The following is a 132,124-nucleotide window of genomic DNA, read 5'->3' on the forward strand; positions in this document are numbered from 1 at the left end:
GAATATGTGAAATGAATGTCTCCTGCAAACAGAAAATGGAGAAACACATATCAAAATCTATAAAAATTTTATTAAAAAAAGCAAACAACTGTCATATTTGAACCAAGGACACTCCTTCCTTCCCACCTGCCCGCTACTCAGACTCAGCGCTCCGCTTCAGATTGCAATCACTTTCTCTTCCCTTGACTTGTAGTCAGAGGGCTTTCTTCCTGGGAGGAGCAGTATGTCATTATGTCTCATCCTGACTCCAGCTGTGTGCTGATGAGGCTGAGTCCCAGGCAAGTGTGGTGGAGAAGTGAAAGTTCCATTCTTCCACTCAGTTCCCACTTACCAGACTGAAAGTGCACCTTGGGTGTGATGGTTTGAGAAGACTGCGGTCCTGATCATCTTGTTCTTTCTCTGGCTCATGAGTCAGTGGTTCCACTTCAGGCGGATGTCCCCTTCCAAATGTTCAAGTCCTAGAGCACGAGTGTCACTCAGAAGTTTTCCATTGTCCCCAACCCCAGTTCCAGAGCCATGGCTCAGAGATTTTACCCAAAAGGAGGCACAGACCAAAAAAATAGATAGCTCCTAATCTCTTCCCAGAGGAACTGATTTTATTTACAACATGGAGAAATTCAAACCTAAGGACAGTCTCAAGAACAACAGAGGTCATAGTGAAAAGACAGTGAAACTTGTGGATTTAATGAAACTGCAGACTTAGCCAGTTATGAGCCTTCCTGGGATCAGAACAAATATCAAGCATGAACTCAGAAACTATTCTTCAAAGAAGCCACAATTTGGTTGAATTCCTTTGAAGAACAATTTATGCTCCCAAGGCTTTGATGAAGACAAGAGAGTAAGTAATCAGCTGGCAATTCATGGACTTTTAACAGCTGGATGTGGTCAAGCAAAGAGAATCCTGTCAATATCACTGTCATTCCAGGGTAATAGGTAAGAGGCTTAACAATGTGTGGGGCAAGGGTGGGGGAGCGTGGGGATAGACTTTACTGGTATAATCCACCTAGTCACTAAATAATAATAAACAATAACCAACCCTGGGGTGGGTAATGGACCAATACTCAACAGTGACTACAATATATTGTCTAAAATGGCTAGCCTCCAACAAAAAAATTATGAGACATACAAAGAAGAAAATATGGTTCACACACTGGGAGGAAAAAGTAGGCAATGCAAACTGCCTGAAATAGCAAGTAGATGTCAGATTTAATAGAAAAAGACTTCAAAATTGTCCTTACAAATATGTTCACAAAACTAAAGGAAAGCATACTTTAAAAAGTAAAAGATATGGTGGCAATGTTATATCAAATATAGAATATCCATACGAGATAGGAAGAAGAACCAAAAGGAAATTCTGGAGTTGAAAAGTACAATAACTGAAATAAGTAATTCACTAGAAGGGCTCAGTGTATTTCAACTAGAACAAGAAAGAACTAGCAGACTTGAAGACAGTTCGATAGAGATTATGCAAGCGGAAACAGGACAGATAAAGAATGAAGAAAATCGAACAGAGTCTCTGAGAAATGTGGGACACCATCAAGTGTACCAACATAGGAGTAATGAGAAGAGAGAGAGAAAATAGTAGAAAAAAATGTCCAAATAAATAATAACAGAACACTCCCTAAATTGAAAACCAATAACCTACACATCCAAGAAACTCAATAAACTTCTAGTAGGATAAGGATAATGAGATTCCCAAACAGATGCATCATAGTAAAAGTTCTGAAAGTCAAAGAAATAATAAAAGTCATGGAGAAAATCTTGAATATAACAAGAAAAAAATGATTCATCTCTTAAAAGGGAACTCCAATAAGATTAACAGTCAACTTCTGGAGGAAACAATGCGTTGGGATAACATATTCAATGTGATAAAGTAAAAAATGTAAACCAGCAACCCCATATTCAGCAAATCTATCTTTGAAAAAAGGAAAGCAAATAAAGACATTTACAAAGTAAACAAACAAGCACTGAGTGAATTTGTTGCTAGCAGACCTGCCTTACAAGAAATACTGATGGAAGTTCTTCAAGCTGGAAGCAAGTGACTGCAGATGGCAATTCAAACACAAATACACACACAAGACAGCACCAAGAAAGGTGTTTATGTAATTATAAAAGACAGCATAGTTGTAAACTTTTGTTATTTTCTGTGAACTGATTTTTTAAATGTATAAAATAATACATATAATAATATGTTAAATATATACAATAGCATGTATATGGTGTACTGTTAGGTCTGTAACATAAAATGTAATATATTTTCCAAAAGCAATGTAAAAGAAGTGGGTGGGAGTCAAGCTATACTGAGTTACAGAAATGACTACAGTTGGCAAAGCAATAATTATTACAATTTATTGTTGGATTTGTAATATTAATAGACATAATAGGTATAATAGTAGTATCATTAAAGAGGAGAAAATGGAATAGAGCTATATAGGAATATATATGTATATATGTGGAATAAGGTACTATAGATCTGAAGGTGATTCTGGTAAACCAAGATGTATTTGGCAAACCCTAGAGCAACCACTTAAAAAAAAAAAAAAAACTCAAAAATATATTTTAAAAAATCATTTACAAACTTACAATGCTACATTATAAAATATTCACTTAATGCAAAAAAGGTAATAAAGAAGAAATAAAGGAACAAAAAAGCCCATAAGAAACATAAAGGAAGAAGAAAAGAGCAAATGTAAATCAACTATAGAATTGGTTAGAATAATAGCAATCTAGTAAAAAAAAAAAAAAAGCAAAGATTGTGAGATTGGCTAAAATAACATTATACAGCTATATGCTGTCTACAGGAGATGTACTTAATGTTCCACAATACAAATTGATTGAAAGTAAAAATATGAAAATAGATATATCATGATAACAGCAATGGCAAGAAAGCTGAAGTGGGTATACTAATATCAGATACAATAGACTTCAAAGCAAAAGTTCCTAGAGATAAAGAGAAACATTTCATAATGACAAAAAAGTCAGTCATTCTTATTACAAATATATATGCGACAGAAAACAAAAATACAAAATATATAAGGCAAAAACTGATAGAATTGATGTGAGAAATAGTTGTACAATAATATTTGAAGACTATTGGAAGGACTGATATTGAAGCTGAAACTCCAATACTTTGGCCACCTAATGCAAAGAACTGACTCATTTGAAAAGACCCTGATTCTGGGAAAGAATGAAAGCAGGAGGAGAAGGGGATGACAGAGGATGAGATTGTTGGATGGCATCACTGACTCAATGGACATGAGTTTGGGTAAACTCTGGGAGTTGGTGATGGACAGGGAGGCCAAGTGAGCTGCAGTCCATGGGGTCACAAAGAGTTGGACAAGACTTAGCGACTGAACTGAACTGAACTGAACTGATACTAAACTTTCATTAATAGATAGGACAACTATATAGGAAATGAGCAAGAAAATAGACTTGTTGTTCAGTCACTCAGTCGAGTCTACTCTTTGTGACCCCATGGACTGCAGCACTCCAGGTTTCCTTGTCCATCACCAACTCCTGGAGTTTGCTCAGACACATGTCTACTGAGTCAGTGATGCCATCCAACCATTTCATCCTCTGTCATCCCCTTCTCTTCCTGTCCTCAATCTATCCCAGCATCAGTGTCTTTTCCAATGAGTTAGCTCTTCACAGAGGTGGCCAAAATACTGGAGCTTCAGCTTCAGCATCAGTCCTTCCAATGAATATTCAGGGTTTATTTCCTTTAGGATTGATTGGTTTGATCTCCTTGCTGTCCAAGGGACTCTCAAGAGTCTTCTCCAACACCACAGTTCAAAAGCATCAATTGTTCAGCACTCAGCCTTCTTTATGGTCCAACTTTCACATCCATGCATGATTACTGGAAAAACCTTAGGGACCTTTGTTCACAAAGTGATGTCTCTGCTTTTTAATAACCTGTCGTAGCTTTTCTTCCAAGGAGCAAGCGTCTCTTGATTTTGTGGCTGCAGTCGCCATCTGCAGTGATTTTGGAGCCCAAGAAAATAAAATCTACCACTGTTTCCACTTTTCCTCCATCTATTTGCCATGAAGTGATGGGACTTGATACCATGAGGAAAGGTTGTTGCTGAACCACACAAAGACGCTGGGATTCTTGGCCTCCGGAGGAGAAGAATTCAATCTGGGGCCAGAGACAAGGCTTGCTCGCTCAGAGCTTTTGTGTAATAAAGTTTTATTAAAGTATAAAGGAGATAGAGAAAGCTTCTGACATAGGCATAAGAAGGGGGTAGAAAGAGCACCCCCTTGCTAGTGTTAGCCATGGAGTTATATACTCTCTAATTAGTTATTACTGTGAATCAAAAGAATGTCTGGAGGTTGTAAAGACCTCACTAGACCTACTCCCATAATTTACAGCTTAAGATAACAGGATTAGCCAGAAGGTTTTTTCCAGAGACTGTCTTCAAGCAGGATACATTATTGTTATATAATCCTAAGGAATGTAGAGGGACAAAAAAGTTTGTCCTTTCTTCCTCCTTGAGAATTCCAGATCCCTCTCTCCTTGGGACCCCTAGACTTATTATCAACCTGCCTAGGAAATGACTCTCTCATTCCCCCCTTTTCTTTTAGGAGAATTATGTTGCCAGGGGAAAGGAGCATCGTTTTAATTCCATAACTGCTTCTGAGCTGATAAGGGGCATTGTCCCTAAATTGGTGAGGCAACATATTCTCCCAACCCTCATATTGAGGGTCTCTGATCCAGGGGCCCCAAGTAATATTTGGAAGAGGCTGTGGCACTTGTAGGAGCTTGGACAACCATTTGTAACTTAAAAGCCTTCATGCAACTAGAAACAAATCCAATTACACAGTTACAGATGCAAGACAAATTAGTCATTAAAACAAGTTAAAATCAAAATTAAAAGTCATATTATGTCCATAGTTACATCAGTCTATCTTAAGGTGGTTAAATGTCATCAGTTTAAGAAGAAGCATCACATGCGATTGTTGTTGAAGGTATTAGCAGACTGTGAGAAAGTCTTTTCCTTGTGGAGATGTCCACCACAGGAAGCCTTTCACTGATGAAGAGGGGAGTGCTCCACAGACCCAGCAGTTAGACTGATTGTGGAATTCAGCATAGGAATGAGCCCAGGACAGGAAGGCATTGTCTTGAGGATCAAACGGCAGACTCAGGACTTCTGGGGTCAGCAGAAGTAGGCTTACATAGATTATCAGGCCCATCTGAAAAGTACAAAGTCAGAGCATAGAAATTAAAGACATAAAATGAAGTCACTTAGTTCTGGTCAGGGTGCCACCTCTTAACTCGAGTGTGATGTACCCACGAATCAATTTCTGGCACTTTGACAGCTGTGGGAGAAAAAAGAATAACCTGGTAAGGGTCTTCCCAGAGGGGCTCAAGGGATGGGCCCCCAGACCCCGATGTTTTTATGAGGATCTCGGTTCCTGGCTCAAATAGAGGCTTGCTTGACTCAGAGGCTGGGTCAAGAATTGTCTCCCGGAGTTCTGTTAATACCTGTTGAAAAGCTGAGAGCTGAGTTACTAGTTAATTCCAAGGCTTCAGGGTCTATAACAATGTCTGTGCATAAGAAAGACCTTCCATAAATACATTCAAAGGGGGAAAGTCCCTCCTTTTGGGGGGCAGTTCAAGCCCTCATTAAAGCTATGGGTAGGACTTTAACTGTCCTGTGTCTCTTGAGTTAATTTGCACAGATGTCTTTTGATAATGTCATTAGCTTTTTCAACCTTTCCTGAGGATTGGGGTCTCCAGGAACAGTGTAAGTGATATTCTATTTCTAGAGCCTTAGACACCCCCTGAGTTACAGCAGCTTTAAACGCGGAGCCATTGTCACTCTGAAGGCTCCGTGGCAGCCAAAACCTGGGGATAATTTCATGGGTTAAAATCTTTATAACTTCCTTAGCCTGTTAACTATGACAGGGAAAAGCCTCAATCCATCCAGTAAAAGTATCCACCCAAACTTGTAAGCAAGAATACCCATTAGCTTTTGGCATATGAGTAAAATCAATTTCCCAGTCCTATGCAGGATACTTTCCACTTCGTTGTAATCCAGATTTTGCTAGCTTTTCAGTCTTTGGGTTATTTTTCTGACAAACCTCACACCTTTTGATAATGTTCTTTAAAGTTTTCATTACATTTTTACCTTCAAACAAATGAGAAGCCATCTGGTAAGTACTCTCTGCACCCAAATGAATACCCTTAAGAATTTTCCACTGAGCATTTTCAGGAATTATTAATCGTCCATCCTCAGACTGTAACCATCCTTTATCAGTAATCTTTGCTCCTCGTTTCTCATATCTTTCTAATTCTTCCTCAGTATATTGGGGTTTTTCCGGTTCCACAGGACCTGTCCAGATCAAAGGCGTCTGCAGTGAAGGGGTTTCGTAAAGTGCCACTTTTCTGGCTTGACAGTCAGCCAGCTGATTACCTTCAGCTACTTTACTCCCATCTCTGTTGTGTCCTTTGCAATGCATAACAGCTACTTCTTTAGGACAATATATAGCAGTTAAAAGTCTCTCGATCTCTCTGAAATGTTTAATAGGTTCTCCTGTTGCTGTTTTAAACTGTGTTTCTTTCCATATTGCAGCATGAGCATGTAAAGTCAAATAAACACACTTAGAATCAGTGTAGATATTTACCTGCTGCCCTTTGCTTAACTCTAGAGCTCGGGTCAGAGCCACAAGCTCCGCTAACTGAGCACTGGTTCCCTGGGGGAGAGATTTTGCTTCTAAAACCTGTTCAGCAGTCACCACAGTGTAACCTGCTTTACGCTTTCCATCCCGAACAAAAGAACTGCCATCAGTAAATATATCCATGTCAGGATTGTCTAATGGGGTATCCACTAGATCTTCCCGAGCTGCATAGTTTAAAGTTAGAAATTGGGAACAATCGTGATCAGGTGTTTCATTTTCCTTCTCAGGAAGGAAAGTGGCAGGATTTAAATTTCCACAAACTTTAAGCTTAGTTACTGGTCCTTCTAACAACAATGACTGATATTTAAGAAGCCCACTGTCTGTCATCCACATATTAACTTTAGAATTTAAGATTCTACTCACATCATGAGAAGTCAGTACAGTAAGGTTTCGTCCATTAATTATTTTTAAAGCTTCAGGTGCTAATAAAGCCACTGTCCCAATTACTCTTAGGCAGTGGGGCCACCCACGTGAAATTACATCTAATTCTCTGCTTAGATAAGCAATAGGTTGCTGGTGAGGCCCTCGAAGTTGTGTCAAAACCCCCAAGGCCACACCTTTTCTTTCAGTGACAAACAAATTAAATTCTGACCCTGTGGGCAAGCTCAGAGCTGGAGCTTGCAGGAGAGCAGTCTGAAAAACCTTAAAAGCCTTTTGAGTATCTTGAGACCAAACCAGTTTGTCGGTTTGGGCCTGCTGGGTTTCAGCTATAAGTTTATATAAAGGCCCGGCAAGTTCTCCATAACCCGGAATCTAAATGCAACAGTAACCTGTGATTCCCAAAAATCCTCTCAATTGTCTTAAAGTCATAGGTAGGGGATGATTTAGTATAGGTTTAATTCTCTTGGGGCCTATGGCTCTAGTCCCTTCTGATATGATTAGGCCCAGGTATCTAACTGATTGTTGACAAAGGCTGTAACTGCAGCCTGCCAGAAGGTTTAAGAAGTCTTCTGAGGCTCATGAGGTTAGGGGCAGAAGCTGGGAGGACCCCATGCCCGAGGGGAGGCAGCCAAGAGGAGTTACCCCAAGTCCGAGGTCAGGGGCAGCGGCCAAGAGTGCCAGGCTGCGACGGCGCAGGAATGGCCGAGAGGAGCTATCCCACATCCGAGGTTAGGGGCAGTGGCCGAGAAGAGTTACCCCACGTCCGAGGCCAGGGGCCGTGGCCAGGAGGAGCAACCCCACCTCTAAGGAGCGGTGGCTGCACGGGCACAGGAAGGCCTAGAGGAGCTATTCCACGTTCAAGGTCAGAAGGGGCGGTGGTGAGGAGATACCCCTCGTCCAAGGTAAGAGAAACCCAAGTAAGACAGTAGATGTTGCAAGAGGGGATCAGAGGGCAGACACACTGAAACCATACTCACAGAACTAGTCAATCTAATCACACTAGGACCACAGCCTTGTCTAACTCGGTGAAACTAAGCCATGCCCGTGGGGCCACCCTAGATGGGCGGGTCATGGTGGAGAGGTCTGACAGAATGTGGTCCACTGGAGAAGGGAATGGCAAACCACTTCAGTATTCTTGCCTTGAGAACCCCATGAACAGTATGAAAAGGCAAAATGATAGGATACTGAAAGAGGAACTCCCCAGGTCAGTAGGTGCCCAATATGCTACTGGAGATCAGTGGAGAAATAACTCCAGAAAGAATGAAGGGATGGAGCCAAAGCAAAAACAATACCCAGTTGTGGATGTGACTGGTGATAGACACAAGGTCTGATGCTGTAAAGAGCAATATTGCATAGGAACCTGGAATGTCAGGTCCATGAATCAAGGCAAATTGGAAGTGGTCAAACAAGAGATGGCAAGAGTGAACATCAACATTCTAGGAATCAGCAAATTAAAAGGGACTGGAATGGGTGAATTTAACTCAGATGACCATTATATCTACTACTACAGACAGGAATCCCTCAGAAGAAATGGAGTAGGCATCATGGTCAACAAAAGAGCTCGAAATGCAGTACTTGGATGTAATCTCAAAAATGACAGAATGATCTCTGTTTGTTTCCAAGGCAAGCCATTCAATATCACAGTAATCCAAGTCTATGCCCCAACCAGTAATGCTGAAGCTGAAGTTGAACAGTTCTATGAAGACCTACAAGACCTTTTAGAACTAACTCCCCAAAAAGAAGTCCTTTTCATTTTAGGGGACTGGAATGCAAAAGTAGGAAGTCAAGGAACACCTGGAGTAACAGGCAAATTTGGCCTTGGAATACAGAATGAAGCAGGGCAAAGACTAATAGAGTTTTGCCAAGAAAATGCACTGGTCATAGCAAACACCCTCTTCCAACAACACAAGAGAAGACTCTACACATGGACATCACCAGATGGTCAACACCGAAATCAGACTGATTATATTCTTTGCAGCCAAAAATGGAGAAGCTCTATAAAGTCAGCAAAAACAAGACCAGGAGCTGACTGTGGCTCAGATCATGAACTCCTTATTGCCAAATTCAGACTGAAATTGAAGACAGTAGGGAAAACCACTAGACCATTCAGGTATGACCTAAATCAAATCCCTTATGATTATACAGTGGAAGTGAGAAATAGATTTAAGGGACTAGATCTGATAGATAGAGTGCCTGATGAACTATGGACTGAGGTTCGTGACATTGTACAGGAGACAGGGATCAAGACCATCCCCATGGAAAAGAAATGCAAAAAAGCAAAATGGTTCTGTCTGGGGAGGCCTTACAAATAGCTGTGAAAAGAAGAGAAGCCAAAAGAAAAGGAGAAAAGGAAAGATATAAGCATCTGAATGCAGAGTTCCAAAGAATAGCAAGAAGAGATAAGAAAGGCTTCTTCAGTGACCAATGCAAAGAAATAGGGGAAAACAACAGAATGGGAAAGACTAGAGATCTCTTCAAGAAAATTAGAGATACCAAGGGAACATTTCCTGCAAAGATGGGCTCAATAAAGGACAGAAATGGTATGGACCGAACAAAAGCAGAAGATACTAAGAAGAGGTGGCAAGAATACACAGAAGAACTGTACAAAAAAGATCTTCATGACCCAGATAATCATGATGATGTGATCACTCACCTAGAGCCAGATATCCTGGAATGTGAAGTCAAGTGGGCCTTAGAAACCATCGCTACAAACAAAGCTAGTGGAGGTGATGGAATTCCAGTTGAGCTATTTCAAATCCTGAAAGATGATGCTGTGAAAGTGCTGCACTCAATATGCCAGCATATTTGGAAAGCTCAGCAGTGGCCACAGGAATGGAAAAGGTCAGTTTTCATTCCAATCCCAAAGAAAGGCAATGCCAAAGAATGCTCAAACTACCACACAATTGCACTCATCTCACACGCTAGTAAAGTAATGCTCAAAATTCTCCAAGCCAGGCTTCAGCAATATGTGAACCGTGAATTTCCAGATGTTCAAGCTGGTTTTAGAAAAGGCAGAGGAACCAGAGGCCAAGTGATCTGCTGGATGATTGAAAAAGCAAGAGAGTTCCAGAAAAACATCTATTTCTGCTTTATTGACTATGCCAAAGCCTTTGACTGTGGATCACAATAAACTGTGGAAAATTCTTCAAGATATGGGAATACCAGACCACCTGATCTGCCTCTTGAGAAATTTGTATGCTGGTCAGGAAGCAACAGTTAGAACTGGACATGGAACAACAGACTGGTTCCAAATAGGAAAAGGAGTCCATCAAAGCTGTATATTGTCACCCTGCTTATTTAACTTATATGCAGAGTACATCATGAGAAACGCTGGGTTTGAAGAAGCACAAGCTGGAATCAAGATTGCCAGGAGAAATATCAATAACCTCAGATATGTAGATGACACCACCCTTATGGCAGAAAGTGAAGAGGAACTAAAAAGCGTCTTGATGAAAGTGAAAGAGGAGAGTGAAAAAGTTGGCTTAAAGCTCAACATTCAGAAAACGAAGATCATGGCATCTGGTCCCATCACTTCATGGGAAATAGACGGGGAAACAGTGGAAACAATGTCAGACTTTATTTTTCTGGGCTCCATAATCACTGCAGATGGTGACTGCAGCCGTGAAATTAAAAGATGCTTAGTCCTTGGAAGGAAAGTTATGACCAACCTAGATAGCATATTGAAAAGCAGAGACATTTCTTTGCCAACCAAGTTCCGTCTAGTCAAGGCTGTAGTTTTTCCAGTGGTCATGTATGGATGTGAGAGTTGGACTGTGAAGAATGCTGAGCACTGAAGAATTGGTGCTTTTGAACTGTGGTGTTGGAGAAGACTCTTGAGAGTCCCTTGGACTGCAAGGAGATCCAACCAGTCCATTCTGAAGGAGATCAGCCCTGGGATTTCTTTGGAAGGAATGATGCTAAAGCTGAAACTCCAGTACTTTGGCCACCTCATGCGAAGAGTTGACTCGTTGCAAAAGACTCTGACGCTGGGAGGGATTGGGGGCAGGAAGAGAAGGGGACGACAGAGGATGAGATGGCTGGATGGCATCACGGACTCGATCGACGTGAGTCTGAGTGAACTCCGGAAGTTGGTGATGGACAGGGAGGCCTGGCGTGCCTCGATTGTGGGGTTGCAAAGAGTCGGACACGACTGATTGACTGAACTGAACTAAACTGAACTGAGGCTCGTGAACAAGCTTCCTCTGTCTCAACACTGAGCAAAATATCATCTACATATTGTAACACCACTGCTTCTGAGCTATTAAAGTTTTGTCGATCCTGTGACAAACTTTATCCAAATAAGTGAAGACTCTCACAAAATCCCTGGGGCAAAACTTTCCAGGTTAACTGAGAAGCTTGCTGCGTAGGGTCCTCAAAGGCAAGTAGAAATTGACATTCCTCCACCAAAGGCACTGAATAGAAGGCACCTTTCAAATCAATTGCTGAGAAATATTTGGCTTATTCAGGAATTTTAGACAATAGTATATAAGGATTAGGCACCACGGTGTGTAAAGGAACTACAGTCTCATTTTATTATTCATACATCTTGAACTAGTTTCCATTTACCACTTGATTTTTTATACCCAAATTAGGACTGTTGCATGGACTGTTACAAGGAATTAATAGTCCTTGTTCCTTTAAATTTTTGATGATGGGTTTTAACCCTTCCTTAACCTCAGCTTTCAGTGGATACTGCTTCTTATGTGGAAATAAGTACGGGTCTTTGAGCTTGACAACTACAGGAGTAGCATTTTGTGCTCAACCCACAGATTTTCCATCAGCCCATACTCTAAGATTTACATTTTGTCCAATTAAAGGGAAACAAAGGGAAGGCTCCATATTCATGAAAACAGAGGCATGGACTTTGCTTAGTATATCCCTCCCCAAAAGGGGTGAGGGAGACTCTGGCAAGGTCAGAAACTCATGTGAAAATAGCACAGAGTCTCGGTTATAGCTTAAACAACAACTGAAGTATAATACCTTTTGGCTCGTCCAGACAGTCCCATTACGGAAGCGGATTGGGAAGAAAGTGGGCCAGTGGCTTCAGTAAGCATGGAGTAAGTTGCCCCAGTATCTAAAAGGAAATCGATGGATTGGCCCCACACAGTTATTAATACCCGGGGTTCCTCAGGTGTAATTAGGATGGGAGCCTGTGTGGGGACCCCCGGGCACCTTTAGTCCTGTTTGTCTTGAGAGTCCAACCCCTGAAACCTAAGCCTCTGGGGGCAGTCTCTCTTCCAGTGTGGTCCTTTGCAGACCGGACATGGAGCCGGGGGCGGCTTAGATGCCTGAGGGCAATTCCGCTTGAGGTGCCCCTCCTTTCCACAGTAATAGCAAGCCCATCCCTTTTCACCTGGGTCCCTCTGGGCATTTTTATCAGGCTGTTTATGAACGGTTTTCATAGCCATTGCGAGGGCTCCCACCTGTTCCTTTGTCTTTTTTTTGTCTTTCTTTCCTTCATATTCCCTACCCAATAATAGACTGTCTGAGCCAGTTGCAACAGATTATATAAAGTCTGATTTGGTCCATACGCCCATTTTAATAGCTTACAGCAGATATCTGGAGCCGACTGAGTGAGAAATCTATCCTTTAAAATCACTTTTCTCTCTTCACTTTCGGGCTCAATCTCAGTGAATCTGCGAAGGGCTTCTCTCAGTCTGTCTAGGAATTTACCAGGAGCTTCCTTTTTCTCCTGTTCTATGTCTGCCAATTTGCCATAGTTTAAAGGCTTAGCACGTGCCTGCCTGAGTCCTTCAAGAATACATCTGACAAAATGACTCTGATCCCATCTTCTATTAGCTGTGTTGTAGTCGCAGTCTGGTTCTGTAGTTGAGACCGTCTGATTCCCAGTGGGGAGGTTGGTTATCTTGTCCTCCCTCTTCCCTACTGATTCATTACCAAACCATTCATCTCCATAAGCAATCGCTTTTCCCCAAAACTCGAGTCTTTGAGTCGGGAGTCAGCGTTTGTCCCAAGATGTATATCACATCCTTCCAAGTAAGGTCATAAAGCAGAGTAATACCTTTAAAAGCTCTAATATATTTTTCTGGGTCCTCTAAATAGTCTCCCAGATCCTCCTTGATTCTTTGTATTTCTTGATAAGAAAAAGGCTTATTAACTCTCATAGACTGATTATTTCTCCTGGTGGGTGTTTCATAAAGAGGCAACAGCTTGTGTGGCTGTTCCTCAGTCTCTTTGGCTGCTCTGCACATATGATCCCAAGGATAGATTGGAGAAACCTGCTTTTATTTATCTCTTTGTCTCCTGTCCTCCATCTCATCTAGCAAAGTAGGAGGACGGGAGGGAGCTGAAGGAGTCACACCCAAATCTGTACCCATAGGACATAAGTCTGGCATATTTCGCAGAGAGAAAAAGGGCAACACATATGCTACTTCTACCCATTTTCCTTGTTTTCTAAAGAACCGGTGTAATTGTAAAACAGTATTGTACTTAAGAGACCCTCCAACCAGCCACCATTCGCCATCCTCCAGTGGGTACCACGGCCATGCAGTATTACATAGGAAGACCAGGTGTGTCTTATTTAAGCCCTGGGGATAAAATCTATCCCAGTTTTTCAGGATACAGTTCAAACGAGTGAGGCTGGAATTGTTAGCTCCCATCTGTAAGAGAGAAAAAAAGCGACCAGCACCATCTTTCTACCAGAGGTGTCCCTCCCTGCTCTAGATGGGGGTGTAGATAGACTTCACACCAAATCTTTTCTTTCCTGGTCAGACTTTACTGACGCAGGTGATATACCGCCGCAGGTGACATACCAACGCAGGTGACATACTCATTCCTCCCGGTTCTACCACCGAGACAGGGTGGAGATGCACCAGGGGTAGACCTGATGGAATCCCTGACTGACGTTCAGCTCCTCACCTTGCTTGCCTCTGATGCAACCCGGGATGCAATCAGAGTAACCTTCTGGAATACCTCCAAGGCTAAGACCACTGGGGGCACCTTTCATCACCTGAGTGCCTGTGCACGACCCTGAGTATATTCCTGACCACAATAAGACTGATACGAACATAAAACTGAGATGTTCCTTCCAAGCATCACCACACCAGTGTAAGAGTTTCCTCTGGTCCACTAAGAGCCAGCATTACCAAAGGGGAAAAAAAAAATCCATTGTAATTCCAATCTGAGTAACCTTTAACCTCAGAGATGCTCTTGGAGCTAGTGCTCCATCTAGCTTCCAAATTTTCCATGCCTAGCGAGGCTAGGTGCTTCCTGACAACCAATCCAAGTTTGGGATCTAAGTCACAGTAACAGTATAATCACAAGTCCCTTGAAAGTCCGACAGATTAGATTCGTACTTCTAATTCCCAAGGAGTTATGAAATGGTCAAAGAGACCAAAAAGTTAGACCAAGAAAGGAGAGTTTGGTCCACATGCTTTATCCATTTCCGGTCGGTCCCCAAAGAAGACATTGGGTGTCTCTTGGCATTGGCAGGTCGGTATAAACCCCCAACAGGTTTCTGCCGTAAGCTGTATGAGGTCACCGCGGAATCGCAGAGCAGGGCTCCTCACTTGCTTCATGCAGGGCATTTCATTCATTCATGCAAGCACACCGTAGAGTTAGTAAAGCATAGCAGAAAACGTGTTTGCTAGGAGAACAAAGAACTAGAACTCCAAGCATCCTTACCTTGTCCTGAAGAATCCCGTATGAGCCCCCAAGATGAAATGTTGTTGCTGAACCATGCAAAGACGCCAGGATTCTTGGCCTCCAGAGGAGAAGAATTCAATCTGGGGCCAGAGACGAGACTTGAATGCTCAGAGCTTTTGTGTAATAAAGTTTTATTAAAGTATAAAGGAGATAGAGAAAGCTTCTGACATAGGCATCAGAAGGGGGTAGAAAGAGTACCCCTTTGCTAGTGTTAGACATGGAGTTATATACTCTCTAATTAGTTATTACAGTGAATCAATACACTGTTGGTGGGAATGCAAACTAGTATAGCCACTATGGAGAACAGTGCAGAGATTCCTTAAAAAACTGGAAATAGAACTGCCATACGACACAGCAATCCCACTGCTGGGCATACACACCAAGGAAACCAGAATTGAAAGAGACACGCGTACCCCAATGTTCATCACAGCACTGTTTATAATAGCCAAGACATGGAAGCAACCTAGATATCCATCAGCAGATGAATGGATAAGAAAGCAGTGGTACATATACACAATGGAGTATTACTCAGCCATTAAAAAGAATACATTTGAATCAGTTCTAATGAGGTGGATGAAACTGGAGCTGATTATACAGAGTGAAGTATGCCAGAAAGAAAAACACCAATACAGTATACTAACACATATATATGGAATTTAGAAAGATGGTAACGATAACCCTGTATGTGAGACAGCAAAAGAGACACAGATGTGTAGAACAGTCTTTTGGACTCTGTGGGAGAGGTGGGGGGGGGGCTGATTTGGGAGAATGGCATTGAAAAATGTATAATATCATAAAAGAAATGAATTGCCAGTCCAGGTTTGATGCAGGATACAGGATGCTTGGGGCTGGTGCACTGGGATGACCCAGAGGGATGGTATGGGGAGGGAGGTGGGAAGTGGGGTTCAGGATGGGGAAAACGTGTACACCCGTGGCAGATTCATGTTGATGTATGGCAAAACCAATATAATATTGTAAAGTAATTAGCCTCTAATTAAAATAAATAAATTTTTAAAAAGGGTAATTATTATGAATATATATATATAAAAAAAGAATATCTGGAAGTTGTAAAGACCTCACTAGACCTACTCCCATAATTTACAGCTTAAGATAACAGGATTAGCCAGAAGGTTTTTTCCAGAGACTGTCTTCAAGCAGGATACATTATTGTTATATAATCCTAAGGAATGTAGAGGGACAAAAAAGTTTGTCCTTTCTTCCTCCTTGAGAATTCCAGACCCCTTTCTCCTTGGGGACCCCTAGACTTATTATCAACCTGCCTAGGAAATGACTCTCTCAATGATCTTCATTTTTTGAATGTTGCATTTTAAGCCAGTTTTTTCACTCTCCTCTTTCACCCTCATCAAGAGGCTCTTTAGTTCCTCTTCAACTTCTGGTATCATCTGCATATCTGAGGTTGTTGATATTTCTCCCCGAAATCTTGATTCCAGCTTGTGATTCATCCAGCCTGGCATTTTGCATGGTGTACTCTGCATATAATTAAATAATCACGGTGACAATATATAACCTTGTCGTACTCCTTTCCCAATTTGGAACCAGTCCATTACTCTACGTAAGGTTCTAACTGTTGCTTCTTGACCTGCATACAGGTTTCTCAGAAGACAGGTAAGGTGGTCTGGTATTCCCATCTCTTGAAGAATTTTCCATAGTTTGTTGGGATCCACACAGTCAAAGGCTTTAACCTAGTCAATGAAGCAGAAGAAAATGCTTTTCTGGAATTCTCTTGCTTTTTCTATGATCCAAAAGATGTTGGCAATTTGATCTCTGGTTCCTCTGCCTTTTCTAAATCCACCTTGAACATCAGGAAGTTTTCGGTTCATGTTCTGTTGAAGCCTAGCTTGAAGAATTTTGAGCGTTACCTGGCTAGCATGTGAAATGATCACAATTGTGTGGTAGTTTGAACATTCTTGGGCATTGCCCTTCTTTGGGATTGGAATGAAAACTGACTTTTCCAGTCCTGTGGCCACTGCTGAGTGTTCCAAATTTGCTGGCATATTGAGTGTAGCACTTTCACAGCATCATCTTTTAGGATTTGAAATAGCTCAGCTGGCATTCCATCACCTCCACTAGCTTTGTTCACAGTGATACTTCCTAAGGCCCACTGACTTCCCACTCCAGGATGTCTGGCTCTAGGTAAGTGACTATACCATTGTGGTTATCCAGGTCATTAAGACCTTTTTTGTATAGTTCTTCTCTGTATTCTAGCCACCTCTTCTTAATCTCTTCTGCTTCTGTTAGGTCCTTACTGTTTCTGTCCTTTATTGTGCCCATCTTTCATGCCCATCTTTGCATGAAATGTTCCCTTGGTATCTCCAATTTTTTTAGAGACTTGGACTATGCTAGAAACAAATAAGACCTAATTCACATATAGGACAATCCACCCAAAAGTAGAATATAAATTTTTCTTAAGTGTACAGGGAGAATTTACTATACCATAAAACAAATTTTCAATTTTAAAAAGTACAAATGATACAAAGAATGTTCTCTGACCACATGAAGTAAAATCACAAGTGGGGGAAAATGTAGAAAACTCACAAATATATAGAAATTAAACAAAACCCTCCTAAATAAAAAATGGGTCAAAGAAGAAATCAGAAGAGAAATCATAAAATAATTTGAAATAAATGAAAATACTTATATGAAAATTAATAGGATGCAGATAAAGAACTGCTCAGGGGGAAATTTATAACTGTGAGTGAAAGTGAAGTGAAGTCGCTAAGTCATGTCCGACTCTTTGTGACCCCGTGGACTGCAGCCTACCAGGCTCCTCCCTCCATGGGATTCTCCAGGGAAGAGTACTGGAGTGGGTTGCCATTTCTTTCTCCAGGGGATCTTCCCTACCCAGGGATGGAACCCAGATCTCCCACATTCCAGGCAGACGCTTTAACCTCTGAGCCACCAGGGAAGCCCTCCTGGTAGCTCAGAGATAAAGAATCTGCCTGCAATGCAGGAGACCCCGGTTCGATTCCTGGGTTGGGAAGATGCCCTGGAGAAGGGCATGGCAACCCACTCCAGTATTCTTCCCTGGAGAATCCCCATGGACAGAGGAGCCTTCCGGGCTGCAGTCCATGGAGTCACAAAGAGTCGGACACAACTGAGCGACTAAGCACACACAGTACAGAGAAAAAGAAGATCTCAAATCAATAACCTAACTCTACACCTTAAGGAACTGGAAAAAGATGAATAAACTAAAAGCAAATCACACAGAAAGAATGGAATAAGATTAGAGCAGAGATAAATTACATGGAGAGCAAAAAACAAAAACAAAATAGAATCAACAAAATCAGAAACTGGTTCTTTGAAAACAAATTGACACCATCTTTAGCTAGATTGACCAAGAAGAAAAAGAAGATTCTCAAATCACTAGGATCATAAATGAAAGAAGGGACATTGCCACTGACCTTATAAAATTTAATATTCCATAAAGTAATATGATGAACAATTGGATGCTGACAAATTGGATAACTTAGATGAAATGGAGATATTTCTGCCAATACACAAACACTGAAACTTACTCAAGATGACATAGACAATCTGAACAGAGTTATAAGAAGTGAAGAAATTGAATTAGTAATCAAAACACTACCCACAAAGAAAAGCTCACGCCCAGATGGCTTCATTGCTAAATTCTAGCAGATATATAAAAAAGAATTAATACTAGTTCTTCACAAACTCCCCCAAAAAGCAGAAAAGGAAGGAATTTTAGGAGGCCAAAATTCAGTTCAGTTCAGTCACTCAGTCATGTCCGACACCTTGCGACCCCAGGAATCGCAGCACGCCAGGCTTCCCTGTCCATCACCAACTCCCGGAGTTCACTCAAACTCGTATCCATTGAGTTGGTGATGCCATCCAGCCATCTCATCCTCTGTCGTCCCATTTTCCTCATGCCCCTAATCCCTCCCAGCATCAGAGTCTTTTCTAATGAGTCAACTCTTCGCATGAGGTGGCCAAAGTACTGGAGTTTCAGCTTTAGCATCATTCCTTCCAAAGAACACACAGAGCTGATCTCCTTTAGAATGGACTGGTTGTATCTCCTTGCTGTTCAAGGGACTCTCAGGAGTCTTCTCCAACACCACAGTTCAAAAGCATCAATTCTTCGGCGCTCAGCATTCTTCACAGTCCAACTCTCACATCCATACATGACCACTGGAAAAACCATAGCCTTGACTAGACAGACCTTTGTTGGCAAAGTAATGTCTCTGCTTTTCAATATGCTATCTAGGTTGGTCATAACTTTTCTTCCAAGGAGTAAGTGTCTTTTAATTTCATGGCTGCAGTCACCATCTGCAGTGATTTTGGAGCCCCAAAAAATAAAGTCTGACACTGTTTCCATATTACTCTGATGCTAAAGCCAGAAGAGGACATTACAATAAAAGAAAACTATAGACCAATAAATATCATGCATAAGAATGCAAATATCCTCAATAATACTAGAAAATCAAATTGAAAAACATTTTAAAAATTATATACCATGATCAAGTAGGATTTATACCAGGAGTGCAAGGTTAACTCAACATCCAAAAGTCAATTAATGTAATACATTATATCAATAGAATAAAATCACATGATTGCCTCAAAGATGCAGAAAAAGCATTTGACCAAATCATAAGGAATGCACTAAAAAAAATTGGCTCTCCAATGGTTAGAACTCAGTGCTTTCACTGCCAGGCCCCAGGTTCTGTGCCTGGTTGGAGATCTAAGATCTGCAAGCTATGCAGTGCAGTCAAAATAAAAAGACTGAAAAATGCTATGAAGAATCCAAAAATGAAAAATTAAGAAAGCAGATAACTTAGCTGAAGAAGTTCAAGACTTGTAAACAGAAAACTACAAATCTTTGTTGAAAGAAAATTTAACATACCTAAATATATTGAAAGATATTCTATGTTCAAGCATTGGAAGACTTAATTTCATTATGATGGCAGGCAGTATTCCCCAAATTGATCTATATATTGAATGAAACCTCAATCAATATCACAGCTGCCTTATATGCAGAAACTGACAAGCAGATGCTAAAATTCATATGGAATTGAAAGGGGCCCCAAAATAGCCAAAAACAATCTTGGAAAAAAAGGAACACAGTAGGAAGCTCTTGCTTCCCAATTTCTAAACTGACTACCAAGCTACAACAATCAAGACAATGTGGTACTGGCAGAAGACTAGACACTAGACATAGAGCAATGGAATAAAATTGAGAGTCCAGAAATAAACCAGTCTACGGTCAACTGACTTTCAACAAGGGTGTCAAAATCATTCAGTGGGGAAAGAATAATCTCTCCAACAAATGGTGCTTGGACAACTAGATATCCACATGCAAAAGAATGCAGCTGGACCCCTACCTTATAGCATATATAAAAATTAGCAAAAAATGAAATATAGACCTAAATGTATGAGCTAAAACTACAGAACTCTTCGAAGAATGCATAGGAGTAAATCTTCATGTACTTGAATTTGGCAAAGCCTTCTTAGACATGATATCAGAAGCACAAGCAACAAAACAAAAATAGACAATCTTCATCAAAATATAAAACTGCACTTCAAAGGGCACTCTTAACAGAAGTCAAAAATGGACACACAAAATGGGAGAAAATATTTACAAATTGCATATCTGATAAGGGACTTGCACCTACAATATATAAAGAGCTCTTATAACTCAATAATAAAATGATAAATAATCCAATTTTAAAATGGGAAAAGGGGCAATTCCCTGGTGGTCCAGTGGTTAGGACAACACACTCTCACTGCCATGGTCCCAGGCTCAATCCCTAGTGGGGAAATAAGATCCCACAAGCTACTTGCTCGCCACTTGGCATGGCCAAAGAAAAGAAAAGAAAAAGAAAGAAAAGGCAAAGGATCTGAGTCTACATTACTCCAAGCCAGTTATGCAAATGGCCAATAAGAATGTGAAAATATGCACATTGTCATTAGTCATCAGGGAAATGTAAGTCAAAGCCACAATGAAATACTACTTCATACTCACTAGGACGTCTAGAATAAAAAAGTCGGAAAATAAAGTGTTGGAAGATATGGAGAAATCAGAATCCTCGTGCATTGCTGGTAGGAATGTAAAATGGTGCAACTGCTGTGGAAAACATTCTAGCATTTTTTCAGAGGATTTAGCATAGAGTTATTATAGGTCACAGGAATTCTGGTCCTAGGTTTAAATCCAAAAGAGTTCAAAGCTGGGTTTTAACAAAAACTTGTACATGAATGTTCATAGCAGCATTATCCATAACAGTCAAAAGGCAGAAACAACCCAAATGTCCATCAACAGATGAATGGATAAACAAAATATGGTATGTCATACAATGGAATATTATTCAGTTATAAAAAGGATCAAAGTCTTGATATATGTTACAATGTGGATGAACTCAAAAACATTATGATAAGTGAAAGAAGTCAGTCACAAAAGTCCATATATTGTGTGATTCCATTTATTTGTAATTACATCAGATTGGAAAGAATTAATAAAGAATATCACATATGATGCTTGAAGTAATGCCAAAGAAATGGTCTTTTCAAGCCTCACTGTTAGGGCTTTTAACTGCTGTAAACTTGTCGCTGAAACTTGGCCTCTGTTCAACGGTGCCAAATAGGAACAGGGACACAGAGTTTTGGGTAAAGTAGAAAATAATAGTTTTTTTATTGCTTTGCCAGGCAAAGGGGGCCACAATGGGCTAATGCCCTGAAGGCCCTATGACCCAGCCTGGAGTGGGTAGTAAGGAGTTTCTATAGTGTTCAAGGAGTAGGGTGTGATCAGCTTGTGGACAGTTCTTGGATTGGTTGACATCAAGGTGACATTTCAAGCATTATCAACCTTCTTGTTTCAGCCAGCCTAGGGTCTGTGTTCTTGAGATCAGCAGTTTTCATCTGGTGGGAAGGGGGTGTCTGCTTCCTGTAAAAACAACTTAGGAATATATATCAGGCCTTTATCTATATCCTTCAGGGAACTGGGACTTTGGGTGATTCTGTTATGTGGCAGAATTATAGTCTAAATTGTTACCAGTTCCTTAGCCCGACAGTTATTCTTTGTTTCTAAATCTTCACATTTTCCAATCATTGACTCAACTCAGCATTTTACTTCAAAAGACAAGGCCACAGAGGCTTGAACACAGTTTTAAACTTTGTACTGGTTTTGTCAGGAGTAAAGTTAATGATTTTAGTACATCATATTCAAAGACTACAAGATGTTCACTCTGCAATTTATAGTCTTGGGAGAGCCAGACACCCCACTGTACCCATCCCACTGTGGCAGGATTTAATTTTATTAAAGTAACTTCTGATAGTTTTCCTAAGAAAAAGAAAAGAAAAAAAGAAATGGTCTTTTCAAACTTTGCCAACTAGAATTTAAATTGCTAAGTATGTTTTCAAAGTATAATGGCCATATCTATAACATTTAAAATATTCATACTCTTTGACTTTTTGGTCTTTCTTTTTAAAACCCTATTTCATAGAAATAACATATGTGTTGTTTATCCATTTATCTGTTGATGGACATTTGGGTTGTTTTGCAGCATTGTTATGGCAAAAGGAAACTGAGTTGGAAATAAAGAGATGTCTACGATTCTTTATTAATTGCAAAAAGCAAATGTCAGAATGGTCCAGTTTGATCAAATTTGTGTAAAATCAAACAGCAATAAATGTGTATATGTATATATTTTATAGAAATACATGTGGAAGAATATATAGCAAACTTCATATTTCTTTTCAGTATATTTATACTGTTTCACTAGTTTTAATGAAGAGGTGTTACTTTTGCTATTTGAAAGACAGAGAAAAATTTTAATTAAGAAAAGGAGTTGGGTGGAAGAAAGGAAGTTGTTGTTCAGTGGCTAAATCGTGTCCAACTCTTTGTGAACCCATGGACTGCAGTACACCAGGCTTCACTGTCCTTCACTATTTCCTGGAGTTTGCTCAAAGCATTGAGTGGGTGATGCCATCCAACCATCTCATCCTCTGCCATCCCCTTCTCCTCCTGCCTTCAATCTTTCCCAGCATCAGGGTCTTTTCCAGTGAGTCAGCTCTTCCCATTAGGTGGCCAAAGTATTGGAGCTTCAGCCTCTGCATCAGTCCTTCCAATGTATATTCAGGGTTGATTCCTTTAGGACTGACTGGTTTGATCTATTTCCAGTCCAAGGGTCTTTCAAGAGTCTTCTCCATCACCACAGTTCAAAAGCGTCAATTCTTCGGTGCTCAGCCCTCTTTAGGGTCCAACTCTCACATTCATAGGTGACTACTGGAAAAACCATAGCTTTTACTATAGGTACCTTTGTTCACAAAGTGATGTCTCTGCTTTTTAACAGGCTGTCTAGATTTGTCATAGCTTTTCTTCCAAGGCTTCCCTAGTGGCTCAGGCGGTAAAGAATCCGCCTGCCAATGCAGGAGACCCGGGTTTGATCTCTGATTCGGGAAGATCCCCTGGAGAAGAGAATAGCAATCCACTCCAGTATTCTTGCCTGGAGAATTCCATGGACAGAGGAGCCTGGCGGATGACCCCATGGGGTCGCAAAGAGTCTGACACGACTGAGCGAGTAACACTGTCTTCTTCCAAGGACCAAGCGTCTTTTAATTTCCTGGCTGCAGTCACCATAGCCTTTGATTTTGGAGCCCAAGAAAAAGTCTGTCACTGTTTCCATTTTCCCCCCATCCGTTTGCCGGGGAAGTGATGAGACTGGATGCCGTGCTCTTAGATTTTTGAATGCTGACTCTTAAGCCAGAAAAGCAGGGAACTAGCTTCTGCCCCCCCAACCCCCGCCCCCGGCCATTTCTATGTGCGCTGCTTTTACAGACAATGCGGTGCTGGGCGTCGCCTCTACCTGGAGGATTACAGTAAGCCTGTTGTCAGTGATGAGTCAGAGTGCGTGGTGCTGATGCTGCTGCCATTTCATCACCTCCGCGAGCGCAGCATCCATCCCTCGGTCCTCCCCGCGCCTGGGCCTACCTGGCCTGAGGCTCCCAGGCCAGCGATGCCCTCGTGGCCGATCTAGATCAGGACCGAGCCGCGCTCTCCGAGGCCCCGGCCTGGCGCCCCCATCTCGCCGCCTGAGGCCCGGGCCAAGGAGACCTGCCGAGCCTCGGCAATGGAGGCCATCTGGCTGTATCAGTTCCGGCTGATTGTCATCGGGGATTCCACGGTGGGCAAGTCGTGTCTGATCCGCCGCTTCACCGAGGGCCGCTTTGCCCAGGTTTCGGACCCGACGGTGGGGGTGGATTTCTTCTCCCGTCTGGTGGAGATCGAACCCGGAAAACGCATCAAGCTCCAGATCTGGGATACCGCGGGTCAAGAGAGGTTCAGGTGGGAGCGCAGACTCGGCCCGTGAGCAGTGGGAGGTCTTCTGGGTTTTCCCGATCCCCGGGGGAAGAGGACTTCCTGGTCCCGGTCGCCGCCCTTAGCGAAGGTAGCGAGGCTCTGAGAGTTTCTGCTCAAGCCCACCTTCAGCTAGCTGGGAATTCAGTAGAGGGAAAGATACATCCTGGCAGTCAATAATGCATATTGCTCGCACCACAACTCCACCAACTTGCCCCCTTCGTGGTTAATCAACTCGCTGGAGTTGATCTCTGTCATTCATCAATTTCAGTCCCTATGCTACATTTCAAAAAATGTTCCCAGGTCATCCTAATGTAGGATGACAGATCTAGATAGGTGATGTAGAGATAAAGATATAGATAGAAACATAAATACTAGATAGAAATAGAGATGTATGTGATGATTGATTCTTTCTTGCAACTAGCACGCATGCAATGATCATTCACTCTCTGCCAGACACTGCACCTATCACTGGGGAAACAGCCTGAGGAACCTCCTGTAAGGGGATGCCATGTAAACAAAATAGACACAGGCATTGCCCTCCTAGAATGTCTCTGCTAGCATAGTGGAGGGGGAACTAGGTCAGTAATTACACAAAAGAGTGCCTTGTTCATATTTGTAGGCTCACCGCCTATGATAACATTTAGCACATAATGAGTGATAAATAAACAGGTGGAATTTTCTCTTCCAACACTTTGTTTCACTTGTAGCATGTATCACGTGTAATTATATGTATGGACACAGATGAGGGAAGGCTTACTGGAGACAATGACGCCTGATGAGTGTGAGGAAACTGCATGTATAAAGACAAAAGTCAGAGCAGTGTACGCAGAAAACTTTGAGCTACAGTCATGCAGAGCAGCCAAAACTCGATCAAGAGGCCTCAATAAATCATCATTTATCTAGTGAACAAGAATCAAACATAGAAGATATTGGTTAGCTGGTTGAAGAGGGGTGGGGAGAAAAGTTAGACTTGTCTCCACTTCCCCACTTCTGCAAACAAATATCCTTGTCCAGGTTCACTTTGAACTTGTGATTTCATGTTTCACATTATAACCGAAGAAAGGCATCTTTTGTGTTTGTCGCAATTTCTTTCTGTATGAACAGCCTTTTCATATCCACGGATTATTATTTATTGGATGATAGTGACTTCTAAGGGTTCTTTGTATATTAAGAATATTAATCCTTTTCTGTCATGGATGTTGTAAAGTGTTTTTTCAGTTTTTCATTTGTCTTTTAACTTTGTTTACATTAAGAAAATTTTTTGCTGTTTTGTTCTTACCATCATCTAGCTAGGACTCCAATTCCCTGGACAATGTTTGTTCTGTGGCCCCAACTGGGCCATTTGTCCTAAGGCTTAAGCTATCGAGTCCCTCATTGTTTATATTCTTCATCCAAGGAGAAAGAAAAACTAAAAATAGACATAGGTCGAGAAGCATGGTAGTCTAAGGAAAGTGACTGGATAAGCAAATAGTTCTACAATGTCTAAGATGCCCTGAGAAAAGTACCATAATGCACATTGAAAATGAAGCTCCTCAAATCAAGAAACGAAAATATATGTGGTTTCTTCCATTTCAGAAGTAGAGAAAATGTATAATAGGTTTTAGAAACATTCTGATTACAATGCTTTAAATAAATCATACGATTTTAAGGGGAAGCTTTGTCTATTTAGGCAGTTTCTCCCACCTGGTGGCTCCTGAGTCAGCCTCTCTGAAGTGGGGCAGACAGACAATTGGCTCAAGGTCTTTGCAGACAATCCCTCTTTTTCCTATTCCCACATGGCCTGCAAAGTAAAAAAACAAAATCGTGTTCCCCTTCACAGAAGAGGTTGAAGACCTCTGGTGAAAATAAAAAGGTAACAGAGAAATACGGTAATGATAAATGGAGCACTTTTGTGATATATACTTGTATTTCCTGTCAACTATCATAAATTCATTTTTCTTTTTTAGAAAATCCTATGCCAACTATGATCATTTGTAATGAGCTCTCCAGGTGACAGAATACTTAATCCATTATTTCATTTGCCTCATGATAACCTGTTACTTAGATATCCCACTTAGCAGAAAAAGAAATCTCATTCAGCTCTTCAGTGGTGAGAATGGACAGGTTAACTATGGTTTGACCTAAGCTGAGGGAAAATGCCTGTATGCCCACGAGCATTCATTTCTAGAAGATACCATTTCAAAGCTTAGCTCAATTGAAAAGTTTAGCTCAATTGCAAATTCATGTATCGTTATTATGATGGAATGACGTTTGTATTCCTTTGTTACAAAGAGAAAAGCATTTTCACCGAAGGACTCTGTCGCTAACCAGAGACCACTCTTTGAGTTCACTGAAGTACAGGAGTTTGGGCTTGGCATTCAATCTTGACTTCTCTCTTGTGTTCTAGATCCATCACTCGTGCCTACTACAGGAACTCAGTAGGTGGTCTTCTCTTATTTGACATTACCAACCGCAGGTCTTTCCAGAATGTCCACGAGTGGTTAGAAGAGACCAAAGTACACGTCCAGCCCTACCAAATTGTATTCGTTCTCGTGGGTCACAAGTGTGACCTGGATACACAGAGGCAAGTGACTCGCCACGAGGCTGAGAAACTGGCTGCTGCGTATGGCATGAAGTACATTGAAACGTCAGCCCGAGACGCCATTAACGTAGAGAAGGCCTTCACAGACCTGACAAGAGACATATATGAGCTGGTGAAAAGGGGGGATATTACCATCCAGGAGGGCTGGGAAGGGGTGAAGAGTGGATTTGTCCCCAACGTGGTTCACTCTTCAGAAGAGGTAGTCAAATCAGAGAGAAGATGTTTGTGCTAGTTAGCCCTTGTGTCTCCAAAACCTGCTGTCCCACCTGGACTTCCAGCTGATCAAAATGATAGAATCATCATGCGACTCAAGAGAACTTAAACCTCTATATTGGATACCAAGTGAGCCTCTTCCCCAAGGGGCCCTCAGACAGGTGATTGGTAGGTGGGCGGGGGAACCTGGAACTGGAACTGGCCCTGTTTTGTGGCCCAAGCTGCGCACTGGCTGCTCTGTATGCCCTTTGTAGACTGTATGTCAAGAAGCTGAGGTCCAGGGAACCAGGCCCCCCAGGAAAGTACACCCACAGTCAGGACAACTATTTCTCGGTGTTGCATAGGTCACAATCATAATAAAATATGTAAAAGGGATAAAAGTATCACATCGGGAACAATGATCAAACCTACAAAAATGAGAGATATTGACCCAACCAATGAGAATATCCTGCACTAAATGTATGTGTGGGGTTTGGTTAAAAGGTACCAATTAGCTCTCCACAGCTCATCTGTAAAATGAGGGGTATGGGCCAGTCTTTTCATAAGACCCTTTCAAGGCCTGGTGTTCTGATAAAAAAAAATGGTGTGAATGTCAAGAGGGAGTCAATTTATACACTGTTATTATCAATTCAAAAAAATGTACAGTCTTGTGCAAGAATAACCAGCACTGTGTAAGAAATTTTCCCATGCAAATTATCATGGAATTAGAAGAGAGAAATACTATTAATACCGATGTCATCCCCCTTTTGCCTCTGACCACACCTGGGATTTCACTGCTTTGGTGACTATGATCTGAACGTAAACACCTGCTTAGGAGGGGCTGTAACCCTTACAGACACATTATGGTTCACTGAATGACCTGTTTGATCATTGTAAGAGGCCATGAGGTTTTCTTCCCCAGTTTACAAAAAAATTAACTGAGAGGCAGAGGAGAGTCACTAGGCCAAAGTGAAGGTCTTCTGACTCCTGGTTTTTACTTCACTGCATCATCCTGCTGCCCAATGAATAAACTGTTATTGTTTACTTTGGAAGAGATATGACTGCAAATAAATATTCTCTACATGTTAGGATATGTTTCCTTATTGATTATAACTCAGCTCTAACCCTGAGGAAACCTGGGCATAAGTCAAAGGTAAAGCCCATTCAGGTATTATTGACAAGAGGATTTTACACAAGTGAATAATTGCACAGTGAACACATATTAGAACTATTTGGGTTATGTGTTCTTATCACTGAAATGCAGTGGATATATTATTGAAAGGAACTAAATACAGCAATGGGGAGTGGGGTGGGGGTAAATACTCACTTCACAATGACCTTGGCTCCTTGTTTGCCATATGCCTACACTGGGCTCCTATCTACCCTACAAAGTTAACTCTTAATTCTCAGGTGAACAGACAGCTAACTAGTTGCATCAGAAACTTGAAATGGTTGCCTTGCGGTTCCATTATCTTCTTGAAGAGAGGTGATGCTTTAAATGATTTTTTGATTGTAGCCAGTTCAGCTAGGCAAAAGCCATACTTTTTGTAGTAAAAAAACCAATTCTGATTAGAGTCAGGTTTCTCATTTCCATTGTGATACGAACGCCTAAGGATGGTAAATTGCTTTGAAATATGGTATTAAATTTCAGAATGGATGTAACTGAATCTGAAATTTGGAGGATTTACTTCAGCCAAAATAAAGCAGTAAAATCATGAAAATTATGGGAACAAACCACCTTAGACCTACCTGCAGCATCCACTACAAGTGACCCAATCATCATCTCTTCCTTGGTTTAGCGTGACCTAGCTTGGGTGGAGTAACTAAGTTGCCAGCTTTGTGGTTGTAGAAGACAAATAAAAGATAGTAAATTGGGCTAACACAAAGTTTCATCAACTGCTATACTTAATTATGTTTAGAAGATTCTGAAAGCAAGATTATCCAGTGGATAGATGAGAGTTGACTGGATTCTGTCAGTTCAAGAAAAAAAGGATAGAAACAAAACTCTCTACCATTTTCTTGACTTAAATACATCATATGTATATTTTTCTCATTCTTTGCATTTTTAGGCAGGTTTAAAAATACTCATCATAGATTCAGCAGAAGTGGCTGAGCTTAACTGCTTAAACAAATTCTAGAACTTTGAAACTCATTTTAGTAGAATTCAGTGCTGTTGTCACTGCAATAAGTGGGTTTTGGAAAATGTGTGAAAAAGTCAGGTGTTAGTACAATATTAAGGGTAAAGCTCTAGAAGCTATTTTACTACATAGGTGAAGACAAGATAAACTAACTTGCAACAAAGACCACAACTGCATGTTGGATTAGATTGCCTCATATTCCAGAATAAAATGTACTGTGTACTTTTCCTCACTTTGTTGTGCACTGTAATGAAATGTGAAAAACTTTAGCTGTATGTGAATGAAAATATGCTTGTATTTAGTAAAATGGTTGATTATGTGACTGTAAGATTCCAAGTGTGTGTTGTAGCTATTTCCAGAGGAGTCTGTCCCTACAGTGTAGCAACTGCTACCAAGAACATCAGGTAGGTGGGACATACGCATAACAGTATTCACCAATATCTTAAAGCCAGAAAGTTACAGGATCATCAGGTTGAAAGTCACAGAGACCTCACTAATCCCTGGAAATGCCATATGACTTTTGCAAACATTTGTTCTGTGAAGCCTAAATATGAATCGTTGCAATTTTTAGTCAAGGGTTTTTTGTTTAAATTTAACTATTTTTGTTAAATAGCCCCTAAAAATTGGGGGGGGGGGGTTGTTTTTTAATTGAAGTATAGTTGATTTACAATATTATACTCATTTCAGATTTATAAAATAGTGATTCAGTATTTTATAAACTATACTCCTTTTAAAGTTATTACAAAATATTGGCTATATTCCCTGTGCTGTACAATATACCCCTGTAGCTTACTTATTTTATACATAGTAGTTTGTCCCTCTTAATCCTCTACCCCTATCATGCCTCTTCTCTTTCTCCCTGCTAGGAACTACTGATTTGTTTTCTATATCCATGAGACTGCTTCTGTTTTGTTATATTCAGCAGTTTATTGTATTTTTTAGATTCCACATGCAGGTGATATATTTGTCTTTCTCTGTCTGACTTACTTCACTTTGGTATGATAATCTCTAGGTCCATCCATATTTCTGCAAATGGCACAATTTTGTTACTTTTTATGGCTGTGTAATATTCTACTATATATATATATATCACATATCATATATATATGTGTGTGTATATATATATCACATCTTGTTTGTCTATTAATCTGTTGATGGCCACTTAGGTTGCTTCCATGGCTTGGGTATTGTACATAGTGCCACTGTGAACACTGGGGTGTGTGTATCTTTTAAAATTAGAGGTTTTATTTGCTTTAGATAGATGCCACATAGCTTATTACAATTGTTTTCCCTAGAAAGTCTTCTTTTCTCCAGGCTACATTGCTTCTATCTTTTCAAGTACTACTAAGATGTGCATTTTGTGTCAGGATCACTTGCAGTATGGAGCCCAGATTGCAACACAAGAGTTCCATACACTGCCTAGGGTTTATAGCACATATTTGGTGGAGCAGTAAAAAAAAAAAAAAAAAAAAAAATGGAAGCCCTTCCCAATAGCTCAGCAGTAAAGACTCCACCTGCAATGCAGGAGACACAGGTTCTATTTCTGGGTTGGGAAGATCCCCTGGAGAAGAGAATGGCAACCCACTCCAGTATTCTTGCTTGGAGAATCCCATGGACGGGGAGCCTGGCGTGCTACAGTCCATGGTGTCACAAAGAGTAGGACACAAATGAGCGACTGAACACACACATGAAAAAAAAGGGAAAATGTTTGATTCAGAGTCTGGGCATAAGCTTTATCACTTTTATAATCATGAGTGAATGAGGGAGGTAGGGAGGGCGGGGAGAAAGGAGGGAGGGAAGGACCAAAAATGCAATATCATTCAGTTACATGACTGTAAATATCATCTGTCAGCCAATGAGTCCTGAATTTCTATCTCCAGCTCATCTCTTTCTCCCTTGAAGTTTACACATTTAGAACCAACTGTGTAGCCAACGTCTCCATTTGAATGTCTATTAGGGTCATAAGTGTAACATGTCACACTGTCATTTGTTGCCACGGTTGTTGTGATCACTGATCTCCATGCTTCCAGAGTCTATTCTCCACACAGCAGCCAGAAGGAGCCTGAAAAAACATTTATTATCAGCAATCAGCTGCTCGTAATGCCCCAGTGGTTATCCATTTTAGTCAGCTGAAAACCCAAAGTATTTCCAGTGGCCCTCAGAAAAACTTTTAAAAATGAAGTTCAACCCCTTTGCATCACCTGTGTGGCCTTGTTCATCAAACACCCCCGGCACATTCACACCTCAGGGTGTTTGTATTTGCCCTTCACTCAATCTTAGATTCTCTACCTTGAGATGTCTTCATGGATTTCTCCCTGACCTCCATCAAGTTCTGAAACCAACAGCTGCTGAAATCTGCAAGCAGCTTCCTGATCCTAGAGAAGATGTGGCTTGAGAAGTTGTTCCTGACAGTGCAACCTATGGTCTAACTCCTTAGTCTGCCCTGGGAAACCACAAGGTTTAGGGAAAGGGAACTTCAGTTCAGTTCAGTTCAGTTCAGTCACTCAGTCATGTCCAACTCTTTGCGAACCCATGGACAGCAGCACACCAGGCCTCCCTGTCCATCACCAACTCCTGGAGTCCACCCAAACTCATGTCCATTGACTCTGTGATGCCATCTAACCATCTCATCCTCTGTTGTCCCCTTCTCCTCCCGCCTTCAATCTTTCCCAGCATCAGTGTCTTTTCCAATGAGTCAGCTCTTCCCATCAGGTGGCCAAAGTATTGGAGCTTCAGCTTCAACATCAGTCCTTTCAATGAACACCCAGGACTGATCTCCTTTAGGATGGATTGGCTGGATCTCCTTGCAGTTCAAGGGACACTCAAGAGTCTTCTCCAACACGACAGTTCAAAAGCATCAGTTCTTCAGTGCTCAGCTTTCTTTATAGTCCAACTCTCACATCCATACATAACTAATGGAAAAACCATAGCCTTGACTAGACAGACCTTTGTTGGCAAAGTAATGGAACTTAGAAGGAGAGAATGGGAAACTTTGAGAGCACAGTTTCACATGAAGGAGTAGACAGTAGTATCCCCAAGCAGCAGTGGGTTCAGAAAGACAAGTCTGAAAATATATCCCTAGGATTTCAGGGAGCAGGAAGGTATGCATGACCTTTGCCAGTATAGTGCTGGTGGAGTGATTTCTGCCGACACCAAGCCTCTTAGTAAGTTGATGTTCTGAGTTCTGTTGGAGGCCCAATCTTTTATGATTTTAGTCACTGTCTTTGTATTGATGACTCCCAACTGAAGGATTCCAGCCCACTCTTGTGTGCACTATACCAATACAACCAACCTGCCTACTAAACACATCCACAAATTCCTCAAACTTGACATATCCAGTATGAAATCAATGGTAATCAAAACAAGCTCCTTCAACCCCAGACTTGCTTCTGTAAATGACACCACCATCTACCCCCTTGTTCAACACAGAAACTTAAAAGTTATTCTATTTCCTCACTTTCCCTCACTTCCCATATCAAATAGGTCATCAAGTCCTATCAATTCTTTCTCCAAAATATAGCCAACTCTGCCATTTTCTCTGCCCCTATTACTATCACCTTTGTCCAAACCACTATCGACTCTTTGCTGAACTATTTACTATCTTTCTAAGTGGTCTCCCTACTTCAGCTCTTATTCCCATGATACATTCTCAATATAACAGCCAGAATGATCTTTTCAAAAAGGAAATCACATCAAGTCATTCACCTGCTTGAAACCCACCAACAGTTTCTCATCACATTTAGAACAAAGTCCAGACAAACTTGACATTTCTTAATGTGGCTACAAGGCCATGCATGATCTGGCCTCTGGCTACAGCTCCAGTTGTAAGGTCCATGAAAGTAAGAACATTATTCATCTTGTTCACAGATATTTCTCTTATACAATGTGTACTATAGATATAGGTTTGAATCATGATTTCTTCTTGCCCAACTTCAATTCAGTAAGAAAGATATACCCACCTGAATGCAGAGTTCCAAAGAATAGCAAGGAAAGCCTTCCTAAGTGATCAGTATAAAGAAATAGAGGAAAAGAATAGAATGAGAAAGACTGGAGATCTCTTCAAGAAAATTAGAGATACCAAGGGAACATTTCATGCAAAGATGGGCTCAATAAAGGACAGAAATGGTATGGACCTAACAGAAGCAGAAGATATTAAGACGAGGTGGCAAGAATACACAGAAAAACTATACAAAAAAAGATTTTCATGACCCAGATAACCATGACGGTGAGATCACTCACCTAGAGTCAGACATCGTGGAATGTGAAGTAAAGTAGGCCTTAGGAAGCCTCACTATAAACAAAGCTAGTGGAGGTGATGGAATTCCAGCTGAGCTATTTTGAGTCCTAAAAGATGATGCTGTGAAAGTGCTGCACTCAATATGCTAGCAAATTTGGAAAACTCAGCAGTGGCTACAGGACTGGAAAAGGTTAGTTTTCATTCCAATCCCAGAGAAAGGCAGTGTCAATGAATGTTCAAACTATCACACAATCACACTCATTTCACATGCTAGCAAAGTAATGCTCAAAATCCTCCATGCCAGGCTTCAACAGTACATGAACTGAGGACCTTCAGATGTTCAAGCTGGATTTAGAAAAGGCAGAGGAACCAGAGATCAAATTTCTAACATCCCTTGGATCATATAAAAAGCATGAAAAGTCCATAAAACATCTACTTCTGCTTCATTGACTACACTAAGGCCTTTGACTGTGTGGATTCCAACATACTGTGGAAAATTCTTCAAGAGATGGGAATACCAGACCACCTGACCTGCCTCCTGAGAAACCTGCATGCTGGTCAAGAAACAACAGTTAGAACCAGACATGGAACAACAGACTGGTTCCAAATTGGGAAAGGAGTATGTCAAGGCTGTATATTGTCACTCTGCTTATTTAATTTATATGCAGAGTACATAATGTGAAATGCTGAAATGGATGAAGCACGAGCTGAAATCCAGATTTCCAGGAGACATATCAATAACCTCAGATATGCAGATGACACCACCCTTATGGCAGAAAGCAAAGAGGAACTAAAGAGCATCTTGATGAAGGTGAAAAGAGAGTGAAAAGGCTGGCTTAAAACTCAACATTCAAAAAGCAAAGATCATGGCATCCAGTCCTATGACTTCATGGCAAATACATGTGGAAACATTGGAAAGAGTGACATATTTTATTTTCTTGGGCTCCAAAACCACTGTAGACGATGACTGCAGCCATGAAATTAAAAGACACTTGCTCCTTGGAAGAGCTATTGGAAGAAAAGAAAAGCTTGGAATGAAATCTAGGCAGTACATTAAAAAGAAGAGACATGACTTTGCTGACAGAGGTCTCTATAGTCAAAGCTATGGTTTTTCCAGTAGTCATGTATGGATTTGAGAGTTGGACCATAAAGAAAGCTGAGCCCTGAAGAACTGATGTTTTGAACTGTGGTGTTGGAGAAGACTCTTGAGAGTCCCTTGGACTGCAAGGAGATCCAACCAGTCCATCCTAAAGGAATAAGCCCTGAATATTCATTGGAAGGACAGATGCTGAAGCTGAAGCTCCAACACTTTGGCCACCTGATGCAAAGAACTGTCTCATTGGAAAAGATCCTGATGCTGGGAAAGATTGGAGGCAGGAGGAGAAGGGGACAACAGAGGATGAGATGGTTGGATGGCATCACGGACGTGAGTTTGAGCAAGCTCCGGGAGTTGTTGATGGACACGGAGGCCTGGCGTGCTGCAATTCATTGGGGTCTCAGAGTCAGACCCGACTGAGTGACTGAACAACAACATAGCTGCACACAGACTGTCTAGATTAACACATGAATCCTTGTAGGTAAATTTTGGTAATTTATATTTCCTTTGAAACTTGTATCTTCCATCTAGAATTTCAAATGTATGGGCATACAGTTGAGCTTAGTATAATTTTAAAGTATCTGTATTTGTGGATAGAAACCTTTCATTTACAACGTTACATGTTTCTGTTTTTTATTATTCAGAGGCGTTATATTAGAGGTCTGCCTATTTTTATCAGTATTTCCAAAGAATCAGTTGAGTTCTTGGTTTTATGCTTTTTTACTTCTTCTGCATTGTGATGTATTAATTATTATGTTACCTACGTAAAAGGCCTTCCTTTTTCTGTGCTCCAGTCAGAATTCCCAACCAAGCCAACATGATTGAAGGCAGAAGGGGAGGTAAGAACAGAGTGTTAACTGCTGTACAAGTATAAAGCAGGGCTGTCTCTAGTAAACAGTGGCATCCATACTAGAGTTTATTTTTTTGGGCTCCAAAATCACTGCAGGCTGGGTGGCCGGCATGGGGCGAGGGCAGCTGGCGGCGTGGAGCGTGTGGATGAATGAGGCATTGTTGGACTAGGCCGCGCCTCGCGAGAGCGGCCCACACCTCACTCGATGCCCCCCAAAAAGGGAGGTGATGGAATTAAACCACCCCCAATCATTGGAAGATTTGGAACCTCCTTGAAAATTGGTATTGTTGGATTACCAAATGTTGGGAAATCTACCTTCTTCAATGTACTAACCAATAGTCAAGCTTCAGCAGAAAACTTCCCATTCTGCACTATTGATCCGAATGAGAGCAGAGTACCTGTGCCTGATGAAAGATTTGACTTTCTTTGCCAGTACCACAAACCAGCAAGCAAAATTCCTGCTTTTCTAAATGTAGTGGATATTGCTGGCCTTGTGAAAGGAGCTCACAATGGGCAAGGCCTGGGGAATGCCTTTTTATCTCATATTAGTGCCTGTGATGGAATCTTTCATTTAACACGTGCTTTTGAAGATGATGATATCACACATGTTGAAGGAAGTGTAGATCCTGTTCGAGATATAGAAATAATACATGAAGAGCTTCAGCTTAAAGATGAGGAAATGGTTGGGCCCATTATAGATAAACTAGAGAAAGTGGCTGTGAGAGGTGGAGATAAAAAACTAAAACCTGAATATGACATAATGTGCAAAGTCAAATCCTGGGTTATAGATCAAAAGAAACCTGTTCGATTCTATCATGATTGGAATGACAAAGAGATTGAAGTATTGAATAAACACTTATTTCTGACTTCAAAACCAATGGTCTACTTGGTTAATCTTTCCGAAAAAGACTACATTAGAAAGAAAAACAAATGGTTGATAAAAATTAAAGAGTGGGTGGACAAGTATGACCCAGGTGCCTTGGTCATTCCTTTTAGTGGGGCCTTGGAACTCAGGTTGCAAGAATTGAGTGCTGAGGAGAGACAGAAGTATCTGGAAGCGAACATGACACAAAGCGCTTTGCCAAAGATCATTAAGGCTGGGTTTGCAGCACTCCAACTAGAATACTTTTTCACTGCAGGCCCAGATGAAGTGCGTGCATGGACCATCAGGAAAGGGACGAAGGCTCCTCAAGCTGCAGGAAAGATTCACACAGATTTTGAAAAAGGATTCATTATGGCTGAAGTAATGAAATACGAAGATTTTAAAGAGGAAGGTTCTGAAAATGCAGTCAAGGCTGCTGGAAAGTACAGACAACAAGGCAGAAATTATATTGTTGAAGATGGAGATATTATCTTCTTCAAATTTAATACACCTCAGCAACCGAAGAAGAAATAAATTTTAATTATTGCTCAGATAAATGTACAACTTCCAAAAGGCATATACTTTTTTTTTTAATTAAAATTTCTGAAAACTGAAAGGGCAGGTAAAGTTGGGGTGATGGGAATCTTCTACAAACAATTATTTTTATTTGTTTTAAAATTAAAATACTGTGTACCTCCAATGAGATGCAAGTTCACCAAATGTGAACAGCTTTGCTTTTCATGTGATTAAGACCCTACTCCAAATTGTAGAAGCTTTTCAGGAACCATATTACTCTCATGATACTTCATTAATCTCCATCATGTATGCCAAGCCTGACACATTTGACAGTGAGGACAATGTGGCTTGCTCCTTTTTGAATCTACAGATAATGCATGTTTTACAGTACTCCAGATGTCTACACTCAATAAAACATTTGACAAAACCAAAAAAAAAAAAATCACTGCAGATGGTGACTGCAGCCATGAAATTAAAAGACACTTACTCCTTGGAAGGAAAGTTATGACCAACCTAGACAGTATATTAAAAAGCAGAAACATTACTTTGCCAACAAAAGTCCATCTAGTCAAGGCTATGGTTTTTCGAGTATTCATGTATGGATGTAAGAGTTGGACTATAAAGAAAGCTGAGCCCTGAAGAATTGATGCTTTTGAACTGTGGTGTTGGAGAAGACTCTTGAGAGTCCCTTGGACTGCAAGGAGATCCAACCAGTCCATCCTAAAGGACTGAATATTCATTGGAAGGACTGATGCTGAAGCTGAAACTCCAATACTTTGGCCACCTGATGTGAAGAACTGACTCATTGGAAAAGACCCTGATGCTGGGAAGGATTGAAGGCAGGAGGAGAAGGGGATGACAGAGGATGAGATGGTTGAATGGCATCACCAACTCAATGGACGTGAGTTTGGGTAAACTCCGGGAGTTGGTGATGGACAGGGAGGCCTGGCGTGCCACAGTCCATGGGGTTGCAAAGAGTTGAACATGACTAAGCGATTGCTGAATTGATACTAGAGTTAAGTACTCATGGCAAAATAAAGCAAGGAAGAGGGGTAAGGACACACATTTGTGTGTGTTGTGCAGGGGGCCAGTCCTTTCCAACGTGTGTATGGTGGCCTTAAGAAGCTCATTTAGGAAGTTATATTTGAGCAGAGACTTGAATTGAGAAGAGTTCAGGGGGAAGCTATGTAGATAACATCTGTATATCTGGACAAAATGGGGAAGGATTTTCCAGGAAGAAAGAATAGCAAGCAAGAAAAGTCCTGAAATAGAAGCAAAATGATTGTCCATTCCAGGAAGAGCAGAACCAGGCGTGCTAAAGCAGAAGGCCCTCAGGGAAGGGTACGAGGTAGGCAAAGGGCCGGAGTGGAAGCCAGCTCATGTCAGTGAATTTAGATCATTGTCAGGATGCTGGCTTATGCCCTGAGCTCTGACCTCTTCACATGGTGGACCACAGAGAGACAAGTGTGGAAGCAGAGAGCCCACCTCAGAGGCTGTGGTGGTGATCCAGGCAACAAATGTTGGGACTTGGGCCAGGATTGTAGCTGAGGAGGTGATGAGTCAGTCACATTTTGGATACACCACGATGTTAAGAGTCAGGATTTACAGATGGATGAATAGGAAATCAGAGTATGTTGGAGTGTGGATAGACTTGAGTTGGAGGTGAGGCAAGGGAAGGAGTTAAGTTTTTGACACGTTGAGCTTGAGATGTCCATGAAGTTTGGCAGATGGAACTGTCAAGTAAGCAGCTGGATACAGGCGTCCAAAATTCTGAGCTCTCAAGGTCCAAGTTGGAGACCAAATTCTGAGGCTCACCAGGGCAGGAGTGTTTTCCAACACGAAATGAGTGAAGTCACTCAGTCGTGTCCAACTCTTTCGACCCCATGGACTGTAGCCCAGCAGTTTCCTCCATCCACGGACTTTTCTAGGCAAGAGTATTGGAGTGCGTTGCCATTTCCTTCTCCAGGGGATCTTCCCGAGCCAGGGATCGAATCCAGGTCCCCTGCATTGCAGGCAGATGCTTTCCTGGCTGAGCCACCAGGGAAGCCCTTGCAACACGAGGGTGAATGACAAACCAGAGGTCTAGGAGATAGAAGCGCTGGCACATGAATGTGAGAAGAAGCAGGCAGAGAGGTGAGAGGAAAACCAGGCAAGGACCCTAAAAAGCCAAGAGGGAATCTCAGGAGGAGAGAGCAATCTTCCATGTTAGCTGCATCTGACTGAGAACAGGAGAGAAACAGGAGAAACAACGGGGACCATGAGTACAAACACTTTCAGGACAATGCTTTCTGTGAAGGGCAGAGAAATGAGGATGGCAGCTTGAGGGGAAGAGAAGCCAGGAGAGAATTGTTTTTAAGATAAGAAAAATTCAGTGGACAAAGATAGAGGATGCAGGAGAGAGGGGCCCTGGTTGTGGAGAGGGCGGGTGAAGTGGAGAGAGGCCAGCTGCTCTGCTGTGGACCGTGACACGATGCCCATGCTCCTCTGACATTTCCAGAATCTGCAGGGCCATGCTCTGCCTCTGATGGGCTGATTTGTGTCCCCCCAGCAAGATATGTTGAGGTCACCACAGTGAATCTGACCTCGTTTGGAGACAGGGTCAGAAGCTGTCATTAGAGGGGTGGCCCCATGGATCCGTTGATGTCAGACTTCAGCCTCCAGAAAAAACTCGAAGACATTTCTGTTGTTTAAGACTTCCCTGGTGGCTCAGAAGGTAAAGCGTCTGCCTACAACACAGGAGACCTGGGTCCGATCCCTGAGTTGGGAAGATCTCCTGGAGAAGGAAATGGCCACCACCTCCATTCTTCTTGCCTGGAGAATCCCATGGACGGAGGAGCCTGGAGGGCTACAGTCCATGGGGTTGCAAAGAGTTGGACATGACTGAGCATCTTCACTTCACTTCTAGGCCATCAGAGGCCAAGAGTTACAAGGACGAGGGAACAAACAGGTTTGGTCACTGGCACTGGGGACAGAATGTGTGCACTACCCAGGCCAGAACCTGGCTGAGCAGATACGGCCCCTGCACACATTCAAGATGCTTCACATACCGCCCAGAATGCCTATGATGGTCCACATGTCTTGGCGAGGGTAGGGTGGCCAGAGGCTGACAGTAGGCAGAACTGAGTTGGGTGAGACAACTGTGGACGGAGGCAGTCATAGGCTGGGGGCTACACTCAGCAAGGGGCCTCCTGCAAAAGCTTTTTTTTTTTTAATTATTTTAATTGGAGGCTAATTACTTTAAAATAAAAAAAGTTAGAGAAACCACAGCACAAAAAAAGCTTCTGTCTTTTACAGCCAAAGAGACACAGACGTAAAGAACAGACGCTTTTTTGGGGGTGTGGTTTCTCTTTCACTTTTTCTTTTTGTAAATTTATTTATTTTCATTGGAGGCTAATTACTTTACAATAAAAAAGCTAAACAGAAACCACAGCACAAAAAAAGCTTCTGTTCTTTACAGCCAAAGAGACACAGATGTAAAGAACAGAAGCTTTTTTGGGGGTGTGATTTCTCTTTAACGTTTTTTTTGGGGGGGTAAATTTCTTTAATTGGAGGCTAATTACTTTACAATATTGGCGTGGTTTTGACCATACATAGACATGAATCAGCCACGGGTGTACATGTGTTTCCCATCCTGAACCCCCCTCCCACCTCCCATCCCAACCTACCCTCAGGTCATCCCAGAGCACCGGTTTTGAGTGCCCTGTTTCATGCATTGAAACTGGACGGGTGATCTATTTCACACATGGTAATATACATGCTTCAATGCTATTCTAACTTTTTTTGCTGTTGAGTGACAGAAGCGACAGCCAAGGCTGACAGATATTGACAGCTGGGAGCAAGAATCGGGGCATGGAGGTCTGAATGGCTGACCTATGGATGGTGGAGCCTTGCACCCCTGACTTTAAAGTGCTGGGAATTTGATGTCTGATTAAACAAGACACTGGCTTAGCCAGGTCAGGACAGCACAGCAGGAGTGGAACCAAAGCATGTGTGGTGTGTGCAAGGACCTGAACAAGACAGACCATGAAAGAAGTCAAGATGTGGGGGACAGTGAAAACCTGGAAGGGAACAGAATGGCTTGAGGTGGAGATTAAGAAGGCACTGCAGGGATTGACAAGGTCTTAGCTGTGACTGAGGCTGAGAGATGGGGAGATGACAAGACACCCCAGAGAGGGAGATCAAACAGGAGAAACACTGTCCTTACCTTAAGGACAGACCAGCTGCAATCTCTATTGAGGAAGGCAACAGAAGTTAGTTTGTTTGACATTTTTGTTTCAAATTTCTATTTTCATCCAAATCCCTTGTTCCCAAGTTGCCTAATGTCCACATTCCATTAAATTCTGCAAGACACAAAATTGATTCTCCAAAACCTCCCACTGCTATCTCACTTGAAGTGTTCAAAACATTAAAAAAAATGTTACTCTGAAAAACTTCATTTGTATTAGTGACAATTCCATGCAAATATTTTTTGGGGGTGGGAAAAAAGCAGAAACAGGTGGGTTAACAAAAGTCATACTAGATAATGTTTACAATATGAATACTGATTTCCATAACCAGTGTTCAGTATACCCCACCACTTCTAAGCTTAATATTAAATATTGGTATATATTTGCCATTATTCAGCTACTTGAATCATTTTTCCTTATGACATACGCAGAGTCACATCAAAGTTTCGAGCTACACAAAAGCACTCTGACCATATTCCTGCCCTTTTTAAAACTCTTCCAAGCTTTGTTACTATCTGCTTTTAAAATATCGTTTCCCTTGGTCATTCCTGCTGCTGCTGCTAAGTCACTTCAGTCGTGTCCGACTCTGTGCGACCCCATAGACGGCAGCCCACCAGGCTCCCCCATCCCTGGGATTCTCCAGGCAAGAACACTGGAGTGGGTTGCCATTTCCTTCTCCAATGCATTAAAGTGAAAAGTGAAAGTGAAGTCACTCAGTCGTGTCCGATTCCTAGCGACCCCTTGGACTGCAGCCTACCAGGCTCCTCCATTCATGGGATTTTCCAGGCAAGAGTACTGGAGTGGGGTGCCATTGCCTTCTCCGTTGGTCATTCCTACGGGTGAACAATTCTCCCTATGGTCACTAGTTATCTGGATTTCTCCCAGAAGTATGTTGGGACCCATCAACTTTCCGCAGTTCGTGGTGTGACCACCTGAATACATATAGGATAGGAGGAGAGTCAAGGACGGGATCTTCCAGGATTATTTTATCTTGGACCAATTCTTATTTTTCCAGGACCTTCTTTGTATCATCTGAACTGTGCAGATTCTATCCTTAAAGCCAAGGTCAGTCCTAGACCCTGGTCATCTCTTGCATAGCTGAGGACCAATGGAAAACAAGGGCAACTACAGCCCACTTGTAACTGAACCCTGGAGTCGATGTTTCAGGGTGACACCAAGTCGATCCTGAAAAGCTAATATTGTCACTTTGCTGTGGTATTGCAAGCAACAGTGATCGTGGAGTTGAAAATTACATGTCCCGGGTCAGTTAAAATGTAACTCTTAAGCTGCCTCTGGACCACCTGGCTGAGAATAAACAATTGCCCAAGCCACTCCAAACATGGACCTAAGTAGCCAAAGATGTAGGTATTGACGAAAAGGAAGAGATCATTATCTCCTGACCTTTAGCTTTTTAAAATTTTTGTGTATTTTACTCTCTAGAATCCACAGCTTTGAACTGGAGAAAATAAGCTGATTCAGCCTAAGATGGGTTTACTTGGAGGTGCTAATAGATCCGGGAAAAAACTCACAGCCCCAAAGACAAGTTGTTACACAATCTACTGAACATAAGCCATGGCTAGGAGGCATGATCCTTTATACACAAACTGCTCAAATACACTGTGCACACAAAACAAGAAAGAGACACAAATAAAAGTCAATTCTTTACATGAACTTTGAAGCACTATCCATACCTCAAAGGAGTCGGCTCTTCACATCAGGTGGCCAAACTATTGGAGCTTCAGCTTAATATTATATCAACTTAGTAATATATTACATATTAGCTTAGTATTAACTTATCATTATACTAGCCTATTAGCTACTAATATATAATTTTAGCATTAGTTTATTGTTAGCTTAATATATTAAATATACACAATTTATATACATACACATACATATATATATCCAATTTATATATATATACAACTTATATAATTACATAATTTTGTATTATATTAATACAGAAGTGTATTAATGTAGAGATGTGGCAAATAGCAAGCCATGTAGTCTATGATACTGGTTGTGGTTATAAAATTTCAAATTAATACATGTACAAATTCAAAAGTTTATTGACTAGTTTTGGCCACAAGACTAAAAAGTCACTCTGCTTTAGTACACTGTATTGGTGTTTTTCTTTCTGGCTTACTTCACTAATAGGTTCCAGTTTCATCCATCTCATTAGAACTGATTCAAATGTATTCTTTTTAATGGCTGAGTAATAATCCATTGTGCATATGTACCACTGCTTTCTTATCCATTCATCTGCTGATGGGCATCTAGGTTGCTTCCATGTCCTGGCTATTATAAACAGTGCTGCAATGAACACTGGGGTACACGTGTCTCTTTCCCTTCTGGTTTCCTCAGTGTGTATGCCCAGCAGTGGGATTGCTGGATCATAAGGCAGTTCTATTCCCAGTTTTTTAAGGAATCTCCACACTGTTCTCCATAGTGGCTGTACTAGTTTGCATTCCCACCAACAGTGTAAGAGAGTTCCCTGGACTCTGTGGGAGAGGGAGAGGGTGGGGAGATTTGGGAGAATGGCATTGAAACATGTATAATATCATGTATGAAACGAGTCGCCAGTCCAGGTTCGATGCACGATACTGGATGCTTGGGGCTGGTGCACTGGGACGACCCAGAGGGAGGGTATGGGGAGGAAGGAGGGAAGAGGGTTCAGGATGGGGAACACAGGTATCCTGTGGCGGATTCATTTCGATATTTGGCAAAACTAATACAATATTGTAAAGTTTAAAAATAAAATAAAATTTTAAAAAAAGAGGAAAAAATTGAGAAGAAAAAAAAAAAGTCACTCTGCTACGAGCTCCTGAAGTTCAGTAAATTTATGGCAACACCTGGCTTTGGGTTAAGGAGAAAACAGCTCTCCAATCTATCATGTCATTGTCAAACTTGACCTTTCAGCTGATTCCTGAGTTTTGCCTCACCTAGACAGAAATTATTCCATCTGGCTCTTTAAAATATCTTAACTTTTTGTTGGTATTTTAAAATAAACAAAAGATTATTGCTTTTGTTTTTTTGCGGAGGCAGATACTAGCTAAGCAGCCTTATGAAGGGGACTAGAAAAGGAAGTATCCCACTGACAAAAACTGACCATGATCATGCAAGATCCAACAGGCCAGGTGAGAGGTGTTGAAAAACCCTTTCTCCCTCGAGGCAAGACGCTCACCTTGGATCAGCTTTCTAGTTTGGTTGTCCTGGAAACATGATGAAGGTGTATGGTCCTCTGTGGGACTGCTGGGCCTGCTTCCAGTATAAAGTCATGGGTACCTGACTCCTGGCCTGGGAGGGCTACAACTGAATGTAAACATCTGCTGGGGGCCACAGCTCAGGGTCCCTGAGTGCAATGGACCTCTTGTTCCCAGGCCTTGACCCTAGCTGGGACCCAGGCTGTGCACAGGGGGCTGTTACAAGATGGTTTCTAAACCCAGCAGCTCCTGCACCCATCTGTGTTGTCTGCGGGGACCACTGCAAGAATTTCCACCTAAGAATGATGCTTCAAGCTGACCCCTGGCATGGCGTCCATGGGGTCTTGCCTGTCCCCTATTCTTCAGAGTAAACTGGTATTCAAGCATGGCCTATCCAGGTCTTGGGAGTTCAAATGTGTTGCTAAACACAACTCTAACTATGATGAGTATTGCCTGTGCTCTTGGCTGTCTTCAGAGACAATACACCTCCACATTTAGCACTAAACAGACAACAGACATGGCTCCATAGGGGATCAGGACCAACCAAGATGAACCTTTAAGAAATGATTTGAGACCCTTAAAGATATTGTGAGGTACAGGGCTGAGAATAGCAAACATAAAAGAACGGAGAGTATTCATTCATTAAGGAACTGAACTTAATGAATTACTCAGTATGTGCCATGGTACAGACGGAAGGAAATTCACCTGGGAACCAGACCTTGGTTTCACTCTGGCTACATGGTTGTGGCCATCAGTATCTAAAGTATGTCAGACATTTTTTTTTTGGGGGGGGGGACATTTATTTTTGTTTCAAGTTCCTGTGTTCATCTGAATCCCCTGTTGCTTCCCATCATCCCCTTACCAAACTCCTCTCAGTTAACCCCAGAAAATAAAATGTTATAATCTTTGACTCTGTAATTCTATTTTTGGTAATCTAATCTCAGGAAAAATCCTAAATACAGGAAAAATCCTTTTGTAAAAATGTAAAGTGCTGAATTATTTACTTCACACACAAAAAAATTTAAAACATCAAATGTCTATAGGTCACAGTTTACTAGGGTCCAGCTATTTAGAATACTGTTAAACCAGTAAAATAATGTTAATTTAAAAGCATTATATAATAGGCAGATTGCAAATTCCATGTTAAGTATGATAAAAATTATACAGACAAAATTATTTAAATTATGTTTTTTTAAAAACCTATGCATAGTAAAAGAAATGGAAGCCATAGAATCATTAAGGGGCGGCTGCAAGTGGAACTGAAATGTCTTTTTTTCTCCTAATTTCAAAACGTTCTCAAGTGAACATGTTTTACAATGGAAACGTTGATTTCAGTTGCATTTTCAACGCATCTGTTACTCAATATCACAATTTTATAGTCAATCTTGTGCTCATTATGCTTTCAGGTATACTATACTAATATTAGCCTTGAAGAAATCATGGCAAATCAGGATGGTTATGTTATTCTGAAAATGTAAACTGTTACAAGAGAAATAATCTGGCAGACGCAAGATTTAAATATCTTTTATTTAATTAACAAAGCCTAATACTCTCTCTGACACATACTGCATACTTAGGTAATATTTGTTGTGCTTAGAAAACCTAAAATTCCTATTTAGATTTTCATGGACTTAAAGGAAGACAAAAGGAAGATCTTCTGACTAAATCATTCCTGTTAACAGGAACATTTCATACCAATATACTTACCATAATAAAGTTTGGGGGAAAAGTAACACAAAAATATATTAAGATGTTTACAAAGCTCAAATTCTAAAATATGGGAATTTAAACTCATGAAAGAAACCCTGAGAGGAAACTTTGGTATCTCTCAGATTTAACTTCTGAATTGTTTGCTTATCTATATTCCTTCCAAAGGGATCTTATGTTGTTTCTACAAACATAAAAGGTTCTGGACATGGCCAGTTATACGTGCAAGTAAATAAACTTTACAAAAGACCCATGTTGATTTTAGAAAGAATAACACGATAAAGGTGCTGTGCTACAATTGTTAACTTCACTGCTTTAGTATCATGAAATACCAGTACAAAACACTGTACAAGTATACTCTTTGCTACAGGGACATGGAACAATACATTTGTGTTTTTACCAGAATTCTGTATCACCCAGCCACTGTACCAATGGCTTTCCACAGGGATTTTCTACCACTCTTATGAAGTTTTACCATGAATAAAAAATCTCACAACTCTCTTAAACCACTGCAGATTTATATTTATCTTAATATTCCTGTCTTGCTGCTTTGGAGAACTGTCAAGAAGTACAAAATCACCTCAGGCAAGAGTTTTCAGTAGGTAATTTTGTTATTTTATGTTGGCCAAGATCTCCTTTATGTTGGCATTGCAAAGGCTCTGTGTACCTATATCGGGTTAGAAAAAGTGTTGTCTCAATAGCCCTCTTACAATTTAGGAATGCAAATTTCCATTTCCTTAAAAGTATAGAACATTACGTAGTTATTAGCTAAGCAGTAATTCATGAAACTCCATTTACAAAGGACAAATAACAACAGAGGACCATAAAGCCCTACGTGTACTAAAGAAAAACAAATTTTCAAATATTTCAACTGTTTTTTCTACCTCTAAACTCATTTAACCATATCACAAGTGAGAGTAACACCAGGCAATACAGAAAAAGTAAACTGCGCTAAACTGTCCAGAAATCAGCTTCTGTAACATATCTCACAGTTTCTAGCCATTTTGGCTAAGACCTTCCTTATGAAAAACAGACAAACAAACAAAAATGATGAAAGCAGCATTTACTTTGTTGGAAATGCAAAAAATAAAATAACAACACTGTAAGTTTCATAAAATATTTGCAACTAATTTTGTTTTTATAAATAAATAAAGTGGTGCTTATCTGTTTTTAAAGTTTTAATTATTCTTGCTGTTAAAAATCATTTAAAGTTATGTCAACTTTTAAGCATAAACATGTTTGGAAAACTGAACCACATTTTTAACTGCCATCTTTATGCTTTGTTCTTGGTAGAATCATCTTTGTTTCTTCTCTTAACATCCCAATTATAAACTCTGGCCATATCTGCAAGAATTGTCAAAGAAAATGCCAAAGCAATTCAAAAGATAATGTGCAATCACACACACAAAATACTAGTGTCTACAGCAAGGTGTAGTATCATCTGCCAAGCAAAGACTGGAATAAAATTCCACCAAAACTTAGTCAAGACCTCAAATCAATGATTGTTTAGCATAGTTGGTCAACTATAGTATTATATTTGACACATGTGTGCCTGACACTCCCAACAGTTTTCAAGAGAGCCCCTCATCCACAGTATTTCAAAGGTGGTTCAAAGCATAACCTGACATGCAATATTTAAATTATTACAATTTAATTATCGCTAATTTTATCTCTTACCCTCTGTTTGGCTTAATTTATGCAATCTATTCAGCATCTATATCTTTTCCTTTCCACAAGCACCACCCTGCATAGGCCTTCGCCTATCGGTGCTTTCTTTCCCAGCTCATGCCTTTGGCGGTATGTCCTGAAGGTACAATATTATCTTCTAGGTATTTTATCTTTTTTTTCCCTCTGAATGAAGTCTCCACATTACCAATCATGTGCTAACGCCTGCTCTAGGCCTCAGACAGGCCTTCACCCAACCCCTTAAAACCTGTCATGCACTACATGCTATGGAGGAGAGAGAACATGGAGCTCTTACACTTGAAGAGCTCCCAGTCTGGCACGAAAAACAAATTTTAAGTACTATATGCAAAGTGCTCAGGAATCACAGAGGAGCAACAGAACACCCTGAGAGGACTAGAAAATGTTCAGAAATGTTCTGCTGCTTGAGCTGAAAGATGAAAGATAAGATGGAGGAACCCAAGCAAATAGGGGGAAATCGGTCTAGGTAGGAGGAACCAAGTGTGGACGTATAAAGGGCACACCCCATTTAGGGGGTGAGGAAAACCACCTGGGGTGATTTGGACCTTGGGTGCACCAGGGGAGGACCAGGGCAGGAAATCAGTCAGTGGCACATGGAATCGAGACTGGCAGGGACCACCCCCTAAGAGTGCCCATGTGCATAGCTGACAAGTAACAAAGAACCACTGAAGCATTATAGCCAGAGGAATAAAAATAAGAAGTGTGACTCAGTGAATTCATGGCAGAGAGAGTGTGAAGGACTGGGGGGAGGAAAACAGAGTAGAAAACTGCCATATGACCCAGCAATCCCACTGCTGGGCATACACACTGAGGAAACCAGAATTAAAGAGATGTGTGTACCCCAGTGTTCATCACAGCACTGTTTACAATAGCCAAGACATGGAAGCAACCTAGATGTCCATCCTTAGACGAATGGATAAGAAAGCCGTGGTATATATGCACAATGGAATATTACTCAGCTATTAAAAAGAATTCATTTGAATCAGTTCTAATGAGGTGGATGAAACTGGAGCCTATTGTACAGAGTAAAGTCAGTCAGAAAGAAAAATACCAATACAGTATACTAACACATATATATGCAATTTAGAAAGATGGTAATGATGACCCTAGCCAGAGAGATACAGACGTAATGAACAGACTTTTGGACTCTGTGGGAGAAGGCGAGGGTGGGATGATTGGAGCGAACAGCATTGAAACATGTATATTATCATATGTGAAACATATCGCCAGTCCAGGTTCAATGCATGAGGCAGGGTGCTCAGGGCTGGTGCACTGGGATGACCCTGTGGGATGGGATGGGGAGGGAGGTGGGAGGGTCAGGTTGGGAAGACATGTAAACCCACGGCTGATTCATGTAAATGTATGGCAAAAAACACCACAATATGGTAAAGTAATTAGCCTCCAATTAAAATAAATAAATAAGAAAACTACTGACCCTTAGTTCTAAAAGGCCAAAATGAGTGTAACAGAGAGGTAAGAAGATTGACTCCCAGGTTTCTGTCTTGAATGACTGTGTGGGGCAGATGGAAAACGCCAAGAGCTGGGTTTCAACACAAGAGCCTTCCCTTTCTCTCTGCTAAAAGAAATCCTACATTACCTTTAAATACAGTCTCAGCCCTATCTTCTCAAAGACTTCTGAAATCACTCAAGCTCACATCTATCGCCCTAATTTTAAACTGCCTTGGTGTTGACTACCTGAAGTTGAATGACTTCTATTTTGCTAGGAAATGATCATTAGCTGTCTTATGTGTGTTTTGTCATTCTTTTTTTACACTGATCTCCTCACCAGCACATGCCCCACACAGCTTAGCACAGTTGTAGGAACACAGGAGACCCTTAATAAGAGCTGTGGAACTCTAGTACTTATCTAGCTATAAAGATTATCTTGAGAATATATTTGAAATAGAAATACTCATGTACTAAATTGAATTTGCTATTTCCACACTTTCACACCTCAAATTCAGATAAGTCTATCCATAAACTTATTTCAGTATTAGTTCTAAAATATGTCATTTACTACTGTTATAAAATCTGCAACTTAACATTAGTCTAAGAGTAAGGACATTCTTCTCATTAAAGCAATGCACATAAGAACATAAAAAACATTTTTCTCCTTTCCCTCCTTTGCCTTTCTTTAGCAAAGGATACTGACTTCCGTGGTAGTAAACTGATCTCGAAGAAAGTCAAGGTCTTCCTCAAGAGAATCAAGATTCTTTGTGGCCGTCAATAAATTCTTTTCCAACAACGCCTGAGCTTCATCAATATCATATTCAAGCATTACGTTCGCCTGCAGAGAAAAGCGTGACAATGAGTGAACACTGACTTTATGCTTCATAGGTTACAGCAGCAGTTGGCAAACTACAGCCTTTGGGTCAAATTTGGCCAGCCATCTCTTGTCCTAAGTTTTTTGGAAACCCAGCCACTCTTTATTCACTTAAGACTTTCATGCCGTAGTGGTGAGCCAAGTACTAGTTGTGACAGAGACCATGTGGTCTGCAACACCAAAAATATTTACTCTCTGGCTTTTAACACAATATTTATTGCCCCCTGAGTTAGAGAATATATTTACATACATTATATCATTTCCTCCTCAACTTCTCTACAGTGAAGAAAGTACGCTCTGAGAAGTCAGCTTACCTATGATTTCAGAGATACTAAATAAATGGAAGAATTAGGATAGGAACCAGTATCTTTAGTTATCAAACCCTATCTTTCTACCACCTCTATTGGGACACTAAATCAACTGAAGTAGTTGTTTCTGAGCTTAAGGTAGAACTTTAAAGCTTTCAAAGACATACGTATTATCTACATTTGGTCCATTAAGAGAAACAGCTAGCTTTAACTGCCCCCTTCCAACCTCCAACAGATGCCAGAGGCAAAGGCAAGGTGACCAAGTCTGGATCTAAGATCTGGAGTAACTGCTGACACTTGGGAAGGCATGCACTCTGTAACAGGGAACCGTACCTTTCACAGCTCTGAACTACCACCCGACTTAACACCAGGCATTTCCTGAACCACTTTCATCACATGACAAATGAAATTTAAAAATTACTCAAAGGATTGTTGTAAGAATTAATGAGACAACATGAAAGGACTTAGCACCAAGCAGGTGCTACACACTTATCGACTGAATATGCCAGTCCATTATAACTGCAAGTGAGTGAGTGAAAGCCGCTCAGTCGTGTCCAACTCTTTGCAACCCCATGGACATGGATTTCTCTAGGCCAGAATACTGGAGTGGGTAGCCTTTCCCTTCTCCAAGGGATCTTCCCAACCCAGGGATCGAACCTAGGTCTGCCACATTGCAGGCAGATTCTTTACCAGCTAAGACACAAGGGAAGCCCTTGTGATAATTAGAAAGCTGCATAAATTCAGACAATATTCAGTGCAAAGTAAATGCTTCTCCAAACCCAGATTCCCAATCTTACTTCTCAATTACTGATACTTATTAGCACTTTTTTTTCCCCCAGAAAATGTGTACACTTTGCTTACCTGTAACAAGAGGAAATAGAATATATTTTAAAACACTTCGTGTCAAAAACCATCATTCATTCATTCAAGTATATCTCCTTAGTTGATTCACTCCTCAAACACTGCCTTATCAGCCTCTCTACTTGACAGTCTAACAGACATCTGAAGACTGACATGCCCAAAAGACAACTCCAAGTCGTCCTGCAAACCTGTTAGTCCTTTGCATGCAATATGAGTCACATATATTTTTTCTTGTTGTCTTTTTACTTTGCTCATGGTTTCCGAGTTTTGAGGCCTGAAAAATAATCCTTATTCCAGGGCTACAATTTTCTGTGACTTGGTCTACAACTTTGATGATGTCACTATTTCATGTGAATACATGATCCATTTGAAATCCATCTCGTGTAAGGTAGGCTCCAGCCATAATTCTCAGGAGAGCACTCCCTGTTGTCCCAGTCTACTTTATGGAATCATCTTATCCCCACATGCTGATTAAGTGTGGGCCAAGGAGAAGAAAAACCAAGGAGGATAACCCCTAAGATCTGAGCTACTGGGTGGCTAGCTGTTCCATTTATAAAACTAAAACTAAGCAAGAATGGGAATTATGTTTGTAGAAATAAATGCATAAACTCTGAAATGTTACTGCTAACAGAAATCAGGAAGGAGGAACTAACAGAGAAGTGAGTTTCCATGTATGATCTGCCAACCCTTCATGGCCCTAGAGTGCCTCTCGGGGATGACTGTATAGGATAGCAGCAAGTGGAAATCCTCCCAATTTGCTACTTTGCATAGGAACTTGCCTGAGGTAGCAACACCTACCTATGTAGTCAGGCATGACTTGTTTGATCATGGGACTCAAGAGTAGTAACAGGAAAAATCACAGACAAGGTCTCTGAAATCATCACAACTGAAATGTTTGACTTTTTCAAATGGGTTCTAACCCCAAGGTTTTTATAATAATCTGTTCCCCCTTAAGTTCAGAGAGATCTTTCTAGAACTCATAAATTCTGATGATGAACAAACATCTATCTGAGGTTCAACAATACCTTCTGTTACATTTAACAGATAAGTACTAACTGGAGGGAAAGCCAGGTATTGGTCTATTTTGTTTTGACTGGAAGAGACTAGAGCATGTTTCTGCGGCAATCTTTCTCATACTCCTAGTCCCCCGCAATGCCACCCCTTCATTCCATCTACGGTCAAGTGCTCCTCTCCAACACTGCCATGTTGGGGAAAACACACTGCCTTACCAAATGTCAGCCAAGGAAGCTGTGACAATGACACTGACTTACCCCCAACCACAGACACACTTTATCGGTAGGAGGAACTGAAGCTTTGCAATACAGGTTGTCTGCCAATAAGAACCTGGTCTCCAGTGAACTGGTGGACTCCTTCAAAAAAAATAAATAAATAAATACATGACGGTACTGTAAACTGTCCATCTTAATACCAAGGTCATACAGGCAATTGCAGAGCTGAGCTTAAGCCATTTAAAACAGTCCCAGATCAGATAAGTCGCTCAGTTGTGTCCAACTCTTTGCAACCCCATGAATCGCAGCACGCCAGGCCTCCCTGTCCATCACCAACTCCCGGAGTTCACTCAGACTCATGTCCATCGAGTCAGCGATGCCATCCAGCCATCTCATCCTCTGTCGTCCCCTTCTCTTGCCCCCAATCCCTCCCAGCATCAGAGTCTTTTCCAATGAGTCAACTCTTCGCATGAAGTGGCCAAAGTACTGGAGTTTCAGCTTTAGCATCATTCCTTCCAAAGAAATCCGAGGGCTGATCTCCTTCAGAATGGACTGGTTGGATCTCCTTGCAGTCCAAGGGACTCTCAAGAGTCTTCTCCAACACCACAGTTCAAAAGCATCAATTCTTCGGCGCTCAGCCTTCTTCACAGTCCAACTCTCACATCCATACATGACCACAGGAAAAACCATAGCCTTGACTAGATGAACTTTTGTTGGCAAAGTAATGTCTTTGCTTTTGAATATGCTATCTAGGTTGGTCATAACTTTCCTTCCAAGGAGTAAGCGTCTTTTAATGTCATGGCTGCAGTCACCATCTGCAGTGATTTTGGAGCCCAAAAAACAAAGTCTGACACTGTTTCCACTGTTTCCCCGTCTATTTGCCATGAAGTGATGGGACCGGATGCCATGATCTTCGTTTTCTGAATGTTGAGCTTTAAGCCAACTTTTTCACTCTCCTCTTTCATCAAGAGGCTTTTGAGTTCCTCTTCACTTTCTGCCATAAGGGTGGTGTCATCTGCATATCTGAGGTTATTGATATTTCTCCCGGCAATCTTGATTCCAGCTTGTGCTTCTTCCAGTCCAGCGTTTCTCATGATGTACTCTGCATATAAGTTAAATAAACAGGGTGACAATATACAGCTTTGACAAACACCTTTTCCTATTTGGACCTAGTCTGTTGTTCCATGTCCAGTTCTAACTGTTGCTTCCTGACCTGCAAACAAATTTCTCAAGAGGCAGATCAGGTGGTCTGGTATTCCCATCTCTTTCAGAATTTTCCAAAGTTTATTGTGATCCACACAGTCAAAGGCTTTGGCATAGTCAATAAAGCAGAAATAGATGCTTTTCTGGAACTCTCTTGCTTTTTCAATGATCCAGCGGATGTTGGCAATTTGATCTCTGGTTCCTCTGCCTTTTCTAAAACCAGCTTGAACTTCAGGAAGTTCACGGTTCACATATTGCTGAAGCCTGGCTTGGAGAATTTTGAGCATTACTTTACTAGTGTGTGAGATGAGTGCAATTGTGCAGTAGTTTGAGCATTCTTTGGCACTGCCTTTCTTTGGGATTGGAATGAAAACTGACCTTTTCCAGTCCTGTGGCCACTGCTGAGTTTTCCAAATTTGCTGGCATATTGAGTGCAGCACTTTCACGGCATCATCTTTCAGGATTTGGAATAGCTCAACCGGAATTCCATCACCTCCACTAGCTTTGTTCGTAGTGATGCTTTCTAAGGCCCACTTGACTTCACATTCCAGGATGTCTGGCTCTAGGTGAGTGATCACACCATCTTGATTATCTGGGTAGTGAAGATCTTTTTTGTACAGTTCTTCTGTGTATTCTTGCCATCTCTTCTTAATATCTTCTGCTTCTGTTAGGTCCATACCATTTCTGTCCTTTATCAAGCCCATCTTTGCATGAAATGTTCCTTTGGTAACTCTGATTTTCTTGAAGAGATCCCTAGTCTTTCCCATTCTGTTGTTTTCCTCTATTTCTTTGCATTGATCACTGAAGAAGGCTTTCTTATCTCTTCTTGCCATTCTTTGGAACTCTGCATTCAGATGTTTATATCTTTCCTTTTCTCCTTTGCTTTTCCCACAGACAAATCAGGTGGAGGAACCGAGGGACAGAGAGGTAAAGGAGAAGGGTAAAGAAAGGACCACTGGGGCCACAGGACTGCGCAGGGAGTGCATGCATCCTGACTCAGCTACTTACTGCAACCCTGAAGGCTGTGGCAAGCAGCGCTTGTACGAACACAAACACATACACTTCAGTGCCTGGCACAGAGTAAGCACTAGACAAGTGCGATTATTATCATTTCATCAGCACTTCATGCTCAACCAACCAGTCTTCTGAAGTCTCTTATAAAGTTTGTGACATAAAAAAAACAGAGATGTAGCTACTCTGCCAGTCAAGTAATAAATCATAAATATATACACACACACACACATATATATATAATAGGTTAAATATTTTCTGAAACTTCATTTTTACACCCTGCTTTTATTTAACAAAAAAAAACGGGTGAGAGCTCAGAAGATTCTCAAATTCAGTTCTGCCAGTAACTAGCTATGTGACACTGGTCAAGTATACCCTCTTTGTAAATATTTCCTCAACTGTGAACTGAGAGCCACAAACAATAAAGACTATTCATTTCTTTTTGCACTTAAAATAATTTCAAGTTGCATTTAAACTTCACAAATACTACATATAAGTAAAAGACCCCAAGCAGTGTGGGCCCTAGAATTAAACCTGACTTTTGGTGGAAAGCCACATGTCTCACAGAAGCACACCATCTGTGATATCACTACATGTGCTTAGGAAGGCAGACTGGATCTTCCAGCACGGGTTCAAATACCAGTGACCAAGGAGTCAAGGAACACATGTCTCTGCTGAACTATCCTGGTTTGCTCATGTTTACAAACAAAAAAGGCACTTACTTTTTTCTTCTGCATGTATTTTAGAATTTCTAAAGTCTGCTTAATTTCAGGAATCTGGCCTTTTAGCCTGTGAATAAGAAAAAGGTTACTTTAGTATCTGGCACCAAGAAACAGTCTTACTAGCTTTGTACTTTCTATTGATATGTTTTGAGGACAATATGTAAATATGAAATAGTCAATATATTTTATATGTAAGATAGTTAATGAATTGTTTATTAAAATATCTAAGATATTTCAGACATAAATATTTACTAAACTACTTAGATATAATAGCAAATACTTACGGAACACCTATTGTGAACAGAGTCCTGTTCTGTATGTCAAATCCACCATTAGTTAACTTTTCTGGGCTGTGTGTGCTTAGTCACTCAATCATGTCCGACTCTTTGTGACCCCATGGACTGTAGCCTGCCAGGCTCCTCTGTCCATGGGGATTCTCCAGGCCATACCAGAGTGGGTTGTCATGCCCTCCTCCAGGGGATCTTCCTGAATAAGGGATTGAACCCAGGTCTCCTGCACTGCAGGCAGATTCTTTACCAGCTGAGCCACCAGAAAGTCATATCCCCCAGAGGTGATTCAAAGGTTCTACATTTAATTAGAATTGCATTTTAAATAGATTAATTTTTAAAATAACATGCATTCAAGTATTATATTCTCAACTGGAAACCACCAACCCAACAGCAGCAAGTGCAGGGACAGCTTCTCAGCACCTGCACTTCTCACAATGCAAAATCAACTGAATGTGTAACACACCACAGTAAGATACAATATAATTTCATGATCCTTTTAAACTTTGGGTGATTTTTCTTTAACTTTTATGTTGAAAAATACTATTTCTTTTCAAGTTAGGTAATAATTGTTACCTAAAAGTTAGGTATATATTATAATAATATAATAAAATTATAAATGGATCATTGGTTTGAACCCAGGAAATTTACGAAAACAATGATAGACATGATGAGACTGATCAGACTGAACCAACTGGACATCCACACATAAAAAAATGAATCTAAACACAGACATACATACACATTTCACAAAACTTAAGTTGATAATAAAATTATAAATGGATCATTGGTTTGAACCCAGGAAATTTACAAAAACAATGATAGACATGATGAGACTGATCAGACTGAACCAACTGGACATCCACACATAAAAAAATGAATCTAAACACAGACATACATACACATTTCACAAAACTTAAGTTGAAATGAATCACATATGTAAAGTATGATGCAAAACTATAACACTCCTAGAAGATAAAACAGGAAAAAAGCTAGATGACCTTGAGTCTGGTAATGATTTTTTAGATATTAATACCAAAGACATAATCCATAAAAGAAATAATTGATATGATAGACTTTAATGAAAAGACAAGCCACAGACTGGGATAAGATATCTGTAAAAGACACGTGATAAAGGACTGGTATCCAATATATACAAAGAACTTTCAAAACTCAACAATAAGGAACAACTGTATTAAAAAATGGACCAAAGGACTTAATACCCTACCAAAGAAGATATACAAATGGCAAATAAGCATATGAAAAGATGCTCCACATCATATATCATCAGTATCAGTTCAGTCACTCAGTCGTGTCCGACTCTTTGCAACCCCATGAACTGCAGCATGCCAGGCCTCCCTCTCTATCACCAGAGAAATGCAAATTTAAACAATGACATAACCACTGCACACCTATTCTGGGCTTCCCAGATGACACTAGTGGTAAAGAATCTGCCTGCCAATGCAGGAGATGCGTGTTTGATTCCTGGGTCAGGACAATCTCTTGGAGGCGGGCATGGCCACCCACTCCAATACTCTTGCCTGGAGAATCCAATGGACAGAGCAGCCTGGTGGGCTACATTCCATGGGGTCGCAAAGAGTCGGACACGACTGAGCCACTGAGCACACACACACCTATTACAATGGCCAAAATCCAGAATACTGACAACTCTGGATGCTGGTGAGGATATGAAGCAACGTTAATTTTCATTCATTGCTGGAGGGAATGCAACATGGTACAGTCACTTTAGAAGACAGTTTGTCAGGTTCTTACAAAACTAAACACATTCTTACCATACGATCCAGCAATCATGCTCCTTGGTATTTATCCAAAGGAGCTGTAAACTCAGGTCCACACAAAAACTGCACACAAATGCTCATAACAACTTTATTCATAATTGTCCAAACTTGGAAGCAACCCAGATGCCCTTGGTAGGCAAACGGAGAAATAAATTGTGGTCCATCTGGACAATGGAATAATATTCACTGCTAAAAAGAAATGATCTATCAAGCTATGAAAAGACATGCAAGAAGCCTAAATGCATATGACTAAATGAAAGAAACCAACCTGAAAGGGGTACTACATACTGTAGGATTCTGGCTGTAAGACATTCTGGAAAAGACAAAACTATGGAGACAGTAAAAGCATCACTGGTTGCCAGGAGTTTAGGAAGGGGAGGGAGGGATGAATATATTGCACGCAGAGCATTCTTACGGCACTGAGACTACTCTGTATGACACTATAATGACAGATACATGTCATGGTGCACGTGTTCAAACCCATCAAATGTACAACGTAAGAGTGGACACTAATGTAAACTATGGACCTTAGTTAATAAAAACATATCAATATTGGTTCATCAACTGTAACTAATGTTCCACTCTGGTAAAAGATATAGATAATGGGAAGGTTATACATGTGTAGGGGCAGGGGCTAAATAGGAAACCTCTGTACTTTATGCTCCATTTTGCTACAAAACTAAAACTGCCTTTAAAAATAAAGCTTATTCAAAATAATTTTAAAAAACTACTAGCAACTGATTCCCAAATGAAGTCACTCTCACTGACAACAGGTAACAATATGCTGAAAACACTCAAGGCCAAACTCAGAGAATACAGAATGAGACCTTTTTAGCTCTTTTGTTTTTGACGATTAGAAGCTGCCCAAGGCTTTCAAATGTTTCACATGGAAAAATGTGCAAAACTGTTCTGGGAGTCCTGTCAAATCACAGTATAATTTGTAACCAAATGGACTAAAAGCAGACTAAAAAAGCTGTGGTTCTTTCAGAAGACATGCAACTAAATATTATTAGAGGTCAGCATGTAAATAAATTCTAAATATGATAATGAACATGTACTTCCTGAATCATATAAAGGAAGTCACAGTACTGTGTGAATGAGGTTAGCATGGCAAACTTCTTTACAATCTGTGTTACTGACCTGGAAAATGTGTCACAGAGGCCTGCTGCTTGAAAAATAGTATCACTATCTGGCAAGACAACTCAGTGAAGAGTCGAGAAACACACACTTAGCACTGACTTTTTTTTTTAAAGCATAGCTTGAGGGCTACTGTTCTGTGAACTCTTTACAATTCAATATAGATGTCACAGGTCTCTCAATTTTGCTTTTTTGTCTATGCTGATATACGTAAATCAGAGAAAGATGTAGACGTGTTCATGTGTATAGTATCTGATAGACAGTAACATTAGTATGTTCAGATCAAATTGTTTTGGTCATACAAATGATTTCTGTTATATTGTTGAACATGTAGATATTACATGTAATATATAGGTTATGAAGCATAGCAATCAATCAAGCAGCTGCAACCCCGGACATCTCAGGAACTAGACCACCAAGGCCACTGTGCATGTCTGAGCAATACACCCACCCCACCCTTGTTGTTCATTCACTAAGTCATGTCTGATTTCCCACGACCGCATGGACTGCAGCACACCACGCTTCTCTGTCCTTCACTATCTCCCAGAGTTTGCTCAAACTCATGTCCACTGAGTCAGTGATGCCATCTAACCATCTTATCCCCTATTGCCACCTTCTTCTACCCTCAATCTTTTCTAGCATCAGTGTCTTTTCCAATGAGTCGGCTCTTCATATCAGGTTCCCAAAGGACTGGAGCTTCAGCTTCAGCATCAGTCATTCCCATGAATATTCAGGGTTCATTTCCTTCAGGATGGTCTGGTTTGATCTTCTTGCTGTCCAAGGGACTCTTAAAGAGTCTTATACAGCATCACAATTTGAAAGCATCGATTCTTCGTTGCTCAGCCATCTTTATGGACCAACTCTCACACCCATATATGACTACTGGCAAAACTACTGACATCACTAGAAAAGTGATGTCTCTGCTTTTTAATATGCTATCTAGGTTTCTCTCAGTTTTTCTTCCAAGGAGCAAGTGTCTTTTAATTTTGTGGCCGCAGTCACCATCCACAGTGATTTTAGAGCCCGAGAAGATAAAATCTACCACTGTTTTCACTTTTTCCCCATCTATTTGCCATGAAGTGATGGGACCAGATGCCATGATCCTAGCTTTATGAATGTTGAGTTGTAAGTCATTTTCATTCTCCTCTTTCACACTCATCAAGAGGCTCTTTAGTGCCTCTTCGCTTTCTGCCATTAGAGTGTGGCATCTGCATATCTGAGATTGTTATTTCTCCAGGCAGTCTTGATTCCAGCTTGTGATCCATTCAGCCTGGCATTTTGCATGATGTACTCTGCATAGAAGTTAAATTAGCAGGGTGACAATATACAGCCTTGATGTACTCCTTTCCCAATTTTGAACAAGTCTGTTGTTCCACATCCAGTTCTAACTGTTGCTTCTTGACCTGCAGACAGGTTTCTCAGGAGACAGGTAAGATGGTCTCATATTCCCATCTCTTATAAGAATTTTCCAGTCTGTTGTGATCCACACAGTCAAAAGCTTTAGCATAGTCAATGTTGCAGAAGTAGACGTTTTCCTGAATTCCCTTGCTTTTTCTATGATCCAACAGATGTTGGCAATTTGATCTCTGGTTCCTCCACACCCTGCTCTGTCCCCAAAAATAGCAGCTCTCCTGAACTGTGTGTTTATAGCCTCTTTTTTACTTCTTCAAATAGTTTCATACAGTTACGTGTATTCCTAAACAATATATTCTTTGCTAGTTTCTTGATATAAATGGGCTCATGTTAGTTGCATTTTTCTGGTGTTTGCTTTATAACCCAATCAAATTCCTAAGAGTTTTCTTTTCATCCATTTTCACTTCTGTGTAATATACATTTACAAATATAACACAACCTGTTCATCCATTCTCCTGTCAATGGACATTTGGGTCAGTTCTAGGTCTTTGTTATTCTATGAACAATGGAAATTTCTAGGTGAGAGGAGACACAGAAGGGAACTAGAAGGGAACTAGATCAAGTTTTCAAAGGGAGGAGCATTTAAGGCTAAAGGGCAACTTTCTAGTTGTTTTTCCTCCCTCTAAATTGCCCTGCGTGAATCACATTACCTACCCCATGACTGTGCTACTGCCAAGTTGCTTCAGTCGTGTCCGACTCTGTGTGACCCCATACATAGCAGCCCACCAGGCTCCCCCATCCCTGGAATTCTCCAGGCAAGAACACTGGAGTGGGTTGCCATTTCCTTCTCCAATGCATGAAAGTGAAAAGTCAAAGTGAAGTCACTCAGTCGTGTCCGACCCTCAGCGACCCCATGGACTGCAGCCTACCAGGCTCCTCCGTCCATGGGATTTTCCAGGCAAGAGTACTGGAGTGGGGTGCCATTGCCTTCTCCGACCCCATGACTGTAACAGGGCAGAAAAACAATACAATTGGCCAGAGGCAGGGAGAAGATCAGACTGAGGGCTGAGAAGAAAGTACTGGCCCCTAGTAGTTCTGTTCTCCCCATCATCCTCCCAGAGGAGATGCCAGTGAAACCAGTCAAAGAGAAAGGAATGGAAAGAATCTCCCAGAGCCTGAGGCACTTGGCTGAAGAGAAGGAGCATTTGTCTGATGGCCATGCCATAGAGTGTAAACTCTGCCCACCAGGAAGGACTTGAATTACTCACTCCCACTTCCACACATATTACTGGCCAAAGGGAATGGATATCCCTGAGGGAATATGAGCTGACAGGGGAAAAAATGGTCATCTGATAAACTCAACTACAAAATAAAACAAAGAAAATAAACTCAACGACCTCTACCAGATGAAACAAGTGCAGTTTAGTTCAGTTCAGTCACTCAGTCATGTCCGACTCTTTGTGACCCCATGGACTGCAGCACGCCAGGCCTCCCTGTCCATCACCAACTCCTGGAGTTTACCTAAACTCATGTCCATGGAGTTGGTGATGCCATCCGAATACTAAAGATTATACAGTGAATATTTTTAAATACCTCAAAAAGACAAGACAGGATACTGGTAATATAAAAAAGAAACGAGTAGCTGTAAGAACCAAAAATACTAGGTTTAAAAAATGTAATGGCTGAAATAAAGGACTCATGGATAGCAATCCATTTAATCATCAAAAGACAAAATTACTGAAGTCAGCAGAAAAAAGGAAACAATAAACAGAAAGGCAAGGCAGAATTAGAAGAGTTAATTAACATCCACATTAACACGAATCCCAGAATGAGAAAAGGAAAAAAATTAACAGATGATCGAAAAAAAATGATAATCACAAAATTTCCAGTTACAGAAATTTATAAAAGCACATAAAAATTCATGTGTTAAAGAGACCACCACATGAAAATTATGAATTAATAAGTAACTTTTCAAGTGGAAGGTAAATTTATATGACAGGGTGCAAGAAAAGATAAACAACATGTGTAAAGAAAAGGTTAATATCCACACTACACAGAGCCATCTGCTGTAAAACAATCAACCACAGAAGTAGTTCTGTTGCATAGCTGATATCACAGAGGTAAGGGAACTTTCAGGAGGAAAAATAAGATAATAAAACTGGAAAACGCTTTGAGTTGAGCAGTGAGGACTACAGAAAAGCATGTGTCTCGAGGCAGGTGCCAATACCAGCTGGAGACCTGAGCCTGGGCCCCTGACTCACACTTCAGTTGGGAGCTCACATATTTAAGTGCAAGAACTAGGAACAGGGTTCAAGAGGTCCAAGGCTGATATAGATGCACAGCTCCCAAAAAGCAAACTCCTCTATGCATAAAAGCAATCCATACAGGTATCCATGGCTACTGGAACCTGAATATAAGTCAGTTAAGAAAGAATTTAAGAAAGATAGCCTCAAAAAACACAAATCTGTATACAGGTCAAGAAGCAACAGTAAGAACCAGACATGGAACAATGGACTGGTTCCAAATTGGGAAAGGGGTATACAATGCTGTATGTTGTCATCTTGCTTATTTAACTTATATGCAGAGCACATCATGCAAAATGCCGGACTGGATGAAGCACTAGCTGGAGCAAGATTGCCAGGAGAAATATCAATAACTTCAAATATGCAGATGACACCACCCTTATGACAGAAAGCAAAGAAGAACTAAAGAGCCTCTTGATGAAAGTGACACAGGACAGTGAAAAAGCTGGCTTAAAACTCCAACATTCAAAAAACTAAGATCATGACATCTAGTTCCTCACTTCATGGCAAATAGATGGGGAAACAATGGAAACAATGAGACAGACTTTATTTTGGGGGGCTCCAAAATCACTGCAGATGGTGACTGAAGCCATGAAATTAAAAAACACTTGTTCCTTGGAAGAAAAGCTATGACCAACCTAGACAGCATATTAAAAAGCAGAGACATTACTTTACCGACAAAGGTCCATACAGTCAAAGCTATGGTTTTTCCAGTAGTCTTGTATAGATGTTAAGAGTTGGACAATAAAGAAAGCTGACTGCCAAAGAATTGATCCTTTTGAACTGTGGTGTTGGTGAACTCTTGAGAGTCCCTTGGACTGCAAGGAGATCCAACCAGTCCATCCTAAAGGAAATCACTCCTGAATATTCTTTGGAAGGACTGATGCTGAAGCTGAATTCCAAAACTTTGGCCATCCGATGTGAAGAACTGACTCATTGGAAAAGACCCTGATGCTGGGAAAGATTGAAGGCAGGAGGAGAAGGGAACGGCAGAGGATGAGATGGTTGGATGGCATCACTGACTCAAGGGACATGAGTTTGAGCAAGCTCCGGGAGTTGGTGATGGACAGGCGTGCTGCAGTGCATACAGTCACAAAGAGTAGGATGCGACTGAACTGAACTGAAAACAAAAGAGCTGACAATCTTGAAAGTATCCAAAAAGAAAAATGAGCTTATCTAAATAGATAGGTTGGATTAAAAAAAAAAAACACAACACCATATGTTGTTTACATGGAACACCCTTAAATATAAATAGTAAAAACAATTGAAAGAAAAGGCACTGGAGAAGATATACCAAGAAAATGTTAGCCACCACTCCTGGGCATATATCTGGAGAAAGCCATGATTCAAAAGGATACATGCACCTCAATGTTCATTGCAGCACTGTTTACAACAGCCAGGACATGGAAACAACCTAAATGTCTATGGACAGAGGAATGGATAGAGAAGATGCAGTACATATGTACCATGAAATATTACTCAGCCATAAAAAGGAATGACATCATGCCATTTGCAGCAACATGGATATACCTAGAAATTGTGATATGGAGTGAATTAAGTCAGACAGGGAAAGACTAATATCACGTGACACTGCTTACATGGGGAATCTAAAAAAAAAAAAAACCAGGTACACATGTACTTATTTACAAAACAGAAACAGACTCACAGATGTAAAAAACAAACCTATGGTTACTAGGGAGGAAATAAAAGGTGAGGGATAAATTCAGAAATTGGGATTGACATATATATACTGCTGCTGCTACTGCTAAGTCGCTTCAGTTGTGTCCGACCCTGTGGGACCCCATACACGGCAGCCCACCAGGCTCCACCATCCCTGGGATTCTCCAAGCAAGAACATCGGAGTGGGTTGTCATTTCCTACTCCAATGCATGAAAGTGAAAAGTGAAAGTGAGGTCGCTCAGTCCTGTGTGACTCTTAGCAACCCCATGGATTGCAGCCTACCAGGCTCCTCCATCCATGGGATTTTCCAGGCAAGAGTACTGGAGTGGGTTGCCATTGCCTTCTCCGATATATACACTACTTTACAGAAATCAGATAACTAGTGAGGACCTACTATATAGCACAGGGAACTCTGTAATGACCTATATGGGAAAAGAATCTAAAAAAGAGTGGATACATGTATATGTGTAGCTGATTCCCTTTGCTATATGGCAGAAACACAGTATCTATTATAATTCAACATACACCAACAAGTTTTTAAATGTTAGCCAAAACAAAGGTGAAGTAGCTCTAAGTTTCCAAAAAAACTGACTAAAACAAGAAGCATTATTTTACATGGGTTTAAAATCAGCAAGAAGATTTCATAATTCTCAAACTGCATGTACCTAAAGAAACAGAGTAAAAAGCTTAAAAAAAAAGGATAGAAATTATTTCAGGTTAAGATGGAGGCAGACCCAACATGTACGCTTCTAACTGTTCAAGTAGCCAGGGAAAATACACACTTCCTTTGCAGCCAGGCAGCAGAGAGCTGTTGAGGTGACAGGGACAAACTGAGAGGTGAGCCGATTTCTTACAGCCACTTTTACCAAAGAGAACATGAAGGAACGTTTCTGTTTATAGCAACATTCCAGCTTATTAAGAAATAAAAAATAAATAACTGAATTAGAACATCAGCATTTTGCGACTCATCATTAATGGATTGAGGAATTAAGTATCATTGTAGGAGAGAACTAGATACTATTTACCTCTTAATGGAGAAACCATACACAAACCTATGAAAGTATTACCAAAACAAAAAAAGAGAGAAAGAAACAAAAGAAAAACCTGATTATGAACAAGACTGCAGAGGCAACTATCAATGTATAATACACAGAAAGGGCAAAGAAACATACTTGAAAAGCCCACAGCTGCTGTGAAATTTAGCAACATCCTTCTGAATAACCCACAGATTATAGATCTAAGTGTGAGATAAACAATAAAGCTCTGAGAATAAAACATGAAGAGAATACCCTCATGAACTTGAGATATCTCTTAAACAGGATACAAAAAGCACTAACCATTAAGGGAAAAAAACCTGTTAAATCAAAGTACATTCAAATTAAATGATAAGTCAAACAGGATGTCCACAGTGTATCCTAAAAAGAAAGAGGAATTCCCATCTAAACACCAACTTTTGTATCTCTGCCTAAGTGGTACCCTCACACCCAGACTACCCTTCCTCCCTTTAGTCTGCTTCTAAGCTCATAACCAGCCTTCAACATTCTACACAGCTATCTGCTCCTCTTGGAAGTTTCCCCTGAACCCCTGTGTCTCCCTGCAGCTCACCCCTTCCCCTCTGCTAACTCATCACTCTGTACCACAGCACCTTAACTGCTATATTTTGTGTACTTCTTTTATTTACATACCTATCATGCCACTAGACTACACCCCTACTGAAAGCAGATATTGGTATTTTACCCAAAAACAGTATCTGACACCTATTAGGAACTCCATAACATTTGATATCAGAATGCTGGCACATGTGTATAACAGGTCTCCATAAGTATTTATTACAGTGAATTGACTGCATAAGCTACTATAAAAACATAGGGGAATAAAGGACTGAAAATGGGAATACTTTTGGCCCAAGCTTATTAGTTATGAAATCTTGGGAAAGTCATAACTTCCGTGGGTCTGCCATCTCATTGGCAAAATGAAAAAATGAAGTAGACATTTAGGATGTTATGATCCTAGATGCTATGGAATAAGGACCTCAATACTCATTCTGTTAGGTTTTCAAAAGCATCTTAGACTGACAACAGCAAGTGCTGGTGAGATTGAAGAACTGGAACTCCCACACATTGCTGTAATGTAATATACAACAATAATTGCATATAATGCAATTATAATTGCATATAATAACTGCAATAATGTAATACTGCTGTAATGTAATAATGTAATGTGGCTGTATAATATGCTAAAGCCACCTAGGATTTTTGGCAGTTTCTTATAAAATTAAACATACTTACCATACAAGTCAGCGATTCTACCTCTTGGATAATAATCCAGGAGAAATGAAAATATATGTCCATGGAAACATTTAAAACCAAATGAGGAAACAACCCAAATGTCCATTAATAAGCAAATAGATAAAAACAGACAAAAACTGTGGTAAACCCACATACAGTGGAGAATGACTCAGCACTAAAAAGAAACTAATGTATTGATACCCACAGTACCATGGATGATGACTCTCAAAACCACTATACTAAGTGTAAGAAGCCTGACATAAAAGAGTAGTTACTATATGGTTCCAGTCATATGACGCTCAAGAGCAGACAATACTAATTTATGGTGAAAATAATCAGAACAGTGTTTGTCTCTAAGAGTGAGCATGGTTGGCCAGAAAGGACCGGGAGGAAACTTCCTGGGTAACAGAAATGTTCCATATGTTTATCTGGGCAGTGGTTACAGAAATGGATACATTTATCAAAATTCATAAAACTGAATATTCAACACATAGACATTTTATCTGTGTGCAAATTATCTCAATCTTTCAAAAGTTTCAGCGATGTAATATTAATCTTAAAAACTTAGAAATTTTTACACTTACCTCCTTTTTTTTTGGGCAAGATTGAGTTCCATAAACTTATATTTCTGATACTGTTCATCCAGCTTCTTCAGTACAATATCTGCAGTCTCATTCCCAGGCTGTTTCATGAAGGAATCTACATCTTCCTTTTAATATCAAAAAGAATACATTAAGAATTTTACAATTCATACCTCAGATTTTTGACTGCTTTAGCTTTTTTAAAACATAAAAGGAGCTTGGGGGCGAGGTGGGGGGGAAGAGCTTGTGTTTCTTTTTCTCCAAAGACTTGTTTTTAACTTTTTTAGTTATAAAAAGTTAGAGACCATTTCAGACAGTGCAAATATGTTATGTAGTCAATGTATTCTTCTCCCACCTTCCTATTTACATATAGGGAAAGATGACCTTGCTGAGTTATATATATGCCATGCAGCACTCACAGTAAATACAAAAATTACCAACAAACATGTCATTTAGTCATGTGCCTTAGCCACAAAATGATTCAAAATTATCCATTTTATTACTTACAATTTTAACTCTACAAGCTCTGCCATAAAAATCATGCTAAATATGGTCATTAGGTTCCCAAGAGAAGCCACAAATACTTCCTTAAGTTATCAACTGATCGAAATAAAGTAAGCCAAAGTGTAAAAGTGTTAGTTGCTCAGTCGGGTCCGACTCTTTGTGATCCCATGGACTGTAGCCTGCCAGACTCCTGTGTTCATGTAATTCTCCAGGCCAGAATACTGGAGTGGGTTGCCATTCCCTTCTCCAGGGGATTTTCCGCCCCAGAGATCAAACCCGGGTCTCCCACATTGCAGGCAGACTCTTTACAATCTGAGCCACCAGGAAAGCCCAAGCCTAAAAGGCAAACAAAACAATCTTTTCTAACAGGAATAAATAAGCAAAAGCAAAGCAATAAAACTGAACAGCATTTTTAATGTATATTACACATGCTTATCCCTGAAGAAAAGCTAGTTAAATAGATAACGATCAAGAACTAAGTGAAACTCTATGGAAACAAAGGAGATTCTCTAAGAACCTTCCAGTAGTTTAAACAACTTTAGTCCTTCAATACAGGAAACTTAAATTTAGACTTTTGCTGCTGTATTTCATTCTCCTTGCTCATATCTAAGCTTCTAATAACATGTGCTGGAAACATTTCTTTTCCTATAACAATCTTTCTAGGAAGATGCTATCTCCATTTTATTTCCAAATTATCTTACAGTTTCTGGGATCTTTGCTTATCTGGGATAAGCATTATTCTTATCCATGCTTACTAGCTAGGGTTTCCCTGATGGCTCAGCAGGAAAAGAATTGGTCTGCAACACAGGAGATGCAGGAGATAAGGGTTCAATCCTTCGGTGGGGGAGATTCCCTGGAGGAGGGCATGGCAACCCACTCTAGTCTTCTTGCTGGGAAAATCCCATGGACAGAGGAGCCTGGCAGGCTATGGTCCATGGGATTGCAAAGAGTTGGATACCACAAGTGACAACAGGTGAGCACGTGCTTACCAGCTCGAAGGGAGTATTTTAGCCAAAACCAAGCAAGAAGAAAAAGCAAGAGAAACAAAGCAAAGGAGTGAACTATGAAGCCATCAAGTTAGACACTGTAAAAGAAAACTGAAAAGGTGAGCCTGAGGCAACATCTGAGTCCTGCATGGTGATCAAGTGTAAGGAGATAGCATTTTGGAGATAGCATCTTCCTAGAAGGATTGTTGTAGGAAAAGAAATGTTTCTGGCACATGTTATTAGAAGCTTAGACACGAGCAAGAAGAAGGAACTACAGCAGCAAAAGTCTGTGGTTAAGACCCAGAGGCTGCATGGCTTGAATGCTGGCTGCATCACGTACTAGCTGTGTGGACCATGAGGCAGTTGTTTAACTCTTGTCTTGGCTTCAATTTCCTCATCTGTAAAAGAAAAAAGTGCCTCTTCCCCACAGGGGATTAAATGAGTTACCACATGTAAAAGACTCAGAAGAGGACACAGTAGCTAGTAAGTGTTCAACAAACATTAGATATGGCTAAGGGAACAGATGGAAGCACCAAGAATTCTATCCTGGGGTGGTGGTCAGGAAAAACTACAGAGGTCATATCTGAACTAGATGTTAAGAGATGGGAGCAGCCAAACAATGGACAAGGGGGAAAAAGATCAATTAAAGCAGAGAAAGAAAAAAATTACTGTACCAACTGGAATGGGGAAAAGGCAGTCTGACTTCTAACCACTATGGTACACTGCCTCATTACCGAAATGAGTATGTATTAAGTATCTACTTGCAATACTGAAAGCACATTCTCTGTTTCTCAGAAGAAATATGTAAGTAATGTTATCCTTATTTCAGTTAAAGAAACAGAGGGGCTCAAAGTTGTAAAACAATATGCTCAAGATAAATAGCAACTGGGAAGCAGAGGCAGAATTCAAACTCTAGTCTCAAAACCAATGTTCTTTATAAAATACGTTATTTCCCATTAGTTGGGGAACATAAAAATATTTATATAAATTTGGATTGTTTATATATTGTATTGATAGAAATTTTAAAGATCTAGAAAAAGCAACTCATAACATTTCAGAGAAAATGCATTTTAAGATAACACTTAATATAGCCCCTTGATAAACTTTATCTTCCTGAATCAGATTTCTGAAGCCATCATTTGTTGAGCACCATGAATGCAGGATTTTAAGGCACTATGGAAATTCAATCTGACATTTAGTTATGAGTTTATACTGTGTGTCAGGAACTGTGCTAGGATCAGGGGAAATGCCAGTGAGCAAGATAATGACCTCACTAGAGGTCTGGAGCCCACAGACTGACCAAGTTTAAAGCTTGGATAACTCACTTACACATTGTGTGACTTGGGGCAAATTACTCAAGGGCTCCGGGGCTCAGTCTGAACATGTACAAAATGAGAATAACAGTACTTGCCTCTTCCTGAGTTGTGTAAAAGCATTAGGAATGTGCCTGGTACTCAACAAATTTTGTCTCTTGTTGATGATTAACTGGGAAATGAGCGGAAAGAAATACATGGCACATTTCAGGGACAAAAATAAATAAATAAATAAAATAGGAGAAAACTGAATCAGTCAATGCAAATATTCATAGAGTGCATATAAAAGTGGTCTAAATAAAAGACAGGGGTCTTCTGAACGGTGGAAGATTTCATCAACAAAAAGCCAATCCAGGTTCGATGCATGAGACAGGGTGCTCAGGGCTGGTGCACTGGGACGACCCTAAGGGATGGGATGGGGAGGGAGGTGGAAGGGGGGTTCAGGATGGGGGACACATGTACACCCATGGCTGATTCATGTCAATGCATGGCAAAAACCAGTACAATATTGTAAAGTAATTAGCCTCCAATTAAAATAAATAAATTTTTTAAAAAGGCAGAGATTAAGACAATATTGGGACAAAGCAAAAGGTGGAGAAATTTCCATTAAGGTTTTATAGTAGTTCAGCCAGAACTGAGTGAACAAAGATGGGTGATACTGGCCTGGAACACCCATCAGGTTTTCTCAACACTCAACTAGCTCTCAAACACTATTTCGAGAACAGCCTTATGGAGAAACAGGATTGAAAGCCTCTACGTGCTTCTCTGTTTGGCCTTGGTTTAGTCTCCCCGTTCAGTGAACCCTCCAACACGGCATTGCCAGCTTCCTCTGTGAACTGCACCCAATGGACTCTACGTTGTTAGAACCATGTACCTCAAAGTAATTACAAGTGGCTTCACTTTAGACAACCTTCTAGTGAGCGCCGGCAGCCAGCGGGCTAAGGCCTCCATGGCCTAGCGGGTTCCACATGGCCTTCGAGAGCTTTCCCGGCCGACGCGCCCATCATGGGGTCTTCTTCTGAGGCCACAGGCCGCCGCAGCCCTTCCACACCCGAGGTGTCATTTCCGAGCGTCACACCTGAGCCCCAGCTCCGTTACCCCGTCCCCCTCGGTCTCCTCAGAACCCAGGCTGAGGCTCCAGCTTCTCACCGCCTCCCGTCTTCTCGCAAGCGGGGTCGGAACCTCAGGCCGCGGAGGGCAGAGGAAGGCGGTCCCTCGAAGCGGCCCCGCCTCCGCCCCCGAGTCCTCCGCCCCAAGTCCTCCGGCCCCGCGCCCCCTTAGCGCCTGTGACCTGCTCGGACGGCAGGCCCCCTCCCAGGCAGGTCCCGTCCCAGTTTAGTCCGTTCAGGCCGGAGCGCCCCCTCCCAGGTAACTGGGCCCAACGGCTCTCCCTCCAACAACCAAGGCCCGGGTGAGGGGCCAGGAAGAAAGGGAACAACAGCGTAGCATCAAGCACCCGCTGACCACTTACCACAAAAACCGCTTCAGGAATCCCCAGGTGGAGTCGCCTCCCGTTCCCAGCGGCCACTTCTCCCACACCACAACCGTCCTTAGAGGCCGCCATTTTGGAGAAGCGAGCGCGCGACTAACGTGCCTCGCGAGCGGCCTGTAGCCCGGGGCCTGTGATTGGCTCAGGTCACAGCCGCGGGCCCGCCCCCTGGCCTGGTAGTCTGTGCGTTCGTTGGCTTACAGGAAATACCCGCCCCGTCCCCGCTCGGCAGGGTCGCTCGATCTGTGGGTTCTAATTGGCTGCGCGGGTGAGTGACAGGCGTGGAAGGGCCGCGGAGGCGAGGCTGGCTCTGCGGGAAGGACCAATACCGAGTCCTGGGAAAAGGGATTCCGGGGGTCTTGTGGGTGGGGCGGCGGGCTGGAGGATGCTGACAATCACGGAAGAAGCCGGAACGGACTACCAGCCTGGAACAGGCCTCTCCAGAACCTTCGAAGCTACCCGATCCCTTCTCGAACTCAAGCAGACACGAGACCTAGACGCCACCACGGGACTTGGGCCTCGGTGACATTCTGGGCCCACGATCCTCGCGAGCTTTTTGGCCCCTGAAGGGTGCTTGTTTTGAGCCTGCTTCCGAGGGGACCTAGTGGCTTGATTCCAATAAATACCCCGCCCGTTGCATCACAATTTACTGAAAGCCACCTTTGGTCAGACTCTCACCACCAGCTCAAACGTTTTCCAAACTTCACACTGTACATATTAATACAAAATCCTAAGAACTTTCCCGATGTTTCTAGACCCAAGGAATCCCCAAGCTCATCCACCACTACACCCGTTTTCTGACATCGAAGCACCGCGTTGGTTCCTGCCTTGGGCTTCCCTGGTGGCTAAGTGGGTAAAGAATCCACCTGCCAATGCAGGAGATGCAGGAGACATAGGTTCGATCCCTGGGTCAGGAAGATCCCCTGGAGAAGGAAAGGGCAACCCACTCCAGTATGCTTGCCTGGGAAATCCCATGGACAGAGGAGCCTGGTGGGCTACAGCCCATGGGGTCACAGAGTCAGACGTGACTTAGTGACCAAACCACAACCAAGAAACACGGACGTCTCTATCTTGCCTGCACGGGGTAGGAAAGGAGCACAGGTGAAGACACTATCCGAGTTATTTAAAAATTAAAATGACAATGGGTACCAACAAGGCTGTTGTAAAGATTAAATGAGATTATGTATATAGACTACCTGGGTTTTCGTGCTGGTTCAGATCGTAAAGAGTCTGCCTGCAATGCATAGATTGGATCCCTCCGTCAGGAACATCCCCTGGAGAAGGAAATGGCAACCCCCTCCAGCATTCTTGGCTGGAAAATCCCATGGACGGAGGAGCCCAGAGGGCTACGGGCTACAGTCCATGGGGTTGCAAAGAGGCAGGCACGACTGAGCAACTAACACTTTCACTTTTCGCGCAAAATACCTAATAAGTAGTTGGCATACAGTAGGACTACAGTAGTGAGGGAACTTGGCCAGGATGAAGAAGTGGAAAGAGGGAGGCAATTGTTGTTGTTCAGCCGCTAAGTGGGCAGGGCTTTGAGCTGGACTGAGTGGTGAAGGACAGAGTTTGCTGGAAAGTTTGGAGGATGGGAAAGAGGGCGCTACTAGAGGTGGGGTAAGGGCTAGAGGACTGGGAAGAAGGGAGGGGTTGGAGGGGTGGGGGGATGGCTGGTATCCCAGGAATGGAGAAAGTGGGCAGGGCAGTAAGACTCAACTGTGAAGGGGCTGAGGACTCGAGACAGTGGCAAGGCTTGAGGCCTTGGAACACGGGTGGTGGTGGATGAGAGTGAGAGCCTTTATATAGTAGTGACAAAACTTAGAAAATGAAATTAAAGAATACCATTATGGTAGAATTAAAAAACATAAAATACTTGGTAGTAGTCTTTATTTATGTACTGAAAAGTGCTAGTAACTGTTCAAAACCTCAAATCAGAAGACAGAAGTTAAAGAATGCCTGAGAGCTCCAGCATGTTCATGATTGGGAGGGACAGATATAGTTAGGATGTCTATATGTCTATTTTCTCCAAATTGAACTAGAGAGTCAATGTAGTCCTAAGCAGCATGTTCTCTGAGGCCTTTTCTTTTTCATAGAAATTGATCAGTTGACTGGAATGTTTTATGTAATTCAAAGAACACCTGAATACCTGAACCAATCTTGAAAAATATGCATAAACCTAGAAGACTAATACGGCCTGATTTTGAGACCTACAGGAAACTGTGATAATCAAGACAGGGTGTTATTGGACTAAGGACAGATCTTTGGATCAATGGAACAAAACAAAAGGTAACACAAACCCATAAATATGTCGTCAGTTGGCTTTTGAGAAATGTTCCAAGACAATGCAAGGTGAAACGAATTTGTTTTCCCCAAATGTTTCAAGAACAACTGGATAATTATATAGAAAAAAGTTAACCTCTACCCCTGTCACCAAGCTCAAAAATGTAGTTTAGATGGATCATAGATCTAAACATAAAAGCTACAAATTCCCTTGCTGTCCAGTGATTAGGACTCTCCACTTCCACTGCAGGGAGCACAGGTTCGATCCCTGGTTGGGAAACTAGGATACTGCAAACCATGTGGTGCAACCAAAGGAGAGGGGGAAACTCAAAGGAAAACATTAAAATGGGAAAAACAGTTGGATGCTTCACACAGTAAAAGAGATGGTGGAATGGCCAGTAAGTATATGAAACGTTGCTTAGTCATCGGGGAAGGGTAAATTAAACCACTGTGAAATATTACTTACAAACCCACCAGCATGGCCAAAATTTAAAATACTAACAGCAGTCATTTTTGGCCAGAATTCAAAGCAATAGAATTCTCATAGACTGCTGGTGGGATAAAGTGGTACAGTAATTTTGAACAACTTTTGGCAGTTTTAATTTAATTTTTTGGCCATGCAGGGTCTTCATTGTGGTGTGCAGGCTTCTCTAGTTGTGGCATGTGGGCATCTGTAGTTATGGTGAATGGGATTAGTTGCCTTGTGTCTTGTGGGATTTGAGCTCCCTGACCAGGGATTGAACCCACGTCCCCTGTTATTGGCAGGCAGATTCTTAACCACTGGACCACCAGGGAAGTCCTGGCAGTTTTAATTTTAGATAAACACCTACCTGATGACCCTGTCATTCTACTCCTAGGTATTTACCCAAGAGATAGATCCACATTTGTCCACAAAAAGATTCAAACAAGAATGATTTTGTATGTATGTATCAATTTAAAATTTAGTTTAAAATAATGAGTACGAAGCACTACATTTTCCAATAACAACTGAGTTTATCATCAGTATAACTACACTAAATAAACTTCTAAAACATGTACTTCAAGAAGAGGGAAATGGTTCCAATGCAAGAAGGGATGGTGAAAAAAGAATTTGTGAACACATTTCCAAGTGTAAACAAAAACGTTTCTCTAACACCTTAAATTTGGGACAGGGCTAATATATTGGGCCACCATCATCCATAAGTTGGGAGGGAATGCCCTTGTAGTTTAAAAGTATTCTAAGGTCTTTGTGTTATTTAATAGAAGAGATTAAGATATTAACTTTAGGGTTTTTTGTTTTTTTTTTTTTTATAATTTTACAGGTAAAGTTTCCAGGATAACTATTAAAACAAGAGAGTGCATCACTTCAAAAACACTGAATTGAAGAATCCCAAGGGTATTGAATGTCCAAATGAATGTTTATTGACTTGGAAGCTGTTGGTGATTCAGTTCAGGCTGCAGAAAGATCATCATTTGTTTTGACCTCTGATTCGGAATCATTTTCACTTTGGTACTTCGACATGGATTTTATCTATTAAAGACAGATATATAAATCTTTCATTGTTCCCACATACTTTTCCTTGTGGTTATAAAATAAACTACAAATATTATTACATAAAACTCAGAGGTCAGTCTGCTCACTATCTGATGCTTGAAGCTTTATCAGGCCTCTTAAAACCTTCAGGAACCAGGGGACTCCCAGGGCATGGTCTGAAGACTGAAGGTAGAAACCTTGTAAAGATTTCTAGAGAACAATAATCAGAGGCAATGAACACCTGGATCATGACACTCTCCCTTTTGCTTCTGAGGTTAGCTATACCTCATCCATGTTACCACTGCCTGCTTCCACTTCTGTGCTCAAGCTGTTTTCTCTATGTCTAATGTCAAACTTCTATCATGCATACCTCCACTAGTCGCAGTTCTGCTTAACATTTTATAAGTAATGCCACGCACGCAGGCTCTGAAACCTTTTATCCCTGAATTAATTGTTCCCTCCTGTGATCTCCCATGGTGCTTTGGCTTTCCTATCTGTTTATATGCTTGTCTGGAAGATCCCTTTCCCACTCCCTTGACTGGCTACCCATTCTTAAGTCTGAGCATGCAACTCAGGTGCCTAAAACCTTCATACTGAGCTACCCACCTCTTCAGCACTGCTCTCAGTTGTGTCTGTTGAATGAATGAATAAAAGGTTTGCTGACTACATATCGGAACTTGGTTGAGGTTTCACCACACAACTTTGTAGAGGATTGGGTTTTTACAGTTTTGTCTTTTTAAAATGTTAGAATGCAAAAAATAAAATGTTAGAATGCTGAAACTGTTGTGCTGAAATTGAAGGCTGAAAATGTGACAATTCCTTTTTCTTCTATGAAGAAACAACAGTACACAGAAGACTGCAAAACTCTGTTCTAACACTGGTCTTGCCTCCAGTGACTGCACATGTCTGCATGCATGCTAAGTCGCTTCAGTCGTGTCTGACTCTTTGCGAGTTTATTATGGACTGTAGCCTGCCAGGCTCCTCTGTCCATGGAATTCTCCAGGCAAGAATACTGGAGTGGGTAGCCATTCCCTCCTTCAAGGGATCTTCCCAACCCAGGGATCAAACCCATGTCTCTTATGTCTCCTGCACTGGCAAGCGGATTCTTTACCACTGGCACCACCTGGGAAGCCCCTGCACATGTCTACCAAGGGCCAAAACAACAACAGTTCAAACATACGTTATTTCTTGTGGGTGCAGCACAAGCCTTGCTGGTCCTTAAGCCTGGTTGGGTGTAACTCATAGATTGAGGTGCCATCACAGAAGGGAGTCTCACTGGAGTTGGAACCTATGAATTCAAATGGAAGAGAAAACAAAGGAAAAACTTAATTACTATTTTATTACTCCGTGGTGCTGGAGAAGACTCTTGAGAATCCCTTGGACTATGAGGAGATCCAACCAGCCCATCCTAAAGGAAATAATTCCTGAATGTTCATTGGAAGGACTGATGAAGCTGAAACTCCAATACTTTGGCCACCTGACACGTAGAACTGACTCATTTGAAAAGACCCTGATGCTGGGAAAGATTGAAGGCAGGAGGAGAAGGGGACGACAGAGGATGAGATGGTTGGATGGCATCACCAACTTGATGGACTTAAGTTTGAGTAAACTCCAGGAGTTGGTGATGGACAGGGAGGCCTGGCGTGCTGCAGTTCATGGGGTCGCAAAGAGTCGGACATAACTAAGCGATTGAACTAAACTGAAAACAATAGTACCAAGAGGACAAACAACTGCTCTAGAGGAAATATTACATTTAAAGGATGTCCACTGAAAATGCTAAATGTCAGATATGAAAAAAAAGAGAAAATGCCTCCATCCTTAAACATGAGAAGATGCCAGCTGAGTCGTGGCAGACCCTGGAGATAAACATGGAACTAGAATTTCAAGTATTTTGCTCAGATGCTGACAGCGTTTTGTGCATTCAAGGACAATAAAATATCACTAGTTTACAAATCAAGTGCTCTGATGTTTCTAAAGAAGCAACAGATACTGGCACTGGAGAGGCTGTAGAAAAATCTCCAAGGAAAAAAAAGGAAAAGATGACGCACAGCCATGAAGTAGAAGGGATGCGGTAATATGGGGGTTACTTGTGACTGAGATAAGGACAATGAGGGGGGCCAGGCAGAATCCTTACTGGAACAGGTTCAAGAGAGGAGGAGAGCAAAAACCCAACAAACTAGTGAATATACCAAAACAGAAGCAGATTCACAGATACAGAGAACAAACCAGTGGCTACCAGTGTGGAGAGGGACCTGGGGAGGGGCAAGATAGGGGTAGAGGATTAAGAGGTACAAACTACTACGTATAATATACATAAGCTACAAGCATATATTGTAAACCACAGTGGATATAGCCAATATTTTATAATAATTGCAGAGCATCACCTTTCAAAATGGTGAATGACCATATGGTACACCTGAAACTTATATAATAGTGTACATCAACTATATTTCAATTTAAAAAAAAACTTAAAAAATAAGTTGGACAGAGAAAGACAGATATCATATGTGATCACTTATGTGTGGGATCTAAAAATATAATACAAATGGACTTATTTACAAAACAGAAACAGACTCACAGACTTAGATAAGGAACTTATGGTTGCTGGGGGGTGGGTGGATAGGGGGAAGGATACTTAGGGAGTTTGGGATGGTCGTGTACACACTGCTGTATTTAAAATAGATACCAACAAGGACCTACTGTATAGCATAGGGAACTGTGCTCAGTGTTATGTAACAACCTAACTGGGAAAACAGTCTAAAAAGGAATGGATATATGTATATGTGTAACAGATTCCCTTTGCTATAGAGCAGAAACTATCACAACATTGTAAATCAACTATATTCCAATAAAAATTTTGATTTAAATTTCAAAAAAAGAATGAAAAGAAAAGAAGTAATTACATAGCATATTTAAGAACCCTTTTAAGGAATTTTTCAGTAAAGGTATAAAATATACCACTAAATCGTAGTATATTCCTATGTGAAATATCATTGAGCCTTTATATATGTAGTTAATATATACCAATCTATAAAACATAATATCTCAAAACATAAATACAGATCTCAAAAACATAAATACAAAATAATACCAATTATAATCAATTTTCTAAAATCACATAGAAGAGTACTACATATTTTTCCTTAGTAAAAGAATGAAAATGTTCTGAAAGGCTATACAGAAAATTCACCATAGTCATTGTCTCTGGAGTGGCAGAGGGTGATTGGGAAAAGGGATGAGCCAAGGAGAGTTTGGTCTTATTTGTAAAATTTCATTAAAAAATGATCTGGAAAAATTATGACAAAATGTTAATATTTAGTAATTTAGAATGTTGAAGCATAGATGCTTGTTATCCTCTATACTTTCCTACATTTTAAACGTTTTTCCAAACTGACACCAACAGTAAAAGCATGAGTGAACTGGTTGTGAGGTTGTGTGGGCTAAGGGACTTCAGAGTTTCCATTACTTGTATTCAGTTCAGTTCAGTCGCTCAGTCGTGTCTGACGACCCCATGGACTGCAGCACGCCATGCTTCCCTATCCATCACCAACTCCCAGAGTTTACTCAAACTCATGTCCATTGAGTTGGTGATGCCATCCAACCATCTCATTCTCTGTCGTCCCCTTCTCCTCCTGCCTTCAATCTTTCCCAGCATCAGTGTCTTTTCAAATGAGTCAGTTCTTCGCATCAGTATTGGAGTTTCAGCTTCAGCATCAGTCCTTCCAGTGAATATTCAGGACTAATTTCCTTTAGGATGGACTAAGGGACTCTCAAGAGTCTTCTCCAACACCACAGTTCAAAAGCATCAATTCTTTGGCACTCAGCTTTCTTTATAGTCCAACTCTCACATCCATACATGACCACTGGAAAAACCATAGCTTTGACTAGATGGACCTTTGTAGGCAAAGTAATGTCTCTGCTTTTTAATATGCAATCTAGGTTGGTCATAGCTTTTCTTCCAAGGAGCAAGTGTCTTTTAATTTCAAGGCTGCAGTCACCATCTGCATTGATTTTGGATCCCAAGAAAATAAAAACTGTCACTCGTTCCATTGTCTCCCCATCTATTTAACATGAAGTGATGGCATCAGATGCCATGATCTTAGTTTTTTGAACACTGAGTTTTAAACCAACTTTTTCACTCTGCTCTTTCACTTTCATCAAGAGGCTCTTTAGTTCCTCTTCACTTTCTGCTATAAAGGTGGTGTCTTCTGCATATCTGAGGTTATTGATATTTCTCCCCACAATCTTGATTCCAGCCTGTGCTTCATCAAGCCTGGCATTTTGCACGATGTACTCTGCATATATGTTAAATAAGCAGGGTGACAATATACAGCCTTGATGTACTCCTTTCCCAATTTGGAACCAGTCTGTTCTTCCATGTCTGGTTTTAACTGGTGCTTCTTGAGCTGCATACAGATTTCTCAGGAGGCAGGTAAGGTGGTCTGGTATTCCCATCTCTTTAACAATTTTCCACAGTTTGTTGTGATCTACACAAAGGCTTTGGCATAATCAATAAAGCAGAAGTAGATGTTTTTTTCTGGTATTCTCCTCCTTTTTATATGATCCAACAGATGTTGGCAATTTGGCCTCTTGTTCCTCTGTCTTTTCTAAATCCAGTTTGAACATCTGGAAGTTCACGGTTCACATACTGTTGAAGACTGGCTTGGAGAATTTTGAGCATTACTTTGCTAGCATGTGAGATGAGTGCAACTGTGTGGTAGTTTGAACATTCCTTGGCATTGCCCTTCTTCTGGACGGGAATGAAAACTGACCTTTTCCATTCCTGTGGCCACTGCTAAGTTTTCCAACTTTGGTCCCATCACTTCATGGCAAATAGATGGTGAAAGAATGGAAACAGTGACAGATTTTATTTTCTTAGGATCCAAAATCACTGCAGATGGTGACTACAGCCATGAAATTAAAAGACACTAGCTCCTTGGAAGAAAAGCTATGACCAACCTAGACAGCGTATTAAAAAGCAGAGACATTACTTTGCCGACAAAGGTACATGCAGTCAAAGCTATGGTTTTTCCAGTAGTCATTCATGTATGGATGTGAGAGTTGGACTATAAAGAAAGCTGGGTACTGAAGAACTGACACTTTTGAACTGTGGTGTTGGAGAAGACTCTTCAGAGTCCCTTGGACTGCAAGGAGATGAAATCAGTTCATCCTAAAGGAAATCAGTCCTGAATATTCATTGGAAGCACTGATGCTGAAGCAGAAACTCCAGTACTTTGGCCACCTGATGCGAAGAACTGACATACTGGAAAAGACTCTGATGCTGGGAAAGATTGAAGGCAGGAGGAGAAGGGGACAACAGAGGATAAGATGGTTGGATGGCATCACCAACTTAATGGACATGAATTTGAGTAAACTCTGGGAGTTGGTGATGGACAGGGAAGCCTAGCTGCTGCAGTCCATGGGGTTGCAAAGAGTTGGACACAACTGAGCGACTGTGAATTGAGCATAATACTTACTGATTGAAAGAAGGAGGTCACAAAAGAATATGTACAGTATGATTCCATTTATATAAAGTTCAAAATTGGAAAAACCAACAACACAAAAGAGAACTAAGGTGACAATATGAAAGTGAAAGTGTTGCTCAGTCGTGTCCCACTTTTTGGGACCCCAGGGACTGTAGCCCGCCAGGCTCCTCTGTCTATGGGATTCTCTAGGCAAGAATATTGGAGTGGGTAGCCCTTCCCTTCCCCAAGGGATCTTCCTGACCCCGGGATCAAACCCGTGTGTGGTCTGAGCCACTAGGAAAGCCCAAACTTAAAAAATAAAATTAAATTAAATTAAAAAAAAGAGCCGAATATATGAGTGAGAGGAACTTTCTTCTTCATTAGGTGGAGCTGTGGCTTCGTGAACCAGCTGACAGAAAATATTTTTCAATTCTCTCTCTGTCCTACCACTACTTGGAAACTTGTTTCAATCACAAAGATAGAGAAGCTTGGGGAAGCTAGTTATGACCTCCTGGGTTCATCAGCCCCCTTCCCACTCTTGTACGTGAGTGAATGGGCTCTTAATGAACACACCAAAGACTTTGATTACTAAGCCCCTGGAGAGACCAAAGCCCAGGTCCCAGGTTGACTGCTTAATGGAGTATATGCAGGACAGACAGGAACAGCAGAGCAAAGGCTATAGAAACTGAGCTGCCACTGGGACCACAGGTCAAAGAAGTGGGCTGGAAGGTGTAGCTTAAACTGAACCAGGTCAAGTGTCTGCTAAAGCACAGATATCAACATTCTCCATAATTTGGCCAGACTGAAGCGACTTAGAAGAAGAAGAAGAAGGGTCTTTTAAATTAACAGTCAAAACATCCAGGATACATGTACATCCATGGCTGATTCATGTCAATGTATGGCAAAAACCACTACAATATTGTAAATTAATTAGCCTCCAATTAAAATAAATTAAAAACATAATTAAAAAAAATCCAGGATAAAATCCAAAATTAGTTGGCACATGAAGAACCATGAGAATCTCAACTCCCGTGGGAAAAAACCATTAACAGTCATGACATAGATGATGGAATTATCTGATAAAGACTTTTAAAGTGGCTAGTACACAAATGCTTGCATGAGTAATCATGAACACTTAAAACAAAAGTTAAAATAGAAAGCATCAGCCAAGAAATAGAAGATACAGAGAAAAGCCAAATAGAACCTTCAGAACTGAAAAATATAATTAACTGGAATAAAAATACCCAATAGAATGAGTAATTATCAGAAGGGAGATGAAAAAGGAAAGATTCAGTGAAACTTTAGATAGATGAACACAAATCACTCATTCTGCAAAACAGAAAGAGAGAGATTTAAAGAACCAAACAGAGCCTCACGGACCAGCTGGGACAACATCTAAAGCTCTAATATTTGTGTTATTAGAGTCATGGAAAGGGGAAAGAATCAGTGCAGTAATAATGGCAGGAAATGTTCCAAGTTTGAGAAAAGACAAAACCAAAGACTCAAGTTGTATGAACCTGAAAATAATACCCCACCCTGCAAATCCATGCCAAAGCAAATTCATAATCAAACTTCTTAAAATGAAACAGCAAAAATTTTGAAAAAATGATGCAACATCTATGATTATGATGACTATGCATTTTTCATCAGAATCACAGGAGCTATTAATAGCTTAGTGAACATAAATTTGGCCCACATTATGTTGCTTCTTCATTTTGTGATTTTTTTTCCCTTGAAACCCCAAACTTTCTTGCTAAACTCTTCCTAGGTGCATAGCCACATATTTGCTCACTACATTTCAAAATTACTTCTTCCAAAATCCTATCAAAATTCTCATTCCTAAATGCAGCTCTGTTGCATATTAGAACAAAGTTACTATGTACTCAGAGTGAATGTGCAGTTGGTTATATCATTGGAGCAATTAAGTTTTAAAGCAAAATTGTGCAAAAATAGCAGGTGCACATCATTTAAGTCCTTGGGGCCAGATGTGTTTTGGAATTCAGAATGTTTTACACATAGAGCATGCTAGTAATACCCCACAGGGACTGAAATAGCACCCTGTAATGAAACACACTAGTATTTATTTTTGTACCAAAATGCAAATGCCAAATTTACGTATGAATATTTACACCTAGTAAGATAAACAATGACTGTAGCCTCATTATAGTTCAAGTACAGTTCTGTGACCAAAAGCATTTGCTGCAAACTTAACAAATCTTGTTTCCTGGAGTTTTTTGAATTTTATATTTGCAGACAATTTATTGGGGACCCATATTTCAACCTTCAACTTATCAGCAACTCCTATCAATCATTTCTGCAGATCGAGCTTCTTGAAATTCTTTCTTTAGATCTACTGCCAACATTCTAGCATTCTAGACCAGATCATTCTAAATCTCTGGCCTGGATGACTTGAAAAGACTTCTAATTGACTTCCCTGATCTGTCTTATTTCCCTACTAATCATCTTCCACTCTCCTCCCAGACTAATCTTTCAAAACTGTAAAAAGGACTGTGTGGTAGCTTTGACTCCCCACTGCTTATATAATAAAGCCTAAATTTCTATACAAGTTCCTACAAGATCCAGTAACTCTTTAAGCTTGAGCTTTATCTCTTGTTGCACCCATCATCCATGACAGTATGCCCATGCTAAACTACTCCAAGTTCCCAGAATAACCCACCAAGCTTCCATTTGCCAACCAGTTACTGTCAATCCACCTCATCTCCTTTTCCCTCACATTCAGCTTCTTTATCAAAGTAGCCCACACACTCTGTGAAGTCTTCATTCCACTTGGAATAGTCAGTGCCTCTAACTGATGACATGTCTATCTACCCTTGTAGCCCCTATATCTTGACCTGCCAGCCCGCTGCCTAAATGCCTAATAGATGCTCAAGAAATGTGGAGCAAAGCTGGGTAACTCTGTAGCTCTCTCCCCATCATGGAATCCACTCTTCCACAAAGAGAGGAAGAGTGAGCTCAAACTGTCTACAGCAAATATTAGCAGAATACATAGATGGGACGGGGAGGGAGGTGGGAGGAGGGTTCAGGATGGGGAACACATGTACACTCATGGCTGATTCATGTCAATGTATGTCATTTAATAAAGTCTTTAAAAAAAAACTGATGAAAAAGAAAACATTTCTAGGAGTGCCTGGCAGTCCAGTGGTTAGGATTCAGTGCTTTAACTGCTGAGGGCCCAGGTTCGGTCCCTGGGTAGGGAAATAAGATCCCAAAAGCCATGCAGAATGGGCCAATAAAAAAGAGAGAGAGAGAAGACATTTCTTGCTTGACCTACTTCCCTAATACAAATGTATATGCTACATGTATATATCAAAAAAGAAAGAAGGTAATAATACATCAGACACATTACCATGTAGGAGATGGAAGAAACAGAAACTGGGTCCCAGATGGTTGATATGCAGGTGCAGTTACTCAACTGCCAGTTCATTTCACTGGTCATTTCCATCTCTGAGGGGTGACGCCACTTCACATCAGATCTAAAGGGCAATTGATAAATCAGCTCACTTTGGGAGATGACAAGTCTACCGTGTAAACATCTAGTCAGGACATAGCCTTTGAGACAATGCTTATGCTCATCAATAGGTAAAAGATTAATAGGAAGGAACCAGTAAAAAAGGTAAAAAAATAAAAGACCGTGGCTATTTTCTACATGAAATTAAGGTATCATTACAAAGCTACATATTTCAGTTTAGTTTTTATTTTATTTCTTAGTTTTTACTTTATTTTATTTTTTTTTTAATTTTATTTCAGCTAAGTCATGTCCAACTCTTTGCAACCCCATGGGCTGCCGTATCCCAGGCTTCCCTGTCCTTCACTATTTCCTGGAATTTGCTCAAACTCATGTCCATTGAGTCAGCGATACCATCCAGCCATCTCATCCTCTGTCATCCCCTTCTCCTCCTGCCCTCAATCTTTCCCAGCATCAGGGTCTTTTCCAATGAAAAGACCAGGTGCCGAAGTATTGGAGCTGTGTAACCCACTCCAGTGTTCTTGCCTGGAGAATCCCGGGGACGGGGAGCCTGGTGGGCTGCCGTCTATGGGGTCACACAGAGTCGGACATGACTGAAGTGACTTAGAAGCAGCAGCAACCTTGACTAAACAACTTAAACTCTTTCTTTATTTGTAAAATTAAGATAAACTATGATTCATAGAATTAGAGTTATTAAGAGAATAAATAATGTAACACGTGTACTATTTTGTATAAATAAGAGAATAAATACAGCAAAAAGGAAACAAACTCTTATGAACTCTTACTAGGCTCTGTGATAAGTGTTTTCACAATATTAAATATTTAGTTTTCATAATAACTGTGTGAAGTAGGTATCATAAAGTCTCGTTTTATGGATGAGGAGACAAGACTCTCAGAGAGGGCAAATAACTTGCTCAAAGTCTTATAGTCAATTAGTGGCAGGCCTAGAAGCCCATATTCTATATCACTGGTAAAGGTTATTATCCCTGTTTTCTTCATCTATTTCAACTCCTCTACCAAATTATATAATAATCTATTCTGCATACACTTTAGTTTTAATTCTAAGACATGTTTCTTGTCTCTACAAGCTCATCTTTATTTTGTATTCATCATTTGATTTATTAAAATTTAGTCTTTATCCAAGTAATCCAGAGTTTAAAAAGTCAAATAGTGCTAAAAGACCTAAAACCAAAACACCAGTCATCACAAAAGCAGCCACTCTTTTCCTTATGGTATTTAATTCCATAATCATAAAGAAGATGTTTATGCTACTATGTCTTCCCCTCTCACTCCGCTATATCTTGACAATAGAGTTGGCTCTAGAGCAAGACTGCCTGGGTTCAAATTCCATTTCAGTCATTTCATATATGTATGTTGGAGAAGTTACAGAATCTGTGTATCTCAGTTTCTGCATATGTTAAATGTGAATTAATTGCATTCATTCTACAAATACCCATTCAATATCTAGTAGGTGCGAGGCAGCATCCTTAGTGTCTGAAATATATAAAACAGATGGAAATACTTGCTTTCATGGAGCTTATAATCGAGTGGAAATAATAACTTTCCCAAGTAGAAAGACTGAGTCGTCATGTGTAAAATACTTAGGATGAACAGTATCTGGCTCAGAGGAAACAAATCTTAGCACCAAATAATATGTCATTTTGATTTTTGTCCTGGAGACCTGTCTACATCCTTCTGTTCCATTCCAAATTGGCTTCTGTACAAGTAAATACAACCCATGGACTTCCATTGTTATACTGGGAATTCCCTCCACCTCTTTAAGTAGGGCTCTCTGTTTTCCTGAAACCCATGTGTTCCTCTTTCTTAATTTAAGAAAACCACTGTTTTGTTGGAACACAAACTGTAGGATCTTTCTCAGCAAAGGTTCTTGGTAGGCATTTTTTTTTTAAACTTTTGGGTGTCTGAATCTATCCCTTATATTTCCTTGAGAGCTTGATCCCTCTTATTTCCTCACCTCTGATAGCAATTATTATCAATGCTACCTCCAAAATATGTCCCAGGGGTGTCCACTTTCCATTATACCCCCTGCACGACCACCATTCCAGACAGAGTATTTCATGTGCACACTCAAAGCAGTCTGTACAGGTAGCGGAATTTTTAAATATATTCCTGGATTTTATTTGTGAATATTTTATGTACAATTCTGATATCTGTAATTAATAAGTGAGCTTAGTCAGTAGTTTCCATTCTTTGCTCTATCTTTTTGGGCTTTCATATTAAAGTTACAGGCTTCCTTTGTGGCTCAGATGGTAAAGAATCCACCTGCAATGCAGGTAGGCCTGAGTTCAATCCCTGGGTCAGGACAATCCCCTGGCAAAGGAAATGGCAACCCACTCCAATATCCTGGCCTGGATAATCCTATGGACAAAGGAGCCTGGCAGGCTACAGTCCATGGGGTTGCAAAGAGTTGGACATGACTGAGCAACTAATATATTAAATTTATGTCATTTTCTAGACTGTACTGTAGATCGTCCCTCTTCTCAATAGCCTGGAATTGAAATCGCTTACTCTTCTCCAAGCCAGGCTTCAGCAATACGTGAACTTGAACTTCCAGATGTTTAAGGTGGTTTTAGAAAAGGCAGAGGAATCAGAGATCAAATTGCCAACATCTGCTGGATCATGGAAAAAGCAAGAGAGTTCCAGAAAAACATCTATTTCTATTGACTATGCCAAAGCCTTTGACTGTGTGGATCACAATAAACTGTGGAAAATTCTTCAAGAGATGGGAATACCAGACCACCTGACCTGCCTCTTGAGAAACCTATATCCAAGTCAGGAAGCAATAGTTAGAACTGGATATGGAACAACAGACTGGTTCCAAATAGGAAAAGGAGTACGTCAAGGCTGTATATTGTCACCCTGCTTATTTAAATTATATGCAGAGTACATCATGAGAAATGCTGGGCTGGAAGAAGCACAAGGTGGAATCAAGATTTCTGGGAGAAATATCAATAACCTCAGATATGCAGATGACACCACCCTTACGGCAGAAAGTGAAGAGGAACTAAAGAGCCTCTTGATGAAAGTGAAAGAGGAGAGTGAAAAAGTTGGCTTAAAACTCAACATTCAGAAAACGAAGATCATGGCATCTGGTCCCATCACTTCATGGGAAATAGATGGGGAAAGAGTGGAAACAGTGTCAGACTTTATTTTGGGGGGCTCCAAAATCACTGCAGATGGTGATTGCAGCCATGAAATTAAAAGATGCTTACTCCTTGGAAGGAAAGTTATGACCAACCTAGATAGCATATTAAAAAGCAGAGACATTACTTTGCCAACAAAGGTCCATCTAGTCAAGGCTATGGTTTTTCTGGTGGTCATGTATGGATGTGAGAGTTGGACTGTGAAGAATGCTGAGCACCGAAGAATTGATGCTTTTGAACTGTGGTGTTGGAGAAGACTCTTAAGAGTCCTTAGGACTGCAAGGAGACCAAACCAGTCCATCCTAAAGGAGGTCAGTCCTGGGTGTTCATTGGAAGGACTGATGCTAAAGCTGAAACTCCAATACTTTGACCACCTCATGTGAAGGGTTGACTCATTGGAAAAGACCCTGATGCTGGGAGGGATTGGGGGCAGGAGGAGAAGGGGACAACAGAAGATGAGATGGCTGGATGGCATCACTGACTCGATGGACATGAGTCTGAGTGAACTCTGAGAGTTGGTGATGGACAGGGAGGCCTGGCGTGCTGAAATTTATGGGGTCACAAAGAGTCGGACACAACTGAGTGACTGAACTGAACTCTTTAAGGATAGATAAAGCTCAACTTCATGCGACAATGGGCCTATGCATGTTTCTGCTTCTTCTTGGATGAATTCTGTCATTATATTTAATTTGGAAAACCATCAATTTCCTTTAGATTTTCAAATATGTTGTTACCAAACATTTGAACAAACTATTGATGTATAATTGTTTTAATCTCTCCTACATCTGTGGTTATGTCAGCCCTCTTATTCCTCACCTTGCATACATTCTCCTTTTGGTTTAATCAGAGGAGCTTATTTTATTGGACTTTAAATTTTTGTTTTGGATTTATTGTTCCTGCAATTTTATTAATTTAAGATTTTATCTTTATAAATTTTATCTTCATAATATATTTTTATTAGTTTAGATGTTTTTTCTTAAGATAAAATTAAGTTCTTATTAATTTATCTTTCTTAACAATGATGATTTTTTTTCTATTCAGCTTTCACATTGCCCCATTAACTCTGATATTAAGTTCTCTTTTTCATCACCTCCAGAACTAGACAGCATATTAAAAGGCAGAGACATCACTTTGCCAACAAAGGTCCATATAGTCAAAGCAATGGTTTTTCCAGGAGTCATGTATGGATGTGAGAGCTGGACCATAAAAAAGGCTGAGCACTGAAAAATTGATGGTTTTGAACTATGGTGCTGGAGAAGACTCTTGAGAGTCCCTTGGACTGGAAACAGATCAAACCAGTCCATCCTAAAGGAAAGGAACCCTGAATACTCACTGGAAGGACTGATGCTGAAGCTGAAGCTCCAATACTTTGGCCACCTGATGTGAAGAGCCGACTCAGAAAAGATTCTGATGCTCAGAAAGAATGAAGGCGGGAGGAGAATGGGGCCAAGAGGATGAGATGGTTGGATGGCATCACCGACTCAATGACATGAGTTTGAACAAACTCCAGGAGATAGTGAAGGACAGGGAAGTCTGGTGTGCTGCAGTCCATGGGGTTGCAAAGAGTTGGACACAACTTAGTGACTGAATGACAAAGATAATTGATAACTTCCCTTTTGATTTCCTGTCTGGCAAAAGGATTGTATTCTATGCTTAGTCGCTCAGTCGTGTCTGACTCTTTTCAACCTGTGGACTGTAGCCCACCAGGCTCCTCTGTCCATTGGGATTCTTCAGGCCAGAATACTGGAGCAGATTGTTATGCCCTCCTCCAGGGGACCTTCCCAACCCAGGGATCGAACCCAGGTCTCCCACACTGCAGGCAGATTCTTTACCATCTGAGCCACCAGGGAAGCCCAACATGTCCTGCAATTCGCATTAATTCTTGCCAAAGGATTACTGATTCATTCAGATTTTCATGGTCAACTTTTCATTAATTAGATATAATTTTATTGGATTATGATAAAATGTAGCCCATAAAATTCTTTGTTTTTTTTTTTTTTTTTTGATTCCTTGGAAGAAAATGAACATTGTGTGTGTGTGTGTGTGTGTGTGTGTGTGTATGTGTGTGTATATGCACTTAAGTTTCTTATTTATTTATTAGGTATAATTTAAATTCAGATATATTCTTCCTTATGTTTTGTCTACGAGATTTGTCCAACAATGAAAGAAGTCATTGAAACTACCCATTGTAACTGTACTTTTCACAAGCTCCCCATGCATTTCTAATAGCTTTTGCTTTAAGTATTAAGCTTTGTGTATACACTATTAAGACTGTTATATCTCCCGAAATAGTGTCTTATTCTGTTGAGTGCTTTTAACCTGACATTCTACACCATTTCTTGTTAATATTATCAGTTCGGCCTTCCTCTGATTTCCATTTGCCCTTTTTTTTTGTGGCAATTTTTTGGCAAAAATGTAGGGACTCACTCACTGAAGTAATGCTGATTACCTTACAATGCTGAGGAGCTCCAACTGGTAATTTTATTGTCTTTGTTTAATAAAGTAATAAAATAAGTATCACTCATTTACTACAGTTTCTACCATAAAGTAAGAAAATAACCAAGAATACAAAGAACAACAAAGAATGCCAATATATAAGACATGCTTAGCCAAAGAAAAGCCTTCAGACAAACCATGAAGGGTTAAATCAAAGTAAAAAATGACCTTTTTTTCTAGGTGCTATGCTCATCAGTCCCTTCCTCTAACATGTATTTATTGGCTGTCTTTTTTTTAAAATAACTCACCTGTTAACTGCGCTTTCTCCAAAGTTAAGATCTGTTTTATAAAACAAACACAAATTTCATATTATTTTTATGTAAATACTATTAAAATGCATATAAATATATATGTAAAATATTAGTTTAAAAATAGATGCTTACTTTCTACAAGGCTAACAACTGAACCGTCCAGGTCATTTGCTATGACTTTTTCATTTTGCTGTCTGGCTTCAACATGTTTGCGGGCTTGTGAAGGCAATGTTGGTTGTCATATAGCACAGAGAAAAGAATCTGAAAATAAGAACCAGATGAAAACCTAAACCAAATTTACATCAATACAGTAATGAGATATCTATGTCTATACCTTCCCATTACAAAGTAACAGGACTTTAAATTACTAGGCTAATTAGTATAAATAAGGTCATTTAAAATTATTTGTTAAATTTAAATTGAGCACTTGTTATGTGCTAGACATTGTACTAGGTGCTAAAGATACAGTTGTGAATAAAGAAGATAAAAATCTCTGCCTTCATTTAGCTTACGTTCCGTTGGAGACCAACAATAACCAATATGAAGTATGTAACATGTTAAAGTGCAAGTCGCTCAGTCATGTCTGACTCTTAGCGACCTGATGGACTGACTATACAGTTCATGGAATTATCCAGGCTAGAATACTGGAGTGGGTAGCTGTTCCCTTCTCTAGGGGATCTTCCCAATCCAGGGAATGAACCCAGGTCTCCTGGATTGCAGGCAGGTTCATTACCAGCTAAGCCACCAGGGAAGCCCAAGAATACTGGAGTGTGTAGCCTATCCCTTCTCCAGCAGATCTTCCCAACCCAGGAATTGAACTGGGGTCTCCTGCATTACAGGTAGTTTCTTTACCAGCTGAGCTACCAGGGAAGCCCACATAAAACTGTTAGATGGTAATAAGTGCTAAGGAAAAAATAGCAGGGAAAGGAATATGATATGTTCGTGGGAGAGTGGGCATTTAAATTTTAGACAAGAAAGGCTCACTGAGAAGGGGACTTTTACATAAAGACCTGAAGTTTGTAAAGAGTGACCCATGCAAATCCACCAGAAGGAACAGCATAAACAGCCCTGAAGAAACACTGTGCTTGGTGTATTTGAGGAACAGTGACTCCAGTGTATCTGGAGTCAAAGTGGTCAGAGTCAGAAGGTGATGAACGGGTTTGTAAGGAATTGGTTTTCACTCTCAGGCTGCCATCTCAGCCCAAGGTCTCTGAGATGGGAAAGTCACTGGAAGGATCTGAACAGACAGAATCTCTCTGACTACAAGGAGATCCAACCAGTCCATCCTAAAGGAGATCAGTCCTGGGTGTTCATTGGAATGACTAATGTTGATGCTGAAATTCCAATACTTTGGCCACCTGATGCGAAGAGCTGACTCATTGGAAAAGACCCTGATGCTGGGAAAGATTGAGGGGAGGAGGAGAAGGGGACAACAGAGGATGAGATGGTTGGATGGCATCACTGACTCAATGGACAAGGGTATGAGTGGACTCCAGGATTTGGTGATGGGCAGGGAGGCCTGGCATGCTGTGGTTCATGGGGTCACAAAAAGTCAGACATGACTGAGCAACTGAACTGAACTGAATCTCTCTGATTTGTATTTTAATGGGATCATTCTGATTGGTATGTAAAGAATGGACCGCAGAGGGCAAGGGTAGAAGCAGAAAGCCCTTGCGGTAGTGTAGGTGATGGTAACTCTGACTACAGTGGTCAGCTTTTACATACGTTTTGAAGGTAAAGTAAAAACATTCCCTCATGTATTGGATGTGGGTGTGTTACAGAAATAAAGGAATCAAGATGACTCCAAGCCTGAGTTGCACTGGTCCTAGTCACATTCTTCCTAGAAGAAATGAGTCGCTATTTGCCATTAACTGACATGGGGGAAAACCATGGATAAAGGAGGCTTGGGGTCAAGGGTCAAAAGCTTAATTTTGGACACATGGAGTTTGGGAACCCTACTAGATGTTCAAGTGCTACCACAGAATGGACACTTGGATATACAAACCTGGAGTTCAGGAGCAGTGGCTGCAGCTGGGAGTTCTTATCATGTAAATGGTATTTAAGGCCATTGACTTGGATGAGGTCATCTAGGGAATGAGTGTATATGGATAAAGAAGAGAGATGAGCAGGAATCAGTGGAAAACAGTCTAAGGGAGGCAAGAGTTAGACAAGAAGAAAACCAACAGGGAAACTGAAGAAAATGTATCAAAGAAGAGGGAGTCATGAGTCATGTCTAGTAAGATGAAGGCTGAGAAATTACCACTTTATTTGCAACCTAGAGGCCACTGGTGACTTTGACTAGAGCCATTTTAGTGGTGTGGTGGGAACAAAACCCTCATTAGTACTACACAACTATTAAAGTATCAATACTTAAAGTAGTTTAAGAGAAAACAGGGAAAATGTGAACACACCTTTCTTTTTTTTTTTTTGTCTTTTTTTAAAATTTAAATTTGTTTATTTTAATTGCAGGCTAATTACTTTACAATATTGTATTGGTTTTGCCATACATCAACATGAATCCACCTTTCTTAACTACAAGAACAAGCAGACAAAATAATCAGTGAAAATACAGAGGATTGAACAACAGAATTAAAAACCTCAGCAGGACACAGTTTTCAAGTGCACATTAAATATCTACCAAAAATCATGGTTATATACTGGTCCATGAGGTAAGTATCAACAAATTTCCAGAGTACTAAAATATAGAGAAGGTGCTCTGACATAGTGCAAGTAAGCTATACTTCAATAACTACAAAAAAGGTAATTAGAAGGGTCTCATATACACGAACTTTTAAATATATACTTCTAAGTAACACATGGGCCAGGTCCTGTTCTAAGCATTCTACATTTATATTGACTCTTTTATCTTGACAGGAACCTTCCGAGGATAAGGACGCTGAGTCACAGAGCAGTTAAGTCACATAGTCCATGAATGACAGAGTGAAAATTAAAGTCAAGTACTCTGGTTCCATGGCCAGTATTTTTATTTCACAGTGACTGAAGAGAAAAAGTAGTTTCAGCTGGCCACAGTTTTTGATACAACTGGCTCAAGAAACGAGCATTAGGCAACCAAGACTAAGTGCTCACGGAGAAGGTGATGGCACCCCACTCTAGTACTCTTGCCTGGAAAATCCCATGGATGGAGGAGCCTGGTGGGCTGCAGTCCATGAGGTCGCGAAGAGTCAGAAATGACTGAGCGACTTCCCTTTCACTTTTCACTTTCATGCATTGGAGAAAGAAATGGAAATCTACTCCAGTGTTCTTGCCTGGAGAATCCCAGGGACGGAGGAGCCTGGTGGGCTGCCGTCTATGGGGTCACACAGAGTCGGACACGACTGAAGTGACTTAGCAGCAGCAGCAGCAGCTAAGTGCTCAAGACAGCATGGGCAGAGATCACCAGAAGCCAGTTTTGGGCTGTTGGGACTCAGGCAGAGACATTACTTTGCGGACAAAGGTCCATCTAGTCAAAGCTATGGTTTTTCCAGTGGTCATGTATGGATGTGAGAGTTGGACTATAAAGAAAGCTGAGTGCCAAAGAATTTATGCTTTTTGAAATGTGGTGTTGGAGAAGACTCTTGAGAGTCCCTTGGACTGCAAGGAGACCAAACCAGTCCATCCTGAAGGAAATCAGTCCTGAATATTCATTGGAAGCACTGATGCTGAAGCTGAAGCTCGCTCCAATACTTTGGCCACCTGATGCGAAGAACTGACACATTTGAAAAGACCCTGATGCTGGGAAAGATTGAAGATGGGAGGAGAAGGGGATAACAGAGGATGAGATAGCTGGATGGCATCACCAACTCAATAGACATGAGTTTGAGCAAGCTCTGGGAGTTGATGGACAGGGAGGCCTGGCATGCTGCAGTCCATGGGGTCGCAAAGAGTCAGCCATGACTGAGTGACTAACAGTTTTATGTGTAACCTTCTTAAAAGCACTAATGATTCCGAAACCATAGGGCCTCAGAAAAAGTCCTTCTTTTGGAAATGAAGCAAATGTTTACTATACATTTAGTGTTACTCAAAGGACTTACGTTCATCATAGTTTTGGTCAAAGTCACCCATTGGAAATGCAGAAAGTGTGTCCATTGAGAAAATATACACAAAATAAAAATGAAAAAAAACATCATTTAAAATAGACAGTTTAAGTCTTCAAGTTAAATTAAGAGCAAGCAAATTTTAATACATATAAACCCCATGAGAGTATACCTCATTACTACAGGAATTTTTGTCTAGCATAGAGGGCCAAGTAATATCACTGAAATATAATCAGCCATTAAAAAAAACAGGATATGGCCAATTATGTGCAGTCATGTACCAGTAAATGTACAACCACCAGCTATCTAGGAAAAGGCCTGTTTTGTAGCATCTGTCCATTTATTTCTGTGGTATAAATGCTTACATCACAGCCAATTTCAAGTTACCACTGTGTCATCAACTAGCTTCCAGATTTCCTGAGACAATAGCAGTTGGGCTCCTGCAAGCTGGTCTGAGTTGTATCTTGTATACTCACTGAGTATAAGGCTAACTAACCTTTGGACTTCCCTGGTAAGCAAGACTTGCTCCACGTACAGACATCACACTTGATTTATGTATGTATTATGTGTTTACTTTTTAACACTTATCTTTTAAGTAATATTTGAAGGTACAAAATTCAGAAATTATAAAAATGGATACAGTGAACACTCGCTCACCCATCCCTTTCCATTTTATTCATTTCTCATATATCCTTCCAGAAATATTCTTTAAGAAATTAAAGAAATACATATGCTTTCTTTTTTGTTTTTAAAAAGAATAAGCAATAGCGTACTATACACTGTTTCCCACCTTGCTCATTTTCTATTCAACAATAGAAAATACATGTATTTTACAATACATGTTGGAGGTCATTCCATTCCAGTGCCCCTTATAGAGGGTCATTTTGTTATTACAATGTTGTAAGGTACATCCTTGTTCATATGACATTTCACAACTATGACTATATATGGGATAACTTCCTAGAAATGAAGTTGCTAGGTCAAAGACTGCTTTAGGAAGAGGCGGCACATATAGTGAGTGGTTAGGAAATTAAAGAATTAAAGATTCTAATCCTGCCCTCAATTATCACTGTCATAATCATAGAACAGAGTCATATCACCTGAAAACCTGACTTTGCTTGCTGAGGTTCTCACAACTGGACTGTTTGGTATGGACGGAATCAATGCACGCTGCATGCTAAAGAGATCACAGGAAAGATGAGTCATGCTAGGCAATCAAGAGAGATACAAATATCCTACCTGGCTGAGCCTGCATTTCTTTCGTTTATTTATCTATCCATCCTATTATATACTAACTACATACCTACCTATGATAAAGAGATAATTAATAGTCAACAGACTTGTCTAGTAGAGGTTGATAGTATAAATCAAATATAATTAACATAACCTTAAAAAGTGGACTGAATGAATAATACATGACCCTGATAGAAATCTTTGAACAATACTGAAAAGGACAAAACAGGAAGCTGAAATCAACCATGATTATTCTACTCAGAAATAGCTAATGTGAATATTTTGAAGTGATGCACCTCAAAGTTTATATTATTCAATTTGTATGTATGTAGAAGAGTACATGTATGTTTGTGGATAAACAGTTTGCCATACCATTAAATAATCATCCACAATAGTTAATTCTCCCTAGCAGAATCCCTAAGGGAAGAAATCAAATTCTTCAAAGAGAGGTTCTTCTAGGGCCAACTTATGACTTTGAGACTCATTCAGTATAACAAAAGATGTTCCTCTGGGAGGCCGACAACTCTGTGAAGAGTATGGAATCCCACAAAAGACTGAAAACCTCTATTCCATATTATCATTAAAAAATGGCTATATACTATTTCACCATATTTAAAGCCCAAAATTTCTTTAGTCAATCAGATGTTGCTAAACTGAGACAAATTATTTAGATGAAAACAAAATTAATCTATATTACAAGATTTATCAACTTACCCATAAGGAGGTAGAATGTCATGTTTGTCCTCCAGAGAAGCCAAATGCTGTTTTAGTGCTTCAAGTAAACTGTAGGGTGCCTAAACATAATTAGGAAAAAGTTGTTTTTTGATAGTTATTAGCAAATTCAGACTCTCTGATATCATGAAAAGGTTCTGAAAAACAATTAGGACACCTGTCCAGCAAATGATTAAAGTGAAATCATTGCTACAAGTAAATTCATTCTTAAAAGTAGCATCTTGGTATGAAATCAGATTTTCAGACTATGCTTTTACATACCTTTTTAAAGAAACAACAAAAGTCTCTTAAGATGATCAAACAGCTGCTAAAATATCTGTCTCCTTTGGAAACGACACTGGGCTTGAAATTATTCATTACTTATGGCTCTTTCATGAGTCACTAGATTATTAGATAAATTTCAGTAAAACATTAAGCCTACTGGGGAAGAGGGAGAGGAGGCAAGAAGAAAACAGAGAGACAGAGAAAGAAACACAGCAGGGAACAGAGAAGCTCATTCATGGTCTCTGGTCTCCCCTGGAATGTCACCTCCTCAACCAGGATTTCCTTGGGTGTCCTAGAGAAAACAGTACCTACCAACAATCTCTTTACCATCACCACCTTTTTTTTTTCTTCATGGCAATGATCATCCTTGAAATTATAGGTTGAATTCTGTGTATGTTTATTGCCTGTCTCCTTGCAGTAAAATATAAAACTCTAAGGGACTGATGTTGAAGCTGAAACTCCAATACTTTGGCCACCTGATGCGAAGAGATGACTCATTGGAAAAGACCCTGATGCTGGGAAAGATTGAAGGTGGGAGGAAAAGGGGGCAACAGAGGATGAGATGGTTGGATGGCATCACCGACTCAACGGACATGAGTTTGGGTAAACTCTGGGAGATGGTGATGGACAGGGATGGACTGGCATGCTGCAGTCCACGGAGTTGCAAAGAGTCGGACATGACTGAGTGACTGAACTGAACTGAAAAAGACAGCAATTTTGTCTGTTCATTGATGAATCTTGGTGTTTGGCATATAATAATTGCTTAATTGGTATTTGCCAAATGAATGTGGATGTACCCTTTCATTTTCCACTCCAATTAAAGGTGGGAGAAGTGTGCTTCTTACATAAGGTCAATTCCCAACCAGGGTTCTGTGTGTCCCAGCGTGTCTCCCCTGATCCAATTACTCACTCCTCAGGAGGAGTTTGTTAATAAACTACTATAAACCACCAGGCACAAAGAATACAGCAGGCCTCACAACCTGGGGTGTGGGAGAGGAGAAATAAAAAATAACCAAACGAATAAATGTCAAATGAAAGCTGTGAAAAGTACTATGAAGGAGAGGTACATGATACTCGGTGTTTAGGTGAATCTGATCAAGTGAGGGATGAGAGACAAGCAAGCTGAACAACATAACAGCTGATATGAGAGCTGAGGGAGAAAAGTAGGATGGTATGAAATGAATGAGGATGACAGGGGGGCATATGGCACAGACCACAAGTAAAGGTGAACTATGTTGCTGGGGCAGGGAGAGCCAAGGGGAGCGTGGAGGAGATGAAACTGGGAGGGTTTTCGATGGTGCAAGACCTTAAACTCATGTCAACGTTGTGGCATTTGTACATTAACTTGAAAATTGTTGTTTTTTAGTCGCCAAGTCAGGTCCAACTCTTGGAGACACCATGGACTGCAGCATGCCAGTCTTCCTTGTCACTCACCATCTCCTGGAGTTTTCCCAAGTTCATGTCCATTGCATCAGTGATGCCATCCAGCCATCTCATCCTCTGTCGCCCTCTTCTCTGCCTGTTCTCAATCTTTCCCAGCATCTGGGTCTTTTCCAATGATCCAGCTATTTGCATCAGGCAGCCAAAGTATCGGAGCTTCAGCTTCAGTATCAGTCCTTCCAATGAGTATTCAGGGTTGATTTCCTTTAAGATCGACTGGTTTGATCTCCCTGCAGTCCAAGAGACTCTCAAGAGTCTTCTCTAGCATCACAGTTCAAAAGCATCAATTATTCAGTGCTCTGCCTTCTTTAAGGTCCAGTTCTCACAACTGTACATGATTACTGGAAAGACCATGGCCTTGACTATTTGGACCTTTGTCAGCAAAGTGATGTCCTTGGTTTTTAACACACTGTCTAGGTTTAAAACTAAATATTAAAATAATTAAGATCATGGCACCCAGCCCCATCACTTCATGGCAAATAGAAGGGGAAAAGGCAGAAGCAGTGACAGACTTCCTATGCTTGGGCTCTAAAATCACTGCCCAAATTCCAGATGTTCAAGCTGGAGTTTGAAAAGACAGAGGAACCAGAGATCAAATTGCTAACATCCGCTGGATCATCGAAAAAGCAACAAAGTTCCAGCGAAACATCTACATCTGCTTTATTGACTACGCCAAAGCCTCTGACTGTGTGGATCTCAACAAACTGTGAAAAATTCTTCAAGAGATGAGAATACCAGACCATCTGACCTGCCTCCTGAGAAACCTGCATGCAGGTCAAGAAGTAACAGTTAGAACCAGACATGGAACAATGGACTGGTTCCAAAGTGGGAAAGGAGTACATCAAGGCTGTATATTGTCACCCTGCTTATTTAATACATTCAGAGTACATCATGCGAAAGGCTGGGCTGGATGAAGCACAAGCTGGAATCAAGATTGCCGGGAGAAATATCAATAACCTCAGATATGCAGATGATACCACCTTTACGGCAGAAAGTGAAGAGAACTAAAGAGCCTCTTGATGAAAGTTAAAGAGGAGAGTGAAAAAGCTGTCTTAACACTCAACATTCAGAAAACAAAGATCATGGCACCTGGTCCCATCACTTCATGGCAAATAGATGGGGAAACAGTGGAAACAGTGAGAGACTTTATTTTTCTGGGCTCCAAAATCACTGCAGATGGTGACTGTAGCCATGAAATTCAAACACACTTGTTCCTTGGAAGAAAAGCTATGACTAACCTAGACAGCATATTCAAAGGCAGAAACATTACTTTGCCAACAAAGGTCCGTCTAGTCAAGGCTATGGTTTTTCCAGTAGTCATGTATGGATGTGAGAGTTGGACTATAAAGAAAGCTGAGCACCGAAGATCTGATGCTTTTGAACTGTGGTGTTGGAGAAGACAGTTGAGAGTCCCTTGGACTGCAAGGAGATCCAACCAGTCAATCCTAAAGGAAATCAGTCCTGAATATACATTGGCAGGACTGATGCTAAAGCTGAAGCTCTAATACTTTGGCCACCTGATGCAAAGAACTGACTCATTTGAAAAGACCGATTCTGGGAAAGATTGAAGGTGGGAGGAGAAGGGGACAACAGAGGATGAGATGGTTGGATGGCATCACTGACTCGATGAACATGAGTTTCAGTAAACTCTGGGAGTTGGTGATAGATGGGGAAGCCTGGCATGCTGCAGTCCATGGGGTTGCAAAGAGTCAGACACGCCTCTTTGAACAACTGAACTGAACTGAAAATCACTGCAGATGGCGACTGCAGTCATGAAATTAGAAGATGATTATTCTGGCAGGAAAGCTATGACAAACCTAGACACCTTGAGAATACTGGATGACTACTGGATGGCTTTGAAGTGAGGAATGAAATGATCAGATCTGTATTGTGAAAGTTCTCAGACCAGCATCCTGGTTGCATTGCATAAAGCAATCAGCAGGGGGCAAAGTACATGGACGTGGAGCAGCGGAGAAGTGAGCTGAAGCTACGTTCTTGAGCTTACAGTGGCAGAGACCAACCCCAATGTGGCTGAACTAGCAGCTGGAAAAGGGTTTAATGAAGTAAGTGTTCACAGAGGTGTGGCAGGGCTAAGGGACCATTCAGAGAGCAACAGGGATAATGGCACAAAAGTTATCAAGAAGGGCAACACTTATCCTCCAATTAAATTTAAAAAAATTTTAAAAAGAAAAGCAAAGCAGCAAACACATGAGTCTGAGAAGACTCAGAGGAGGCTGGGTATCACTCATGGGCTGCTGGGATGATGCAGCAAAGCAGAAATCTGTTCAGAGGAATTTCCCATCACACCAAATATGGGGACAAGGAGAAGACTTCCCCACAGATGCCTCTTAAACACGTGGGCACTCTCAGCACAAAGGAATTGGAAAGTATGTCCCTAGCCAGAGGCCACAGGCCCCTGAGCAGCAGGGAGACTAGGAGGTCTGGAGTCCAGGGTGAGCTTCAAATGTTCAAACATACAAGATGGGAAAAAAAAAGAGGGAGAGGGACCCAAAATGATGAGGGGACTGCCAACATCAGCAGGGCAAACACACATGTACGGCAAAGGCACAAAGCATTTCTGGATCAGTCATTCAGTCATTCAACAAACACATGACAAAATTATAAACAGAGAGAAGTTGCCTTTCCCTGCACAATGTGGGTTGGAAACATTCTTTTTTCATCCAATTTGCTTTCCAACGATTCCAGCAAAAGGGTAGGCAGGAGGCTCTCCGAGCTCTTCTGGAAGCACCCAGTAGCCCTCTGCCCACCAAAACCATGGCCATGCCATCCAGTAGGTCCCCCTGAGTTTGGGCTCCTGGAACTCTGCTGAGGGGTGCAGCCCAGGTTCGAAGTGCTTGGGTGAAAAATGAATCGCAAGCAGTGCAGCCAATGCGTGAGTTTTAGGGGAGTTGAACCCAACACAAATGAAAGAGCGGGGAAGGGTGGCAAGAAAAGGGGTAGACCCAGACAGACACAACGGACAGCCACTCATGGAAGGATGCTCCATGAGCCAGAGACGGGGTTGAGACCGAGGAGGAAGGATCAGCCAAGGAAGTGAGGTAGATGCCTCTTGAGAAAACGGAAGGGTTTAGCTGAGTCTGAACATGGGGAGCATGCACTTAACATTTCCCTTCCTCCACGTAAAGTCAAGATTGTCTGAAGCATGAGAGAAACTGGCCAAGTGATGCAGAGGTGCAGAGGAAGACCTCCGCAGCCTTGCAGGGGTCGAACATCAAGATTGACGGCAAACGCTCCTCCCAAGGACACATGGACCTTTCTCAAGGGGGCTGACCGAGGGGGCAAAGAGGAGGAAGGAAGGAAGACCTCATCTTGAACTTTGAATCAATATGTCATCAGAGGAGCCAGGGGACCATTCTTCTGGCTCTTTTCAAATGTGATCCACTGAATTAAAAGATCAAGTGACTCCCTGCCTCCCTCCCATCCCAGAGAGCCTTTGTCTCAGTCCATCCTGGGCTTTCCGGAATGCCCCAGAAAGCACATGCCCAGTGAGCATCTCAGCCAGCCCAAGGCTGGGACAGATGATTCTCTGCGCTGGCTGAGGGCCCAAAGCCAGTGTGCTGATAAGGAAGCCCTTGCAGTAAAAGCAGCTGATTCACGGAGCAAGGAGTAGAGACCTGCGTGATGCCTGAACAACAAAGAGCCTCGCCTGACTTCTGCGGTCTCTACCCCAGCCATCAATTTTGGTTTTTGATTCAGGGGTCCTGGGGATCCTAGGAACCAGGAAGACCAGAGGTAAGAAGGACAGAGGAGGGTCTCATGGGAAGGAAGGATCTCTAACCGGGGTCTGTCTTGTCCAGATGGGCCCCTCCTCCAAAGCTCCAGCCTCAGGCACTGAGCACTGAAGGGGCCAAGACCAAGACGCCAAAGCCCAGTTCAACTGAAGCTTGTCTGCTGCCATGATGGGCCGGTTCAACTGAAGCTGGTCTGTGTCACCATGCTGGGCTTCGCAATTCTCAGCATGGGAACCATTCCCACCTTTGCCACAACCCTCAAGGAAGGGAGGTCAAGGCGGAGAAAGTCAGAGGATGATATCTGGGGAGATATCACTAATTATAGTGACTCTGGGCAATGAAATCCCATCTTCTCCTCTACTAAGGCAGACATTCTCATTGTCTCTCTGTCTGGTTAGTGGAATTCTCATTCCAGAAGCTGTGCCTTATAGCATCCAACAGTGGTTCCCATTGTGGACCATTTGATGGGGTTCAATGTCTGAGCAGAAAATAGGTCACTTTGGTACCTCTCCACACACGAAGGAATGCTTGTGAAGACACGTATGTTTCCCTCAAAGGTTTTTGAGAAGTCATCAGATAGACACTCCCTCCTTCTCCTGACACCAAACTCAACATTTCTTTGCAGCTGCAATGATCCTGTCCTCCCAAGGTCCACTGGGTTTTTTCTTCACAAGCTTCCCCCCATACATGCCTGACCACCTCCCATTCCTTCAGTCTCAACCAAGGCAGCTCTGCAACACCAGAGTCAGGCAGCAGGTTGTGCTAGAGTTAAGGACCTGACTTATGGGATGGGGAGACCTGGGGGATAGCCATGGAAGTTCTGAGTCCCCAGATTCCCCAGAAGGCTCTGAACTTGAAGAAGCTTCCTCCTTCTCCCTTGCTGGAGATGATATGGAGAGTTCTACCCACCCCCAAGTTGCATGCCTCATCAGGATATGTCCTCACCCCCTTCCTGGCCTCTAGGCCTCTAACTACAGTTAAGTCACAGCATTGCCAGCTGGGGACATGCTCCTCCACCTACAGTCCAGTCAAAACAGTAAAAATAAACAAGATCACATCCTAGGAGGATTGCAGAAATCCATGCCAATCTTAAAAGTAAAAAGGATGCAGGGGTGATGGTCCCTACTGTATCTCCATATAATTCACCAGTATGGCCCCCAAACCAGTCAGGCCCTGAAGAATGACAAACTGCAGCATAATCAATCAAGTAGTAACCCAGTTGCAGCCACTATAGTTTCTTTGGTTTTTGTTGCTGTTGTTCAATCGCTCAGTCGTGTCTGACTCTTTGTGACCCCGTGAACTGCAGCACGCCAGGCCTCCCTGTCCATCACCAACTCCCAGAGTTTACCCAAACTCAGGTCCATTGAGTCGGTGATGCCATCCAACCATCTCATCCTCTGTCATCCCCTTCTCCTCCTGCCTTCAAACTTTCCCAGCATCAGGGTCTTTGCTAATGAGTCAGCTCTTCGCATCAGGTGGCCAAAGTATTGGAGTTTCACCTTCAACATCAGTTCCCCTAATGAACACCCAGGACTGATCTCCTTTAGGATTGACTGGTTGGATCTCCTTGCAGTCCAAGGGACTCTCAAGAGTCTTCTCCAACACCACAGTTCAAAAGTATCACTTCTTCAGTGCTTAGCCTTCTTTATAGTCCAGCTCTAACATTCATATATGGCTACTGGAAAAAGCAAACCTTTGACTCTAAAGACCTTTGCCGGAAAAGTGATGTCTCTGCTTTTTAATACATTATCTAGGTTTGTCATAGCTCTTCAGTAGATGTAGGTTAAGGTAGTCTCAGGAACATGGTATGTGACTAACAGTCTGGTGAGTGCTGTGCTTTCCATTGCCATCTAAAGTATGAATCAGTAAGAGTTTGTGGGCAGATGAAATGGACAATGCTATACATTTATGATCCTGTTCAGGCTGTGTTAACTCTCTCAACCCATATGTTGGTCAGAATACGGTCAGAAGAAGTTTAGACCCTTTGGTTACCCCTCAGAATATTGCGCTGATCTACTTCCATTCATGATGTCATGCTAAATGGACCAGATGAGCAGAAAGGGGACCTTGGAAAGTGATATGCACTCTAGGGGATGGGAGGTCAACCCTACAAAGATTCAGGAGGCTTCCACAGCAGTAAAATATTTAGAGCATCAGTGGCCAGGGGTCTACCAGGAAATCCCATTCAAAATAGAAGATAAAGTGTATCTCACACATCTCACCATGAAAAAGGAAACATGAGTACTGGGAGGTCTCTTGGAGATCTGGAGACCAGGAAAGACTGCTTTGGCTCATATTCCAAATGACCTAAAGTAGCTTGCTGTGTTAGTCTGGGTCCCAGAGCGGGTCAGCAGGCTGGGCCTGCAACCCCTGCTGCTCGAGCCCTACAATACACGTGGGATGGAGAGCAGACAGGTCCACAGGGCACCCATGGGCTATATGAGCAGACTGCCAGACCTGCATTTCATCCTCACCTGCACCGCCTGCCATCTGAGGGATTCCTGATGAGAGACTTTAGGGGAAGGAAAAAGCCTGAGCTCATCTGATACTCACAACTCTGCTGTAAGGCAGACAACAGCATCACCCTCATTCTGCATTTGCATAAAGGAGGCATAGAGAATGCAAATGAGTTGCTTGAGGTGACACACTTGAAAGGCAGATAACGCAGCCTCAAGTTTAAACTCCCTGTTTGCAATACCTTGATATTTTCTTTATTATTTTTTTATTTTAATTGGAGGCTAATTACTTTACCATATTGTGGTGGTTTTTGCCCTACATTCACATGAATCAGCCATGGGTGTACATAGGTTCCCCATCCTGACCCTCCCTCCCACCTCCCTCCCCATCTCATCCCTCAGGGTCATCCCAGTGCAACAGCCCTGAGCACCTTGCCTCATGCATCGAACTTGGACTGGCTATCTATTTCATATATGATAATATACGTTTCAGTGCTATTCTCTCAAATCATCCCACCCTCGCCTTCTCCCACAGAGTCGAACAGTCTGTTCTTTACATTATACAGAGCAAAGTAAGTCAGAAAGAAAAACACCAATACAGTATATTAACGCATATATATGGAATTTAGATAGATGGTAACGATGACCCTATATGTGAGACAGCAAAAGAGACACAGATGTAAAGAATACCTTGCTATTTTCACCAATCAGTTCTGTCCACTGAAAAAGCATGTTGGAGTTGTTACACTATAAGTCACCATTTAGCACTCAGCGGGGAACGACCTCTTTTGTAAGACCTACAGCTCACAGACCTGTTCCAAAGACACAAGTCTATGTATATATACTTAGAAATATAAATGTTACTCTCAGGGAAATGAAAATACACATGTAACCATACAGAAAATGATGGCATCTCAGGTGATAAACACAGCACAAAGACAAAAAGCCACTTAAAGACAGACAAGAGATGTACTGACCTGAGAAAGATATGGAATGTCATTCGGGTCAATTCCAGCTTGCTGAAATTAGGGGGAAAAAAAGGGAGGGAAAGAAAACATTACAGCAAGGAGTGTTAACAAAGAAAAGTAAGTGTGAGACCAATTTGTACACTAAAGAGAAAGGACTCCAAGAGCAAGAGTGCCTTGCTGGACTGGTACACACCCAGATCAAGAAAAATGGCAGGCTAAAGTATGTCTTGTGGGGCTTCCCAGGTGGCTTAGCAGTAAAGAATCCACCTGCCAATGCAGGAGACGCAGGTTTGATACTTGGGTCAGGAAGATCCCCTGGAGGAGGAAATGGCGACCCACTCCAGTTTTCTTGCCTGGGAAATTCTCTGGACAGAGGAGCCTGGTGGGCTACAGTCCACAGGGTCGCAAACAATTGGACACAACTTAGCGACTGAGCAACAACCACAAAAGAATGCCTTGCACACTTAAGCATAAACTTATATTTGCTCTTAGGGTAAAATTTAAAAAGACCTGCCAGATTTTGAGTCTTTGTTGTTTTGTGAAGAGCTTGGCTTCATTTTGGATATCATACAAATGTGTTATAACTTTTCAAATACTCAGAATTAGCTACTAGAGCAAACCTGTGGCCCACCTCATATGTTTCCTTATCTCACTGGTTTTAGAGCTGTTTCTGGTAGGAAGGTAAGCTTGGTATAAATTATCCTCAAGTCACAAACAGAAATCATTGTAAGATTGTTTTTGATCACAAGTGCACTGGAGGGTACATTTGAAGTACCTATTCCTAGTTTTTAGTTGTACTGTTTACAAAATAGTTAAAACTACCCATTTCTGTTTATGTGGCAGTGATTGTGGGGTGGAGGTATAGTTGTACAGGATACTAAACTAATACAGAAAATAGCACAAAAGCTGTGGCTAGAAATAGATTTCTGTACCTCTGCAACTTTAAGGAACTGTGCCAATTTAGTCATTCTGTCGAGGAACTTGATGTAAATATCCAAACTTTCCCTGCATTGCTTCTTCCCCATGTCAAAATATTTATCTAAAAATAGAAAAAAATGACAAAGTAGCCAGTATTTTAGCAATCCCAAGTTTAATTCCTTTCTGATGATTCTATGTTAATTCTGGATATTATTTTAACTTCTTGAAAACAATTATAGTTTTAATCCAATAATGTTTTGCTTTAACAAACAACACTGCACATCTAAGTATAAACAACAGATTTTTTATACAGGAACTACTGCATGCTGAACACTGGTGCTGGTAATATATATGGCATTTAATAGCATACACATATAATTTAGATAGTTTTGTTTAATTTCTACAAATTCTAGTCTGGAATCTTTTTGATTAACATCAAGTTCTGATGGTCTCTGACAGAGAGGCTGTTATTTCCTACCCTTTATAACTCAACAAATGTACCAGGCACTTCCTAAATGTAAGAAATATCTCAAATTGTCAACAATGAAACTGGTTAGGGCTAAATGATGACTGAAGTTTCCTAAAAAGCCTAAGAAACATTTGCTTGTATATGATCAAAACAATAATTTGTAGGCTATATCTTAGGAAAGTTAGAATTGTACTATTTGACATTAGTTGAGTGAGACTTACTGTGTAATGAATAAATATGGCAATCCATGTTAATTTCCCAATAAATTTCCCAGAAGTATCAGTTAGCACTTATATACAAATTGAAAAGCTCTGTGGCTGATTAATTATTTTTAACAAAAAAAGCAATATGATGTCTAGTTATGTAAATATATATGACCTTGTAAGGATCTTCTATTTTCAACCTAAAACACAGATGAATCTAAATGTAGATATAAAAGTTTTTTACAAATAAAGAATTTTTGCCAGTTTAGCTTTTAAAAAGTCATGTCTATTTTTTAGCTTACCTAGCAGATTAAGGATCCCCTCATTATAGGCTACAAAGAGGCGAAGAGAATCCTTAAAGAGGAGCATGAAAGCAGCATGTATTATACCATTAGTTAGTTCATCAGCATTTGCCTGGAAATTAAAGAGGAATTAATTACCACCATGGTTTTTCCCCTCTCCCACCTACAGTCAAACAATGCTGCTTAACAATATTTTCTTAAAAAAGGATTTATAAAGCTCTTACATTAAAATTCAGAAGAGCGTCAAACTGAATTTGAATAACTGGAAGAGTGTTCAGCAGTTCCTTAGTGTTCATAGTTCTCATCACACCATCTGCCCTATAAAAGATAAAAAAAAGTTCATAACATCAATGCTAATTAAGAGTTTGAGAAGCACTGTGACATCGGCATCTTGAAAAACAGCTGCATTTTTGCCAAACTACATATCAGAACAGATATGTACTGCAGTACTTCTTGCTTAAAAACTAACAATATTTACCTACCCTCTCTTGATTTTGGTGATGTCTGACTCCATCAGTCTATACGCGAGTGACTTTTCATTCAAGTACTTGCTATATCGTCTGATGAAAGCTGACATAGCATAGCCTAAAAATGAAATACCTTTTATTATCTCCAGTTTAACCAATGTTAACTATTTACAACATACGTCACCAAATGCAAAGATTTATCATTCCACATTCACACATATCCCTCAACAGTATCTTTGAAGCATAAAACACTAGAATGGCTTTTATTACTCATCAAGTACAGTATTCCTAAAACTTTCTGTTAAAGATTATTTTTTAAATGAATTTATGTTTATTTATTTATTTTTAATTGAAGGCTAATTACTTCACAATATTGTGGTGGTTTTTGTCATACATTCACATGAATCAGCCATGGGTGTACATATGTCCCCCATCCTGACCCTCCCTCCCACCTCACTCCCCATGCCATCCCTCAGGGTCATCCCAGTGCACCAGCCCTTCCTCAAAGTGTTGATATCACCTTTGGATGTGGTATTGATGGTGACATTCCTGAACCAGAGAAATAACTGAACTTTGTTAGTTCCTTTCACATTTTCATAGACACTATTATAAATCCTTAGCATTTTCCTGACACCCCCCTATCCCCTTGTTACCATTGCTCCGGTCTTCCTTTCATTCAACAAACGACCTTGCCCCTACTTCATAGACAAAATATAAAGAGAAAGGCCATGACAGAAACTCAGCTGCTCACTATGGGCCTTGATTCATTTATTCAACTTACTTATTCATTCAACAATTATTCAGTGTTCACTATGATGCTGTAGGTTCAGTAGTGAACAACAGAGACCCCCCCCCAAAAAAAAAACCTGCCTACATGAATCTTATACTCCAATGGTGATTGATAGACAAGCAAAAGAAAAGAAAAATACAGAGATGTTTAGTTGCTGAGAAGTGGAAAGAATAAAACTCAAGCAGAGAAGGGATAAAGGGACCATGATTTTTGGGAGGCTGAGGCAGGAAAGCCTCACTGAGTAAATACCTGCATATGTGTTGTGTCAATGAATTTAGAAATTACTTTCCATCATAAAACGTACACCACATCACACCCTTCATCATTCAGAACCATTTTTATAAACTAGGCATGGTTTCCAGAACATTTCCCTCCTTGCCACAAAGAAATATTTCCATCAAAGAATCATCTTACCTTCTACGACACTTTTATCCAGAAAGTTGTGTAAAGTGAACAAAGAACTTCTCGATGCAAGATGTTGGATAAAACGCTGTCAAACAAGTGTGCCAAATTCTCAAAATCAGTTTCAGTTCACAAATAGAGTTCATTTGTGATTTTGTCTTTGTGAATACATACTTAACATAATTCTATCGTACATATCTTCTATCTATTTCAGGGGCATTGATTAAGGTGAGCACCATCACACCCTGGGATAGCCAACATAAGGATCTGTAGTGCTGCCAAGTCTGTTGACATACCCCCCAAATAAACAAGGGGTTAAACATTAAAGCTAATGTGAATACACACTTTTCACCCACGCCTTTCTATCAGTAACATCTCAGGAATTAGGGACACTGACCCACCATGCAGTCGAAAATTCCCATATAATTCATAGTATATAAAGTGAGAGTCACCCAGTCATGTCCAACTCTTTGCAACCCCATCGACTATATATACAGTGCATGGAATTCTCCAGGCCAGAATACTGGAGTGGGTAGCCTTTCCCTTCTCCAGGGGATCTTCCCAATCTAGGGATCAAACCCAGGTCTCCCACATTGCAGGTGGATTCTTTACCAGCTGAGCCACCAGGGAATAAAACCCACATATAATTTACAGTCAGCTATCTGTAGATGCCATACCACTGTAACTGTGATTCCATCCATGCCTGTGGAGTCAACCAAGAATGAATATCGTAGTGCTGTAGTATTTACGATGGAAAAAAGCCACATACAAGAGGACCTGTGCAGCTCAAACCTGGGGTATTCAAGGGTCAGTGGCAATTATAGGATTAATTATTTTAATCATTCATGTTAAATTATTTAACAATTCAATTAATGGAAAAATAAAAAGAATACTGTGGTACATCTCTGGACCCCAATGCCCAGAAATGACAACTGCTAACTTTTGCACATGTCTCCTTCAGTTCTATTTTTTGGCAGGAATTTATCATTTATTTATTTGGCTGAGTTAGGTTTTAGTTGCAGCACAATGGATCTTCATTTTGTTACACGGGATCTTTTGTTGTGGCGCACTGAATCTCTAGCTGTGGCACAGGCTCAGTTGGCCCGTGGCATGTGGGATCTTAGTTTCCCAGCTGGGGATCGAACGCTCATCCCCTACATTGCAAGGCAGATTCTTAACGACTGGACCACCAGGGAATTCCCTTCAACTCTATTTTTAAAATAAGAGGCATAAAGCCTTACAGATCAAGTTGATAGTGGTCTTTGTCCCATCCTCAAGTTCAATTTACTTCTCCTACCTAGAAGGAAACATTATCAAAATTTTCATGTGTTATCTTTGCATCCTATTTTATTTATAGTTTCATATATATACCTGTTACATGGACAAATATTGTTTGAATTTTAAACATTTATAGAAATGATATTGGACTCTAAATATCATTCCGTGGCATACTTCCTCTACTAGCAAAATGGTATACTTTATTAAATACTGATTGCAAAGAGAAATTCATAAGTAAAAATGGAAAAATTGGTGTTTTAATATCTACTTCTATGTACTTTCCCCACTTGTCATGAATGGAAGCAAAATGTAGTAAGCCCCTAACACATTGAGCATATTCAGCAGTTGTGTCCTGACAGTCTTTTGTACTAAAAGGAAGGAATATACGCCATGCTCACCTCATTTCCATACACCATGAGGTGATGGACAGTAACCAGGGCTTTGAACACCACCACCCAGCTGCTGCTACCAGTTTTCTCAGAAAGAACGTCAGCCAGATGAACAACACTCATATTTGTTCCATTTATATACTGGATCAGATCTAAATTAGAGACAGTGACAAGCATTAAAACACAGACTGAGAAAAAAAATTTTTCAAAACCAAAATCGGTAACTTTACCTGAAATACAGATGCAGTCAAATCTCAGAGACATGACAAAGAGAATCATCTGAAACATTTTCTTCATTTCCAATAGTAAAATTTGTGCATGCCCATGCTCAGTTGTTCAGCCGTGTCTGACTCTTTGCAACCCCACAGACTCTAGCCCACCAGGCTCCTCTGTCCATGGGATTCTCCAGGCAAGAATCCTGGAGTGGGTTGCCATTTCCTCTTCCAGGGGGTCTTCCCAACCCAGGGGTCAAACCCACTTCTCCTGTATTGCAGGCGGATTCTTTACCACTGAGTCACCTGGTACTAACATGGTAGGTGACACTGAATGACTGTTTATCCTATTTGTTCCATAGAGTTAATGAGAATTGTGATTGCATTGACTCTGCTCACCAGTGTCTCCTCAAGACCCAGCACAGTAGCTGGCACATACCAAGTTGGAACAAGTAAGGAAAATACTTGTTAAATAAATGGATAAGACTCAAGAAGGTAAGTAACATGCTCGAGGTCATACAGGTAGTTCAGTGGAAGGGCTGGAATTTGAAATAAGGTTTGTTTGACTTTGAAGATCAAGGTATTAAACATTATGTCATTGTGCCTCGCTCAAGAAAAGTGTCATTCCATGAAGGTTCAGTAAGGAGCTTTGTCTCCCTAAGACTTACTTTTTGGTTTACATCTTTTAATTTCTTACTGCTTCTTCTTTAGTCCACTTCCCCACAGCCTCATACCTGGTTTATTGCAACAGCTTTCTGCTTTCCTGCCTCAAGGTTATAACCATTAATTAATTGACTTTTACAGCCCCTCAAAAGGTAAGTTTCATTGCTTCGTTTTCCTACTGAAGAACATGGCAATGATTCCTTGCTGTTTATCACTTCAAAAATTCTCCTTGCTTTCCAAACCATCTATAAACTATCACTCTAAAACAACTTCATCCATAGCACTTATCCATTATGCAGCATCTTCATATGCACAGCAGTAGGACAGGTACTGAGGAGGGGGCTTAACAAATATGCTAGTGGATTAAAGTGACAGACTGACCCTGTAAAGTAAGATTTACTTATTCAACAAACATATATACTCAGCGTCAATGCCTAATATGCGCCAGTTGCTGTGCCATGTTTGGCAGGCTTCCCTGGTGGCTCAGGCAGTAAATAATCTCCCTGCAATACAGGAGTCATGGGTTTGATTATTGGTGGGGAAGATCCCCTGGAAAAGGGCATAGGAACCCACTCCAGTATTCTTGTTTGGAGAATCTCATGGACAGAGGAGCTTGGCAGGTACAGTCCACAGAGTTGCACAGACTTGGACATGACTGAAACAACTTAGCACACATGTTCATGCCATGTTTAAGGTTATGAAGAATGAGATTCTCTGCTATATTTTTTATCTTTAGGTCTGCTTCATTCCTCTTTCTGTGCAGTTTCCTCTGCAATCTTTTCATTTCTGCTTCAGCATGATTTCAGTCTTTGGACTGAATCTTTCAGTTATGCTGGTACTGATTCAAGTGCTCCTGTTTGGTTCCATGCACCCTTCACATTGGTAATTATTGCTTAACCTTCAGGTTTTGAAAAGTTAATCCTGGTACATGTTACATCCTAGCACAGGGCTGGATTATATATACTGTCCCAGACTCTAATATGGGACCTGTTGAGAATAATTTTCAGGAAACTTTAAAACTATATATAGCAAGAGGAAATTAATCTGCTTAACTGTGGTGAACTGGTAGTTGCTGCAATAAATACCCATTATCATGATAATAAGAAAAAACTTCAGGAGACCAATGCAGGAGGTCAATGAATAGTTTTGAAGCCAAAGAGCAAAATCAAGAGTTGATCAAAAGGCTGAATCAGCTACAAAGGTTGCAATAGCAATGGGATTTACATCTATTGCCAACAGCACAGACTGTTTATGAAGCCACTGCTCCTGTGCAAAGAGTCGGACACAACTGAGGACACACACACACACACCCATACACCACTGCTCTGGCACAAAGTCAGACACGACTGAGCACACACACACACACACCCATGTGCCACTGCTCTGGTGCAAAGAGTCGGACATGACTGAGCACACACACACACACATACTCCACTGCTCCAGCACATAGAGTCAGACACGACTGAGCATGCACACAGGCACAAACCCATACGCCACTGCTCTGGAGCAAAGAGTTGGACACGACTGAGCATGCACACACACAAACACACACATCCATCCGCCAGTGCTCCAGTGCAGAATCAAACATGACTGAGCACACACACACATACACACACACACCCATACGCAACTGCTCTGGCACAGAGTCAGATATGACTGAGCATGCACACACATACACACACACACACACACATATGCCACTGTTCCAATGCAAAGAGTTGGACATGACTGAGCACACACACACACACACAGACACACCATAGGCCACTGCTCCAGCACAAAGAGTCGAACACAACTGAGCATGCACACACACACACACACGCACCCATATGCCTCTGCTCCAGGACAAAAAGTTGGACAGGACTGAGCACGCACACACACAAATGCACAAACACACACCCATATGCCACTGCTCTGGTACAAAATGTAGGACATAACTGAGTGCACACACACAACACACACACACAGCCATCTGCCACTACTCTGCTGCAGAGTTGGACAGCACTGAGCACACACACACACACCCATCCGCCACTGTTCCTGCACAGAGTCAGACATGACTGAGCATGCACACACACACACACACACACACACATGCCACTGCTCCAGCACAAAGAGTTGGACATAACTGAGCATGCACGCGTGCGCACACACGCACGCGCGCGCACACACGCACACACACACATACACTTCCACATGCCACTGCCCTGGGACAAAGAGTCAGACATGACTGAGCATGCACACAAACACACACACATACACACACACACCCATCTACCACTACTCCAGTGCACAGAGTAATGGAGGACTGAGCGCACGCACACACACACACACACCCATACGTCACTATTCCACCACAAAGAGTCAGACACTACTGAGTGTATGGACGCACACACACACCCATATGCCACTGCTCCAGTGCAAAGAGTCGGACATGAGAAAGTGCACACACACACGCGTGCGTGCACACCCATATGCCACTGCTCAGGCGCAAAAAGTGGGACAGGACTGAGCATGAACACACACACCCATACGCCACTGCTCTGGCAAAGAGTCAGACACGATTGAGCACAAACACACACACATACAGCCATCTGCCACTGCTCCGGCACCAAGAGTCACACACGACTGAGCATGAATACAACACCCACACAACCACATGCCACTGCTCTGGTTCAGAGTCATACATGACAGAGCAAACAAACACACACACGCACACAGCCATATGCCACTGCTCCCATGCAACGAGTCAGACACAACTGAGCATGCAGACACACACACACACCCATATGCAACTGCTCTGGTGCAGAGTTGGACACGACCGAGCACACACACATAGCCATACGCCACCGCTCCACCACAAAAATTCAGGCACTACTGAGGACACACACACACACATGTACATATCCATATGCCACTGCGCTGGTGCAGTCGGACATGACTGAGCACTCACATGCACACACCCATATGTCACTGTTCTACCACAAAGAGTCGGACACTACAGAGCATGCACACACGCACACACGCGCACACACACCCTCATATGCCAGTGCTCCAACGCAAACAGTTGGACACAATTGAGCATGCACACACACACACACACAAACCCATATGCCACTGCTTCAGTGCAAAGAGTTGGGCACGACTGAGCATGCACACATACACACACACACACACACCCATATGCCACTGCTCCAGTGCAAAGAGTTGGACATGACTAAGCACATACACACACAAACACACAAACGCATACCCATATGCCACTGCTCCAGCTCAAAGAGTCAGACAGGACTGAGCATGAACACACACAGCCATACGCCACTGCACCACCACAAAGTGTCAGACACTACTGAGCATGCACACACACACACACACACACACACATCCATATGCCACTGCTCCAGTGCAGAGTTGGACACAACTGAGCACACACACACATATGCACACACCCATATGCCACTGCTCCAGTGCAAAGAGTTGGAGACGACTGAGCACACACACATACAAACACACAAATGTGCATATCCATATGCCGCTGCTCTGGTACAGAGTCAGATATGACTTAGCATGCATGTGCATACACACACAGCCCCCCATATGCCACTGCTCCAATGCAAAGAGTTGGACTCGACCGAGCACACACACACACACACACAGCCATATGCTACTGCTCCACCACAAAGAGTCAGACACTACTGAGCACACACACACACAAACATATGCCATTGCTCCAGTGCCAAGAGTTGGGCATGACTGAGCGCACACACACACGCATGCACACCTCCATATGCCACTGCTCCAGTGCAAAGAGTTGGACAAGACTGAGCACACACACATACGAACACACAAATGCGCACACCCATATGCCACTGCTCTGGTACAGAGTCAGATATGACTTAGCATGCACATGCATACACACACACACACACACACACCCATATGCCACTGCTCCAATGCAAAGAGTCGGACACGATTGAGTGCGTGCACACACACACACACACAGCCATCCACCACTGCTCTGGTGCAGAATCAGACATGACTGAGCACACACACACTCATACACCCATACACCACTGCTCAGGTGCAAACAGTCAGAAATGACTGAGTTCGCATGCTGCCGCTGCTGCTGCTAAGTTGCTTCAGTCGTGTCCGACTCTGTGCGACCCCATAGACGGCAGCCCGACAGGCTCCTCTGTCCCTGGGATTCTCCAGGCAAGAACACTGGAGTGGGTTGCCATTTCCTTCTCCAGTGCATGAAAGTCAAAAGTGAAAGTGAAGTCATTCAGTCACGTCCGACTCTTCGTGACCGCATGGACTGTAGCCTACCAGGCTCCTCCATCCATGGGATTTTCCAGGCAAGAGTACTGGAGTGGGGTGCCATTGCCTTCTCCGTGAGTTCACATAGAGACACACAAACACACACACAGACATATGCAACTACTCCGGCACAAAGAATTGGATACGACTCTGCACATGCACACACACCCATACGCCACTGCTCCAGTGCAAAGAGTAGGACAAGACTGAGTTCGCACAGAGACACAGAAACACACACACATCCATATGCCACTGCTCCGGCACAAAAAGTCTGACATGACTCTGCACGTTCACACACACCCACACCCCCATATGCCACTGCTCAGTGCAAAGAGTTAGAAATGACGGAACACACACACACACACACATACACAGCCATCTGCCACTGCTCCAGTGCAGAGAGTCGGACATGAATGAGCACACACACACACACACACACACACATATGCCACTGCTCCAGTGCAAAGAGTTGGACACGACTGAGCACACACACAAACACACAAATGCACACACCCATATGCCACTGCTCCAGCTCAAAGTGTCAGACAGGACTGATCATGAACACATACACAACCATACGCCACTGCTCTGGTTCAGAGTCAGACATGACTGATCTCACACACACACACACACACACACACACACGCATAGACCCATATGCCACTGCTCCGGCAAAATGATTCAGACACAACTGAACACGCACACACACACACCCTTATGCCACTGCGCTGGTGCAGTCGAACATGACCGAGCACACACACGCACACACCCATACACCACTGTTCCATCACAAAGAGTTGGACACTACAGAGCATGCACGTGTGCGCGCACACACACACTCATATGCCACTGCTTCAGTGCAAAGAGTCAGACATGACTGAGCATGCACACATGCACACACACACAACCAAATGCCACTGCTCCAGTACAGAGTCAGATAGGACTTAGCATGCATGCACACACACACACAAACCCCCATATGCCACTGCTCCAATGCAAATAGTTGGACAAGATTGAGCACACAGACACATACACCATAGGCCACTGCTCCAGCACAAAGATTCAGACACAACTGAGCACACACACACACACACACACAGCCATCTGCCACTGCTCTGGTGGAAAAAGTCTAACACGACTGAGCACGTAGACACACACACACACACCCATCCACCACAGCTCCAGTGCAAAGAGTCGGACATGACTGAGCATACACACACGCACACACCCATATGCCACTGCTCCAGTGCAAAGAGTAGGACAAGACTGAGTTCTCACAGAGACACAGAAACACACACACAGCCATATGCCACTGCTCCGGCACAAAAAGTCTGACATGACTCTGCACGTTCATACACACCCACACCCCCGTATGCCACAGCTCCAGTGCAAAGAGTTGGACATGACTGAGCACACACACACACACATACATACACCCATAAGCCACTGCTCCAGTGCAAAGAGTTGGACACGACTGAGCACACACACACACAAACACACAAATGCACACACCCATATGCCACTGCTCCAGCTCAAATTGTCAGACATGACTGATCACATACACACACACACACACATGCACAGACCCATCTGCCACTGCTCTTGCACAAAGAGTCGGACATAACTGAGCACGCATGTGTGTGCGCACACACACACACACACACAGACACCCATATGCCACTGCTCTGGCACCAAGTGTCAGACATGACTGAGCACACACACACACCCACCCACCCACACACACACACCCATACGCCACTGCCTGGTGCAGAGTCAGACATGACTGAGCACACACATGCACACACCAATATGCCACTGTTCCACCACAAAGAGTCAGACACTACAGAGTGTATATGGGTGTGTGCACACACACACACACAAACCTATATGCCCCTGCTCTGGTGCAAAAAGTTGGACACAACTGAACATTCACACATATGGACACGACTGAGCATTCACACATACACACACACACACACACACACACATATGCCACTGCTCCAGTACAAAGAGTTGGACATGACTGAGCACATACACACGCACACACACACATAGCCATCCACCACTGCTCCGGTGCAGAGTTAGACATGACTGAGCACACACACACTCATACACCCATACATCACTGCTCAGGTGCAAATAGTCAGAAACAATTGAGTTCTCATAGAGACACACAAACACACACACAGCCACATGTAACTGCTCCGGCACAAAGAATTGGACATGACTCTGCATGTGCACACACACCCACACACCCATACGCCACTGCTCCAGTGCAGAGTAAGACATGACTAAGAACACACACACAGCCATCCGCCACTGCTCCAGCGCAAAGAGTAGGACAAGACTGAGTTCGCACAGACACACAGAAACACACACACAGCCATATGCCACTGCTCTGGAACAGAGAGTCCGACATGACTTTGCATGTTCACACACACCCACACCCCCATATGCCACTGCTCGGTGCAAAGAGTCAGACATGACAGAGCACGCACACACACACTCACACACACCCATATGCCACTGCTCTGGTACAGAGTCAGATATGACTTAGCATACACATGCATACACACACACACACCCCCATATGCCACTGCTCCAATGCAAAGAGCTGGACACGACTGAGCGCACACACACACACACACACACACCCATATGCCACTGCTCTGGCACCAAGTGTCAGACATGACTGCGCACGCACACCCACCCATCCACACACACACACACACACACATACGCCACTGCCTGGTGCAGTCGGACATGACCAAGCACACGTACACACACAGCCATATGCCACTGCTCCAGCGCAAAGAGTCAGACAGGACTGAGCATGAACACACACACACAACCATACATCACTGCTCTGGTGCAGAGTCAGACATGACTGATCACACACACATACACACACACACACATGCACAGACCCATATGCCACTGCTCCAGCGAAAAGAGTCAGACATGAATGAACACACACACACACCCACATACACACCCATATGCCACTGCGCTGGCGCAATCGGACTTGACCAAGCACACACATGCACACACCATACGCACCTGTTCCACCACAAACAGTCGGACAGTATAGTGTGCACATGCATGCGCACACACACACACACCCATATGTCACTGCTCTAGTACAGAGAAAGTGCTCCAGTGCAAAAAGTTGGACACAACTGAGTGCACACGCACACACACATGGACACACACACACCCATATGCCACTGCTCCAATGCAAAGAGTTGGACTCGACCGAGCACACACACACACACACACCCCCATATGCCACTGCTCCAGTGCAAAGAGTCAGACACGACTGAGCATGCACACATACACACACACACAACATATGCCACTGCTCTGGTACAGAGTTGGACACAATCGATTGAGCACACACACACACACAGCCATCCACCACTGCTCTGGTGCGGAGTCAGACATGACTGAACACACACACACACACACACACACACACACACACACCCATACACCACTGTTCAGGTGCAAATAGTCAGAAACAACTGAGTTCGCACACAGACACACAAACACACACACAGCCATATGCCACTGCTCTGGCACAAAGAGTCGGAGACGACTCTGCACATACACACACACCCACAGCCCCATATGCCAATGCTCAGTGCCAAGAGTTGGACATGACTGAGCACGTACACACACACACACACACCTATCCGCCACTGCTCCAGCGCAAAGAGTCAAACATGACTGAGCACATGCACACACACACACACACAGCCATCCGCTACTGCTCTGGCAGCCATCCGCTACTGCTCTGGCACAAAATGTCTGACACAACTGAGCACGTATACACACACACACACACACACACCCATCACTGCTCCAGTGCAAAGAGTCGGACATGAATGAGTATACACACACACATGCACAAACCCATATGCCACTTCTCCAGTGCAAAGAGTTGGACATGACTGAGCCCACACACACACACACACACCCATAAGCCACTGCTCCAGTGCAAAGAGTTGGACACGACTGAGCACACATACACACAAACACACAAATGCACACACCCATATGCCACTGCTCCAGCTCAAAGAGTCAGACAGGACTGAGCATGAACACACACACACAACCATACACCACTGCTCTGGTGCAGAGTCAGACATGACTGATCACACACACACACACACACACACACGCACAAACCCGTATGCCACTGCTCTGGCAAAAAGAGTCAGATACGACTGAACACTCACACACACATACACACACCCATATGTCACCGCGCTGGTGCAGTCAGACATGACTGAGCACACACACACACACACACACCCATACACCACTGTTCCAACACAAAGGGTTAGACACAACTGAGCACACACACACACACACACACCAATACGCCACTGCTTCAGTGCAAAGAATCAGACACAACTGAGCATGCACACATACACACACACACACACCCATATGCCACTGCTCTGGTTCAGAGTCAGATATGACTTAGCATGCATGTGCATACATACACACACACCCATATGCCACTGCTCCAATGCAAAGAGTTGGACACGATTGAGCGCGCACACACACACACACCTATATGCCACTGCTTCAGTGCAAAGAGTTGGACACGACTGAGCATGCACACATACATACACACACACACACCCATATGCCACTGCTCTGGTTCGGAGTCAGAAATGACTTAGCATGCATGTGCATACACACACACACCCCCAAATGCCACTGCTCCAATGAAAATAGTTGGACATGATTGAGCACACACACCCATATGCCATTGCTTTGGTGCAGAGTCAGACACGACTGAGCACACACACACACACAGCCATCTACCACTGCTCCAGTGGAAAGAGTCGGACATGACTGAGCTCACACACAGACACACATACACACCCATATGCCACTGCTCTGGTGCAAAGAGTCGGACAGGACTGAGTGCACACACACACACACACACATACACATGCACACACCCATACGCCACTGTTCCACCACAAAGAGTCGGACACAACTGAGCGCACGCGTGCAAACACACACACAGAGACACCCAGATTTCACTGCTCCAGAGCAAAGAGTCGGACAGGACTGAGCGCGCACACACACACACATATGCCACTGCTCTGGTGCAGAGTCAGACACGACTGAGCACACACACACACACCCATACACCACTGCTCAGGCACAAAGATTAGGACATGACTGAGTTCGCACAAAGACATACACACACATGCACACCCCCATCTGCCACTGCTCTGGCACAAGAGTCGGACATAACTGAGCACGCACACACACACACACACACACACACGCACACACACCCATATGTCACTGCTCTGGCACCAAGTGTCAGACATGACTGAGCACACATACACACACACACACACACCCAATGCCACTGCTCTGGTGCAGAGTCAGATATGACAGCACACACACATACACACGCACCCACCCATATGCCACTGCTCCAGCGCAGAGTTGGACAGTACTGAGCATGAACACACATACACCACTGCTCTGGGGAAAAGAGTCAGTCACGATTGAACATGCATACACATACACACACATACACACCCATATGCCACTGTTCCACCACAAAGAGGCAGACACTATGGAGCGCACACACACACACACCCTTATACGCCACTGCTCTGGTGCAAAGAGTTGGACACCACTGAGCACACACACACACACACCCATACTCCACTGCTCTGGTGCAGAGTCGGACACAACTGAGCACACACACACACACACAGCCATCCACCACTGCTCTGGTGCAAAGAGTCAGACACAACTGAGCACGCACACACACACACATACCCAACACCACTACTCAGGCGCATAGAGTCGGACACGACTGAGCTCACACACAGACAGACACACATGCACACCCATATGCCACTGCTCCGGCACAAAGAGTCGGACATGACTGAGCTCGCGCACACACACGCCACTGCTCTGGTGCAAAGAGTCGGACAGGAATGAGCACAGACACACACACACACACACACACACACACAGACATATGCCTCTGCTCTGGCACAAAGAATTGGACATGACTGAGTATGCATGCACATGTGCGCACATGCGCACACACACCCATATCCCACTGCTCCAGTGAAAAGAGTCGGACACGAGTGAGCGTGTGCGTGCACACACACACCTATAAACCACTGCTCTGGCGTAGAGTCGCACACAACTGAGCATACACATACATACGCACACACACAGACACACACCCCATCCGCCACTGTTCTGGCACAAAGAGTCGGACATGATTGAGCATGCACACACACACAGACCCCCATACTTTCTCCACAGGGAGTCTCTGGGCAACAGATAACTTTAAGAATGAGACCCCTCTCAGAAAACCGAGTTGTTACTCCGCTGCCTATTATGTCCCAAGCTTCAGGCGGAAAGTGTGAAGAGTTCGACGTTTGGAGACCATAGATAGGTTGGGTTCCAGGCTCAATCAAAGGCACTGGAGTGCGAACACACCCTCCCCCACGCCCGTGGCCTCCCGGCGCGGAGTGGGGGGCGCTGGGTGGGGGTGGGGCGGTGGGAGGGGGCTGGGGTTGCGGCAGGGCCTGCGAGGCCATGGAGCCTACTCACCCGCCAGGTGTTTCTGCTCGGGTTCGGTGGGCTCGTTGGTGGTCGCCCCGAGGGCAGCCTTGGACGCGGACGACCCCATAACTGCGTCGCCAGCTGCCAGCCACGAGGGTAGGCAGCGGAAACTGGTCCCTCCTCTTCCGGCCAGCAGACTGAGCCAGGACCCGGGCGATGGGAGGGGCGCCTGAGATGACGGAAGAAAGACCTTGCACAGTAGCAGGCCTGCACCGCCACTCCGTCCTGCGCCCCCTGACGCAGGCCTGCAGAATTATGAGGTGAGGCGTGAAGTCGCGAGGTGCTGTGTCCGGGTATAGCGGGTTCAGCGGGGGCAGGACCCCACGTGAGGCGGAGCATCTCAGGCGACCCAGGCAGACTCATGGTGTGATAGACCCTCAATAAGAGAATAAACAACCACCATTGAGTGAATATCATGAGAAGAAGGGACATGTTGGAGACCACAGATGAAAGATCTGGAGATCTTTTGGTCTTAGGAAGTTAAGCGGTCATGTGACAGTGCTTTGGAAATCCTTGACCTGACCTTCTTAGGGAGGCTTGGGTCACGAGTAATGGGATCTGTATCCTGCCCAAATCCCTGGCCTTCAGCCCTTCACCCAGCATCATATATGGAAGTTCATAGACTTCTTAATACTATTTCCTTTACCCCTGCAGTCCGTAGTGACCTTACTACTTTCATTGCTGATAGTAATGTATGCCTTCTTTTTCTTCCTTAATCGATCTGGCTAGACAACTATTAATTTGATTGATCCTCTCAAAGGACCACGTTTCGGTTTCATTAGATTAATACTTATATCTGTATTAATCCATTGCTTCTACTTGCTTGCAGTTTATTTTCCTCTTCACTTTCTAGTTTCTGAAGAGAGATTCGATTCTTTAAGATTCTTTTTTTTTATAGTATAGGACATTAGGGTTAAGTACAGCTTTTGTTGCTGTTGAAGATATTATTTAAGTCTTTTAAATATAATTGAGATCTATTTTATAGAAAAGAATATATGCGCTACCAAGGTAAATGTTCAGTGTATCCATGAAAGCTGCATATGTTTTAAATTAATTTATTTTTTTATTGAAGGATAATTGCCTTACAGAATTTTGTTGTTTTCTGGCAAACTTCAACATGAATCAGTCCCTCCCATCTCCCTCCCCATCCCACCCTTCTAGGTTGATACAGAGCCCCTGTTTGAGTTTCCTGAACTCGGCAAATTCCCGTTGGCTATTTTACAAATGGTGATTGCAGCCATGAAATTAAAAAATGCTTACTCCTTGGAAGGAAAGTTATGACCAACCTAGATAGCATATTAAAAAGCAGAGATATTACTTTGCCAACAAAGGTCTGTCTAGTCAAGGCTATGGTTTTTCCAGTGGTCATGTATGGATGTGAGAGTTGGACTGTGAAGAAAGCTGAGCACCGAAGAATTGATGCTTTTGAACTGTGGTGTTGGAAAAGACTCTTGAGAGTCCCTTGGACTGCAAGAAGATCCAACCAGTCCATCCTAAAGGAGTTCAGTCCTGGGTGTTCATTGGAAGGACTGATGCTAAAGCTGAAACTCCAATATTTTGGCCACCTCATGCAAAGAGTTGACTCATTGGAAAAGACCCTGATTCTGGGAGGGATTGGGGGCAGGAGGAGAAGGGGATGACAGGATTAGATGGCTGGATGGCATCACCGACTCAATGGACGTGAGTTTGAGTAGACTCCGGGAATTGGTGACAGACAGAGAGGCCTGGCGTGCTGCGATTCATGGGGTCGCAAAGAGTCGGACATGACTGAGTAACTGAACCGAACTGAACTGAATGTAAGTTTCCATGTTACTCTTTCCATACATTTTACCCTCCCCTCCCCTCTCCCCATGTCCATAAGTCTATTCTCTATGTCTGTTTCTCCACTGCTGCCCTGTAAATAGATTCTTCAGTACCATTTTTCTAGTTTCTGTATATATACAATAGAATACGATATTTATCTTTCTCTTTCCAACTTACTGAACTTCGTATAATAGGTTCTAGGTTCATCTACCTCATTAGAACTGACTCAAAGGCATACCTTTTATGGCTGAGTAATATTCCATTGTGTATATGTACCACAACTTCTTTATCCATTTATCTGTCTGTGGACATCTAGGTTGCTTCCATGTTCTAGCTATTGTAAATAGTGCTGCAATGAACAATAGGATACATGTCTTTTTCAACCCTGATTTCCTCAGGGTATATGCCTAGGATTGGGATTTCTGGGTCATATGGTGGTTTTATTTCTAGTTTTTTTAAGGAATCTCCATACCGTCTTCCATAGGGGCTGTATCAATTTACATTCCCACCAACAGTGCAAGAGCATTCCCTTTTCTCCACACCCTCTCCAGCATTTATTGTCTGTAGACTTTTTCATAATGGCCATTTTGACCAGTGTGAGGTGATATCTCTTTGTAGTTTTGATTTGCATTTCTCTGATAATGAGCAATGATGAGAATCTTTTCATGTGTTTGTTAGCCATCTGTATGTCTGCTTTGGAGAAATGTCTGTTTAGGTTATTTTTCCCACTTTTTGATTGGGTTGTTTGGTTTTTTGGTATTGAGTTGTTTGTATATTTTGGAAATTAATCCTTTGTCACATGTTTCATTTGCTATTATTTTCTCCCATTCTGAGGGTTGTCTTTTCACCTTGCTTGTAGTTTCCTTTGCTATGCAGAAGCTTTTAAGTTTAATCAGGTCCCTCTTGTTTACTTTTGTTTTTATTTCCATTCCTCTAGGAGGTGGATCATAAAGGATCTTGCTTACACTTAGGTCATCAAGTGTTCTGCCTATGTTTTCCTTTAAGAGTTTTATAGTTTCTGGTCTTACATTTAGGTCTTTGAAAGCTGCATTTTTTTTTTCCTGCTCAATGCAGTGTTCAATTAAATGTGTTTTACCGTTATTGGTATTGTATCACAAGTGACTGAAGCTCTGTTAATTTGCATTTTTATAGCCTTTCTCCCCCAACCCTGAACTTCAGGTTGGAGATTTTATTTTGCTATGTCTTCAAGTTCACTGATCTTAGTTTTGCAGAGTCTAATCTTCTCTTAATCCTGTTTTTTCATGTCCAATAAGGTATTTTTCATCTCTAGAATTTCCATTTGATTCTTATCTTTCAACGCTGTCTTCATTATGTTAACATTTTCTTTTAAATCCTTGAGGATAGCACAGTAACTATCAAGGTTGTATGTTTATCAACCAATTCCTTCATCTTTGACATTTCTGGCTCTGTTTTTATTGACTTATTTTTGTATTTGACGTAGCTAACATTTTTTCTGCTTCTTCCCATGCAATTTTGTATAGATGTCAAATATTGTTAATTTTGCTTCACTGAGTGCTATATTTTTATATATTCCTTTACAGAATGTTGAAGTTTGTTTAGACAGGCACATACATTACTTTAATATCTCTTCTATCCTTTCAGCATATGTTTTCTCAAGCAGCTTTATTGGTATTTAATTCATAGATGATATTTAATTCATATATCATGGTGCAGTGGTAAAGAATCTACTTACCAGTGCAGGAGACCCAGGTCTGATCCCTGGGCTGTAAGGATCCCCTAGAGGAGGAAATGACAACCAAATCCAGTATTCCTGCCTGGAAAATTCCGTGGGCAGAGGAGCCTGGAGGGTTGCAGTCCATGGGGTTGCAAAGAGTCAGACACAACTGAGTGACTGAGCATGTACACTATCATACCATTCACCCATTTAGTTTATAAACTGGTAGTTTTTAGTATATTCAGAGTTGTATGACCAGCACCAGGATCAATTTACAACAGTTTACAAAGAAACTCCACACTCATTAGCCATCATTCCTCATTTCCACCTAAACCTTCCATCCCTAGTCAATCACTATTCTACTTTATGTCTCTGAAGATTTTCCTATTCTGAATATTTCATATGAAAGGACTCAGTCAATATGTGGACCTTTGAAACTGGGCTCTTTCACTTAGCATATATTCCAGCTTCATTCATGCTGTGGCATTAATTAGTACTTCCTTTCTTTTTATGACCAAATAATATTCCATTGTATGGATATACTACAATTTATCCATTCATTGATGAACATTTTGGTTGTTTCCCTTTTTGAACTATTGTGAATACTGCTTCACATGCAGGTATTTCTTTCAACACCCTTTTTCAGTTCTTTTAGATACATACCTAGGAGTGGAATTGCATGTTCATATGGTTATTCTGTGTTGAACTTTATAAGGAAGTGCCAAAGTATTTTCCATAGGACTGAACCTTATTACAATTCCACCAGCAATGTATAAGGGTACCAATTTTTCAACATCCTTGCCAACATTTCTTTTCCATTTGTTTAATTATAGCCATCTGAATGGGTGGAAGTGGTATCCCTTTGTAATTTTCATTTACATTTTCCTGATACTAATAATTTAGTATAATTTTTTCATGTGCATGTTGCAATTTGTGTATCTACTTTGGAGTAATGTCCATTCTGATCCTTTGCTGATATTTTTCTTTTTTTATCCTTTGCTAATTTTTTAATTTGGTTCTTTATCTTTTTTCAGCTTTATTGAGGTATGATTAACAAATAAAAATTGTAAATATTTAGGTTGTACACCATAATGTTTTCTTTAAAGGTGTGAAAGATAAGGACTGTGAAATGATCACCATAATCTAGTTAATTAACACATCCATCACCTCCATACTTGAAATATTTTCTGTGGTTAGAACACTTATGATCTATTCTTTTAGCAAATTTCAAGTATGCAATATTATTAATTATGGTCACCATGCTGTGTGTTAGATCCCTAGAACTCATTCATCTTTTTTTAATGAACTCATCTTATAACTGAAAATGTGTATCCTTTGATCAACTTCTCTCCATTTCCCCCACTTCCAGCCCCCAGCAAACATTATTCCACTTTCTGGTTATAAAAGTTCGACATTTTCAGATTCCATATATAAGTGAAATAATATATTATTTGTCATTCTGTGCTTAGCTTATTTCACCTAGCATAATGTCCTCCAGGCTTATGTATGTTGTTACAAATGACAGAATTTCCTTATTTTTTTAATGGCTGCCTACACACACACACACACACACACACACACATACACACACACACACACACACACACACACACACACACACACACACCTTTGAGATCTTGCTTTCATTTCCTACAGATATATGCCCAAAAGTTGGATTACTGGATCATATGGTAGTTCTATTTCTAATTTTTTTTGAAGAATCTCCATACTGTTTTGGAAATGGCTATCAGTTCAGTTCAGTTCAGTTGCTCAGTCGTGTCCGACTCTTTGTGACCCCATGAATTGCAGCACACCAGGCCTCCCTGTCCATCACCAACTCCCAGAGTTCACTCAAACTCACGTCCATCGAGTCAGTGATGCCATCCAGCCATCTCATCCTCTGTCGTCCCCTTCTCCTCCTGCCCCCAATTCCTCCCAGCATCAGGGTCTTTTCCAATGAGTCAACCTTTTGCATGAGGTGGCCAAAGTATTGGAGTTTCAGCTTCAGAATCAGTCCTTCCAATGAACACCCAGGACTGATCTCCTTTAGGATGGACTGGTTGGATCTCCTTGCAGTCCAAGGGACTCTCAAGAGTCTTTTCCAACACCACAGTTCAAAAGCATCAATTCTTTGGCACTCAGCTTTCTTCACAGTCCAACTCTCACATCCATACATGACCACCGGAAAAACCATAGCCTTAACTGGACAGACCTTTATTGGCAAAGTAATGTCTCTGCTTTTCAATATACTATCTAGGTTGGTCATAACTTTCCTTCCAAGGAGTAAGCGTCTTTTAATTTCATGGCTGCAATCACCATCTGCAGTGATTTTGGAGCCCCAAAAAATAAAGTCTGACACTGTTTCCACTCTTTCCCCATCTATTTCCCATGAAGTGATGGGACCAGATGCCATGATCTTCATTTTCTGAATGTTGAGCTTTAAGCCAACTTTTTCAGTCTCCTCTTTCACTTTCATCAAGAGGCTTTTGAGTTCCTCTTCACTTTCTGCCATAAGGGTGGCATCATCTGCATATCTGAGGTTATTGATATTTCTCCCAGCTATCCTGATTCCAGCTTGTGCTTCTTCCAGCCTAGCGTTTCTCATGATGTACTCTGCATAGAAGTTAAATAAGCAGGGTGACAATATACAGCCTTGACGTACTCCTTTTCCTATTTGGAACCAGTCTGTTGTTCCATGTCCAGTTCTAACTGTTGCTTCCTGACCTGCATATAGGTTTCTCAAGAGGCAGGTCAAGTGGTCTGGTATTCCCATCTCTTTCAGAATTTTCCAGTTTATTGTGATCCACACAGTCAAAGGCTTTGGCATAGTCAATAAAGCAGAAATAGATGTTTTTCTGGAACTCTCTTGCTTTTTCAGTGATCCAGCAGTTGTTGACAATTTGATCTCTGGTTCCTCTGCCTTTTCTAAAACCAGCTTGAACATCTGGAAGTTCACAGTTCACGTATTGCTGAAGCCTGGCTTGGAGAATTTTTAGCATTACTTTACTAGCGTGTGAGATGAGTGCAATTGTATGGCAGTTTGAGCATTCTTTGGCATTACCTTTCTTTGGGATTGGAATGAAAACTGACCTTTTCCAGTCCTGTGGTCACTGCTGAGTTTTCCAAATTAGCTGGCATATTGAGTGCAGCACTTTCACAGCATCATCTTTCAGGATTTGAAATAGGTCAACTGGAATTTCATCACCTCCACTAGCTTTGTTTGTAGTGATGCTTTGTAAGGCCCACTTGACTTCACATTCCAGGACATCTGGCTCTAAGTGAGTGATCACACCATCATGATTATCTTGGTCGTGAAGCTCTTTTTTGTACAGTTCTTCTGTGTATTCTTGCCACCTCTTAATATCTTCTGCTTCTGTTAGGTCCATACCATTTCTGTCCTTTATCGAGCCCATCTTTGCATGAAATGTTACCTTGGCATCTCTAATTTTCTTGAAGAGATCTCTAGTCTTTCCTCTGTTTCTTTGCATTGATCACTGAGGAAGACTTTCTTATCTTTTCTTGCTATTCTTTGGAACTCTGCATGCAGATGCTTATATCTTTCCTTTTCTCCTTTGCTTTTTGCTTCTCTTCTTTTCACAGCTATTTGTAAGGCCTCCCCAGACAGCCATTTTGCTTTTTTGCATTTCTTTTCCATGGGGATGGTCTTGATCCCTGTCTCCTGTACAATGTCACAAACCTCCGTCCATAAGTTATACCAGTTTATATTCCCATCAACACTGTATCAGGGCTCCCTTTTCTCTACATCCTCATGGATACTTGTTTTTTGTTGTCTTTTTGATAACAGCTATCCTGACACGTGTAAGAAGATAGCTCATTGTGGTTTTGATTTGTATTTCTTTGATGATTCTCAGTGTTGAGCATCTCCTCATGTGCATGTTGGCTATTTGTACATCTTCTCTGGAAAGCATTTATTCAGGTCTCAGGTCTATTCTTAAATTAGATTGCTTGCATTTTTTTTTTTTGCTATTGTCATAAAAGTTCCTTATATATTTGAGATGAGAGTGAAAGTCACTTAGTCGTGTCCAGCTCTTTGTGACTCCATGGACTATACAGTTCATGGAATTATCCAGGCCAGAATACTGGAGTGGGTAGCCTTTCCCTTCTCCAGGGGATCTTCCCAAACCAGGAATTGAGCCCAGGTCTCCCACATTGCAGGCAGATTCTTTACAAGCTGAGCTATCAGTGAAGCCATATTTGAGGTATTAACCTCTTATCAGATATATGATATACAAATACCTTCTCACATTCCATGGGTTAACTTTTCATTTTGTTGATGGCATCCATTGCTGCATAGCTTTTTAGTTTGTTGTAGCACCACTTGTTTATTTTTGCTATTGTTGCTTTTGCTTTCAGTGTCAAATTTAAAAAGTCTTTGCCCAGATGGATGTCAAGGAGCATCCACCTAGATTTAATCCTAGGAGTTTTATCCTTTCAGATTTTACATTTAAGTATTTAATCCATTTGAGTTAATTTTTGTGTATGGTATAAGATAGTGGTCCAGTTTCATTCATTTGCTTATGGATATCTAGTTTTCCCAACACCACTTATGGAGAAGACTACCTTCTCCCCATTGTGCATTCTTGGCTCCCTTATCCAATATTTAGTTGACTGTGTATGTGTGGGTTTATTCTTGTGCTTTATTCTGTTCCATTGATCTGTGAGTCTGTTTTTATGCCAGTACCATAGTGCTTTGTTTGTTTGTTTGTTTTCATAGTGCTTTGATAACTGTAGTTCTGTAATATCATTTGAAATCTAGAAGCCCCCAGCTTTATTCTTTTTGCTCAGGATCATTTTGGATGTTTGGGGTCTTTCGTGGTTCCATATGATTTTTAGTATTGTTTTTTCTATTTCTGTGAAAAATACCATTGGAATTTTGATAGGGATTGCATTAAATCTGTAGATCTGCTGCTGCTAAATCACATCAGTTGTGTCTGACTCTTTGCGACCCCATAGATGGCAGCCCACCAGGCTCCCGTCCCTGGAATTCTCCAGGCAAGAATACTGGAGTGGGTTGCCATTTCCTTCTCCAGTGCATAATCTGTAGATCACTTTAGATATTATGATCATTTTAACAATATTCTTTCTTTCAATCCATGAACACAGGATATATTAGAATTTCTTTTTTATTTTTATTTGTTTGGCCATGCCATGCAGTTTGAGGGATCTTAGTTTCCCTCCAGGGATTGAACCTGGACCCTTGGTAAGTGCAGAGTGCTAATGACTGGACTGCCAGGGAATTCCCCATGAACTCAGGATATGTTTCCATTTATTTGTGTCATCTTCAAATTCTTCCATTAATATCTTATATTTTTCAAGGCACAAGATCTTTTTTAATATAAATTTATTTATTTTAATTGGAGGCTAATTACTTTACAATATTGTATTGGTTTTGCCATACATCAACATGAATCCACCACGGGTGTACATGTGTTCCCATCCTGAACCCCCCTCCCACCTCCCTCCCCATACCATCCCTCTGGGTCATCCCAGTGCACCAGCCCCAAGCATCCTGTATCATGCATCAAGCCTGGTCTGGAGACTTGTGGATCTTTCATTTGCTTGGCTAAAATAATTTCTAAGTGTTTTTTGATGCTATTGTATATGTGAATGTTTTCTTAAATTCTTTTCCAGATAGTTCATTAGTGTACAGAAATACAACTGATTTTTGTATGTTGATTTTGTATCCTGCAACTTCACTGAATTTGTTTATTAATTCTAGAAATTTTTGGTAGAGTTTTTAGGTTTTTCTACAAATAAGACCATGTCATCTGCAAACAAATAATTTTTCATCTTTCTTTCCAATTTGGATGCCTTTTATTTCTTTTTCTTGCCTAATTGCTCTACAGAGGACTACCAGTATTATGTTAAAAAGAAGTAGTAAGTAGGCACCCTTGTCTTATTTCTGATCTTTGAGAAAAAGGTCACTTTTTACCACTGAGGATGATGTTAGCTATGGGCTTGTTATATGGCTCTTATTATGTTGAGATATATTTCTCCTAAAAAAAAAAATCTGTAGAGTTTTATCATGAAGATATGTTGGGTTTTGTCAAATGCTTTTTCTGCATTTGTTGAGATGATTATATGATTTGTATCCTTCATTCTGTTAATGTAGTATATTATGTTTATTGATCTGTGTATGTTGAACAATCCTTGCATCTTGGGGATAAATTCCAATTGATCGTTTTGTTTGATCCTTTTATCATGATGTTGAATTCAGTTTGCTAGCATTCTGTTGAGGATTTTTTCCATTTTTATTCATCAGGGATTTTTCCCTGTAATTTTCCCTCCTTGTAGTGTCTGTATCTGACTTTGGTACAAGGATAATGCTGGCCTTACTAAATGAAAATTAATATGTTCCTTCCCCTTCAAATTTTTGGAACAGTTTAAGCAGGATTGTCATCAATTATGCTTTAAATGCTTTGTATAATTCACCCATGAAACCATCTGGTCATGAGCTTTTCTGTACTGGGAGTTTTGTGATTACTGCTTCAATCTTATTTATTGTTGGTCTGTTCAGATGTTCTATTCATAATTCAGTCTTGGTAGGTTGTAAGTTTCTAAGAAATTATCCATTCTATGTCATCTTACTTATTGGCATATAATTTTTCATAGTATTCTCTTATAATCCTTTGTATTTCTGTGGTATCAGTTGTAATGTCTTCCTTTTCATTTCTGACTTTATTATTTAAGTCTTCTCTCTTTTTTCCTTCATTAAAGTAGCTAAAGGTTTGTCGATTTTATCTTAAAAAACCAACTCAATTGTGTTGATCTTTTTGTTGCCCTTCTGGTCTCTATTCCATTTATTTCTGCTCTAATCTTTATTCTTTCCTTCTTTCTCCTTTGTGTTCAGTTTGTTCTTTTTCTAGTTCCATGAAGTGTAAAATTAGTTTGTTTTGTTGATAACTCTCTTTTTGCGTAATGCATGCATTTCTTACTCTAAAATTCCTTCATGGATGTGCTCTCACCACATCCCATAGGATTTGTTGTCTCCATTTTTAATTTGTCTCAAGGTATTTTTAAATTTTTCCTTTGATTTATTTTATGACCCAGTGATTATTCAGGAATGTGTTAACTTCCACATATGAGTACATTTTACTCCTGTTACTGATTTCTGATTTCATACCATTGTTTTCATAAAAGATACTTAATGTGATTGCATTTGTCATAAATTTAAGCCTTTTGTTCTCCAATTATGATCTATCTTGGACAGTATTCCAGTCAAATTTATCTATTTTTTCTTTTGCTGTTTATGCTTCAGTGCCATACCTGAAGAATCATTGCCTATGGTAAC

General features: G+C 41.5%; 4 protein-coding genes across 4 annotated transcripts; 2 read left to right on the forward strand and 2 right to left on the reverse strand.

The window, feature by feature from the left end:
- Positions 1-23,569: 23,569 nt before the first annotated feature.
- Positions 23,570-29,293, forward strand: RAB39B (RAB39B, member RAS oncogene family). Its single transcript, XM_061408908.1, has 2 exons — positions 23,570-24,037; positions 26,439-29,293. The coding sequence occupies exons 1-2, from the start codon at positions 23,823-23,825 to the stop codon at positions 26,863-26,865; spliced, it is 642 nt and encodes a 213-aa protein (XP_061264892.1). The 5' UTR covers positions 23,570-23,822; the 3' UTR covers positions 26,866-29,293.
- A 6,038-nt stretch (positions 29,294-35,331) lies between these two features.
- On the forward strand, positions 35,332-36,565 carry LOC133242758 (obg-like ATPase 1). The gene has a single exon (XM_061408905.1). It carries the CDS (start codon positions 35,352-35,354, stop codon positions 36,540-36,542), a length of 1,191 nt encoding a protein of 396 aa, XP_061264889.1. The 5' UTR covers positions 35,332-35,351; the 3' UTR covers positions 36,543-36,565.
- An 8,896-nt stretch (positions 36,566-45,461) lies between these two features.
- Positions 45,462-70,866, reverse strand: VBP1 (VHL binding protein 1). The gene is made up of 6 exons (XM_061408909.1): positions 70,724-70,866; positions 66,453-66,577; positions 55,022-55,088; positions 52,128-52,226; positions 49,513-49,651; positions 45,462-47,004 (listed from the first exon to the last, which is right to left on the reverse strand). Exons 1-6 carry the CDS (start codon positions 70,814-70,816, stop codon positions 46,934-46,936), a joined length of 594 nt encoding a protein of 197 aa, XP_061264893.1. The 5' UTR covers positions 70,817-70,866; the 3' UTR covers positions 45,462-46,933.
- Positions 70,867-74,332: 3,466 nt separating this feature from the next.
- On the reverse strand, positions 74,333-121,559 carry LOC133242757 (phosphatidylinositol-binding clathrin assembly protein-like). The gene is made up of 15 exons (XM_061408904.1): positions 121,302-121,559; positions 109,504-109,646; positions 107,840-107,915; positions 106,651-106,753; positions 106,393-106,486; positions 106,169-106,280; positions 105,209-105,315; positions 104,286-104,327; positions 95,379-95,458; positions 94,532-94,608; positions 89,530-89,613; positions 89,395-89,425; positions 83,367-83,493; positions 75,715-75,822; positions 74,333-74,531 (listed from the first exon to the last, which is right to left on the reverse strand). The coding sequence occupies exons 1-15, from the start codon at positions 121,378-121,380 to the stop codon at positions 74,451-74,453; spliced, it is 1,344 nt and encodes a 447-aa protein (XP_061264888.1). The 5' UTR covers positions 121,381-121,559; the 3' UTR covers positions 74,333-74,450.
- Between the last annotated feature and the right edge of the window lie 10,565 nt (positions 121,560-132,124).

Source organism: Bos javanicus, chromosome X, assembly GCF_032452875.1.
Source record: "Bos javanicus breed banteng chromosome X, ARS-OSU_banteng_1.0, whole genome shotgun sequence".
In the NCBI taxonomy this organism is placed as follows: domain Eukaryota; kingdom Metazoa; phylum Chordata; class Mammalia; order Artiodactyla; family Bovidae; genus Bos; species Bos javanicus.

What these genes read in the sequence shown, in the direction of transcription:
- RAB39B (XM_061408908.1), top strand. Translation starts at nt 23,823, where the DNA reads ATGGAGGCCATCTGGCTGTATCAGTTCCGGCTGATTGTCATCGGGGAT. An exon ending in GCGGGTCAAGAGAGGTTCAG is followed by an intron (nt 24,038 to 26,438) that starts GTGGGAGCGCAG and finishes CTTGTGTTCTAG; the next exon opens with ATCCATCACTCGTGCCTACT.
- LOC133242757 (XM_061408904.1), bottom strand. Translation starts at nt 121,380, where the DNA reads ATGGGGTCGTCCGCGTCCAAGGCTGCCCTCGGGGCGACCACCAACGAG. An exon ending in ACGCTCTTCTGAATTTTAAT is followed by an intron (nt 106,281 to 106,392) that starts GTAAGAGCTTTA and finishes TTTAATTTCCAG; the next exon opens with GCAAATGCTGATGAACTAAC. An exon ending in AGTTCCTTAAAGTTGCAGAG is followed by an intron (nt 104,328 to 105,208) that starts GTACAGAAATCT and finishes CCCTAATTTCAG; the next exon opens with CAAGCTGGAATTGACCCGAA.
- LOC133242758 (XM_061408905.1), top strand. Translation starts at nt 35,352, where the DNA reads ATGCCCCCCAAAAAGGGAGGTGATGGAATTAAACCACCCCCAATCATT.
- VBP1 (XM_061408909.1), bottom strand. Translation starts at nt 70,816, where the DNA reads ATGGCGGCCTCTAAGGACGGTTGTGGTGTGGGAGAAGTGGCCGCTGGG. An exon ending in TTCCTGAAGCGGTTTTTGTG is followed by an intron (nt 66,578 to 70,723) that starts GTAAGTGGTCAG and finishes TGATATTAAAAG; the next exon opens with GAAGATGTAGATTCCTTCAT. An exon ending in CTTGCCCAAAAAAAAAGGAG is followed by an intron (nt 55,089 to 66,452) that starts GTAAGTGTAAAA and finishes TCTTATTCACAG; the next exon opens with GCTAAAAGGCCAGATTCCTG.